Source organism: Stylophora pistillata, chromosome 2, assembly GCF_964205215.1.
Source record: "Stylophora pistillata chromosome 2, jaStyPist1.2, whole genome shotgun sequence".
In the NCBI taxonomy this organism is placed as follows: domain Eukaryota; kingdom Metazoa; phylum Cnidaria; class Anthozoa; order Scleractinia; family Pocilloporidae; genus Stylophora; species Stylophora pistillata.
In genome coordinates this window covers 46,815,284-46,951,829 of record NC_142520.1, presented here as the reverse complement: position 1 = coordinate 46,951,829, position 136,546 = coordinate 46,815,284, and the positions used below count along the sequence as shown (strand labels likewise).

Here is a 136,546-nt window from a genome sequence, read left to right as displayed (position 1 = left end):
TTTTATCACGTCACAAATGATTGCAAACTGGCAAGTTGTTCGAAGTGTTGCCTTGTAACCAATTTTAAATGCAATAAATCCTCTCACTTGGCGAGAAATTCTCAATGTTATTAGTAATTGCAAGACATCTAAAGGAATATATATTACAGCAACGTTAGTTTTCTTTCATTCACGTTTACATCCAATCTCGCCTCTTTTCGGCATTTCGCTTATTTTATTACGGTACTTCTCATTCTTTTCCCTGGAACCATTTTTCTAGCCTACGATACAGATTATGTAGGGAGCAGCACTTACCTGCTAAGGTCTTTTCCTGTAAGGGGAGGAAATGCTCTCACCAGTAATTCTCCGATTTGGGAAGAGCTGTCGTTCTTTGTAAATGATAAATCAGAAATCCGCTTGGCGGTAGTGAGCCTGCCCAGCTCAGTCTTGTTTGGCACGCTTCTGTGCCGTTTATCCAGAAAGACAACAGTTCTTTGGAAAGCGCGCTTACTGCGGTTCATCTCGTAGAGTTGAAGGCTTAATCTAAAAGACTTAAGTGCTTGCTACACTAATCGATGTCCTTCGATGACGCGAAACCACGCCGAAAATGAAACTGACCGACGTGTATATGATTTATGTCTTAATTAAAGGCTTTTGTTTCACGGCACACCCATGTCACCTAGGCCTGTCGCTACGGGACACTTACATTGATAGTTAAACAATTTTGGGATCGTTTTCCGCAAATGCACCAAACGCAATTTTTTAATCGTCCAATTGTTCTTTAATTACATCAAACGGGCAAGTGACCCTTTTCTAGGAAGTGGTGTGCACACATAGACACCCGTACACGCAGAATGGAAACTTTATTGTTTGAACAGGAACTTGAGACCATGCATGGGTAACTGTCACTTCGCGGATCGATTGCTACCAGATCAGTATCAATTGTTATTGATGAATACGTGTCAAATTGTCCAGGGAATACACATTTCCCATTGAGGTCCACAAGGTGATATATATCGTTTACTTATCAGTTAATCTTGGTAATTTCAACAAATTAAAAGCAGATCTCGCTTGGACTAGATCACTCCGCCGCCTTATTCATTGCCAGATTCGCTATGTCTCATGAGCATTTTGTGTTTACTTCTCCTCCCGGCGCGCTATTTAACTGTTCTGTATGGTAAGTCTTTTTTTGTTTTCTTATTATTGCGATGATTTTTATCTGTCAGCAACTGCTTGTTTTCGCTGTCACGCATCGACAGATAGATCTTCAGTGCATTCGTTAAGAAATTTCAATGTTATAGGAGATAGGTTAAGAAATAACTCTCTAATTTTTAGGTCTCTTTGTTTTCTAAACTTGAGATATTCGTCGAAATGTTTTGCGCAAATTTAAAGAGCCTAGTATGGAGTCGCAATTGTGGTGGGTGTATCTTTGGTTCACTAAAATTGCGGCCGGAAAATAGTGCAAAAAGTATGAATTAAAATTTGGCTATCTAGCCCTCTGATTATCTCAACTGAACCCAAAAAAATGTACAAAAGAACTTTTTATAACAGATAAGTCTATACATTTCAACAATGTGGAGCTGTATGTCAAGCAACCACCATAACTCTGAACTTCAAAATGCGCTGGTTTTCAAACCAAGCTCGGTGTCGAGTTGAACATTTCAAAACAGATAAGAAATTAGACCCCCTTATGCCTGACGAGAATAAAAATTTTCGTGGCTCTTTATTTTTGGATTTCCGGTTTGAAGTCGCACTTAAAAATCAGCATTAAAGCAAACAATACCACGCAGCTTCTTTGAGAAAAAAATTGCGAATTCAAAATACAAAGGCTAAACATCACGTTTAAGGAGAACAACCGACAGCATTCAGGGCATTCAGAAGGCAGAAGTTCTTTTTAACTGCGGAACTATATTCGCATTTTCTGGGAAAAAGAGATCATGAGCGAAATTGTAATAATCTTCAGGCAAAAGGACGGGATGTTTAAATATCAAGGCAATAAAAATCATTAATGCAAACTTGCTTACTTCTGTGATCGAGCTGAAATGGTTTATACTTCACCAGTTGTCTTTCTAAGATGAGAGAAATGTTGCTCCTTCAACAGGAATTTGACCAATTAGACGAAATGATAGCAATGTGTCTAGGAACAGAAGTAAACTATGAAGCCTTAAAACATTAAGATTTATGTTCTGCGTTTGTTGTAACTCTGAGTAAGGAATCATTACTCCATGATTAAATTCCACTTTCCTTCGACAACTTTTCGACCTGAATTCCTTGCTAGCAGGGGTATTTTTGAAGTGAATTACTTGACTTGTCAACACTAGTTTTGCAATAGTGTGTACTAAACTCTCTTTATTGTCTGTTAATTTGAAGCCTATCGACAATGGTTAAACCTGTGACTCTGGCATGTGGGCATACAGGCTGTCGACACTGCCTTGCGACTCTCATGGGCATTGAAACTTTCCCAAAATGCCCACTTTGTAAAGCACCGATAGGAACAGGTACCCTTCACGTCAATATCGCACTCGACGACATCCTGGGAAATTTTGATGTCAAGTGCAATAAGAGCGGCTGTCTATGGACAGGAAAATTTCACGAGCACGAGCAGCACTTACAAACATGTGGAAAGTTTCCGATGCCGTGTGCCAATGATGGGTGTGGAGAGGTGGTGGCAAGGGAGAGGATGGCAGCACACACTGCGCAGTGTGCAAAGCACAAGCTCCCTTGCCAGGAATGCGGTAGAAAAATAACAAGGGAATCCTTCGAGGAGCATACCGCTTCCCTTTGCTCTAATAAGAGAGTACTATGCCCTCTAAGCTGCGGAACGTTGCACTAGCCAGCCAGCTCACCCTAATTTTGATTCTTTTGCAGACTCCACTTAACACTGCATTTAAGCGAGTGCCCAGAAAGAGCGGTTCGCTGTGCGGTGACTGGCTGCACTGCTATAATAAAACAGAAGAACATGTCACAGCACTCGAAAAATGCAGCCGCAACCCACAGTGTTCTGCAGGAAGGAGAGGTCCAGCGTCTGCGGGGCCTGATGCATTTCCAGGTGAGATGCTTGAATTTTAAAAATAATGAGAAAAGATATCATATTAACATGAACTGAACATTCGGTTTCATTTCAGAGAGCCAAACCAAAATGGATTTTGGAAGAAAGAGGAGTGTTCTCCTTCCGCTGGAAGGGAGAGAAATGGAGTGACGTCAAGGGGCCGCACCTATTCAGCACTGAGTACAGGTGCTGGAATGGGAACCGGTGGAGGGCGCATCTGCGATTTGCGGGACTCTCCTTGGAGCTGGTGTCCGCAGTGACGGCAGTGGTAGTAGGAACGAGGTGAGGGACTCATCTTTATCATAAAGGATAGATTCTCACTCTTGAATCTGGAACGCTGTGCAGAGGATAAATGATCGTTGCTGATAAGCCAAAGTACTTGCATATAGGTGACGTATTTTACGACAACTATGAATATCGTTAATTTTCCATATAGGAGTGAGGAAATCTAAAACCATGTCTCCGAACCTGAAAACTGTCAAAAATAAAATAAACCTTATCATGATTCTCCACAGTAATGACTTTATGCTTCATGTCAACAGAATAGTACTGATGCCTGATTCCCGCGAGGAGAAGGTTTTCCCTTTCTCAGCGAGGGAGATAAGAGAGGGGGAAGTAGCAGCAAATATCCTGCTCTGTGAACTGGATCACGTGGACCGAGAAGACGTTATGATTGTCAAGTTTGTCTTGACATATTATCTTTTAAAAGAAGACAAGTAGATTTCCATTTATTAACTAGGAGAGTTAACAAGGTCGCAAATGATAACGCAAAAAATGGAAGTCGTTTATGCACTAGAACAAAAAGGATCGTAGGCGATGTGATAAGCATAGAACAAACTAACAATGAAATTTAAGAAATAACTTTGAATGGAAAAAAGTTTAAGTGCTTCTTCATGGAGATCTTCCGCTTTTTTCGCTGTATGTAATACCTCTCTTAGCTCTTATCTGTAACATTACTAATTGGAAAAGATCACTTGACGCAGTTGTTTTGATGTCAAAACTTTGTTGTTTTTTAGGGTTAGTAACAAGTGACGAATTTAGAAAATAGAGAGTCTGGAAGCTAAATAACTTGAGTTTTCCAGTCAGCCACCAGTTTAGATAAGTTGTGTACATTTGGAAAAATGCCTGTGGGAAACAGAAGTACACTTGAAGAAAAATGTTCTCAATAATGACGTTATGGAAGGAAAGATGGCTACGAGGACAAATGTAGAGAGTGGTGCTCTGATAGTAAATCTTTTTTAGGCGATATAAAAAAAGGTTAGGTTTTTTAGTCAAATTGTTTTTTTTCAAGATAAATGGGAAACAGAATTGTCAATTTACCTCTGTTCAGTATGAGTAAGCTAGATTTGTTCGTTTGCAGCACTGTGTTTCACGTGATAATAAATAATTTGATAAATTCATTTTTCCTTGTTCTCTGACTACCCTGGTCCCATTGTCGCAAACGCTATAACCGGTTTGGTAACAGAATGAAAGGCATCCCACACCGAATAAAAGCCGACACGTAGCCTCGCACCACCCCAGTCTGACACGAATTTGAATTTGTTAAAAAACAAAATAAAACAATATATATAACTAACTGCAGACAGTACCGTTTCGGCCTTCTGGGCCTCATCAGTGCAGTGCTGATGCTAGGGTGGGGGAGAAACGATATGGCTATAATAAAAAAAGAAGCGAAAAAATAAAAACCTTGCCTTGCATAACATGAATTAAAAGTAGTTTTTTTTCTCAAAGGAGACTAGTGGGCAGCACAAAGGAAGACTTATTGTTGTGATTTCTCCTTTATTTCTTCCGAAGCGTGTCGTCTCTAGCATTGGACAGAATATAAGTACACATTCGGTAGTCTCAGTTTACTTTCCCATATTAGTGTATCAGAGTTGAAAAATCCTGTAAACGGATGTTACAAAAGAACGCCTTAATCTATTGCGCGTTATTGTATTTTGAGGGCCGTAGGATAAATGATAATTGCAGTGAATCGATAAACAATGACTTTGTTTCTTTACAAATCTTTTTTAATTAGGAAAGAAGGTCGGTGAGATCAACCGATTTGAACAAATAAGTTCTCTTCCGTCAGATATACGGGCCGCGAATTTTTTACAGTAGCCAGTTTGCCAGTCAGGTTTGTCAGTTAAGTCGTTCCGTATCCATGCTGATATTACAAGAAATGCCTTAATTTACTGAGCGTTGTTGTTGTTTGGGAGCCGTGAGGGTATCGTCAATTGTTGTGACTCAAGAAACAAACACTTTTTTTCTTCACAACTTGTCGTTAATTAAGAAAAAAAATGATCGGTGAGTTCAACAGATTTGATCGTGTAAATTTTCTACCTTTAGAAATACAAAAAGCTAGCTTTGGTAGTTTTCATGGTAGCCAGTTTGTCAGTCACGTCAGTCAGTTAAGACGTTTCCTACCCCTATCAATAGGGTATGTTTTCCCTTTAGGTATGTTCGAAGTCAGGTCTGTTTCTTTCGTCAACTAGTAAATTTACCAGCGTTTAAATAATAACGTTTTTATTACGGGCGTCCATTTTTGATAGGCAACAGCAGAATGTAAGATCAAAAAGCGCGGGAACAGGGGAGTTATAGGACATGCAAACGCAGATAATATTTTCACCACATACAAATAATATATTCCGTCCTAAATGAAAGTACATAACAACCCAACGTTTTTATGAACAAAACCTAAATTTTTAGTAATCGTTGTAATAACTGTAATTACAAACTGTCCTGTTTTCTGTTGTGACAACGGCAAACACACTTCGCCATTATAACAGAAGATGAAAAATAATCAAACTTACCTTACGCGAGGCAGTAATGAGGAAGTCGCAAGTTGAAATAATAGGCTGTTTTACCTTGTGCTTAGCAATGATTTACGGTCAGCTAAAGAGGTTCTATTCATTTTGTTCTAAACAACCGTGTGAAAAAGAGGTAATTTGCATAAGTGCGAAATAGTCAATTAGGAAACTGAAGAAAGTCACAGAATCATTGAAATTTAGATCGTTATTCGCTATTGCTAGCTGAGTAGACTCCAACAAGGAGAAGAAGAAAATGGTAAGTCCTTACGTCAGTATGCAGCTTTAGAGCAGGGCCCTACGATAAAGCTTTTAAACAGTAGTCGTAAAAAAAATGTTAATAGTAAAAATATTTATGGTAACCGGCGTAAGGAGAAAAAAAACCGCCAGCCGTGAATTGGCCATAATTTTATTCTTTAAACTTTCGAACCATCACCCAATAGGAACACTCCACTATTTGGTGCATCTTTTTAATATCATTACTATTATTCATTTATGAATTTTTTTTTGGCGAGTTCAACCTCAACGCCGGTAGGTCGGTTGCCGAACACTGTTGCAACGACACGAAGTTAATTTTTTGCAGATTCCATGAAACATTCAACCCAAACTTAAAAAGGGACTAACTCGGTAATCACCTCGGCCTATTTAAGAGATTAAACTGAAAGCGTTCTCCAAAGATGCCAGGCTTTAAATTGCGAACGAGGGTATCAATTTTTTGCAGCACGAGATAATAAAGAAATGATTTTGTTCAATTCCTTTCCGCTTCTAATTAAAGAATTGAGCATATGCCCAAAAGTCGCATTTCCATTTCAATGGTAATGAATTGTTTTTAGTTCGTGCACACAAATATTGCAACGTCTCCTTTTTAGTGGGCACCGTCAATTATGGATAAACCTCATTTCGTTGGATTTTTTTTTTTTTTTTAACGCAGCGACCATCTTAACGCGCGGGGGCTGACGTAAATGTACTTTGTATTAATTGAAAAACAATAACGGGGAAAGGGCGCTTTAGTCCTTCTTTCATCGTGTGCGTGCATTGGCACAAACGTCCTTTAATCTATCTCTATCATCTTATATAGTAACAAATTTTACGTGCGTCTGCTCGCTGTTCGTAGCACAAATTGGATTGACGCCTACGCGATAAATAAAAACTAAAAAAAAACTCAAAACAACACTAAAAGTATTGTGGATTACAATAATAATTATCGACGTACTCAGGTGCTGTTGTAGACTGCACTTTTCCCATTCGATGTGGAAGGCCTCCTTTATGTTAATTCAAAAATTCTCGAAGCAAGAGAATCCACCATAAAAGTCGTATCTTATACGCGTCTATATGTTCAGGGGAAAAGAATGCTTATGCACAAAGTTTAAGCCGGCCATCTTAATTTGTTCAAAACCGTTAAAGGGTCTTTCCTTTTGAATGCTGTACAGGCGTTGCAGAAGATGCAAGAAAAGAGGTGTGAGATCAAACAGTTTTTCGAGGAGTTACCCGGAGTGCCACTTGGTAAGCCCCTGCACGAGGTTTATTTCTTCTCTGCTTAGGATTCCCAGCAACGAATTTCCAGGCTTTCCTGGATTTGAATACATGCTTGAACACCAAGATTAGTAGACCCTTACAGGATGACTGCTCGAGATTCCTTTAGGATAGGCCAATTCTGCCCCTTGGTGGACCTGGGAAAGAGAGGAAGTTCATGGTTTATTTCTTCTCTGATTTAAATGCATGCTTGAACAGCAAGATTGGTAGACCCTTACAGGATGGCTGCTCGAAACACCTTTAGGAAAGACCAGTCGCACGCTTTGGTGGACCTGGGAACGTGGTAAAATGCAACGAGAGCGAGTTCAACCACTTATCAAAGGTTGAAATCTCTATTTTCTCAAGTATATACTGAAACAGTAAATACCGTCGTAAGATCGCTCTGATCGGCCTGCACTCAAAATCCGAGGATCCTTTGCTATGCACCTCCGAGCAACTCACCCATTATTGGCACACAAAAATTATGATAACCGTTACTGGAATAAAAGAGTTAAAAAAGAATCACTGACATAGTATATACTAGAGCAGACATTGTCTAAAGATTTTTGAATGTAAATATTTTCATAATCTCATTGTTCCTTGATATTCTGGGACATGTGGTTCGCAAGCTGAAGAAGGTGGAAATGTGACAACAAAAAGTACTCAGGGCGCTTTAACATCAAAATTATTTCATACAGGCGAATGATAAATTACACATATATGCATAGCTAGGATAACGCCTAAATAAAGATATTGATGGGACAAAATCCATCTCAAATATATCTACTATTTTCAATATTTCAGCACAATAGGGGAAGACGTGCACGAAGGGAGACATGGGTTTTTAGAATTGTTACGATACAAAATTCACCTGCATAAGACCACTTCCAGATAGTGGAAAGACGAGATATGGCCACCGCCCTAGATCCGAAGTGCACTCGGATTACTGGCCCTCCTTCCGGCAGATGGACCAAAGAATTAACAACATAACTGCACATCAAATGATTGTCCACCGACTTAACTTTGTTGACTCAGTCACTATGGGGTTGACACCCAAGAAATCGAATCCTGCTGGAAAATTTTAAAACTGGAACAGTCAACACGCTGGAGGATAAGGAGGGAAGAACGGGAGCCCCTCAGAAATCAATGCAGCCTTTTTGGCCGTTTTAGCCAATCAGTATCTAGTTCAAAATCCGGTTTCGTAAATAAGCTACGGGTTTTACTTTCAGGTTTTGAGAGAAAGTTAGATAAACAATTAAGCTCTGTCCATGACTATGTTGAAAAGTGTTTCATAGGTTAGGTCTATTGACCACACTGGTCCAGAAAGATTTTCTGACGAAAAGACGCACTTTTAAAATGTGCGACTTTACCTTGAATTTTAGCTCACTTTTAAAACAGATCTTTTCGAATTCCCCGATGTTGATTTCTCTTGTAACATTTTTTTGACGGGATGATAAGGGCTTTACTACACGCATCATCTAGCTGCAATGCGTTTTTTGCCGTAGGTGACTATTATAATAAAGGGGAAAAAAGATAGTTTATTCATTTTCATGGATAGAGGCAAAGCCTTTGTTGGATTCAGAGAGCAAAATGATGTTTTCAAAGCACCTACAAAAGTCACTGTGGTGATGGTTTGCCTTTATTTTGGAAGTGTTTAACGCCGAACAATTCAGAGTGTTCAAAAATAAAATGTGATTGAAAGTTTAAGAGATTGGTGATTCAATCGTAATTGAAGGAGCAAAAATAGTAGCATTTTAAAACTAGAGTGCGATTTAATGTTGTTGTATCGATAGATGACGCTGTTGTGAGTAGGAAAAAGGGTGCGGCGATATCCAGTTTTTTTTACTGTTTCATATGCATGTCTAAGTTTTCCGTTCTTTATTTACCCTTTAAAGATTTACAGTAAAAGTTCAATAATATCTCAATGCACGTTGTTGCAGAAAAAGCAGGAACGCGCGGAAGCGAAAAAAAGGGCGTCCTGATATTTGGGGAAGAGAATCGCCTAAACAAAAACGGCAGCATGGGAAAATTGATTTTCAATATTCTCCGCTCTTACTTCATATCCTCTCTATGAATCCTGTGTCTGAATCTCCTTAAAAAACTTATGAAGTAAACACCGTTGGTATCGAGGTTTTTTTCCAAACCCCATCGCACTCCATAAGACTCTACTCTCCACCAGTCTTTCTCGTCAGTTCTGTAATCGAGCTCGATAAACGAGCTTTGTCGAGCTCGATTAGTTATCGAGCTCGATAAGTTATCAAGCTCGATAAGTTATCGAGTACGATTAGTAATCGTACTCGATTAGTAATCGTACTCGACTTGTAGTTATCGAGCTCGATTATGAAACGTGGTTTGCTTATCGAGCAGGAATGGTAATCGAGTACGACAAATGCATATCGGGCTCGGTTGCCCAGGAACAAAATGTGATCCCAAACCTGAATGGTAGAAAACCTCCAACAACCATCCTTACCAAGGTGCTACAATACCTAGAGAATATGATAAATGAGAGGTCAGATAATATAATTATTTAATGAAAAACACTACTACCTGAGTGTATAATCCATTTCTATGAAAGGAGAAAAAATCAAAACAAATGTAAAAGAGGATTATACAAAGTAACAATGAAATATCACTATTTTTTGTTGAATACTTAAGGTAAACTGAAGTCTTACAAAATGCTGCACTAGAAAAATAATTGAAGCAATGTTAGTCTGTGAGCTACCGAGAATTGTTAGACAAAGAAAACTGATGTGAAAACTGTAAGAAAGAGCAGATATGGGTAGGTACGATGGTACTAGCTCTTGATGATTCCACTTTGGTTGACATTCACAATTAGGGATTAGCAAGCTAAGGGAAATGATCTTATTAGAATCCTCAAAAGTATTAAGAATAACTGATTGTTACCATGGTATGGGAGGAATCTCTCTGGGAATGTTCTTAGTTCTGCATGGGGCATTAAAGCTTCCAGCCCAGTTCTTGCCAAATATTCCACCCAGGATGGTTAATGGAAACCCAACTTTAAGAAAAGCAAATCAAACATGGAACATTTCTATGTACATGTAATTATTATATAACACATCGGGTAGTACTGTTAAAATAAAATATTGCTCACTGATACATTTTTTTTTCTCAATTTTACTCTTTTTCCATAAAAGTATGATTGTCAAAGGGATAAGCTGTCATCAGACTTGGCAGTCAGTTGAACCGTTTTGATGTGGGAAAAGTACGACCTTAGTTATTGACAGTCAAGCCATTGTTGGAAAGGTGCCCTGTGGGACACTTTGATCAAATGAGTCACAATCACAATTTCCACTGGAAACAATTCTAAACAGCAATAAAGACAATAAGTCTATGGTTGGCTATATATCAGCTGTGTGGCCAAGACTTGAAACAAAGCCTCTTTAGTTCCTGTTCTAGACATTGATTTCAAAATAGGCACTTTAAGACTAGGAAATTGATCAGAAATCATACTCAAGCAAGGGAAAGAGAGGGGTAGAAAAGGGTAATTTAGGGAAGTGAAAGAGGAATGGGGGTGAGAAACAGAGAGAAAAAAAGGTTTAAAAGGGGGAAAGGGGGTAAATGGAAGAATAATGGGAAAAAGGGAGGTTCAGACTAGAAAGAGGGAGAATAAGGGGCAAGAGCAAAGTTCTCCAGTGGCTGGTATACTTGAAAGCCACCCATTTCTGAAGCACTACTGCTACTTCAGCGGGACAAAGCAGTAAAATAGTAGTCTTGATCTGATATAAATATTAAATCTTTGATGGCTCGTCACGCTGTGGTTGTGTTTTTTGTTGTTGTTGTGACAAGCTGCTAAAAGATCTCTGGAGAACACAATGAGAGCAGAGAGGTATGGACAGATAATAGAAAGAGAAGGGGTGTGAGGAAAATTAAGGGGGGGGGGGGGAGCAAACTTTCTTAAAGCCTCAGCGTAGTGTTAGGGTATGTGTGTGTGTCATGAATATTTGAACAAACCAATGAGCCAGATGAGCATCAAGAGGTGGTGTAGGGCAGAGCTTGGGTGGACTGATAGTACCAAGCAGTTGTGTTGATGACACTCCAGATCATAAAAAATGGCACTAAAGAAAAAGAAATACAGTAAATTACTGTGACTTGTGATCTTCAACAATAATTACATGTATGTTGAACATCTGGGAGACTTCCTATAGTAAGATTAAATCACATGACTAGCATTCAAAACATGTGAGCAGTCTTTACAAAAGCCTTCATAATTGGCTCTGACAACCAACGAATGCTCCAAATGTCAGCTTTGAAACTATTTACAGCTGCCAGTTTGCTATACCAAATTACCTTGTTACTCCAGCCAACGCACCTCACAGTTTCTTTAGAAACTTAACCCCTTAATTCATTACTAACAAAACCTACCTGAGAAAATACTGGTTGATAAGACAACATTCCACACCCAGTTGGTTCCTCCAATTTTTCTATAAAAGTTACTGGATACACAGCCTGAAATGCCTAAAAAGGTAAAAAAAATCTTTTGAGTGACCAAATTGATTTCTCTGGTGACTGGCACAAAAAGTAATAGTCACCACTAGAAGCCCCTGATGTGACATCAGACTTGATCAATCCCAAAACAACTAAGGCCAGCATCCTAATCAAAGCACTACAGACTAGGTAATTGTGCCAACTTATGTGATTTTTAGCCAAAAAAAAATAGTTGTCTTCTTGACAATTGTCTTCAGTTGATAAAAAGACTTTGCTTTAATATTCCCAATATTATGATGGCTATGAAGTAGTAGGCATTAATAAACAGTTCAATTATATGTATAATTATGTGTAATTTATTAACTACTCACAAGGCAAGAAAACTTTGTAACTGAAAGAGCACTTACTCAAGTGTGTGTATAATTATGCACAATTTATTAACCACTTACAAGGCAAGAAAAATTTTTAACTGAAAGAGCACTTACAACAAGTCAGAGCATACAGCAAAACAGCAGCTGTATTCATTGATCCAAGTCTGAAATTCAAATGAGAAATTTTTTCATCACTGATTTGATCATTTTTAGCATTTAAGAAAGCTGTTTATACAGTGTCAGCAGAGAAAATAACAAGAATGAGTAAGAACTTAAAGGAACAACAGGTGAGCCCCCTTAAGTGTGTAATTACAATTACTGGTAACCAGTTCACAATTGGTTTTAGATTTTGTATTTGATTTCCCTAGAGGGTGGCAAGAATTTCTCAATCAATCACAGAGTGTAGCAAAGTAAAGGCAAAGCAACTTCACTCTTACCTGTGAACATTAAATAAACCCAGCAAAGCCAAGAATATGATACCAAAGCGAAGAGTGAGAAACTGAGATCCTGCAACTATGAAGCAACAGATATGTTTTAATAAGTACCCTCGTTAAGTACATGACCCTACCAATGTACCAAAAAGGCTATCATCAGGATTTATAGCCTGTGTACAGCCACCCCATCCCCTCAAAAAAATTGGGAAGGGGTAAGACACTCGGCATGATGAGTTGAGAGCCATCACCTAGACAGTCACAAAGAGGTTCTGCGAGCAGGCTCGTGTGTTTGGGTTTCAATTCACAGCCAATGTTTCCAACCAAAGAAAATACAACTCAAACTGATTTATAATTGCTTTGACCTACTGTTGTTTATGTCATCTCATGAACCTTCATCCTGAGGGTCAATTGAAGAGTCATTTTCAGTCATCTGCAAAAGCTGATTGGTCAGTTGGTGTGTTAGAATACATGCCCGGATATTCCGAGCACCCACACTTAAGTTAATTAACAGTTGCCCCAGATTAGAATACACCACAACGTACTACTGCTCACCTGCAAATTTCCTTTGTGGTAAATGCCTAAAATGATTATCGTTTCGTTCTAATTACGCCTATCTAAAAACCTGTATATAATATGATTCACTATGAGAAATAAATCAGTTATTACTCCTAGCATTGGTTGATGTGCCATTTTGTGTAACTACTATGGCGACATCGAACTCTTGGAACCTAACAGGTTATGGGCCCAGGAGAACACTCCTGTTTGACGGGGATGACAGTAAATACGAGCTATGGGAGGTAAAGTTTTTGGGATACATGCGCCTTCAGAAGCTGTACAATGTGGTCGTTCCCCCAGAAAGCGAAACGACAGCCCCCAGTGCTGAAAAGAAAGCGCATGCCTTCGCCGAACTTGTTCAGTGTTTGGACGACAGAAGCTTGTCCCTCGTCATAAGGGAAGCCAACAACGATGGGAGGAAAGCTTTGCGCGTGCTGCGAGAGCACTACCAAGGGAAAGGAAAGCCCAGAATCATTGCCCTCTACACAGAGCTGACTTCGCTTCGTATGAATGACGGAGAAACCACCACGGACTACATTATTAGGGCGGAGACCGCGGCAACTGCTCTGAAGGCAGCGGGGGAGGTGATCAGCGATAGCTTACTGGTAGCTATGGCACTAAAAGGTCTTCCTAGCAGCTACAGGGCTTTTGCTACTGTAGTTATGCAGAGAGAAAAGCAAATGACCTTTGCTGAGTTTAAGACAGCCCTTCGAAGCCATGAGGAAAACGAGCGATGTTGCCGTAGTGAAAGCGACGGTGTTATGCTGGCTAACGCGTCCAAGGCGCTCCCAGCGAAGTTCCAAGGAAACTGTTATAAATGTGGCAAAAAGGGGCACAAAACTGTAAACTGTTACTCCCATAAAGTAGTGGATAAATGGTGCCAACAATGCCGGACCAAGTCCCACAACACTAAAGAGTGCCGAGTACGGAAGACCGATGCAGCGAAAACAGCCGCGGAACCCCAAAGAAAGAGGGAAATATCAAAGAACATGGACTCCGTTGAACATTATTTTACTTTCACCGTTAAAGACCAAAGTGGTCTAGGTAAGAAACAGCAAAATAGTTTACTTTTCGATTCGGGAGCTACTAGTCATATAGTAACTGAGAAATCTAAGTTTGTAAAGTTTGACTTAGACTTTAAAGCAAAGGATCATGTTGTTGAGCTCGCCGATGGAAGTAAGGCTAACGTAGTTTTGGGGAGGGGAGAAGCTAAGGTTAAGTTATATGACATTAACGGTAATTTGCATGATGTTATCCTTAACAACGCTCTGTATATCCCGTCCTACACTCAGAATATTTTTTCTGTTTCCGCGGCGGTAGAAAGAGGGGCGAGCATAAATCTTAACAGGAAAGAAAAATATTTCAAAGCACCGGATGGCACAAAGTTCGAGATCGAGCAAAAGGGGCGGTTGTACTATTTGAATAGCATTTCATCCTCCCACAACAATGTAAGCTCTTTGATGGAGTGGCATAAAATTATGGGCCATTGTATTTTTCAGGATTTACGAAAATTATCTAATGTTGTTGACGGCATGAGAATCAAGGATGACAAAATATGCGAGTGTGCGGTTTGCACGCAAGGTAAAATGTGTCAATTTCGGAACCGGAAACCCGATGAAAGAGCTAAAGCAGCATTAAATTTTGTCCACTGTGATCTGGCTGGTCCAATCAGTCCGGAGGCCAGAGATGGTTTCAAGTATACATTATGTTTCGTGGATGACTATACTGGAATCATTATGGTTTATTTTCTTAAGCAGAAAAGTGACACAGTACAGGCCACAAAGAAATTCCTGGCTGACACAGCCCCGTATGGCAAGATAAAGCGCATTAGGAGCGACAACGGAGGCGAATTTTCGAACAAAGCGTTCCGATCGTTATTGCGCGAAAACACCATAAAACACGAGACATCCTGCCCCTACTCACCGCATCAAAATGGATCGGCGGAGCGGGCATGGCGCAGTCTTTTTGAAATGGCCAGATGCCTTTTGTTAGAATCAAAATTGCCAAAACAATTTTGGACATACGCGCTAATGACTTCCGCCCATATCAGAAATCGATGTTTCAACGCGAGATTAGGCAAAACTCCCTACGAAGCGCTTGTAGGCAACAGACCGGATATTAGCCACATGCAAGTTTTTGGCTCGACTTGCTATGCTTATGTTCAAAATGCAAAGAAGCTAGAAGCGCGTAGCAAGCAAGGTATCTTTGTAGGCTATGACAAGGAAAGTCCATCTTACCTAGTGTATTTCCCGGAATCAAACAAAATTGAGCGGGTAAGATGTGTAAATTTTTTCCGAACTGAAAACTCGCCACATTTTGATGAGGACGCTCTACGACCAGCTGTTGACCCGACAAAACTGACAGAGGGGGAACATGATGAAGTGACTAGTAACTCAACTGAGACAGAGGGTCAGAGCCCCGGTGAGAAATCTGATAACGGTGAAAATGACAAACGCTACCCCCCACGAACCCGTAACAAACCCCAACACTTAGAAGACTATGTTTTAGCCACTGACTCAGACGATGATATTAACGTCACAGTAGATTACTGTTATAGAGTTTCAAACATTCCGACAAGTTACGAAGAAGCCATAAACTCTATCGAGGGGATGAAATGGCAAAAGGCCATGAGCGACGAAATGACTGCAATTCGAGACAATGACACTTTCGAATTAGTCACGCCACCTGCGGGTAGAAAAATTGTCGGTGGCCGATGGGTGTTTGCAGTGAAGGTTGGCCCGGACGGTGGGGAGACCCACAAAGCTCGATATGTAGCTAAGGGTTATTCGCAAACTGCTGGAATTGACTACCACGAAACCTTTGCTCCAACCGCACGGATGAGTTCAGTTCGACTACTTATGCAGCAAGCCGTGCAAACAGGCATGATCATTCATCAAATGGATGTAAGATCAGCCTATCTTAATGCACCAATCGGTGAATGCGAAGTTTTTATGCAACAACCAAAAGGTTTTGAAGAAGTCGGAGAAAATGGCGAAAAATTAGTTTGTAGATTGAAAAAGTCCTTATACGGTCTTAAGCAGAGTGGCCGAAACTGGAACAACATGCTTCATAATTATTTGTGCGAAGAAAAATTTGTTCAATCAGCCGCAGATTCCTGTGTTTACACTCACAATTCCGAGACAGAAGGTCGTGTTATTATAATTGTTTGGGTCGACGATCTAATTATTTCCGCAACAAATTTACCATTGCTAGAGCAGGTAAAAGGCGCTTTGAGTAATAAATTTAAAATGAAGGACCTCGGCCCACTTGCATGGTTTTTAGGCACAGAGTTTAAATGCAGCCAAGAGAGTATTGAAATAAACCAGACGCAATACATCGATAAGATTTTAAAGAAATTTGAGATGTCCGACTGCAAACCTAAATCGGTCCCATGTGCCACAGGGATTGAAAAAGAAAGCGAGGATTCGCGCACATTAAGCGATCCCAGATTATACAGAGAAATTGTTGGTAGTCTTATTTACGTTATGACAGGTACTAGACCTGACTTGTGTTATGTTGTAACTAAACTTTCACAGAAGATGTCTTGCCCCACTGAATCAGACCTCAGTATGGCCAAGCACGTGCTAAGGTATTTAAAAGGCACGCGTGCAAAAGGCCTAACATTTTGCAAATCAAGATCAGCATTGAAGTTAGTTGGATTTTGTGATGCTGATTGGGGAGCGTCTGTAAAAGATAGGCGCAGCATTACTGGGTATAATTTTCAGCTATCTGTAAAAGGCCCTTTAATTTCATGGAAAAGTCGCACGCAGCCAACTGTTGCACTTTCGACTTGCGAAGCTGAGTATATTAGTCTAGCGAACGCAGTTCAAGAGGCGAAATTCCTCAAACAGTTATGTAGTGATATGAATGTAGTGATCGATAACGTACTTATTAAAGTTGACAATCAAGGAGCGATCAATCTAGCTAAGAACCCTGTAAATCATCAGAGGTCAAAACATATCGACATTAAGTACCACTTTATTAGATCTGAAGTACTGAATGGAAATGTAAATTTAGAGTATGTTGCAACGCAAGATAACGTAGCAGACATCTTCACAAAACCTGTAACTAAAGTTACGTTACAAAAGTTCACAGGCATTATTTTAGGTAGTTAGATTGTTATGCTCGCAACGTCCGAGCAAGAGGGGGTGTTAGAATACATGCCCGGATATTCCGAGCACCCACACTTAAGTTAATTAACAGTTGCCCCAGATTAGAATACACCACAACGTACTACTGCTCACCTGCAAATTTCCTTTGTGGTAAATGCCTAAAATGATTATCGTTTCGTTCTAATTACGCCTATCTAAAAACCTGTATATAATATGATTCACTATGAGAAATAAATCAGTTATTACTCCTAGCATTGGTTGATGTGCCATTTTGTGTAACTACTATGGCGACATCGAACTCTTGGAACCTAACAGGTGACAAGTCATTTAACCTTGATGATAAAGTTCTCCAGTTATTTTGTTCACAGAGAGGATCAAAAATCATAACTCAACAAGTATAGCACAAAGCCAGCTTTTGTATGGCGGAAAATGAAAAACATCTGCAAGAATGATCTTCCAACCCACTTCATCATGATCTGTGATGGAATAATGTAAACCAACACGTTTCAACATGGGTTAGAAGTAGTAACTCCAAGGGGTTGTCAACATATAAATTCTCCATACACCATTCATGGGTAACCCAGCTAACAGGTGATGAGAATAAACAACGTCATCAGCTAGAGAGTATTACAAAGTATACTGATGTAGCACCAAATCATCCAAACTATAATTCAGGGACAAATAAACAGCAGCAAAGGAGAATCATAAATTGGATCTTTGCAGTTAAAGAGGTAGAAAGTCCAATGCCCTATGTTACTTTAAAATTTGTTGGTGTCCTGTGCAATGCACACACAGTCAGTAAGGAATAACTGCATGGAGATTTTCAGACAAAAGCACCATTTGCTGTCCGTGTTGCACAACAATCCAAGACCAGATATGCAAGCCAAGAATCAAATTAAACACGGTCTCAAGTGAAACAGAGCAGCAGTGTCACAAGATGTTTTTAAACAGGGATACCAGATAGAGGTAGATTTGTGATAACTAACGTATGTCATCCATTTTTTCATCATCAGATACATTATACTTTGCAAAATCACTCTTGAGCACTCTCATCTAATGAGAACGATGAGCAATTCAATGAAAAATATCTCAAAGATGATCATACTAATAGTCCATCAACTTGCTGCTTGATCCAGGAACCTGTAGGTTGCAAACCTAGCACCACATCTTTTCCCTAGTCGCTATGGCGATCCGTGCGGTTGCAGCTTGCTTACCATTTACATTATCTACTTGCAAACCTAAGAAATTCAAAGTAGTTTTCAGCTTACCAGAATGATAAATACAAATCCTATCAACAGGAAGACCAGCACCACAGAGTTGATAATTGACAGCCAGTGAATCTGAAAATAAAATGGTAATAATAAACTTACGAAAAACAGTTATACTGTTTTACTCCCCTTATACTGTACAATTTATTACATTTTTGGCTTTCAGTCTCAAGTCTTAGAAATGTGAGATTTACTATGTTTATTATATGGGAGACAGAAAATGTATGTTGGAAGAAAATGTGAACAAGTTCTATAAGCTGCAAACTAAGGAAGAATGTACTAATTCAAAAAGGAGAATACTATGATTACAAAAGCATGGGGTTGATGTCTGCTTCTTGAGTATAATCAGAACACAAGGATCCCAAAATTACTTTTTCAAGTCTCTTAAGACAAGTTTACAGTATTCTCACGGAAGTTCAGATGCTTCCCATCCAAATGGATCATTCAACAAGCCATTTTTCCTTTTATTCTTAGTCCTTGGATTTAGATGAACTGAAATAAAGTCAAGAGGCTAGTATCCAGCTCTAACTTGCTTCAACAGATTTGGTAATTAAAAGATCTTTATTATCAAAAGATCACACCACAGAACTGTGGGCCATATAGAGTTGGGAAAAATTGGCAAGACTCTAGTTGAACCCTTTACACCCTAACATTATGTATATTCTCCATACTGTTCAACTGCCTCCTAGTTAGCTCAATTGATGACGTCAGCAAAGAAATGCCTCGCGAAAAAAATTTTTTCTCGTGAGTGACTTCAGCATTTTTCATTAAAAAAAGGAAAAAACTTCTGCAAAAATGTTGAGCTAGACATGACAAAATGTGAACAATCCAATGAAGATCTGCCTTCTTTTTCTTCGGGAATGGATTTTTTAACTCCCGAGAAAGAACCAAGAGAAAGAGAAAACAAAACAATCCACGCTGGTTTCATCTCGTTTCGCAACTCTAACTTCATTTCCAAGCATGAATTCACCTGTCAGTTTTGGACCAATCTGAGACAGGATCATTGAAGCATAACGAAGTACTTTTCCAAAACAAAATAAACAACGCCCTTTATACATAAACCACAGCGTTGAAAGTGTTATAAAACAATTTGTTTAAGTGTTAGCTGTGCATTCATCGAGACTTGAAGCACTTGGGAAGTTTGGAGGGCACTTAGGCATCTTTTGTGCCTCCAAACATCCCGTGTGCTTCAAGTCTCAATAAACGCATGTTAATGCACGAACCAATTGTTATTATAACATAGCTTGTAAATTCGTGCAATCAAATTCGATAGCGCGAGCGTGCTTCAATTTTCCATTGTGCACGCTGGTGACATCAGCAAACAAATGCCTTGAGAAAAAAATTTTCTTCTCACCAGTGACTTCAGCATTTTCCATTTAAAAAACGGGAAAAACTTCTGCAAAAAAAGTTGAACTAGACATGGCAACGAGCGAACAAGCTGATGAAGATCTGCCTCATCTTCTTTGGTAGGGGATTTTGTAACTCCCAAGAAAGAACCCAGAGAAAGGGAAAACAAAACAATCAATGCCGGTTTCATCTCCTTTCGCAACTCTTAACTTCATTTCCACCAAGAATTCACCTGTCAATTTTTGACCAATCTGAGACAAGGTCGTTGAAGCATAGTGAAATGATACTTTTCTAAACAAAATAAATAAACAACGCATTGAAGCATAGGAGAGGGAGTTTCTGCCCTTTATAACAACAACAACAACAACATTAACTTTATTTTTTTAAATTAAAGAAATAAACGCCTTTGTGGCCTGCAGTTAGCAAAGCTATTCTAGGTGGGCTACCTAAACAGACCCTGTATAGGCTCTCTCACTCACTCACTCACTCACGCACGCACACACACACACACACACACACACACACACACACGCGCGCGCGCGCGCGCACGCACGCATCTTTCGTGCTCTCCAAACTTCCCGCGTTCTCCATATCTCGATGAACGCACGCTGACGTATGAACCAATCATTACGTAAAAAATACCTGTAATGATCCCAAGAGCAATAAAGTATCCAAACAAACAGATTTAACTCAACTAGTTTCATTGCAAACGTAACATGGCAGCCGCTATCAAAAGCACATGGTTTTCTCCTATCCTAGCATACTTAGCGGCCTAATACATTACAATACCAAGTCATACTTTACAAGTATTGAACCCAATAAAAACCAGAAACAGGATATTTAACGGAAGAGCTAAGTTTATGTATTTAACCTTACTATTGAAGTTGCTTCTGTCAGTATCCTTGTCCAATTCGATGTTAGCGCCTCCTTCGAAGTTGTGTTCACGGACATTCTTTATTTTTTCAGCAAGTGAGGTGTTCGTCTCAGCATCATGGTTTGCAGTTAAATTGGCTGTCACAGTTATGCCAGTATTTTCGTAGTTTGATTCCACATATGGCTCATTTGTTATCTCGTGAGAACTAGTATATATGGAATTTCCACATTTGGCTAGCTTTCAAACAATGAAGTTCGTCGACTAGCCCATTCCTAAAACACTCGACATCAATTAGCATGGGCCTACCACGAACAGCGTGCGCGTTTGCATGTGGGGTGAGCTTATAAGACAGGAATCTTTGCAAAGCGGTCTTCACAAATCAGAGCAGTCTGTAAATTACGCTGTTTACGAAGAGCGAGCTCACCATAGCACAACTCGTCGCACTCTTATCCCCAGTTTCCGCGGTTTACACAAGGAACGCCTGGGACCATGACCCCCCTTTTGGCGACCAAAATGGGTTGCATTTTCAGACTCGGGCTTTTCCATGGAAGCCCGAGTAAAAATTGCAAGCGGGACCTTTCGCAAGGCTTACGAGGTAAATGCACTGTCCGGAATTCAGAATGGAAAGTACGCATTGAAAGAGAGGAAGGAAAATCAAATTCATGATATTGAATAGGTTTTAAATACCGTGGAAGATCATACACGTAAAGCTGTTCAAATGACCATCGAGTGACTTTGTGAAATTTGGTCACTATTTCATTATTAAATTAAAAAGGTTTACACTTCCTGTGACAAAAGTGGGGATATTTAGGAGATATTTTGTTATAAATTACTCGTGAGAATGTTAACCCTCACTCGTATCAGTTGCATTGGACATTGTCAAGAAGATTCCCTGTATTAATGACCCATACTTCTTTGGTCAGGATAAAGGTGTACCAGTACGTTTTTTATTCTTTGTTGTAGACTAAGTAGATTTTCTTTCCCATGGAATCAGGGAGGTTAAGATTTCAAAGACATCTAATTTTCCTAAACTCTTTGAGTACATTAACACTGCACTGTACTTTGACAGGATTCGTCAATTTGGAACTATTGTCCAGGCAGGGGGGGGTTATAAGAGGCACTGTCAGTAAAAATCAGATATGATCATCAAAATTGCGGACACAGCCAAAAATTCGATTTCGCTCAACCTTTCTATATTGATAGACCCTTGTACCAAAGTAACCAAAACAGGGTTAGTTTGTTCTAATCTTTTTCCTTTTTTTTTTTTTGAGAGTAGTTAATTAAAAGCGGTTGAGTGCGGATCGAGCCTAATTTCGATATTCGAAATGTCGAAATTGTGTCGTTTCCATGGCTTGCCTGCGTAAGTCGAAAATTATCCGTGAATTCTCCTTTGCAATAACATTATAGTTATAGCCTTGACCAATTCATTGATGACATGAAAAGCAGGTATGCTCTAGTTATAATTTTTTATGAATTTTTTTTTCTTGAAGACACCTTGCGGCTGTTTTTTAATAGCACTATGATACCCTAAAACAACTGCCAAAAACGCTTGTCGGTACGCGAAGAAGAACCCAATAACCATAATGCAGATACAGTTTAAGGATAGACGTTCACAAATACACTTTCAATTTTTTGGGATAGTTTTTGGTTTAGCGGTAACCCTTGTTTGAAGTTTGCTTATTTTCGAGATTTGCCGCAGCCGCCATATTGAAGTTTCAATTAACTTGACCATCAAGAAACAATTGATCGCATGTCGAAAAGTACATTTGAAGATAAAACATGATAAGCTAACTTAAGGTAAGACTTAGTTTCTCTTTGTTATCTAGGAAATCAATTTAATTAGTGGTAGACTCTGGCAGATGTTTGCTTGTTGTCTATTTGTTTACACAAGATATTTGGTGACTACTGTACCACAAAGTTGCATTTTGTTCATACCTTCGGTTTCGGTTGCAGATCTACCTTCTGGGCATTTCGATTGTTAGTTTTACTTTTCAGAATGTATAATATACGGAAACTCTTTGCCATGACAAACACCAAACTAATAAATAATTTAGACTAGGTAGCGTGTGAAACAACCTGTGCAAATGTGATGTATTCGTCGGCAGACTGTCGGCACGTTTGTCCAAAGATCAGTATCACTAGCACGAGGAAGTACGCTGATTTAAATCTTATTTATACTTTAAAAAGCAAGATTTTTTCCAAGTTTTATTCATTTAGCAACGTTATTTAGCAACCGCCTCCCGGTTAGCTCAATGGATAGAGCGCTGGACTGTAGTGCGGGAGGTCGAGGGTTCGAGCCCCGGCCAGACCAACACTCAAGGTCTTAAAATAATTGAGAAGAATTTGCTACCTTTCTATAACATCAAGAAATGGCTAGATATTCTAGTCCTCTGGGATAGGGACGAATACATGGAGGTCCCGTCTCCTGCAGGGTTGGGGCAGGAGACGTTAATTTCCCACACACGAGATTACTGTGTGATGGATGTCCTCCCCTGGGGTGGGATAGGTGGGTTAGGACAGCAGGTCCACATCAGCTATAACAGCTGTCAAGTAATCAACCTGCTTAAACGAATAAATGAACTTCAACAACTTCTGCAATGTTTGTGTGCACGTAATCGTACGTATCCTACTCCAGTAACAGTTTTTTTTTGTCTGCTTGCGTGACACTGTAAAGTGTGAATTCTGGAGCTGTCAATTTCAATTTTGTTTGGTAACTTTCCACAAAATTGTCTTACCACATTGCGTCATTAAAACAATAAATCATTCTCAAGCATCGCTTGTACGTTTTCATAGTTGGTCGGGGGAGAATGTGGACTTAATCTAAGATCTAAAACTCAATCTTGTCAGGTACTTCCCCTCGTATCTTGCTACAAGAGTATTACATGCTATAAAAAAATTGTTGAAGTTTAGTGGATGTGACACGGAAATTGAGCTTGTTCTAGCAAGGAGTGCCTGTTTCAGAACATTAGTAAACATCCAGGAAATGACAATATTTCCCCTGCACCGTGAACGCCAGGGAATTGGTTGGCGAAGGTCAATAAATTAAATGTAGCGTTCCCGTGGAACTATCGGGACATGACGGCACATCAAAGTAAAAAGCGGAATGAGGCTGTACATTGTTATAGTCGAAGCTTATATTGGAAGCCACTGAAAATTCGTTCTAGTTGGTTTAGGTAAACAAATGATTTGTTAGTTGAACATTTCTAACATTTATGCCAGGGTCATACAAACATGAGAAAAACTGGCAAAAACGTAAAACATTTTGACATTGGCTATTAAAATTAAACTGTGCTGGAAAATAGGGCAAAGTATGTTCTTACAGAAAGTCCTTAGAGAATTGCGATCGGCTAACTTAATTATAGTAAAATTTTAAAACGTTTTCTGGCTAAAAGTATTACTAACAAAAAGCACAAGTGATAAATGTGATAAAAGACGGATGGAATGATCGAAGACTGCAGTTTAGGCAATGAATCGCTTATTTCTTTAATAACATTCTAGTCAATAGACAGGTTTATATCATTTTCTTTTGCAATTACTTTGTTGGTTTAAGAGGGTACGTTCTAAATTGGACCATGTACACTTTAAGAACGCAAACGAATTTTCCACTTTTTCCACAGTCTCGGGTTGAACGTGGATGACATTAGACAGAGGAGGAAAAAGCCATTGATAGAGCGAATATCACTGGTTATTGGGGAGTGTTAGGGCCAAGAAAGTGGCAGCAGTCTGATTGAACGACTTAAGAAGACAATTGAGAGGCAAAATAAACTTTTTAAAAAAATGTTTGGTTACGGTTTTTTAGCTCTTTTTGGTAGGAACACTCTGATGTTTTAGTAGTACCACGCTTTTCCCGTTCAGTGTCGATAATGTTACACAAATTCCCAGATACTGTAGAACACTTGATGGCCATGTTCTTGTCATGGGAATGGTTACTATAGCAATCTTTTATGAAATTCCGATGGAAAAAATAAGTGAGGTTCTGAAAAAATTATTTGCGCGCGTGCCAGAAAATAATTAATAATAATAAGGCCATCTGCTAAACAATACTTCCATAACATCCCTTTCATATTTCTGATGAAGAGTAGCTCTAATTTTGTCTATGGAAAAGTCTCCTTGAGAATCTAATTTATCTAACACTAAGGGTATTTTTAGGTTACAGTAGTGCAAGGCAATTTATTGTCAGAAAACGGCCACCAAGGATTGAGTATCGTTGATAACATAATCTACGGCAGTATCAACTGATAAAAAGGATATCAGTTTTGAAACTTGTTCAAACGGTATTCAAACTTTAGGTACTGGAATGTGCTGGGAACCAGTGCAAGCCATGAAGCTTGATGAGAAGAGTCTATTTATTCATATAGCTGTTTCAGTGATAGAATTTTGTGCCCCAAAGGGACCATTACCCCAACGCGGGTGGTTGAACCGTTTGGGTAGAGTTTTGTACCCGGCCGTGTCCACTTTCACCCGTGTTCGGATCCTGTCGTGGGAAGTTGGAACACATATAAAACTGAAGCGCATTTCATGGGCGAGAACACGGAAAAATGTCATCCGTGCAAAATACGATGCTCATGCTTGGCACCCAATTTTTCTTTTTTATTCGATTTGCCCTTTTTTTTTTTTTTTTTTTTTTTTTTTTTTTTTTTTTTTATAGAAACGAATTTGGCTGTTTTATATAAGCTATTCAAACGTTATTAGTTTAAGCATTTAAAGCAATTGAATATTATTCAAACGCTATTAGTATCAAGCAATCAATTCGCCTCACAAGAGCTAAACTTTATTTCCAGTTTATAACACTACGTGACCTGACTGATGTCAGATCAGGAGTCATGCCACGCCTCAACGAATGTTCGAGAAATGGAAAAGACATGACGATAGAGTGTGGGCTTTTATGGTAAACCGTAACAGTAAGAAAATAAATGGGTATAGATGGAAAGGAAGTTCCTTGATGGTGAGTTATTTTTGTTCAAATTCAAATGCCAAAAAAAATCAATTACGTGTCTACGTCAATGAATAATTGGGAATGTTGCTCATTACGTGATGTTTTTGTTGCTTGTCGAGAGATAGGTTGCCTACCTGAGCAAGTCAACCAAAAAGCAAATCTTTGATACTACAACATTTAGCTTTAGAATGCCACTATGCCTAAAAAAGAAAATTTGGGTTCATTCTTTGCACGCAATTAACATGTGGGTCTTTTTACAACTTACCTCTCCTAACATTAAAAAGAGTGCAGTCACGGCTTCGATGATGCCTGTTATTTGATTGCGTGACAAAACAGAAAACTGATCGAAGCGCGTTGAACGGTCCTCGATTGTTGCAATGTATCATGTGTTTTTATGTCTGCCAGCGCAACACTGAAAAGTGTTCTGATAGGAAACACCGCCAACATGAGGCCGACTTACTGAGCAAAGGTCGCTTGCGAAAAGGAGAAAACAGAACCTAGAACGAAACAAACAAACATGTCATGACGAGCCAAACATGTAAAGACGAGGTTAAGAGGTGAGTCAGCAGATTTTGTAAACGTTTCTCGACGCGTTCCTGTTACGTGTACCTCTGCATTTTGCTCTGATGCATATTGAATTTATTCCATTGATTTTGCTTCGCCTAACAGTTCAGAGGAGCAGTTCACATTGTAAACTTTTAACCGCAAAAGTGTGCTACGGCGGCAATCTCTGAAGTGTGTATACCTCAAATCGGCTGATATTGAAAATTGGCTTACTTCAGGAATGTCTTGTTGTACAGATACAAGGGATCCCAGGGAAATAAAACGGTGGAAAGTTGAGGCTATCTTTGAGCATGGGTCAGGAGATTTCCTGGTCGGTTTCATTGAGTACCGCGGGCATCTTTGCCACTTTTATTTGAAGTACTAACGAATCCATTTTAGAACAGCTGTAGGTGCACTTGAAAAAAAATCATATTTTATTTTTAAGGAAAGGTTATGAGTTAGTTTTGCTGGCAATCAATTTCAGAATCACCAGAAGACCAGGATTAATGTGAAACTACTTTAAAACTCGCGATGAACTGACTCGCCAGCGCAACGAATTATGCCAATTTTGAAGGTGTTGTTAAAGAAAATGCCGTAAATCGTTTCAAGTAGATTTCTCCTATACAAGCGAGAATTTTAACAAACGAACATTGCTGTAATATGTATTGGACTGAAGTCTACCAATGGACAAAGTATGGGTGAAATTGAATTTTAAGCCGTGTCCGCGATTTCTTTGATTTTTACCGGCACTTAGTCATAACTCCCTTAATGGGTACGTGCGGCCCGTCAGGGTATCGTTTTCGGGAATTTTGTCTTAAACAGACTATTGATTTTTATCACTCTCTCTTAAACAGTGTACCCTACTGAGTGTAGTAAAATACCTAGAGAGTATTCTAGTTTGGAAAATGTCTTAAAAACAGGGTATGGTTTTCGGTTAAATGTAAACAGGGTATCAAAAATCGGACAAATTTTGTTTTACACAGGGTCAGGGTTTGTGGGTCCAGGCCGCACCTCCTCACCCAAGGATATATCGTGTACCCTCTCCCCCCGGGTTGTTGTGCAATCTTTGGGACGACTTCTCGGCTCATGTCTGACATAAGATAATTTTAATTAACCTCTCTATGGTAGGGGGAATTATTTCAACATGTCTTACTTGAGTTAAAAATACTTTTAAAGGAACTAAAAACTGGTGTGCTTACGTTTGATATAAACGCATTCTTTCTCTGTGACCTTTTAGGTTTTCCAACACTTCCTCTTTCTTCGAGTCCTTGTGGGTTCATCTCGGTCATCATTTCTATACTAAATTTCTGGTAACGCTGATGCCATGAACTTCACGGATTTTCTGATGCAAAGCTCTCTAGCCGAATAGACTGCCGAGACCGTTCATCTCTTCTTGTCAAAAGCATCGCGTACATCATTACATCGTCAATATCCACGCTATAATCCGTAAACTGGATGCCGAAATATTGGAGTCGACGGGTGAGAGTACGAAGTCTCCATGCATACATAGGATAGTTGATTTCAACTGTCTAAAATCTCTTTTCGGCGCAAAGTTTGCCTGACACATTTGGCAAAATCATCCCTGAAATTCTCATTTTCTTGCCAATCGCTATTTCTAACCCGCAAGGCCATTTTGTCTTTCCCACAAAGGTAGGTAGGAAGGTAACTTTCTTTCAGCTTGTGTTGTTGAGGCTGATTAGGCCCCTAGCAATACATGCCAATATGCCGAGCACACCCACCCATCCCACCCCAGGGGAGGACATCCACCACACAGTAATCTTGTGCGTGGGAAATTAACGTCTCCTACCCCTAACCCTCCAGGATACGGGGCCTGCGGTTTATTCGTCCTTATCTGAGAAGACTAGAATAACTATCCATTTCTTGATAATATAGAAAGGTAGCAAATTCTCTTCAGTTATTTTAAGACCATGACTATTGGTCCGGCCGGGATTCAAACCCTCGACTTCCCTGCACAACACAATCCGGCGCTCTAACCGTCTAAATGTCTGATGGGTGTGATGGGTGGTCAACAGGACCCCCGTTGATACCAGTGTTTAATACACTGAAGGGGCTATTCTGTATAAATATAGATGTCTGCTCAATTCTACTCTCTGTGGGCCTATCTGTGGGCCTATCGCCCTCGTGGGCTACATGCAATTTTTTTTTTTAATTTCTTGAAAAAAAGAAATCGTCTTATTTTTCTTATTCTTTATTTTTGCTTTTTATTTTCTTTTGCTTTTGTTTGTTTGTTTGTTTTTTTTTTTGCAAGATAATAATAGTAAGAGAATTTTAAAAACTAAATAGATAAAATAAAATTTATTAAGAAAAGGAAAAACCGGAAAATAAAAGGAAAAAATAATTAAAAAAAAAATAAAATTAAGAAAAAAAAATCGGAAAGATATAAAAAACTCTATGGCCCTCATGGGCCACCATACACTGATGTGCAAAGTTGATAACACATGATGCGGGATTCCATAATGCACAAGATTCGGTACCACTTATCTTCGGGATGATTTTCCTTCAGTTGCTTTACATGCAGTCGTGCATTAGTTGGTTTTTTAGACATTTTAACAAGACAATCGAACTACCAAGACCAAAAATTTAATAAGATCTTGTTAAGAACCTTTAAAGATCTTAACCCTCATGTGTTGTTAATTTTTGTTAAGATTCTTACAAGACTATTAAATATATTTAATAAGATCTTTTCAGATCTTATAATGCTCAAACTTGTTAAAATTTGTTCAAGACATTTGGTAAGATCGTAGGAAGATCATTAATCATTAATAAGACCTTAATAAGATCTTCGTGTTAATTGCCATCTTATAAGACTCTTCCAGGGTCTTTATGATCTTACAAGATCTTCCAAGATGTCAATAAGATTTCCACCTTGGTTGGTAATAAGAAGTCATGGTGGCACTGTTTTGATTTTGATACTTTCATTTTGCAGGTTAATGGAAGTAAAGAAAGTGGTGAAGAAAGGTAAACTTTAGCTCTCTTTTATGAATGTTCTCTGCTACAAACAGTTCATTGTTTTTCTTCAGCTTAGCTTGTGATCCAGTGTGCTTTAATGAAAACATATGGTGTACACCAGAGATAAAGAAAGAAATAGGGAAACTTTATACTTTTAGGGAATTACTGGTACACGTATATTTCAATCCAACTCTAGCTGCTACGGTCAACCCTCAATTATCCGCAGAACTTATGGGGACTGGGCTGAATGGTCTGAACAGTCAAGAGTCAAGATAATAAAGAATATGAATATTAATGAACCAAAAAATGAAACGGAATGGGTATTATTGCATGTTATTGAATCAATATTATGCAACAATTAAAGCTCAATCTGAGATCATAGTGCTTCATTGTTTTAATTTTCCAAAAGTATTTAAAAAAACATTATCAAAGCAAACTAACAATGTTTTACATCAACCTGAAATGCTGACTTATATCAATTTGCTTCAAGATGCGAGAGAGTGTGCGTGTCACGGATTCTCTAATACTCTTTTTAAATCATTCTTTTAAGCTCAATTAGTGGAATAGAATCAACAATGTTCTGTCTTCCATCTAAAAAACATTCCCTAGAATGTTCAACAGTAGTGGAAGCGCAAAAAATCAGGTGCCATAGGATGTTTATTACATGTGCTTATTTTGGTGGAAAAAATTTGATACTGATCTGAATTCTGACCATGAAATTGTTTCTTCGCTTTAACAGTGCTTCAAAAGCTCCTTTATTTATGGTGCAGAAAGTGATAAGAGAAAAATTTACAGCATATCGCCCAGATCTGTGGGAAAAAAGACAAAGTACCTTGAAGCCTAGCAGTCATTCAAGACAAAGAAAGAAAATCCTGTTAAAGACGTCGAACAGAAGAAATAATGTTTGCTCTACAGCCTGTATTTTAAAACTGCTTCTGCACTAGTGCAATGAGGCTGCCTTCCATACTGTTGGAACTGACCCATGTCAAATTTAAATCAAGCAAATTTTATGCTTATAAGTGGTGGAATTCATCATCTGAAGAAAGATAAGGAGTATGCTGTTGAAAGTTTAGGAATTTATATCAGAATTAAGTTAGTTCTGTGCCATTTTGAGAGTTTTCTCAAGTCTTGTTTAAGTTCACCATGGGAGGCAATGCAATTTCGAATGGTTATTCTATTAAAATTAAGAGCATTTTCACAGGAGTCATAGATTGCTTACTGGGTTGTGATAATTTGATAAGATTTGAAAATCTTAAACAATGCAAAATGATATTGTTCATTATAAGGTCCAAACAATGTTTGAGCAAGGCAAGTTTAATTGTTTTTTTTTAACTATCCATTCTATTTTGAATTGAAACCAATATTTGTCTTTGTCATTTCAATGATTGGGATATTTTGAGGCTTTGATCCTGATTTTCTTGGTTTTAATGAGTCTTTCTTCTAGTGTAAGACTGAGCATCAATTTGATATGTTTTTTGTATCTAGTATGATACAGTCTAGATCTACATTGATATTTTGTACAAACTGATAACAAAAATGTATATATAAACATATATTTACAGTACATGGGGTTGTCATCTAATGCATTTCACATAGTTTGCACTTGAGTCTAGTGACGCATACAGCCTAGGGCTATTTAGGTGTCCTTTTGGGGTATATTCTCCCCAAAATTTCAATTCATTTTTTAGTAAACAGATGGTAAGAATATACACACCTCTCAGATCCAGTGTATAACCAGTTACTGGTATATGACCTCAAATTCTCTTCACCGATTTTCAGAGGAATTTCTATATTTAAGCTAGAAGGGTGAATATTTAATGGAAGGATATCTACCATGGTTGTAAGAGCCAAAGTTAAACTAGATCAGCCAATTTCTTGGAATGTAGTTAATCAGCATGTAACCATGGAAACAACTTATCTTGTGTTGAACAACCTTAAGTTTCGCTTCAAGTCTAAATAAGACGAAAGTTTAGGAATCCCAACGTTAGGCATGTCGTTGCGATTTGGGATCGAAAGAGATTTAGATTAGATTGCCATAAAACCCCATGCCTAAGACAATCTATTATTTTGGCCAGTGTTAAAATTGTCAAAAAACTGTATGCATAATGAAGCTGGTTATTCGGAAATCTTGCCGCGATGTACATTTTGTGTGGACTATCTAATTTATAAATCGCATCTGAGAAAACATATCGCATCACGAAAACGTAAAAAACTATTTATGGTAAAGAAAATTTGACATTATTTGGATTTGAAAGTAAAATGCTGCTATAAAAATGATAAACAAGTTGGTTGCTGATCATATCAATGATAAAATTTTAGTCTGTTCCCTCTGTGGGATCAAAACGAGGCTTACAGTTTACTGCCGTATTACATAAATCTTCCGGTTATTGTCCCCTTTTGTAATCAGGACTTTTTAAAAAAGAAACTAAAACGAATTAAGAAAACGAAAGAACGATTTTAATTTATTCTGTAAGGTGGACGCATGGCTTGAATGAATTAAAAGAAATACGTGACGGAAATTCTTGTCTTAAAAAACTTTCCATTTATTTAAAACAACAATTAACAGCTGTAAAAACCTTTACCATTGTGTGAATTAATTCTTTTCTGCTGTTGCGGATAAATGCGATCAGGTTCCAACAGAGTAAAGGGACAATCAACATTCAGGTACTAAACATAACAGCTTTGTTACTTTCAGTTCTTATCCTTTATATTAGTTTAACTCATCCCTGCCGCTCTTTATACGTTAGAAAAGTTAGATTTGAAAGCAGTAGGAGTTTTCTTGGTTGATGACAAATAAGCTTCTTTGGTTGTACAGATGTCGATCCTTTTGATAAATTTATTTTTGTTATGTTTGTATGGTTTGCATATTTTCTCAGTGTCTGTGGTGCTCATGTTATTCCTATGATACATTTTACGCGTTTTCTGTGAAACAGTGACCTACGGAATAACTGAAACATGAATATTTTCTTTTATCACATTTCATATCAGTTCTCAGAATCAAATTTCAAAACCAGTATATTTTCAGCGATAAAAGTAGTGAGAGTTAAGGATAATGATCGACATAGAAAAGGGTCCAAACTCTTTGGCAAACACATAATGTTAAGATCATCGGACTATTAATAGACAAGAATCTGTGTTTTGTGATGGTATTTTACAATGGAAATGCGAATTTTACCGAAATGGGAACATATTTCTCGTACGTTTCACGTAAATTTGAAAGTAAAATAAACGAAAATTAGACATGAACCAGTCAGTTTGTAAATGATAAAACAATGATATTCCCAGAGTAACGGACATGGTTATTAAATAAAAAAGTTTACTTCTCATTAAGAAATTGTAAAACAACAGATGAAAAAGAAATTAAAGCAGTCTATCTGTGGGGAAAAAATATCCTTAATCTGTTATTTTTTTTTTACCTGATATAAAAAGCGCACCATGCATACAATTTTTGTCTTTTTTACTTTCTTTGATGATGTGTTATGTAACAATTATTGCAAAGCGCAATTTCTCCTTCTGTCTTCAATGTATGTGGTTATTATCCAGCTACACTTCGTAGAGTACAAATAACGCCATAGACGAGTACAAATATCAGGCGGTATTTGTACTCTAGAGTACCGGTTAAACAGGTTTTCTCGCATCGCGCAAGCGAAGGATTCAATTGTAGTTAGGAAAAAAAATGGCGGACAATTTTTATTCGAAAATTGAAAAAAAAAAAAAAGCTGACACCAAGTAGATGAAGTTTGTATAAAATTGCTTTATTATTAGGTGAATACAAGCATTCAAATTATTTTGAGATGGCTTTCTTACTCCACACGTTAAAAAAAATGTAAAAAAAGCTGTTCTTTGAATATTTTTTTTATTTCGTGTTCCTCCCTTTGATGTTTAGTCACATGAAATCCTCTTCGGAAACTCTTTTGCGTTGCCATTTACTGACACATATGTACTGACTTTTCCTCCGTTATCACAAAATATTGAAAGCCTTAATGAAACGGTCAGAGTTGTCCTCTGAGTTAGGGCATACAGTTTTGATGTTTTTCTGCATAAAAGAAAACCAATAACTTTTGGAACGTTGGAGGCAAATTAACTAACACCTTTTAAAGGTGTAGGTACTTGGATATAGAACTCTTAAACGAGTTCTAAACCGCACAGTTTTAAATCTTTCAGCTTTGCATTCGACTGGGTTCCCACAGAAAAGAATAAGTCATACCGAATTTCGTAGAATCGTTGATTAGTTCAAAGGAGATTTGCTGCAGTTTATAATCTTTTCGAACACAAGCTGGAGCTTTTCATAAATGCGTTATAGGATATTACTTCGCCAAGTGCGATGCTGATACAAGGATTTGTGAAATGATCACGAAATTGAATATTTCTCCAATTTTCATGCTGCATTAGCGACATTTTCCGAACCAAAAGGCTCTAATTTTTGTTTGGGGTGCTACGCCCTTCCTCCATTCCCCCCTCCCCCCCTCCCCTGTTTCGCCGCCTATGATGTAACTTGTAACTATATCAAATTTCAAATTTGCGTTGACAACATCAACAACTGATGTCTACTGAAAGGTTAGACATTTAAGTTAATATCGACTTTACCTCTTTAGCGAACAACATTTTGACGGTATTCTCAATGGCGAAGTGGAGTTTCATCCTTTTTATCTGTAGGCAATTCAGATGTTTTCAAATCATTATTTTTTCCAATGGAGGGAGAGAGAGGAGGCCCCATTAGCAGGGTGGGGGGTAAGGAAGGGAATGGAGATAATCAGTGGGATATCCGTCGAAGGAGAGTACTAAAGAGATGGAGGATGAACGAAGATGGCATCTGCTGAAAGATGAGGAAGAGATTATAATCTCTTGAAGATAAGTGTGTAGGCCTGTGGAATGAGTTACATTACTTCTTAGAAGATGTCCAAGACGTCAACAGTATCCCGGCTGAAGTCTAAATAAGGATCTGCTGCATGTTTACCTGACGCATTAATTTTTTGAGTTTGAATTCAAGTTCAATAAAATTCCTTGCAGTCCAATCAAACCATTCCAATGAAATATACTTAAAAGACAGTAATAAACCAACTTTTAACTACCCTGCGTACACCTTCTTCCCAGGAAAATTACATGTACGGTCTTAATGCTAAATCGATGGCAAGGTTTCTAGTCGGAATGGGAGAGAAACTGGTGCAATGGCTATACCCTAAGCCTGGCGAGCCCCAGCCCTGATGTCTGTTGGGTTACTGAGCTAGATAGTTACAAAGCCTCTGAGCTTATGTTTTCTTTCTGCTTTTGCTTTTTATAACTTTGAATCCTGCGGAGGAATATTTGGGATCGTTAAAATTCAATTTACCTTGAATTTTTTGAAATCGTTATTAGTTTTGTCTTAGCTCGAGCAAAGGTTAATCTTTGGGTACTGCTTCTCTCTCTTCTATGCGGAGTATGAACATGAATTAAAATAAAAGTACATTTGCGTAAGATTTCTTGTTGAATAGTCTGATAAATGGAGTAATTGTGCTTTCAAGTGGAGCCCAGCAAGTATGCAATCGCTTGTTTTGTGTACTAGCACATTTTTTCTTTTTCTTGTTCTTAATATACCATTTAGAATTTCAAGTCCTTTATGATAACCATCAATTGCTTTGTTGTAATCAAACTAATTGGCTTGATGCAGTTATTGCAGGTTTGTTGGAGAATGCTAAGCAAGCACAAGAGTGGAAAGAAGTCCAAGAGTTTGATAAAGAACAAGTTCTTTCTGTTCCACAAGGAAATTATGTGGAACTTGAATTTACCATGCGGAGTCAGTATCAAAAACTATGTCTGAATGGTTTTTATCTTGAGATCCGTGATGGCAGTAATCAATCAGCTAATCTTCTTGGTAAATTCTGTGGAGAAGAATACGGAAATGGAGTAGTGCGATCAAGGGGACGATACATGTGGTTGAAATTTATTCCAGTTCTTCCAATTTTAATCTACAATTTCACTGCAGTCTATTCTGGCAGATTCCACAATGAAACAGGTATGGAGTTCCTTTCGATATGTTTATCATATATGTATATATACTAAAACCAATGAAAGACGACAGTCCTTTTTCTCTTTGTTTTTGCGCCACGCGTTTCAATGCTGTTGCGGCTCTTCAGGCATAGCAAAGTGTGTTTTTTGACTTATTACGTCACCGTGACAGATCTAATTAGAATTACTGGCTATTGTAATTCGAAGCACGCGCGAGGAATTAGCGTAATTTCAAATCATTAAGAACGGGTTTATATTTCGAAATTAGAAAAATCTTTCTTTGTTCTTTCTCATGACCTCGGAACGGCCGACAATCTTGTAAAACGGAAAGATAGTGAACTGAGGGATCAACCCCGCAGCACATTCATCAATATGCTTGCTGACTCCAAGCATACGTGTGTGCGGATCTCTAATTTGTTGTTTATGAACTGTCACTCTATTTCTCGGGACATCACCCGTTTCTCCTATATAATTATGTCCACATCCTGCACATGTTATTACGTAAATCAGGCTCGTTGAGGTGCAATTCATCGAGTGTTTTATCCGAAATGTTTCATTTGTTGCTGAGAAGGTGAATTCTTTACCCTGTTTTAAATAGGGGCATGTCCCGCAACGTTTTGTTTCACAAATTTTAACTTCCGGATCAGTGTCCTTTTGCTTGGGGAAATAGGAGTTTGTTAACATCTGTTTTAGGTTTCTGGGTTGTCGCTGACTGTAAATTACTTTAGTCCGGCTCATAATGGATTTTAATGAGGAGTTTTGGTTCAACATTGGAAGTGTTTTCCTGACCAGCTGAAATACTTGCGGAAGTATGTAATGTTGTTGTTGTCGTTCTTTGGTACAATCCACCTTTCAGAAAAAACGTGAAAGCGAATGAAGGAAAATGCTTCCTTTTTCTCATTGATCAACACTTTCCTAAATTAAACCCACTTCACAAATTTTTCAACAGAAACACGCTTAAATTAAGTTACAGTTGAATGAGAAATATCAAAACCATTATATCCAACCACAACAAAGCTCAAATCAACAGACCCGAGCCCACCAATGGCAACAATTGTAACTGCCGGGACCCAAGCATGTGCCTCATGGACGGAAAATGTAACGACCAAAACATGATCTACCAAGCGGAAGTCACGACAACAACCTCAAAAGAGATATACATAGGCCTTTGCGATACAACATTTCAATTAAGATACAGAAACCATGTATACTCAGTTAAGAATGAGCGGTATAAGCATGCAACTGAATTAAGTAAATACATTCGGAGCTTAAAGGATAAGAGTATTCCACACAACATCAAATGGCGAAGGTTAAATAGGCCCGATCATATTCTAACATAAGCAAAAGATGCAACTTGTGTTTATGGGAAAAGTATTTCATTATCTGTAAACCCGAAATGTCAACACTGAACAACAGAGGCGAACTGGTATCTAATTGTAGACATTCTAACAAATTCCTGTTAAATAACGTGTTCGCTTAACTTTACCGACCAATCAAATCTCTACACGTAACGCCACTAGGAGTTATTCTGCATTTTTAAATTCTGTTCATCTCCGTATATATCTGTTATTTTTGGCAGTTGCCCGATGATTGCTCCGCAAGGAGCATGAAGCTCTGAGTACCAATAAATGTCTTCGACCACGTAACCCATCTCTACAAATCTATATATATATATATATATATATATATATATATATATATAGATTATAGATATAACTGCAGACAGTGCACACTGTTTCGACCTATGTGGGTCTCATCAGTGCAGTGCATACACTGGGCCAAGCTCTGGAATAAACCATTGCCTGGGCGCTACACTTGTGGGACCAAGTGCAGACACGTTGCCATGCGTGAGTGCTCAAATCACAACTAAGGTGATGAGCTTCGCCCGAAGGCTAAGTGCATGGCAACCCCAGTGTAGAGTGCTCAATCGCAAGGTAGCCAAAAGGCAAAGCCAAGCGAGAGCTATCTGTTATTTTTGGCAGTTGCCCGATGATTGCTCCGCAAGGAGCATGAAGCTCTGAGTACCAATAAATGTCTTCGACCACGTAACCCATCTCTACAAATCCATATATATATATATATATAATTTAAGAGCTGAGCAAAGAGTTTCCAGCAATCTGATTGGTCGAGCTGTTCCTTATATGACGCTATATAAACTGCTCCACGCGGTTTATATAAAATGTTAAAATAAAATGTCAATAAATGTTACTAAAATGTTATGATTTTAGAAATTTCTCTGTTGTTCAGCTCTGAAATGACACTAAAGCAATTATTCGCCTCAGGTTCGGTAATATTGTCGAATAATCCCCTCGACTTCGTCTCGGGGATTATTCGACCATATTCACTTCGCCTTAGGCGAATAATTGCTAAATATATATATATAATGTGTGGTAGTCGGAAAGAAACAACTACAGATACATCCCTACAGACCTGTTTCGTGGTTGCCCACTCATCAGGGGATTTTTGGCAACCACGAAACAGGTCTGTTGGGATGTATCTGTAGTTGTTCTTTTTCGACTACCACACATTATACCCGTTCTACTATTTGTATCGCGCACTGCTTCACGGACACCAAGCTTAATCCCCCCATATCTATATATATATAGATATATATATATAGTCGTTAGTGGGACTCTCAGGCCAACAAAGGTGCACCGCGCCAGGGGGATCAATAAAGATTAGCAGTCCAAACCTCACAGCAAACACGAACGTAGAAAGTTTAAAAATTGCGAGGATGGACAAATTCTGACATAAAAAATATAAAAAATTTTAAACATAAAAATATATATATATAAATATAAATAGAATAAATGTTTGAAAAGAAAATTTTCCCAGAGCGGGAGTTAAACCCACGTTCCTCCTGTTACATCTTGCGGATGACAAAGGAGGATCCAATTACGGTTACAGGCTAATTTCAATTAAAAAAATTCTGTATACGAGGGAAACCCTGACCCTGTACACCCCAAATAATCATACTTAAATAGAATAAATGTTAGAAAAGAGAATTTGCCCTTAGCGGGATTTGAACCCACGTCCCTCCTGTTACTAGTCAGGTGTGATGACCACTACACTATCAGGACAACCATGCTGGCAACACGGCAATCAAAGATGTGATTTACGTGATCGGAGACGTGGTCTCCTGGGAAATTTAACTTTCAAGGTGACAGGGTAGGGGAGCGCGGGTTCAAATCCCGCTCAGGGCAAATTTTCTTTTCAAACATTTATTCTATTTAGTTATGATTATTTGGGGCGTACAGGGTCAGGGTTTCCCTCGTATACAGAATATATATATATATATATAAATATTATGAGAGGAAAAAAGGACGTAACTACATTTCCCGACAAGCCTGTTTCGTGAATCGCTTCACTCTTCAGGGGTTTAATGCACTCTTCAGGGGTTTAATATATATATATATATATATATATATATATATATATATCTAGAGAGAGAGAGAGAGAGAGAGAGAGAGAGAGAGAGAGAGAGATAGGTAGATAGATAGATACAAATCACTTAATTGAAATTTCTCCTTCAATACGTTGACATTTTATTTTATAGAAGTCATCATACCAAGTAATACACTGAATACAAATATGGCGTCCAATTTGAATTGCCACTGTTCTGGACTTACTAGCCTCGTCTTCGCGCGGAAACACAAAAGCATTATTACATGTATGAGAGGCTAGTGCGTCTGGAACAAGGGCAACTCAAATTGGTCGCCATATTTGCATCCGGTGTATAATGCTTTAAATCTGAGATACAGACAGACAGACAGAAAGACAGACAGACACGGACAAAGGAAGACGGAGAAGGAGACAATAGAGCTCCTATGTTACACCGGCCTGAAAATTGAATTGTGTCAGAATTGGAATGATATTTTTTGATGTGCAAGTAAAATTGGTTCTCCTCACATACTGTGTCTCTATACTATATTCATTCTAACAAGTATTTTTCTTTTTTTCTTCGAAACCTAACACAGTGAATCCAACGATGGAGCAAGCACCAAAGACACAGTTTGTATTTTTGAACAGAACTTCTAGCCTATGGTGCCCGGTGAGAGGTGCGCCGGCTCCATACGTTGTATGGAGAAAAGGTGGTGTCGCTGTTCAAAATAGTACCAGCATAATATTTCAGCTTAAAATAACATCGGAAGAACACGCGAATTACAGCTGCGGGGTACAAAGAGATGGAGAGATATTTAGAAGGAATATCAGCCTCAGAGTTGAAGGTGAGGTTTCATCGCTTCGTAGGACTATGTCAGTACCTTTGATAACTAGATTGTGTAAACCTCTGTGAACTTTTTTATATGCTCACTTCTTATCACACAAACAGACGGTTAAGTAAGCTACTTTGGTTGTGAAATAATCTTTAACCTTTCAAAGTAACTTTTAATACCCCTTTAACTTGAACGCTATTTATAGTTTTGAATACTCATTAGTGGTAAGGTAGTTATCTGTTGAAGGGGACAGCCGGCAGTAATGATCAGAAGCAAAGGATATTCTCTCATTTACACGCCTAAGCTTCTATGTCAATTTAAGTTATCATGCCACAGTTTGTCGATTTTGGCACCTGCCTACAGTGAACCTGTAGTTCGTGTTGTCGGTTCATTTTTCATCTTTAATTCGGTTTTTCATCCATCCTCATTCTTATTTATGGGTAGTGTATATTGTTGCTTTAAATGGTTGGAGTCTAGTCTTGGTAACTGTGATTTTACCGTTACGTTCTATTCAAATGGAATATTCTCGTTATCAAACTAAGTGACTTAACCCTTTCAAATTTTAAGAATTTTAGCTGCCAATCTGAATCATCTTTACGATTGTTTTTACCTTATTTTAGAGTGCCCAGACCCGTGCGAATGCGACGTCTTCCAGCAAACTATCATGAGTGTGAATTGTGGTGGAAAAAACATTAATTCAATTCTAAGGAAATTTCCACTTGCTATGGCAAAATTGTGAGTACGATTAAGAAGTTATGAACACCAGGAAAAGATTAATCTCTTGGACTACTTCCCCACTAAAAGCTCTGTTCTCAGAGGAATCCCTCTCATGCTATCGTAAAACTACCTCCCTCTTTAAGGCCTTATTCCCAAAGGAATCCCTTTCATGTTATTGTAGGCCTCAGGTTAATCAGGATAACCCCTGGATAATATATGATTTACGATGACCGACACTCGATTCATGGCAATTCTTGATGCACACAATGTTCCACATATGATTGGCTATACTCTCTGAGATCTACAAGAACGGGTGTGGTCTTGTATTCTTCAGAGGAACTGGCTCAAGAAGAAGGCTTACATGTGGGATTTAGTCACTTGATTTGATCCTCTATAAGAACTAGTAATACGCTTATCTTATGAAACGATGCAAATTTAACCTTCAACGTCTAGTATAATTACAAAATGGAGAAGAAGGGATTTTCTTGCTTGGCTTTACCAAAGAGTGCAAAAAGTTGTTAAACCTCGCTAATAAAGAATCTAAAATGTAGTTAAGTTCTAACTCTCAATTTGAACGCACACAAACCTGAAAACGTTATACACTACGTCACTAAAATAAATGTGAAAAACATCAACTTTTTTAGTCCAGTTTAGTTTGCCTGCCGACGCTACTTTTCTAAATTTGATTTGTTAAATAATTGATCAGCAATAGATAAAACTATCTTGAAGCCTGGGATACACAACATTTTTTGTATGAAGACTGTAGACAAGGAATGAATTCGTGGATCAGCTAGCGCTAAATTTGAACTATACAACAATTGTTGGACAAGAGATATGTGATAGAAATCGACGTTTCTGTGCATCTTGCGCCAGTGTCAAGGTTACATGATTAATGATAAAATGCGGTTTGTGAAGAGGTAGTCTCCTTCGCAGCCGCTCGGGCCGGAGTCACGCAACGCTGCCCGGGGAGCGTTGCGTGACTCAGGCCCGAGCGGCTGCGAAGGAGACTAATGAAGAGGCTAAGTTAAGGCGAATTTGCATAAAAGAGTGCCAAGCTAATTACATGAATAATTTAGCACGGCACTGCAGGCTAAAATGTACCCTGAGACGAAACAATTGACATCTTGGCACGCAAAGATTCCGAGATCGACTTGTTGAATGACACTTATGATCTAAACTTGACCAGTACTGACCTCGCCGATCTTCTACACGTTGCCACAAAGGGGCAGCTGTTTCATTTCGACGGGGCCCTATACGAACAGCTAGACCGATGGAGTAGCTATGGGGTCTCCCCTTGGACCCCTTTTAACTATTGTATCATGTGCGCTATTAAAGGGTCTCTAAGAAATAAAAAGAAAACTCCTCCTGAAGGAAATGAAGGGCCTGGCATGAGAGGCCCGCATTCCGCATAACTCCCCTTGATTAATTACCCATATCGTCAATCAACAACTGTCAAAACTACCGAATCACGACTCGCCATTTTAATACGTACGCCAGTGAAGCAGGGAAAATAATAAAAATAGCCGAGCACTTACCCATGCAAACTGTCAAAACACTGCTGCACGTAGATGAAAATGTCGGACGACATGAAAAATTTCAGAGGAAAACCCAAGAGGGGTAGAAAGCCTAATATAGATATTCCGTCGATTTGCCGCTTTTGTGGAGATAACTCAAAAATCAAGTTAGGAACAGGGTTCGAAAGCTTTATTAAAATCTTTAAAGCAAGTCAGAGAGAAGAATTCCAATATGTTATCGCGGACCGCCTTCGAGATCTTGGATTTTACTTCGCAAAACAGCCAAATTGTTTGCCTTACCTGTGTCCGAAAAGTGAACACTTTTTTCAAGTTTTATGAACTCTTGGAAAGGGCTTCATGTCCATCTTCGGTTAAGAATTCGAGCGAATGAAGTTGGACAAATCTTGTAAACATTAGCACAGACGACCGATACCGCTCGAACGTAAGAATTTATTTTCAATAAACGGGTGGCGCTACTAGTATGAACCTTCCAAACGTATGATACAAGTCGTTCGACGGAAAATAGTCCAAGTCGTTCGAACGGACTGATGTTTTTCAACAAACGGATGACCAAGCCGTTCGAACGGGCTAATGTTTTCAACGAGCGGACGACCAAGCCGTTCGAACGGGCTGATATTTTCGACGAACGGGTAACCAAGCCGTTCGAACGGTCTGATGATTTCGAAGAACGGATCACCGAAGCCGTTCAAACGGATGCAAATCTTTTTTTGCAAACCAAGAGATTCGAGTTCGAGTATTTGATCTTGTATGACGCTTGTAAGTGGAGTTATAACCAACACAACGGGCCGTTTATCGTCGCTGGCCGCGACGCGTGCAAGCAACACTAGAACTTGGAAAATTAAACTTTTTCCAAACCCAGTCGGAAAAATAGCTACAAGATCCTTTTCTTTGACGTAGAGCTGTTCCAAAGCTTGGCGCTGGTGGTTTTTCAGATTGATTCCGCGTTGTTCTAGGATGTTTTTCAACGTACCCTCATCAAATTTAGCCTGCGAGTACATCCTTGCGCTTTAGAAGGGATTTCACTGCAAGTTTTCGTTCATTTTTTAGTTGAACACCATTCAGTTCAGTTTGCTTGCACAAACTTTAGAAATTACGGTATCGAAATTCATCCTTAAAACTATTACATTTTGACTATGATTTTAAAAATAGATTTTGTGTATAAACTGTAACTATTGATCGAGGCTCGAAGGTTTCACACCTTCACTCGGAAAAGAATGCCACAGTTTGATTGACAGGTGATTGACCAATAGGAATTTTACGTTCACGAAATGAATGTAGTTAAGCCGAATGCAGACCTCTCATGGCAGGCCCTTCCTTTCCTTCCTTTCTCTCCCCAAGCCTCCCTCCGCTCGGCTCCCCACTCCCCTCCCCCCTCCCTCTAGGGCCGCTACGCAGGCTAACACTATTATAGACATTTGGACAGCCGCTACAAGCTTGCTCGTCACGATGCTTGATCCCGTGCACTGGCTATCGTCATCTTGGGCGCATTTCTCAAAAGAGTGTAAACGTTTGAGAGAAGTTTTCCGTAAGCTGAGGTATCCGATTTACCTTATTGATTCCGTTAACGACAGGTTTATTACCTCGAGAGTCGCAGTGGACCACCCTAAACGGCATACCGATGACGCTATCCAGATAGTTATCCTCTATAAAGATCAGGATGCTGCAGTCTGTCAAACGAAAACTTAGAGATCTTAGCAACAAGGTGCAAAAGACGATTCAACCCGTGTTTATTAGCCGCAAGCTTAAACAAGATCTAAGTCGCGTGAGCCCAAGCCTAACATTATAACTCAGCGATGCGTTGTTTATTTATTCAAGTGTGCGATGCAGGTTATGTAGGGTACACAAAGGGCCACCACGCGCGTTGAGGGACACCGTCAAAAGGCGTCATCTATTTACAGGCATTATTCCAAAGAACATAACACTGCTGTTGCGAACAATTTCACAGAGCGCTTCAATGTAATCAAGTATTGTACGAACAAGTTTGACTGCCTTGTTAATGAAATACTGTGTATTCAAGATCTTAAACCAGCATTGAATGTACAGTCAGATTCTCTTTGTACTAAAGTGTTCATGTAATTAGCCTGGCACTCTTTTATGCAAATTCGCCTTAACTTAGCCTCTTCACAAACCGCATTTTATCATTAATCATAATGGCGCAAGATGCACCGAAGCGTCGGTATTCCCGACATTTATATTTCTTGTCTGATGTATTTCCAAATCGTTTCTTAGAACAATTATTCGATACGAAAGTAAGTAGGTGAGTACGCCAATCATGAGAAGCACTACATGAGCGAACTGCTGGTGCTGCTCTCACTGTATGTATCAGAAAGTGGTAAAAGATCTGGCGGTAATGGATTATTAGGCTGATAAGAATGATCTTTGATGCAAGATACGGTCAGACGTCGCATGCTCGTTATCATAATTATGCTTTTTCCAGCCGTTAATCTTCCTTTAGTGTCCAAGTGTATCAAAGGCACTGAAATACTTTGCATTGAGGTTTCATGAAAGTATTGATACAATGATTTCATAGTTATTTATTAGTTGCTTTCTTTATATATTTCCTATGTATGGTTTGACAATGAAGAGACTACGCGTTTAGATGTCATTCTTATCGTAACTGTTGCATTCAGCATGTAATTTACACGTTTCTGACAATTTCTTAATAGATACCTAAGCAACAACAAGCTGAAGGACTTGCCCCAAGGCATCTTCAGCGATTATACCCAGCTGGAATGGCTGTAAGCCAAGAATCTTTTTTATCAATCTAATAATTAACCAAAATATCCATCTTCGACACTTTTTTAATGATCTTTGATAGGAATGTGAAGTAGTCCTCTCCAAGTAATCTACTATAGCAATACCTAGCCTTTTTAGCTTCCAAACATCATGATAAACTCACCCCAACCTTTACATGAACACCTTAAATATACCTGAATTGATTACTAGTCGGGTAGTCTGATCATGTGGGTGAGGGTAGTTCTGAGAAGGTCTGCTATAACACGATGACTTCCCCTGGAATCATTGAAACGTTGGGCACTGGTTCCGAAAACAATCCATCGTAGAGCTATTCTTACCTGGACAAGCAAAGTGTACGGTAATATCTTTTTACACGAACTTGGTGAGGTGGAGCGAAATTACAACAGGCAAAACTTCCAGTTACCTCGACTGTATCACCAATGATGCTTTGGTGTCACTGCGCGTGGAAGAGGAAACAAATTTCTGGGATCAGCTTTAATTTTACCGCAAGAAAATTCGAACCCTCCCTCCCCTTCCCTCCTCCTTGGATATTAACCTAATACCCTTCCCTCCTTCAAGCTCTGAGTTTAAATAGAGCTCCCCAATAAGAGAATTGTTACACAGTCTCCAAAGATAAAAATCCTCAACCTACAGTCAGTCCTGATTAAGCACAAAATAGGTTAGATTCATAGCGGATAGAGTTATATAGGTTTGTTTGAGCCCTCATATTAAAGCATGTAGGAAAATACAGCATTACCAGAGATACCCTCTAATTTAACTTAATTGATAAATACATCGCAATAGACAGCACTCTCTACCATTTCTTGGCAGGAATATAAGCCACAACTTGTTGAAGGAATTACCATCAAGCATATTCACTGACAATACCAAGCTGGTCGCCCTGTAAGTTAGGACCCTTCCTTCATTTTGAATGAATGCCCGTAATTTATCTCACACTGGGAAAGAAACCAGCAGATTTTCAGAGCACACTGACTTTTTGACAGTAAACATTTTTAGTTCTGATCGGACAGAGGTACTGAAAATGAGAAGTTATTTACAGAAATTGAATGAACCAACCACAGTGTCCACAAGAAAACATTCAATGTAGAGAATATACCCAGGTTGTCACCAGTGACATGACTCGACTGTGGCAACCAAGAGTGAATTTCTTCTTAAGCGCCAATGAAAAAGTATCACGGTGTACGAGAAATTTTTAATACAAATTTTGTTCACTAGGAGTAACTGAGTAAGATGGTTAACCTGTGACTTATACGCTGGAACTCAACTACAAGCATACCAGGCACTGTGGCTTATCTTTTTGCCTTTAATACTTGTGCCGTTACGAATGAACCCGCTGATTAGAATCTTAGATAAAAGTATAGGGAGATTTTGTGTAATTGTTCCAAACATTTTCCTTTACCAGCTTTCTTGATAGCTTACCCTCCTTTCCTCCCTTCAAACAGTATGGCCTTTCCTTTGATAAGGACTGCACTAAATGACCATGTGTTTATTTCTTACACAAACATTATGCTAATAAATCCAGGACGACATTGCCAGTTGACAGACTGTCCTCAAGAAGGAGATATGATCATCCCTGAGCTGAAACGAAAAACAAAAGGACCAATAGGAATAATGAGAAAATCGATAGCTGGCAGAAACAATGACGCCATGACGACCTAAGACAAAAAGTCACAAAAACAACGGCCATACACTTGGACTAGGCCAACGTGCACTCGACTTCTGTTTTAATAAGTGTAAAGCACATATATCGAGGTTTACTGTTGTGTTTTCCCCCCCCCCCCCCAAAAAAAGATCGTACATACATACATCAAATTTACTTAATAGTGATGGAATGTGTGTCCTCAACCGTCCTGAATAAGCCATCGCAGCTCGACTTTAAATGTAGTGATTTCTCCCACACGTTTTAAGACCTTTCAACCGACGCCATTTAAACTGCTTTTGATGCCAAGATCTTTCTGTGCGATATCAAGTGAATAAAAAGTCCCAAGAGCCATAAAAATCAGCGGAAAAAATGAGGAACTAAAATGTGAGGCTAGCTTAAGATTTAAAAAGTTGGACCGTGACGCCATGTTTCATGACGTCATGTAGACAACACTCATACAGGAAAACTTTTAATTGCAGATGTTTTTTTGTGTTAGTATGCACGCGTATGCCCGTCTATCGCACCCTATTTAAGTTGAGATTTTTCACACTTAGTAGTCATCCATTTGGAAGAATATGTTTTGCAACCACGTGCACTAGAATAAGTTATATATTTGTCTCGGCATCTTACCCTCCCCCTCCCTGATATCATCGTCACCTGGCTTATGATGAGGACCACGTTCAATGACAGTGTGTAATGTCAAGCCCTATGTATTGCGGCAATGAGTAATGGGAGAAGGGAGAAAAGGCAAGTGTAAAGCATTCGGCTGCTTTTCAGTGCTTTACACATACACACACAAAAACAAGTCTCAATTGTTTTTGTCCTAGATTAAAGTTCGTAGTCCTATCTTAGCTCTCCATATATGACGTACGACATTTTCGAGCAAACACAGTTCCTGCACTATCTTGAAAAGCACAATTGAATCAATACCCCTTTATATTACTTTTGTTAGGTTCTTAAACAATAACCAGTTGAAGAAATTACCATCAGGCATTTTCAGTAACAATACCCAGCTGTTGGACCTGTAAGTTCAGAGATTGTGTTGTTTGTGTAAGAAACGCGTCAAATCCATCGCGCATTGGTAAGACTACCAGAAAATATGAGCAGCGACGTCTTAGGTCCAAACGAAATCAGCTACGTAGTAAGAATGTTCTGTTTACGTGGACAGGGATTTTATTTTTCCCTGCAAGTACAATGGTGAAAGCGAAAGGAAGGAGGGTGGGGGTAGGGGGAAGAAAGGGAGCGAAGGTCGAAGCTAGGTCACATGTTGATTAGAGTAAATGAGTGAGATGGTTAACCTGTGACTTTTATGTTGGAACTTACCAGGTATACCAGGCGATGTTTCACGACGTCATGTAGACAACACTCATACAGGAAAATGTTTAATTGCAGATGTTTTTTTTGTGCTAGTGTGCACGCGTATGCCCGTCTATCGCATCCTATTTAGGTTTAGATTTTTAACACTTAGTAGTCATCCATTTGGAAGAATATGTTTTGCAACCACATGCACCAGAATAAGTTATATATTTGTCTCGGCATCTTTCCCTCCCCCTCCATGATATCATCGTCACCTGGCTTATGATGAGGACCACGTTCAAAGACAGTGTGTAATGTCAAGCCCTATGTATTGCGGCAATGAGTAATGGGAGAAGGGAGAAAAGGCAAGTGTAAAGCATTCGGCTGCTTTTCAGCGCTTTACACATACACACACAAAAACAAGTCTCAATTGTTTTTGTCCCAGATTAAAGTTCGTAATCCTACCTTAGCTCTCCATATATGACGTACGACATTTTCGAGCAAACACAGCTCCTGTACTATCTTTAAAAGCACAATTGAATCAATACCTTTTATATTACTTTTGTTAGGTTCTTAAACAATAACCAGTTGAAGAAATTACCATCAGGCATTTTCAGTAACAATACCCAGCTGTTGGGGCTGTAAGTTCAGAGTCTGTTTTATTTGTGTAAGAGTTTGTGTTGTTTGTGTAAGGAACGCGTCAAATCCATCGCGCATTTGTAAGATTACCAGCAAATATGAGCAGCGACGTCTTAGGTCCAAATGAAATCAGCTACGAAGTAGGAATGTTCTGTTTACGTGGACAGGGATTTTATTTTTTCTTGCAAGTACAATGGTGAAAGCGAGAGGAGGGAAGGTGGGGGGGGGGGGGGGGGAGAGGGAGCGAAGGTGGAAGCTAGGTCACATGTTAATCAGAGTAAATGAGTAAGATGGTTAACCTGTGACTTTTATGTTGGAACTTACCAGGTATACCAGGCACTGTGGCTTACCCAAGTTTTGCCTTTAATATTTGTGCCGTTACGAATGAACCCGCTGTTGAAAATCTTAGACAAAAGTAAAGGGAGATTGTGTGCAATTGTTCCAAAAATTTTTCTTTACCAGTTTTCTTGATAGCTTACCCTCCCCTCCTCCCTTCAAACAGTATGGCCTTTCCTTTAGTAAGGACTGCACTAAATGACCATGTGTTTATTTCTTACACAAACATTATGCTAATAAATCCAGGACGACATTGTCAGTTGACAGACTGTCCTCAAGAAGGAGATATGATCATCCCTGAACTCAAACGAAAAACAAAAGGACCATTAGGAATAATGAGAAAATCGATAGCAGGCAGAAACAATGACGCCATGACGACCTAAGACAAAAAGTTACAAAAACAACGGCCATACACTCGGACTAAGCCAACGTGCACTCGACTTCTGTTTTGATAAATGTAAAGCACATATATCGAGGTTTACTGTAATATTTTTCTTTTTTCCAAAAAAAAAAGATCGTACTTACATCAAATTTACATTGTGAAAATTTTATCATGATAGTTGCTAACATCTTAACATGTTATATGCTTCAATTTTATCATGGTATATTTTTAATAACTATTATTAACACTTAGTAGTCACCCATTTTGAAGAATATGTTTTGCAACCACGTGCACCAGAATAAGTTATATATTTGTCTCGGCATCTTACCCTCCCCCTCCCTGATATCATCGTCACCTGGCTTATGATGAGGACCACGTTCAATGACAGTGTGTAATGAAAGCTTTCCAAAATATTTTGCGTTTTTCCAAAATAGCATTTTCCAACAAAAATGGGCTTTTCAAGGGTAATTGAGAGCTAGTTTCCGCAAAAAACTGCCTTTTTCTATCGACCTAGTAAAATTAAGGCACAAAAGTCGTAGCATTTTTGCGAAAACACACGGAATCCATGATTTTTTGAGGAAGGAATTTTATTGCAAAACTTACGGATACTGAAATGGTGGCTTAGAAAAAAAATGCAAAGTTTGGGTTTCATTGCGGACTGTTAAGTTTACACGAATTACACTGACAAAATTTCTCCTTATTTCACTGACATAAAAAAAAATCCCTCAATTGTATACATATAAGTTGGACGGACAATCATAGGAGCTTCTGTATCCTTTATTTTATTAGAAATGTTTCTGAAGGAAGAAAAACGCAACTATTCCGAGGCATGTCTGCCACTGTTACAACGAAGACAGTAGAAAATGAGATTACACGACTTACTTAACAGGATAACTAGCCATTGCATTCAAAAAAATAATCACAAATAATGTATTTCTCAAATTGCTTTCTCAAAATGTTCCAAGCTGCAAAAATTCTGCAGCCCCAGATGCTGCAGAAATTCTGCAGCCCAAGAAGTCCCATGCTGCAGAAATTCTAGTCCCAGATGCCCCATGCCGCAGAAATTTTGCAGCCTGAAATACCCTACACTGCAGAAATTCTGCAGCCCTAAATGTCCCATGCTGCAGAAATTCTGCAGTCCCAGATGCCCCACGCCGCAGAAATTCTGCAGCCTGAAATACCCTGCGCTACAGAAATTCTTCATCCCAAGATGTTCCATGCAGCAGAAACTTTGCTGCCCAAGATGTTCAATGCTGCAAAAATTCTGCAGCCCAAGATGTTCCATGCTGCAGAAATTCAGTCAATTGTGCAAAAGAAAAGACTACACTGAGGGTTAAGTTGGGCAACCCCACAGTATTGTATAGCATAGTGGTGGATTTTACAAAGATAAATTTTCAATTTTTCACCCTAAAAATTCCAGGTCTTTTTCATTGGCCCCCTTTTTCTTATTTTCTTTCAAGTTAACTAATGAAATTTTGTGTATAGAGAGGGACTATGAACCCTTCCCAAGATGGCAGCCACAAAATTAAGGGGTCCATTCAAAATATTTCCAAATTTGAATATCATAAATTGTCACTATTTTATGCTTAAATACTGTGGAGATTCCCAACTTTTAATTTAACAGCTTCACAGGAGGGTAGAAACCCTCGTCTGTAAGCTTGCTAGTTCGTATTCTTATTCAGTGCTTAGCCACACTGCATTTCGGCCTTCCTTTAAGGCTGCCACCGTAGCATTCCTGTTTTGCTGCAAACATCCACTAGTGCCCCTTTCCCTTGACAGCTTCTTCACAAGCCAAGTGTAGGCTCCAACAGGTAGTGGTTTCATACTGCTACACTGTGCGGTTACAGGTTCTACAAATATTAAATTATTGTTGTTTGTAACAGAGCAATGTCTTGGGATTATTTGCCTTGACGCTGACCAGTGTCCCATCACAAATGTGTTTAGACAGTCCTTCAAATATGGCCCTAAAACATAAAATGCATCAGCGTAAGAGTAATGTTTCTGTGCCTTCAAGTCCGCTAACAGTTGCAAAATTTTGTAATTCTTTTTATTTTTTCTAAAGGACCCTTTTAATGAACCTTTTTTGAAAATGATATCAAAAAGTTCTATCACGCTTTTTTTCTCCCAAAAATCGAAAAGTTCGAAATACACCTAAATGGCTGTTGTCCCCCTCCATTAAAGCTATGAAAAATTATGAAACTTCGTACACTACAGAGCGATGCAATCCTGCTTTTAAATTTTGTGCACTAGCAGATGGTCTGTTCATCTCTTGAAAAATATTAATTTCTTGTCATTTTGTTATGTTTAAATCTGAATAGTGACCACTTGAAATAAAGTACTTCCCGTCTCTTTTGCAGAGGTAAAATAAAGGTCAACTTCAGTGGCCTATGAAAAGGTCTCTCACATATAAAGTGAATATATATTTTGATTTGTAACTATATGATACAAGGCCTTATTAAAGGCCTTTAAATGGGTCGTGACAGTTGTTCAGTGTTTCGCATTGCATTTTCCACAAAATAGCCCAACCTCTTGAAAACCTGGAAGTGCCGCTTATAGCGGGCCAAGATAGAGAATTGGAGGAATTAAAATACAAGGATAAAGCTTTACGATGATGTACATTATGATTTGTAAATATAAACGGCAGACCTGTTCAAAGGTTTATTTTACCTCCGCGAAAGAGATGCGATGTACTTTATTTCAACGGGTTACTATTCAGACTTAAACGTAACAAAATAATATTTTCTAAGAGATAAAAGGACCATCTGTTACTACACAAAATTTAAAAGAAGAATCGCATTGCGTTGTAGCGTATGAAATTGCCAAAGTTGCTTAATTTCTCATTGCCTTACGGGGAGGACAACGGCCATTTAAGGGTATTTCAAACTTTTCAATTTTTTGGAGAAAAAAAAAATGCAATAGAACTTTGTGATATAATTTTCACGAAAAGGTTCATCAAAAGGGTCCTTTAGGAAAAATAAAACGAATTACGAAATTTTGCAATGGTTGGCGGATTCTCAATATTTATGGTCAGTGGCTCTTAATAACTAAGCTGTTCCTATCATTATACAAAACTGTGTATATTGATCTTATCCCGGTAGATAACATAGAAGATTGATGATGTTTAAGATAATATGACAATCTTGTCAAAAAAATTCATGGTGTTAAAATTCACTAGGTTTTAATGGGTTGAAGCAAATCATGACCCATGAGTATCCTGTGAAGATGCAAAAAAATTCATTGACCATGAAAATTTTCCCTGAATTTTTAGGGGGTTCTTGGGAATATGCAAGCACCATGAAAATTCCTTGGAAACACCTTTAATTTGGAATGAAAAAGTCTCCACTTTACTTGCACCAAAGACTATACTACAATGTATATATAGCTGTATGCTGTCAAGCAGCATTTTCATGTTACACTGTTTTTGTTGATTCTGCAAATTGAAATTCAAAGATTTGTACTCAATTTTGACTTAAGGTGGCTCGTACCGGTTTTCATCTTTTTGATGGTTTGTAACTTTGAAAGAATACAACAGAAAGACTGAGCAAGGCCAGTTGAACACTTTTAAGGGGTTGAATTACATAATCATTGGTTATCCAAAAATAAGTGTCATTTCGTCACTAGCAGTTTCCATGGCAATGCTTTCATAGGCTTATTCAGATGCGTTTTTTAGCTTGTGGCTTAAATAATTCGAAAACTAACCTGGTGACCCCCTGATTTTTTTCAGTGATTGCTTTTGGCACTTGAAAAGGAAAATGCACAAAGATTTTTAAAAAATTCTACGGAGCGGAATTTCAGAAAATCTACAAAAAGTACAATTTTTACACATCACAAATTTCCTTCCGTAGAATTTTGTAGTTTTTTTTCTGATGATTCCTTTCGACGTTATTATCATATTGGAACAATAAAAAGGGGTCACCGGACTTGTTTTCATGCAATAGCTTTCGTGAGTTTAGCACTTTCCACGCGCGTTTTAAAAGTCTGGATTCTATAAGATCGACATTTGCTCATGATCTGTTTTAGCTACCGCTGACAATTGCGTGTGGTCGCGCGAGCACCTACGATCTGATGTTTACAGATGATTACTGCTAAGAAAATCATTAAACAGCCATCAAAGACAGCCTCCCGAGCTCATCTTAGAAATCCTACACATGACTTCTGGCTATATCATATTATTTTCCTTGAAGTTTCAAAGTCTTCTTCCACTTCAGGTAGATTATCCTTCACTTGAGTTCTTCTTTTTTCGCCGTCGCAAGATTTCATATCGGTTGAATATTTCTTTTAAATGTGAAGTGAAGCAACCTTTACTTCTCCGAAAAACGTCTTCGTTATCTTAGTTTCTATAGATCTCCTGCATTCATAGTGGCCGCTCAACACATCAAATACAAGCTCTTAGGTAAACTTCTCACAAAAGCAGAAAAAATTCCACGCGCCGCCATATTTGTTTTGAATTTTCATCTTTTGATCTCGCGATTCTTTCGCACGTTTCTCTCGCGCGCGTCACGCAAGAGTGACCTGTTCCCCGCGCGAGGAAACTGGTACGAGCCACCTCAACACTCTTGGGAGTGAAGGGCTTAATATTACAGTTGAATAATTGATTTTTTGCATTAAAATCTTGCCGTAACTGTAACAATAAATTGTAACGAAGTTATCCTCAACTGTAGACTAAGCAGCTGTTTATCTTTTTTTGCTGGGCTCGCAGCTTGTCAAACGTGACTAAAATAATCCTGAAACCTTCAGCTTATTGATGGAGTTATTTCATTGTAAAGCGTAAGCTTAAGAAATTATGGCATGCAAGTGACCGAATGGATTCTCAGTTTTGATCATGTACCGAATATCGCAATTTGAACTCATCACAAACTTTCAAAATCTTACCTTAATAAATGGCCGCTCGACCCTTGTACCGGCCAGTCGATATGTGAACAGTGGTCCCTTCTTTTATCTCCACGGCGCCACCGACTTGCTTTTCATTTATACCACTCACCATGTTCTGGTTTAGTTTTGTCCTTTATGACGCGAGAGAGCAAGATAGGGAGTCTGAGTCCAGTAAGCTTCTTTGAACACAAACTTTAATTACTTGAGAGGCAGGTTACCTTTAGAGCTATCGATATAACAACAACATGACGACTAACTTATCTCAATGTTCACTCGTGTAACTCGAGAACTAGACTGGAATGTACGAAGCGATTGCATAACCAGTCCAGAAGGTTACATAACATTCGAGGGTTACATAACCTTTAAGTGTTACATAAGAAAGATCAGCTGATCGACATTCAAGAACGGTCTTGTCGAAGAAAAGCAAATGTTGATTTCCTGAAGGTTTTACATATCATAACAGGTTTCCCCATTGAAAAACGGTAAAACCCATCGTTAGAGATGCTATGTTAAGCAAAACAGTCGAGAAAAGAAATAGCTTAACACACGAACGATCAACCGGTGCAAAATACATTCAAAACCGAGCGCGAAATGGAGTTTTTCTTTGTTTCCGATCACGGGCATGATCACGTGGATACTTTGGGAATTGTCATTGGCTTGTAAAGAGAATCCGCTGGCTTGCCTGATTGCAGTCTCAAGAGAAGCACACGAAATTTTTGCTGATTTCTCTGATGTGTACCCTGCCTTTGGACGATGGATTAATCTTGGATCCGTGTTTTGAAGATGATATAAATAATTATGTGAACTCACTCTATGTAGAAATAATCGAGAAGAATCGAACGTACTACAAATGAAAGGTTTGTGGCCAAAAGTTGTCAAGGAAACAAAGAATTGAAACCCCGACTCGAGTTGTGTTCACGGCAAAGGTGAGAAATACAGAAGCCAATCACAACTTTGAATGTGACTGCAAACGTGTTTTACCCTCATTATTACAAAAGATGGATTGATTTGCACTTAGTGTTTTATAGTTTTGGCGCCAGAGCGTTGTCCCAGGGAGTCAGAGGACCAACCCCTCTTTTTATTTAAAGTCGCGAAAAATCCATTATTCAAAATAACGGTCAGCCAGAGATCACGAAAAGATCTGAAAGATGTATGGAATGCGCTACGAATTGTAAGTTAAAATTTCGTTAAACGCTCAAATGTTATTCAATATTTAAAAAAATCTTTATTTGTTTTTTAGTTTGACTTGCTTCCTCTGGCAACCAGTACAAAAATAAACGGCCACCATACATCAGGAACCTTCAAAGCTACAGTAACGCTTCAAAACGAAAGCGCGAATCATGGATACCACCTTAGGAAGTATGAGAGAAACCAAGGTGATCACAGTGTACCAGAACCCAAATCAACAAAGGTTGACCGTAACAAGCGTTAAGCAACACGTTTCAATATGGCCATCTCGCGCCCGATTCCTTAGTCTGTCCCTTCCAGTGAAGTAGCATTGGTGCCAATAGAGTCAAGTGCGTCTCATAACGAACAAACATTTGTACAAGAGAAGAAAGCGACTATGGTGAGTTGGAATTCTAGCCTACAAGTGGATGTGCATATTTCGAAGCGCTTCCATGCTTATGATTATGTTTGTATTTGGCTATTATCAATTTCCCCATGACTCCAATCTGACCATGACAGTTCTTTTGGATGTTCTTGTGAGATGGGCTGCAAACTATGACCTAACTCCTGTACTATATCTACAGTTTGACAACTGTGTTAGAGAAAACAAGAACCGGTTCATGTTTGCTCTACCAGCACTTCTTGTTGAAGAGGGGATTTTTGAGGTTTGGGGAGCTTAGAACTTCCAACATTGCACAGAGTAGACTCTTGAACTCTTTCATGATAATCTTATTTTTTTAAAGTGCTGTAATAAGCTAAGTTCCCTGCTAGCAGAGTTCACTTTTTTCTTTGTGGGTTTTAGATGGGTAAATGGATAAAAGAATAACATTTTTAAGTGACGTTAAATCCAAAGCAGCCTCAATTTACAAAGCAATAACACAAAGAGTTGATCATTCAACAGAGTCAGTAATGTAGTAAGAACTGCGGTTTGTTTGTTAACTGCAGATCAGAGTAAACTTTCTCCCAGTGGGTCATACTCATGAGGATATTGATGCTTTATTCGGTGTTTATTTGAAGCACTTGGATAAGCTGGATGTTTATACAGTTCCAGGTAATAAATAATGACAAGAGATCATAACATTACATGTAGGTTAGTGCTTTTGTTAATTGTTGTTTTATTATTGCAGTCTTGATGTGCCCGTGTTTCAGGTTAAATGCACAGAAAAAACATTGGGCCTGATGCCACTCATTTATATTCATTTATATTTGCCTCAATAAAGGAATGAGAATTTAAGAGTGGCATCAATCTGTCAGCACACTCTTATTTCAAAAGTAGAGGGTGTGTGAGATAGGGAGGGCATATAGAGAGAAACTTACAAGTTATACAGTGCATGTGTTAGCAGTGCAATGTAATTCTAAATTTCATCAACTTGAATTCTCCCCTTTTTACAGAATTACTCAAGGCACTGGAAGATTGCATGAAGCATCCTACTCCCAAGCCATTATTTTATGCTGCAGATTGTCTATGACATAAAGTCATGGATTTCAGATCATGCAGAGGAACTACATGAGCACACTGTTCCAAAGTGCTTTAAATTTAAGTTAAACGATGAAGGGAAAGCTACAATGCATTACAGAAACTGGAGCCATGAGCTGTGGCAAGGGCCAATTGTAATTCTCAAGGTGTGCACATCGTTTTTTGTGTCCTTCCATTGTTTCCTTCTCTTCACTGTTGTTGGGACCAAAAAGTCTGGCTAGAGCTTCAAACTTTTGACTAAAATTGATTTGAGAAATTGAACTGAATTAAAGAGGAAAATTGAAATTTGCAGTTTGAATGCTGTGTATTTACCTAGTATGCAAAACAATAGAAAATGACCAGTAAAATTGTGTGGTACGTGAAGGAAATTCTTTGCTGAAATTATTTTTGCACTTGTTTGGATAAGGAGAATGTAAAACCTGTAACCATGCGGCAATCACTAGACTACTTTGATGCTTTCAGTTCTGATGTTTCTGTTATGCCAGTATCTAAGCATTTATCTTGTTTGCTAATTTTTTTTCTTTTTGCATTTGATTGAACAGAGCATGCCTCATGGAAAGCCTAATCTTGTAATTCCTTCCCTGGCCAAATTGGATTTGGAGGCATTAAAGAGAGATATACTTAACAAGTATCAACAGAATATGCCTCAAGCAGCATCAGATTGTTGGAGAAGTTGGCTGGAAAATGTTGAGAGAGAAATAGCAGCAGTGCCTGATCATTATGATTGGCTAGTGGATACACTGAAAACTGCTGGAAAAACTGCACCACTACCTTTGGCTGCCCAAATCCCAAATGATTTCTTAGAGCTTAGGGAAAGAGAAATCCAGCCTACCCAAGAAGTGAGTACATGATGAGAACTGAAATAAGATTAAATATTGCTCCCAGAGCTATGGGAAAAGGCACGGTCTGAAATTACGCTTTCCTGGTCACCAGTGCGACTAAAAACTTTGCACTGGTGACCAGAATTTCACAATTGGTCGCCAGCGGGCGATTGACTATTTCATGCCATGATAATTATACAAACAATAACTTTGATTTTCAGCCAAATCGACTTTTTATGTACATGTATGATTGTGTTATATTTCAACACCAGCGATGTTGAATGTATTTGATAATATCATGTGTAAGAAGATGCTTTGCAATAGTATCATTTATGCTTTTGATATTTAAACTTTTCAGATTTGCACTGGCCGATATAGAAATCCCAGAGAAAGGAAAGCACCAGTGGAGATGGTGGATGATGATTTTCTTACCTCTCTGGAAGTTGGCTGCTTTGTGGCCTTGTATTTTAGCAACTATGAAAAGGAGCCAGTGATAAGAAAAGTAATTTCCATTGAGGATAACTACTTTGAAGTGCACTATTGGAAAGGAACATATCTAGGGAAGTGGTCTCCTCAGCACATACCCCGCAGAAGAGCACAACCATGGGTGGAAAGGCTGGGTAAAACATGTATTGTTTGCAGTTCTTTCCAGCTCACTGAGGACAGCAAACTTATGCCATCGACGAGAAATTTTCTAAAAGATCGGTATAATGAACTTAAAAACTCAAGATCATGAATAATGCATCAGCATTGTCTTGTTCTTTCTCGTTTGACTAAATTGTCTTTAAATAATGTACATGCAAATATGTTTAACTGTTTCAAACAAGTTTGTGTAAACAAGGGAAACCTAAAAGCATTACCTTGTCCTTGCCTCTGGACTCCAAGACAGTACATACAGTAGAAGTATTTTTTGTGTGAATACCATTAATAGTTTGTAAATAGTTTTAAACATTTGTTAGAGAATTCTTAGATTGACTTAATAAGACATAACTATTGAAGTCATTCAAGAAGTTGTGATTTTGGGAGTGTAAAGGAATATTCGGTCAATCTGCAATGTATGACCATTCTGTGAGGGCCTCAGAATTTCTGCAACATACCATCATTTCAGGTGGCCCAAGATTTCTTCAGTTTCAATATTTGAGGGGGTTGCAGAATTTCTGCGGCATGCAGTCACAAATAGGGCTGCAGAATTTCTGTGGGATGCAGTCACAAATGGGGCTGTAGAATTTCTGTGGCATGTGGTCACGAAGGGGGGGCTGCAGAGTTTCTGTGGCATGCGGTCACAAAGGGGGCTGCAGAATTTTCTGTGGCATGTGGTCACAAATGAGACTGCAGAATTTCTGCAGTATGCTGTCACAAAGGGGGCTTCAGAATCACTGTGGCATGTGGTCACAAGGGGGGGCTGCAGAGTTTCTGCGGTATGTGGTCACAAAGGGGGCTGCAGAATTTTCTGTGGCATGTGGTCACAAATGAGACTGCAGAATTTCTGCGGCATGCGGTCACAAAGGGGGCTTCAGAATTTCTGTGGCATGTTGTCACAAATGAGGCTGCAGAATTTCTGCGGCATGTGGTTACAAAGGGGGCCTGCAGAATTTCTGTGGCATGCGGTCACAAAAGGGCGCTGCAGAATTTCTGTGGCATGCAGTCACAAAGGGGGCTCCAGAATTTCTTTGGCAGGTGGTCACAAATGAGGCTGCAGAATTTCCGCGGCATGCGGTCACAAAGGGGGGCTGCAGAATTTCTGCAGCATGCGGTCACAAAGGGGGCTGCAGAATCTCTGTGGCATGTGGTCACAAAGGGGGCTTCAGAATTTCTGTGGCATGTGGTTACAAATGAGGCAGCAGAATTTCTGCCGCAGGTGGTCACAAATGAGGTTGCAGAAATTCTGTGGCATGTGGTTACAAATGGGGGCTACAGAACTTCTGCAGCATGCGGTCACAAAGGGGGCTTCAGAATTTCTGTGGCATGTGGTCACAAATGAGGCTGCAGAATTTCTGCGGCAGGTGGTCACAAATGAGGCTGCAGAATATCTGCCGCAGGTGGTCACAAATGAGGCTGCAGAATTTCTGTGGCATGTGGTTACAAAGGGGGGCTGCAGAATTTCTGCGGCATGCGGTCACAAAGGAGGCTTCAGAATTTTTGTGGCATGTGGTCACAAAGGGGGCTGCAGAATTTCTGTGGCATGTGGTTACAAAGGGGTGCTGCAGAATTTCTGTGGCATGTGGTCACAAAGGGGGCTTCAGAATTTCTGTGGCATGTGATTACAAGTGAGGCTGCAGAATTTCTGCGGCAGGTGGTCACAAATGAGGCTGCAGAATTTTTGCGGCATGCGGTCACAAAGGGGGCTGCAGAATTTCTGCACCACCCATTTATGTGGGCAGTAGAAATGCAAACTACACTATTCAACCCAAATTACTAACATATTAAACTACTTTTTTATCGGACGTACTCCACATTGCAGAAATAAATATCTTAATTGCTTTTAAAATTTTGTCCGTGAAAACTCGATATTTTAAATGATTTCTATAAACGTGCATACAAAAACTACAGCTTTGTGTTAAAAAAAGCTATTTTGGAAAAACGCAAAATATTTTGAAAGCGTTAACGTCGAGGCCTATACATTGCAGCAGTGAGGAATGGGAGAAGGGAGAAAAGGCAAGTGTGAAGCATTCAGCTGCTTTTAAGCGCTTTACACATGCAGACACGCCGCCGCCTGGTTAGCTCAATTGGGAGAGCGCCGGACTGCTGTGCGGGAGGTCGAGAGTTCAATACCGGCCGAACCAATACTCAGGGTCTTAAAATTAATTGAGAAGAATATGCTTCCTTTCTTTAACATCAGGAAATGGTTAGATATTCTAGTCTCATCGGATAGGGACGAATAAATGGAGGTCCCGTCTCCTGCAGGGTTGGGGTAGGAGACGTTAATTCCACGCACGAGATTACTGTGTGATGGATGTCCTCCCTGGGGCGGGTTGGGCGGGTAGGTGAAATCGCTACGGACTAAACACAGCTGCCAGAGGCGCCTGTCTGATTTCAACCTTAAAATTGTAACTAAACACGTATGTTGTTTAGAGAAATAGAGACCTTTACCTTTACCTTTACCTTTACCTTACACACACAAATAAGTCTCAATTTTTTTGTCCCAGATTAATGTTCGTAATCCTATCTTAGCTCTCCATATATGACTTACGACATTTTCGAGCAAACACAGTTTCTGCACCATCTTGACAAGCGCAATTTAATCAATAGCCCTTTATGTTACTTTTGTTAGGTGGTTAAACAATAACCAGTTGAAGAGATTACCGAGAAATGATAAAATGCAACGTTAGGGTTAGAGAACATTCTATGTCCACTGAGATATCACCGCTCTACGCTTGCGATATGTCAGTGGACAATCAACCAAGTTTTGATGAAACCCTGATTTTCTGAGACTCTCAATAGGCAAAAGACGAGAAAATGCTGTAGAGAAAAATGAAAGCATTCGCTGTTTAGTCCACAAATGTTCCTGAAACTTTTATGGAGCTGTTTCATAGGTCTCCAAACCCTTTAATAAGATCCTCGGTAAGACAAAGTTCTGTGTTCGCGATAATAGTACTTATACTGCAGTCAATTTAGGCTGCAGCTACGGTTGTTTTTTACCAGTGTTAGTGACCCAATGATATCTAAGTGAAACGTTAACAGCTTTAAAGCTCAGAAAATTCTCTACAAAGATTGCTGGGGTTTCGAAAGTAGTGAAATAAACACTATTTGTGGTTCTTTTATTTTGCGGGTGACCATGGGAAATGACCCTGTTCCTAAGCAGCCCTAGAGCTAATTAGTAATAAAGGGTAGAGAGGGAATCAAACAAATTTTTGGGGATCCCTTATAAGAAGGATGTAATCGAAGAGATTATGGATTAAAAAGTTTTAACAGACATCCACGAACGAAGAGCAAGATTTCGAAATACTTTGATTGGTTCTTACCAAAAAAATCTCTAGATACATGATAGTATTGATGATAATGATCACGCTTTAGGAATAATAAAGCAGCTAGCGCTGAATACTTGTTACACATACTAACTGTCGTCATTTGTTGACAGGTTCTTGTACAACAACCTGTTGGAGGACTTGCCTAAAGACATATTCAATAACAATATCAAACTAGGATTTCTGTAAGTTCCTAGTTTTAATCCCACTGACTTTGGAAAAGAAAGACGAGAAAGGATAAATATATAATTTCAGCGATAGTTGTAACAGTAAAAGCTTTACACTGGTTAAACTATGTGGCCAAAGTCTCAAGTTTTTATTATTGTTTGATACATCAGTCTTAATAGACCCGTCAGCTTAGCTTGAGTTTCGTCTTACACGTAGAAGGACTATTTTTTTAAATTTTTTCAACTGCGAAGAGTAGTTGTAAAACTTCTCTATTCTTTGACGCGTTTCGTCTAACTGTCGTGGACTTCTTCCGGGAGTTTTAGCTAAAACCGTGGCCACCAAAATATATTTTTCACCTTGCCTTACACATTTTAGATTTTTTACAACTTGGCCTGTTCCTGTGCGTAAGCCCAGCCAGGCCTCTATGGTCATTGGTCCCCCGTAACAGATCGGCTAACTTCGGCTCAGTGCTACTTGTAAAACTCCTTGAAGAAGTCTACGACAGACGAAACGCGTCGGAGAATAGCTAGAGAAGTTTAACAACTACTCTTAGCATAAGTGCTGCTCACTAGTTTAGTTTTAAAAGAATAGTTTATACACATGAAGATTATTTGTCTTCATAAAATAAGTTTAATCATTAATAACTAAGATATAGCCTAATTTCCTTTGGAGCATTACTGGTGAGAAAAGGGAGGAGGGAAGGAGGAGAGGAGTGGACACTAGAGAACTACTTTTGCTTCCCAAAGAGTAGGACGTGTCGTTGCCTTGCTTAATCGTCCTCAATTCTAAATCTACCTGTCAAAATAAGTTTGTTAGTCACGCCGGAAGGTAAACAATAGGCCATCAATGACAAAACATCACAAAGTCTTAACCCACTATGTGACATGTCAAAACACTTCAGTGCATCCATGCGAGACTAGGAGAATGGTGCTAGTAGCCAGAGGATGTGGACGTACACGTTGACGCTCCACCAAAAATTATCGGAAGTTATGAAATTTTAATATATGCGCTAGCCAATCAATAGAAAGGCGAGGAGAGAAAGGTGTTCCAGTAAAGATAGTGCATCTCCAGATGAAAAGAAACTAAAAGACGTTTGTTTGAAGTGAAGGAAGGCACCTACGCTACAAGCTTCGACATGGTGAGCAAGAGTGAGGACGAGAAAGCGTTACATCACCACCCAGTAAAATATTAACCCGCCTAAAAAGTCTTGACACAATCGACGAAGCTCGAGAATGGCTTAAGAAAATAGAAGAAGCCAATAGGAAATTTATCCAAGAAATTAACAAAGGTGTGAAATTTCTTAAGGAGGACATCAACACCCATTCAAAACACAAATCAACTGAAGAAGTATTATCACTACGCAAACAAGCTGGTTTACCAAGAAGCGAAAAGGCAAAAAGGAGAAACGAGAGAACACCGAAGAAATGATCAGTTCCATCATAAAAGAAAAACTGCAAATAGCGGACGCGCGGAAATTGAATTGCAACGGCTGCACATCAAATGGAAAAGTACCCCAAAACCGTCAGAACCTAAGCCCAACTCTAACTCCCTCTCTCCGCTTTACCGAACGTCAGAGAAATTTGAAGCAGGCATAGAAAGAAAACGCCTTTTGCAATTCAGGAAAACGATATCGTAGAGAGCCGTCGTCATTAATTAAAGAAACTAAAGAGGGCAAGAGAAAATGGCCGCCCCGAACCGCAAAAACTCCACTTGAACGGAGATCATATCCCACCTTAGCTTTATTTATTATAGTTATATCTACACTTGTATTTTCCCCTCTTTGTTCAAATGTATCTTATCAATAATTTACGGGAGTTAAAGTTATTCAAACTCCTCATAGACTTAATCCACGGTGGCCCCTTAAAGTTATCACTAGCTAGTAAATAGATAAATGGAAAAAAAAATTACGACTTTGATTCTACAAAATTATTTTAGATTTCCAAAAGCGATCGAGCTTCAAAAGCGATCTGAAAATGATGAAAGCACGTCCGCTTGCACTCCCTCGGCACAAAAGAAACGGAGCCAATTTTTTTAATTAAAACAAATTCTCCTTGGAAAGACTTTCGCGTCATTCTATATCAGCGCAAGTTAGATACCAAATTAAGAGAATTCCAATTTAGAGTTCTAAATGAAAATTATATTCTGCACAAAATGTCTCTAGACCCTCGTGTTTAGGCATCTTTTGATGAATTCCTTAGGCATTTCTATGTACAACGCATCTCCGTGTCTAAATTCTAGGATCAAATTGTGAATTGAAGCTCCACGTGCACGCTTGATTCAAATTATAGTTTTAACGATGAAAGTATTTTATTTGGAAAGTCAGTCGTTGGGCTGTATATCAAAGGATATATAACATATTTTGAATACCATAATTCAAACAGGTAAGAAAACGATTTATGAAAGCAAGAGGAGTTTGTTGAGGGCATCATTCAGTGTTTTCTAAGCAAAATGAAACATCGAAAATCCCAAGAGTATCAATGGAAATAGCTAATAAAAGGAGTGAATTAGATATCTTTCTCAAAAAATAGAACAATGAAAATATTTGATGAACATTCCATTACTTTTTCCAAGTATTCCTTGCAAAATTTTTGAAACATATTTACAATAATGAACCTGTTAATAATATAAGTAATCATGTAGAATTCGTTTAATGTTAGCATTGTATATAGGATAATAGTTGTAGAATTTCATTGCAAGCAGCTCATGGTGAGTAATGTATCGTAATTGATATATTGTGGGTAATGTGTTGTAATGCAGTTTATGTATTGTAAGTAATATAGGTCGTAAGAGAAGATTTGCATTTAAAAAAAAATCAAAACACAGTCTGGTCATATTTAGAGTACATGGGTTACTAATTTATTGTAGCTTGTTGCGTCAAAAGGTTGTCTCAATGTGACTGGTTTTAAGGTTCTAAAGGAGTACAGCGTTGACAAGCACACTCAGATTTTCTATGCACTTAATCCTGCTTAAAAGATCGATTACAAAGCCAGTTGAAACAGAAATAAACATTGTAACTACTCTTAACTTATCACCGATGACAAAGAAATCGTGTCAGCAGAAGGCAGGAAAATCACATGCAGATCCGACCGCTATGACTCTATGTGCTCTTAGCATCCAGCCTCCGATGGTATGTCTACAGAAGGCGTCCACAGTAAAGCAGTGCTGGTCCGCCAATAATGTGGGTGGGGCAGGCTCAGTACCATGGGTCCAGATTTTTGCTACACTCCAAACGACAAGAACTACTGGATTATCGCAAAACTGGACAAGAAAGAAAGTGTGAAAGAAGTATTTAAGGAAAGGAGCATTAAAATAACATTTAAGGCGAAGAGAAATCTGGGCGCGGCAACAGGCTTACGAGAGTATCTAGAGGAATTCTTCAATGATAAAGTGTCTGATTGGGTCAGTAAAGTAGCTCAACTGGCAAAGTTTCCTCAGACACAGCTACAGATACGTTCTGTCGCTTTCACATCGGTGACCTAGTACCTAGGAACACTGCCTGACAGATAGAATCTATTAATACCACTGAAAAATGCAATATCTCATGTACTTATATCTGTTATAACGGAACACAGGTGTAATGAGCTAGATACGGATATCCTTGCGATCTCAGTCCACCTGGGAGGCCTGTCCCATGGAAATCCAGACCGGGAAGCAAGTCGGTAGTGCGTTTCATCAAAGTGACAACGCTCTTCGTTAGGCATGTCACATATCAAACAAATTAGCTACCTACAAGACGTCTTTAGCTCAGTTGGCAAAAAACGCAGTCAATCGCGAGAGAGCAGAAGAACTCAAAGACATGCTAGAGATGATTAGGGCGAAAATACCTCAAGACATCACGCAGCCGCGCAGAATGCTGCTTGCGACATGTACTTACAGTGCCCATTTTATGAAGTAGGAATTAACAGTTTGCATGAAACATAGGAAAAATTTTTTATACACTGACTGTGAAGTTTCGCAAATGGTTCATCGGATTATACAACCTGAAGATTAGCTTCCCTAATGAGTACCGATTGAGTCGTTTTTTTTTCTCGGAGGACCTTCAAGTTGACCGCTGATGGGCTTAATAAAGTACACGGCTGTGTCGCAACATTCTGCACGTTGCGAGTATTCGACCTGAAAGCTGAAAAGGAACATTGGTGTGGCTGACAGTACCTCGTCGTTTATGTAAAGACTCTGACTTTTTCGACAGATCAGAGGCAATGTGCCAGTTTTTCGAAAAAAGTGGTTATCCTTTTTCTGTTATTTAAGCGGGCCATCAGTGCGCCCCACTTATTGATCGACAGTCAGCATTTCAAACGTCACATAAGAAGAATTCACCCACCGCATTCCATGCACTCTCACATTTCATCCCCACAACCACGCAGTTAAATCATTATTGTCTGAATGACTTCAAAACAATCAAGGGTCTGGCACTATTTTTTCGCAACCTCCACTTATTATACTCAAACACGACAAAATCATAGGCATTTTTTTGGTCAGAGGTTCACTTTAAACTAATGACCAACCCAGAACTTTCAAATGCGTACGATGCAATACTTGTCCTTTAATTCATAACGCTGAGAAGATATCGCGACCCAAACGATGCATTAAGATTAGTGATTAGTTCACGTGTACCTCCGCTACTGTCATGTTTTGCATAACTTGCACTTATTGCAAAAAGATATACATTGCCGAAACAGGTACACTACAAAGTGGTCGTTTCCGAGGACAGCTTTGCGACGAAGACATGTATAACAAGGACGCGTCAAAACCAGTGGCTAGATACTTTAATCTGCCAAATAATTCTTAGCAGCATATTGCAGTCTGCGCCCTTTCCTTACACTCAGGAAGTTTGGAAAGCCAAAAAACTTTTGAACGAGAGTTTATCTTTCAAATCGGCACTGTTAATGCCATAGGTATCAATGGATGTTTCTTATTCTACCAATTTATTTTTGTTTTTCTTTTCACCTTATTCCCACCAATAGCGTAACTTCACTTCCTGCATATTAACACACGTACAACGTACAATTCCTCCATTCGATCTGACGAAGGGCTAACCCTGGAAACGTCAGCTTTGAAACCTTTTTAAACGGTGGCCAATTTACATTATCAACTCAGTTGATAAAATGAAGTTATCTGTTGTTATCCCCACCCACGCAGCGCCACAGTTTCTTTTGAAACTTACCCTCTTTATTTGCTTTTCTTTACTTGTAAGTTTGTAGCCTGCCCTTTTTAAGCAAAGAACACATCAAATCCATCCCGAGTAGGCATGAATATCAGCAGATCAGAGCAGCAATTTTCTAGCGATTTTAGTATTTGCCATAAGCCCCTCGGTGTAATACCACTGGAAATTTTTATATTCTGATGCCCTTTGAATAAAGTAAATTGAGTAATGAGGGAACAATGAAACATCCTCTTAGGTGACGTTACATATAGTGGTTGCAGATTTTGGGCGAACGAACTTTTGGTGCCTTTGATATGCTTTTTTCAGTGTTTTACACCTACACACACGCAGCGAACGAGTATCATATCTTAGGTCTTTTAAAAGAAGACATAAGGCACACAACATTTTCGGGCAAACACAGTTCCTGCACTATGTTGACCGGCACAATCTAATTAACACTCCTTCATATTACTTTTGGTAGGTTTTTGGAAAATAACCAGTTCAAGAAATTACCACCAGGCATTTTCAGAACCAATACCCAGCTGAGATGGCTGTAAGTTTAGAGTCTGTCTTTTCTGTGTAAGAAGCGCGTCAAATTCAACGCGCACTGGTGAAAATACCAGCAGATACGAGCAGCTTTGTCTAAGCTCCAAATAAAATCAGCTGCGAAGTAGCAATGTTCTGTTTACGCGGACAGAGAGTTTATTTTTCCCCCTGCGAGTACAATTGTCGAAGCGGTGGGGGGGGGGGGGGGGCGGATGGCGGCGGGGGGCAGGACGGTCGCTTTGGACATTACTGATCAAAGACTATTCGCGAAGGAAATTTGTCAATGGAATTTCCTTGGACCACAATTTCCTTTGGTTTTTTTTTTCTCTTTTTGTCAAATACTATACTTACGTATATGTGCACGATCCTTCGCAGTAAAGCACTATTTAAGCAATAGTGAAAATCAGACCTGAAAAAAATTCAGGCCTGTACGGGATTCGAACCACTGACCTCTGCGATACTAGTGCAGCGCTCTACCAATTGAGCTAACAAGCCAACTGGGAGCAGGCCATCAAACTAATTCGACTTAAACCCGTAAGATGATAAATCAAACAACAAACATATGAAATACATATATATGAACTGCGGTTATGAAACGTATATGTGCACGATCCTTCGCAGTAAAGCACTAAGGCCTGAATTTTTTTCAGGTCTGATTTTCACTATTGCTTAAATAGTGCTTTACTGTGAAGGATCGTGCACATATACGTTTAATAACCGCAGTTCATATATATGTATTTCATATGTTTGTTGTTTAATTTATCATCTTACGGGTTTATGTCGAATTAATTTGATGGCCTGCTCGCAGTCAGCTTGTTAGCTCAATTGGTAGAGCGCTGCACTAGTATCGCAGAGGTCAGTGGTTCGAATCCCGTAGAGGCCTGAATTTTTTTCAGGTCTGATTTTCACTATTGCTTAAATAGTGCTTTACTGCGAAGGATCGTGCACATATACGTTTCATAACCGCAGTTCATATATATGTATTTCATATGTTTGTTGTTTAAATACTATACTCTTAACTCTAGTCTTTTACAAGTTTTCCTATGTTAGAGAGTAATCGATAAGTGAAGCGACATCACACAGCATCGATCTCTAAACTCCATACAACAAATCGAAACAGGGTTAGGTCATAACCCATAGGGCACTCCTTAATTTACTTGTTGTTGCATCTTTGTGGTATGGAAGTCAAACGTACTTGCTTGCTTGTTAAACTTGCAAAAGAAGGGCATCAAAATGTTATGAGGTCTTTAGTTAATTCAGTACGATTTAGCCATTCGTCATGTTTAGTACAAAGTTGATAGGGCCACTCGAAATCAATGGGAGAACTACTTGAAAAAGAGGCGAACTCAGATTTTATATACGCCTAATGATGCTTGAAGGACCGATTACAAAACCACAAAAAAGAGAAGTACTAGTAAACATTTTAACTACTATTAACTTATCACCGTCGGTTAAGGCTCTTAGCAGCCAGCCTCTGATCACGAGTCTACAGAAGGCATCCACAGTAAAGGAGTGCTGGTTCGCTGACGATGCAGGTGGGGAAGGCTCTACCATAGAAATCAAGATATAGTGTGGCATAGTGGATATCTTGGGTCTAGAGTTTGGCTACTTTCCAAACGACTGCTGGATTATCACAAAGCCATACAAGAAAGAAGGTGTGCAAGAGGTATTTAAGGAAACTAACGTTGACATAACAAGGGAAGGGCGCGGCAATAAGCTCACGTGAGTGTCTAGAGAAATAAGTTAGCGAGAAGGTGTCTGATTGGGTCAGTGAAGTAGTTGAATTCGCAGATTTCCCTCAGGCCACCGAACACTGCCCGACAGCCTGGATCTACTAAAGCCACTTGAGAATGCAATATCTCATGTGCTTGTTCTGTGATACCTGAACACTGGTGTTATCACTTAGATAGGGACATCTATTAGATCCCACTCCGCCTGGGAGGCCTGTGCCATCCAAGCCGGGAAGTAAGTCGGGAGTACGCTTTATCAGTCAGTTACAAACCCTCGTTGATCACATCACAACTCAAACACACCAGCTACAAGATGAGTCTTTAGTCAAGTCAGCATGAAAGGCAGTCAATCGCGAAAGAGCAGAAGAACCAATAGACCGGAAATAGAGGATAAAGGCGAAGTCAGCACTAAAGATCAGGTCACCAACCAGAATGCTATTGTCTCTTGCGACATATACTTACAGTTGCCAGTTTATCATCAAGTGCAATAACAATTTTCATGAAACATAGGAGTAACTTTCCCTTATGCTGACTGTGGGGTTTCGCGAATAGTTCATCGGATTATTCACATTGTAGATCAGCCTCCATACTGTATAGCATCTAAAATTGCCTTTTTAAAAAACAGCTTCAATAATGGTTATAGAAACCGTACAAAACGAGCTCTCTATAATTTATTTATTGAACCCTCTTCTACAAAGTACTTATACCGGCAAATAGCCACGGAAACTACTTTGTGATTAAAACTGAAAAACGTAGGCGCAGGTAGAGGATTTATAATCATTTTCCTTATTGTTTCGCTCTCCTTAATTTTCTCAACGGACCTTGAAATTTACCGCCGAAGGACTTAAAAAAGTACCTGCATCTGTCGTCGCATTCTACGCGATGCGAACGCTAGACCTAACAGCTGAAAGTGTCGGTAATTTGGTTGACTGTATTTCATCCCCGAGAATTGGGCCTCTACCTGAATAAACAGGAATTCCATGATGCTGACAAGCCATCAAAATATTCCCCCCACGTGTGTATGTGGGGAAGTTTTTACTTCAGACTACGCCATGATTTGTAAACGAGAAGGATTTTTCGTACAAAGACATGATGATCCGAGAGACCTGGTATCGGAACTTTTGAGTGCGGTATACGGCGATGATGAAGTTGATCCGTTCCTCCAAGACATCAGTGAATCACAGCTGATCAGAGGAGCTTACAAAGCATAAGGCACAAAGTTGGACCTTCACACACGTGCAACCTGCAAACACCAACGATCGGCATTCTCAGATGTCAGGGTCTGCCACCCAAATGTCGAATCACATAAGAACATAGAGCCATAACAGATCTAAAGAATGCATATGAATGACAAGAACAGCCATTTTATGCCTTTAAAAGCACACTCAACCCACAGTTCGCTCCGACGAAGGGCTAACGCTCGAAACGTCAGCCTTTGTAATCGTTACGGCGGCCAATTTACCATTTCAACTTTGTTGATATATCCAAATTATTTCGTTACCCCCACCGACGCAGCCCCAAAAATTTTCTTTATAAACTATCAGCCTTTATTTATATGAGTAAAAAGAACAGCCAGTACTCAAAGAGAGTTCTCGAAATTAGGCACTAATCATTTGCACCCCTAATATTTACCACACTCGGCCAAATGAGCCTCGCGGCGCTGATAGCTTTAAAGAAGGGAGAGCAATATGCTCTCTTATTCCTTTGAAGAACCTCCCTCATCTGCCTAAAGGGTTCAAGGGTAAACGAGGAAAGTCCCCAGTAATGCAAGGAATGCTCATTTCACGTCCAGACAACAGAGTTAGCAATTCGATCGTGAAATTTTAGATTTTAAGTCCAGAAATATGCTTTAAATTTTCATAGAGCATTTCATACGTTCCCAAAATGAATTAAAATGAAGAACGTGTCCACGAAGATTTCAAAGGATCGACCCCAAAACTCAAAAAGAAAAACTGGTTTCTTTTTTGGTTACTTCTGGGGGAAGATAGATCACCCCCAGGTTTTTCTAGGTTTTCACTAAAAAATCACCCCAAAGTAGGTCAAATGTAAAAAGCCCTTACTACAACTGTATTTAACAAATTACTCTGACGGTTTGCATACACACTGGTACATCCTTAAGAAGAGTACGATACAAGTTTCAATTGATTTGATTGACGGCTTGATAATCAACAGAGGTGAATAAATTGGTGTGCTTTTAAACTTTTCGATTCACTCAAATATTTGATAACTGAAGTCAGATATCTCTTAAATTATTAATCAGTCAGTTGAAGAAATTACCATCAGGCACTCTCAGTAACAATATCCTACTGAGACGGCTGTACGTAAGGAACCTGTCTCACTTAAGCTTGTGTAAGGAACGCGTCAAATTCAACTCGTACTGGTAAGAATATCACAGATGAGAGCAAGGATCTGCGGTCGCAGAACAAAAACAACTATGAGGTAGAACTTTTTCGATGCGAATGTAATGGAAGGCAGGGGATAAGTTTCCTTGTGAAGAAAACTGTATTGTCTGCTCAGAATAAAAGAAAAAAAAACAATCAAGCGAACTATAGAAAAGTACTGATCTTCAAACGGAGAACCATAAATCGAACACGAGTACCGTGCAGTACTCATTAATTTATCCATTTTTGCAAAATTTGTGGTATAAAAGTAAAAATACTAGCTTCTACATTAATAATCATCAGCTCGCGGGAAGAAAAAAAGAGCCTCAAGAGAGGATATTGTGATGCAGTAAATGTTTTTAAACTAAATTTTCAAAGTGAGATGAAGGCACAAAAAGTAAACTAAGAAACAATATCCTTTTCTCGAAGCTCTCAATAGAGTGGTCTTGCATTCCTCTCCAGAAAAACTGTAATCCCCTTTTGGCAGAGGTTGTGATCATCACTTTTGAAGAAAGGCTGCACTTTTGAATTATGCGATAAGATCACAACTTATTTCAAACTAGATAATTACTAGTTATGCAACACCTTCGAACGGTTATACCGACATGAAATATCCTAGGAGCTGTGAATACTTTTTCAGTATACACTATTAAATACATATATCTTATTAACCAAGCGTGGGGGCCGTACTGGGAGAATATCGGCCCGAGGTCTTGACAGTACGGACCGAGCGCGGCGAGGTGCGTACAAAAAAGACCGAGGGCTGATATTCTTCCAGTACGCTCTCGAGAAAGCTTGGTTAATAAGAGATTTATTATACGACTGAAGTTCAAAGGGACACAAGTGCGGTATCATTCGGGACCATTGGGGACAGTGCCCGGTGCAATACTGAGAGAATATTGACCGGCAATAGAACATTTTGATTGGTTGATTTTAGCTATTGGCCCTCTGACTGCCTGAGTCGTAATAAAATAGAACAATTTTAACAGGTTTGAATGCCGTTTGCAATAAAGCAAACTCTTAAAGGATGGATTGCAAACTTACAGAATACAGACATACCATAAAAATCTAAGAGTGCAGACAAAGATTTGCATGACAGGGTAATTATCACTTTCGACAAAAGAATTAAAAAAATACCTAGTTTGAATGAATGAAAAAAAAAACGCTGGGATAAACAATGGCCACAACTTTTATTTGCCCGATGAAGTTGTCAAAAAGCGACTAAGATTCCTTGAAATTGTCGATACAAGGCACTAGAGGTACTCTCACAGGGACTTTGCAACGCTATGAACACCCAGCGGTTCTCTACATTCTCTTGTAGACAACTTTCTCACCCAGACATTTAATGTCCCATTACTTTGCTGTGTCCTGACTAATCCACCGTGTGAGACTTCGAAATTACAGATTACATATCACTGACTATAACGCATGCAAATTATGCTTCATGAAGCCTGATCAAAAGACTAACATGCCGGTTCTCTTTTGATCCTCCCTTTTGAACTCTTAAACCAATTATTTTAAACAGGATATCTTTATATGGTCATGACATAAAATTAAATTTTATATCGTGACCATACTTGCATGGCAATATAAACTTGAACATAGCGTTTTCATTTGGGCCTGCTAAAATAAACACACTATATCGCTCCTCTCTGTCAAACGTGATAAATAAATGGTAAAGCGTTTACAATTCTTTATTGAATGTATTATTTTCTAATAATTAACACATATAACAAAACGGCTCTCACTAAAATGGATATATTGTTACAAATAACAGGGCTGCGATCTATCGGCGTTCGGTCGCCAGCTGAGGCGATAAACATTTGGCTGAAAAAGATTACTCGATAAATCAGTTAAAATTGTACAATGATGTTAATTTGTATTCGTTTGCGCATAACTATAACACGTAACCTAAACCAAACAGCAAAGGTTCTCTTACGTCGGACTCGCCTGCGCCATATCAAAAAACCTCGAAAGTACAAGTTTGTCAAGGCAGTACGAAATCAAAGAGAGAAGCACTTTAAAAGGATGCTCATCTATGTTTTATATGAGCTTAGTGACGCTAAAAGGACCGATTAGAAAAGGAATAAAAACTGAAGTAAACATTGTAACTACAATCGTGACTAAGATCTCGAGACAATTCGTCTGGTATCCTTTACACCTAAACTCTCCGCCGGCTGATCTGTTACTTCAATGCAATGCAATCAACGTTCGATTTGGTAGGATTTTCATAAAGCGAGAAATAATAAAATGCAATCTTAGGGAAAGAAAAGAGATAGAGAACATTCTACGTGCACCAACATGAAATAAATAACTATATACAAGAGTTCACCGCTCTACGCTTGCGAGATGTCGGTGGACGATGAACCGTCGTCATCAATTAAAGAAACTAAAGAGGGCAAGAGAAAATGGCCGCCCCGAACCGGACAAACTCTACTTAACGGAGATCATATCCCAGCTTAGCTTTATTTTTTATATGTATATGTACACTTACATTATCCCCTATTTGTTCGAGTGTATTTTATCAATAATTTACGGTAGTTAAAGTTATTCGAACTCCTTATAGACTCAATCCACGGTGGCTCCATAAAGTTATCACCAGTCAGTAAATAGGTAAATGGACTATTGCTTTTCGCAAAGATTACGACTTTGATTCTACAAAATTTGTTTAGATTTCCAAAAAAACAAGGCTATTGAGCTTCAAAAGCGATCTAAAAGTGATAAAAGCACATCTGCTTGCACTCCCTCGGCACAAAAGAAATGGAGCCATTTTTTTTTTCAAACAAATTCTCCTTGGAAAGACTTTCGCATCATTCCATATCAGCGCAAGTTAGATACACAATTAAGAGAATTCCAATTTAGTATTATACATAGAATTCTAACTAAAAATTATAATCTGCACAAAATGTCTCTAGACCCTCGTTTTTAGGCATCTTTTGGAACAGTTATGATGAATTCCTCAGGGATTTTCGTGTACAATGCATCTCCGTGTCTAAATTCTAGGATCAAATTGTGAATTGGAGCTCCAGTGTACGCTTGATTCAAATTATGGTTTTAACGATGGAAATATTTATTGGAAAGTCAGTCGTTGGGCTGCATATCAAAGGATATATAACATTTTTGAATACCATAATTCAAACGGGTAAGAAAACCATTTATGAAAGCAAGAGGAGTTTGTTGAGAGCATCATTCAGTGCTTTCTGAGCAAAATGAAACATCGAAAATCGAGAGAGTATCAATGGAAATAGCTAATAAAAGGAGTGAATTAGATATCTTTCTCAAAAATAGAACAATAAAAATATTTGATCAACATTCCAATACTTTTTGCAAGTATTCCTTGCAAAATTTTTAAAACATATTTACAATAATGAACCTGTTAATAATATAAGTAGTCATGTAGAATTCGTTTAATGTTAGCATTGTATATAGGATAATAATTGTAGGATTTCATTGCAAGCAGCTCATGGTGAGTAATGTATCGTAATTGATACATTGTGGGTAATGCGTTGTAATGCAGTTTATGTATTGTAAGTAATATAGGTCGTAAGAGAAGATTTGCATTAAAAAAAAATCAAAACACAGTCAGGTCATATTTAGAATACGTGTGTTACTAATTTATTGTAGCTTGTTGCGTCAAAAGGTTGTCTCAATGTGACCGGTTTTAAGGTTCTAAAAGAGTACAGGGTTGACAAGCACACCCAGATTTTATATGCGCTTAATCATGCTTAAAAGACCGATTACAAAGCCAATTGAAAGAGAAATAAACATTGTAACTACTCTTAACTTATCACCGATGACAAATATATCCTCTAAGCAGAGGGCAGGAAATCACAGGCAGATCCGATCACTATGACTCTATCTGCTCTTAGCATCCAGCCTCCGATGGCATGTCTACAGAAGGCGTCCACAGTAAAGCAGTGTTGGTCCGCCAATAATGTGGGTGGGGCATGCTAAGTACCATGGGTCCAGATTTGTGCTACCCTCCAAACGACAAGAACTACTGGATTATCTCAAAACCGGACAAGAAAGTAAGTGTGAAAGAAGTATTTAAGGAAACGAGCATTAAAATAACATTGGAGTGGAAAAAAAATCTGTGCGTGGCAACAGACTTACGAGAGTATCTAGACGAATACTTCAGTGATGAAGTGTCTGATTGGGTCAGTGAGGTAGCTCAACTGGTAGAGTTTCCTCAGACACAGCTACAGGCACGTTCTGTCGCTTTTACATCGGCGACCTGGTACCTAGGAACACTGCCTGACAGATAGGATCTATTAATACTACTGAAAAATGCAATATCCCAGGTACTTATATCTGTTATAACGGAACACAGGTGTAATGAGCTAGATAGGGACATCCTTGCGATCTCATTCCGCCTGGGAGGCCTTTCCCATGGAAATCCAGGCCGGGAAGCAAGTCGGTAGTGCGTTTCATCAAATTGACAACGCCCTTCGTTAGGCATGTCACATTTCAAACACAGTAGCTACATACAAGACGTCTTTAGCTCAGTTGGCAAAAACGCAGTCAATCGCGAGAGAGCAGAAGAACTCAAAGACATGACAGAGATTATTAGGGCGAGAGTACCTGAAGACATCACGCAACCGCGCAGAATGCTGCTTGTGACATGTACTTAAAGTGCCCATTTTATCAAGTAGGAATTAACGGTTTGCATGGAACATAGGAAAACGTTTTTATACACTGACTGTAAAGTTTCGCAAATGGTTCATCGCATTATACAACCTGAAGATTGAGTCGCTCTCTTTTCTTGGAGGACCTTCAAATTGACCGCTGATGGGATCAAAAAAGTACCGGATGTGTCGCAACATTCTGCACGTTACGAGTACTCGACCTGAAAGCTGAAAAGGAGCATTAGTGTGGCTGACAGTACCTCGTCGTTTATGTAACGACGCTGATTTTTTCGACAGATCACAGGCGATGTGCCAGTTTTTCGAAATAGGCGGTTATCCTGTTTTTGTTATTCAAGCAGGCCATCAGTGCGCCCAACTTATTGATCGACAGTCAGCATTTCAAACGTCACATAAGAAGAATTCACCTACCGCATTCCATTTACTCTCACATTTCATCCCCACAACCACGCAGTTAAACCATTATTGTTTGAATGACTTCAAAACAATCAAGGATCTGGCACTATTTTTTCGCAACCACCACTTATTATACTCAAACGCGAGAAAAACATAGGAAACTTTTTGGTCAGAGGTTCACTTTAAGCTAATGACCAACCCAAAACTTTCAAATGCGTACGATGCAATACTTGTCCTTTCATTCACAACACTGAGAAGATATCGCGACCCAAACGATGCATTAAGATTACTGATTAGTTCACGTGTACCTCTGCTAATGTCATGTGTTGCATAACTTGCACTTATTGCAAAGAGATATACATTGCCGAAACAGGTATACTACAAAGTGGCCGTTTCCGAGGACAGCTTTGCGACGTAGACATGTATAACAAGGACGCGTCAAAACCAGTCGCTAGATACTTTAATCTGCCTAATCATTCTTAGCAGCATTTTACAATCTGCGCCCTTTCCTTACACTCAAGAAGTTTGGAAAGCCAAAAACTTTTGAACAAAAGTTTATCTTTCAAATCGGCACTGGTAATGCCATAGGTATCAATGGATGTTTCTTATTATACTACTTTATTTTTGTTTTTTTTTTTACCTTATTCCCACCATTAGCGTAACTCCGTAACTCCACTTTCTGTATATTAACACACGCAAACTGCACCATTCCTCCTTCCGATCTGGTGAAGGGTTAACGCTCGAAACGCCAGCTTTGAAACTTGTTTAAACGGTCGTCAATTTACATTATCAACTCAGTTGATAAAATCAAATTATCAGTTGTTACCCCCACTCACCCAGCACCACAGTTTCTTTTGAAACTTACCCTATTTATTTGTTTTGCTTTACTTGTAAGTTTGGAGCCTGCCCTTTTTAAGCAAAGAACACATCAAATCCATCCCGAGTAGGCGTGAATATCAGTAGATCAGAGCAGCGATTTTCCAGCGATTTCAGTATTTGCCATAAACCCCTCAGTGTGATACCACTGGAAATTTTCATATTCTGATGCCTTTAGAATAGTAAATTGGAGTAATGAGGGAACAATGAAACATCCTCTTCGGTGGCTTTACGTATAGTAGTTACGGATTTTGGGAGAACGAACTTTTGGTGCCGTTGATATGCTGTTTTCAGTGTTTTACACCGACACACACGCAGCAAACAGGTATCATATCTTAGGTCCTTTAAAAGAAGACATAAGACACACAACATTTTCGGGCAAACACAGTTCCTGCACATTGTCGACCGGCACAATCTAATTAACACTCCTTCATATTACTTTTGTTAGGTTTTTGGATAATAACCAGTTGAAGAAATTACCAGCAGGCATTTTCAGTAGCAATAACCAGCTGAGTGTGCTGTAAGTTTACAGTCTCTGTTATTTATGCAAGGAACGCTTCAAATCCACCGCGCATTGGTAAAAATACCAGTAAATACGAGCAGCTTTGTCTAAGCTCCAAATAAAATCAGCTACGAAGTAGGAATGTTCTGTTTACGTGGACAGAGAGTTTATTTTTCCCCCTGCAAGTACAATGGTAGAGGTGGTGGGTGGGTGCAAGGTAAGTCACATGCTGCCTGTGGAACCACCGCTTCTATCCCTACGCTTGATGGCTCTCGGTTCTGCTTAACCCGAACACTTCATCCCATGCTCATATATATATAAATATATCTTTAAATTTTGGTCGCTATGGACATTACTGATCAAAGACTATTTGCGAAGGAGCTTTTTCAATGAAATTTTTAATAGACCACAATTTCCTTTCGTATTTTCTTTTACTCTTCTTTTCAAATACTATACTCCTAACTCTAGCCTTTTACAAGTTTTCCCATGTTAGAGAGTAATCGATAAGTGAAGCGGCATCACACAGCGTCGATCTCTAAGCTCCATACAACAAATCGAAACAGGAGTCAGGTCAATAAACCGTGAGGGACTCCTTAATATACCTATTGTTGCACCTTTGTGGTATGGAAGTCAAACGTACTTGCTTGCTTGTTAAACTTGCAAAAGAAGGGCATCAAAATGTTATGAAGTCTTTAGTTAGTTGAGTACGATTTAGCCATTCGTCATGTTTAATACGCAGTTGACAAGGCCACTTGAAATCAATGGGAAGGCTACTTTAAAAAGAGGCGAACTCAGATTCTATAGGCGTGTAATGATGCTTAAAGGACCGATTATGAAGCCACTAAAAAGAGAAGTAAACATCTTAACCAGTGTTAACTAATCACCGTCGGTTAAGGCACTTCAAGTCGCAGGCAGCCTCTGATCACGAGTCTACAGACGGCATTCACAGTAAAGGTGAGCTGGTTCGCCGACGATGTGGATGAGGAGGGCTCTACTACAGAAATCAAGAGATACTGGGGCATGCTGGATACCCTGGGTCTAGAGTTTGGCTAATTTTCAAACGAATGTGGATTATCGCAAAGCCATACAGGAAAGAAAGTGTGGAAGAAGTATTGAAGGAAATTAAACTAACGTTAACATAAGAAAGGAAGGGCGCGGTGATAAACTCGCGAGAGTGTCTAGAGAAATCAGTTAGTGAGAAGATGTCTGATTGGGTCAGTGAAGTCGTTGAATTTCGCAGATTACTCTCAAGCCACCGAACACTGCCCGACAGCTAAGATCTACTAGAGGCACTGGAGAATGCAAGATCTCAGGTATTTATTCTGTGATAACTGAACACAGGTGTAATCACTTAGATAAGGACATCTTTGAGATCCCAATCCGCCTGGGATGCCATGCTGGGAAGCAAGTCGGGAGTACATTTCTTCAATCAAACTGACAACCTCCCTCGTTGATCAGATCACATCTCAAACACACCAGCTACAAGATGAGTCTTTAGTTAAGTAGGCACCAAACTCAGTCAATCGCAAAAGAAGAACCAATAGAAAGGACATAGAGGATAAAGGCGAAGGCACCACTAAAGATCAGGCCAGCACCCAGAATGCTATTGTCTCTCGCGACATGTACTTACAGTGCTCAGTTTATCATTGAGCGCAACAACAATTTGCATGAAACATAGGAGTAACTATTCCTTATACTGACTGTGGGGTTTCGCGGATAAGTTCATCGGATTATTCACCCTGTAGATCGGCGTCCTTACTGTATAGCATCTAAAATTGCCATTTTAAAAAGCAGCTTCGATAATGGTTATGGAAACCGAACAAAACGACCTTTATGTGAATTTGTTTATAGAACCCTCTTCTACAAAGTACACATACCGGGAAATAGCCACGGCAACTAGTTTGTGATTAAAACTGAAAAACGTAAGCGCAGGTAGGCGACTTAGCTATTTTCCTCATAATTTCGCTCTCTTCAATCTTCTCGGTGGACCTTCAAATCTACCGCCGATAGACTTAAAAAAGTACCTGCATATGTCGTCGCATTCTACGCGATGCGAACGCTAGACCAGGCAGCTGCAAAAGGGTCGGCAGTGTGGCTGACTGTACTTCATCCCCAAGAATTGGGCTTCAACCTGAATACACAGGAATTCCGTGATGTTGACGAGCTATCAAAATATTCACTCCACGTTTGTATGTGGGGAAGTTTTAACGCTAGACTACGCCATGATTTGTAAACGAGAAGGATTTTTCATATAAAGACATGATGATCCGATAGACCTGGTAGCTGAACTCTTGAGCACGGTATACGGTGATGGTGAAGTTGATCCCTTCCTTCAAGACATCAGTGAGGCACAGCTGATCAGAGGAGCTGAAAAAGCATAAGGCGCAAAGTTGGACCTTCACACACGTGCAATCTGCAAACACCAACGATTGGCATTTTCTGATGTCAGGGTATGCCACCCAAATGCCGAATCACATCAGAACATAGAGCCAGATCTAAAGAATGCATATGAATGAAAAGAATAGCCAGTACTCAAGGAGAGTCCTCGAAATTGAGCACTAATCATTCGCAACCCTAATATTTACCACACTCGGCCAAATGAGCCTCGCGGAGCTGATAGCTTTAAAGAAGGGAGAGCGATATGCTCTCTTTTGCTCTTTGAAGAACCGCCCTCATCTGCTTGAAAGGTTCAAGAGTAAACCAGGAGAGTCCCCAGCGATGAGAAGAATGCACATTTTCACGTCTAGACAACAGAGTTGGCAATTCGATCGTGAAATTTTAGATTTTAAGTCCAGAAATATTCTGAACAGTTTTCATACAGCCATTTCATGTTCCCAAAAATTAAATTAATGAAGAACGTGTCCACTAGAGCACCAGGCAGTCGTGACACATGCCAACACCCCGATTTCAGTGAAACTTTGCCAGTTTTCGAAGGATCGACCCCAAAACTCAAAACGAAAAACTGGTTTCTGTTTTGATTTCTTCCGGGGGGAAGATGGATTACCCCCCGGTTCCTCTAGGTTTTCAATAAAAATCGCCTCAAAAAGGTCAAATGTAAAAAGCCCTTACTGCAACTTAATTTAACAACTGCACAAATTACTCTGACGGTTTGCATACACTTTGGTACATCCTTAATAAACGTACGATACAAGTTTTAATCGATTTAATTGACAACTTGTCAATCAGCAGAGGTGAATAAACTAGGGTGCTTTTAATCTTTTCGATTCACTCAAATATTTCATAACTGAGGTAAGACAAATATTTATAACTTTAAGTCACAGTCAACTGGCCACAACAGACAAAGAAGTCGCGAACTCCATATTGCTTATATCTAAACCTAATCGATGCTATCAAGACGCCTAAAATACTGTCATCGAATATGCTTAAAAAGGCGAAAGGAATGTACTTTAAAAATAATTCATTTTTAGAAAAAAAGATTACCAACCCATCAAAATAAATTTGGGCTTACGTTTGACAATAGAAGGGTTTCTTAAAATACTAGCTCACATGAGCTTTCAAACTAAGAAACCGTTTTCTACTTCGAATCGGAGTAGACTTTAAACAGACTTTTGTAAACAGCATTGTCGTTGCGTCGCTTGGTTTCTACATGGCTTCGCCATGAATACGTTCAAAATGCATTGAAACTCTAACGAGGTGGTGTTTCCCATGAATGAGAAGAAATATTCAGTAAACAGGGGAAAAACTACGACGATTTCCAAGCTATTCTTTGTAGAATTGTGAAGAAAAGTGACATAGACACAGATTTCAGAAACAAATTGTTTAGGTAGCTGCAATATTTGAAAGATGAATCAATAGACACGATATTTGACTGGAATGGAATAATGATGAAGTTTAATGGCCCATATGGATTCATATTATTATCATCTTACTTGTTGTATCTATAGTTATCCTCTGTTTGTGATTATTGTATAACTCTCAAAGAAGATAATTTCGCTTTCCTTGAAAACAAAAAAGTTGTGTTGGCGATCTTTAAAGAGCCAGGTTTAGGATATTCGGGAAAAAATGTAACGTTGAAATCTCATTGCAACGATCGCCAAGTCGCTTCTGAAAGACAACGAAACGGAGCGATGTTCACGACCCAGTTTATTATCAGTATTTTGCTGGGCGTGCTGTTTTCAACAGACGTTCCTTTCCCCTTGCTAGCTAAATCACCCTAATGAATTCTCAAAAAGCTTTTTAACTGAGTTTTAGTCCAATTAAAGCTGACTCTGGACCAAGATACGGCGACACAACCTTGAAAAATATGATGTCACAAGCCGATAGCGGCAGCAGCGGATCGGTTCCAAGCCTCAAACACCGCAGCAATCTTTTCTTCACCTCTAATTCTTCAGTTCTTCCGAGGCTAGATCTTTGTAGAGATCGATCTAGCAAAGAATTGCAAAGAAAAGCTTCAAAACAAATTTACTCTTAATTTATAATGGAAGCTGGACGACTATCGATTTTCCTCACATGTATCAGGCCAGAAGCCCTCGATATGCACTCTGGTTTAACCTTTGCCTCCAATGAAGAGAAAAGTAGGACCGATAAAGTATTGGAGTTTTGAAATAGTTAATGCTTGGCTGGCAGGACGAACTTAATTTACGAGGACTACACAAATTTCATAATAGAGCAATGCCGTTGTTGAGGAAAACTCATGAAGCTAATCAATGAGAAGTTCCATTTCGATGGAAGCCAAGCGCCATTCATTGGACATGTGATGACGAAGAAGCAAAGGGTAGGCAGATCCAAGGAAAGCTGACGCAATAGTCAAGATGGGGCGACCTGTGGATGTGCTAGCAGTGCAGGGATTTATAGGGCAAGTGAAGTACGTATTTAAATTCCTACAAAAATTTTCGATGTGAGAGCCCCTATTCCGCCTGATACACAAGAATTGCGAGTAAATCTGGATTCATTAGCATAAAGATGCCTTTGAACGATCAAAGTCGCGGTTTCCAAAGAACCCAGCCCTTCGGCCAGAGTGACCTAACGGAGGGTCAAGGAGATGTGTCCTTGATGAGCTTCGCTTTTTACTGATGCAGCATGGTCAGCCAATGACATTTGCAAGTAGGGCGCTCACGTTGGTACAAAGGAAGCACTCGCAGATCGAAAAGGAATTTAGGCCCCAGTCTTTGGCATGGAGCATAACAGCCAGTAAGTAGACTGTTAAAAAACCCTAGGTCTCTATTTTGCTCAAGATCTCAGCATCAGCACCCAAGAGGCTACAGCAACTCTTTTCGTGGCTTCGACGGTGTGGCTGGCTACAAGCCTGGGAAAGATATGCCGGCCGACAATCTGTCAAGAGCCTGCCACCCACTTTCTTCCTGTTACAGACCACCAACTTAAGGAAACCCAGAGAGAGAGAGACGACTTATGACCCAACCCTACACAGCTTGGAGAAACAATCTTGGAATACTTCTCAGATGCAAAAGATGTTCGCCCAATGGCCATCCATCTGAGCAATTCCGGGCGAGCTTCATGCACCCCCATCAGCAGAAGCTCAAAAAATTCCTAAATAGCTAGACAAACCAACAGTGGCACTACAAAGTAAGTCCCTGGCTCTGTCTATAACACCTGACAAGCTCTAAGCAATCTAGCCAAAGACCATAAGATCTAGACGGTTGTCAAAGCCACCAGGTTATTTGCAGGACTATGCATAAGTATAATTGAATGGCTGACCGTAGACCATCCAAAGCTTTAAAAAAAGAGACATTGAATTCATAAGGCCTGATTTTAATCTCGGAAACGTTCCCAGTCAGTTCTTTAACTCTAGCTTCACAAGAGCTTGTATTGTGTTTTGTTGCTGCTCTGTAAGAGAAGAAAGAAGTGATGAGAGGTACCGTGACCGATTAGAAACATTTTTCGGGTTGGTAGGCCATTAAGCCTGATCATAGGTAACTTTACCCTGTCTTCCGTGATATTTCTGGCCGCTAACGTTACACATATATTTACTCTTTTTTTACATAATTCTGAAAGCGAAACAAAAATTCCATGATAACACAAAACGATGAACTGGAGGTGGAACCGCCCTCTTATACTAGACCCTTGCGATACCAACAGCACACAGCGATTTGGACGACTAGTTTTCAGAGCTGAAGGTTAAATTGAATTACCAAATATGCCTCAACTAATGACAAATTGGTACTGACCAGCCAAATGTAATTTCACTTTCAACAGAACTAAAGCCACATTTATGATTTCTCATTGGAATTTCCCATGGAATAAAAGGATACCTGTACTTTTCTTGTCGATGATAGATTTTCCAAATGGCCTATCATTAATCATATGATATTTTTTACATGAAATGAGAAAGGTCTTATAACCAATTCTGGGTTTCGAGCGCTTTTAGCTCTTAAATAGTAAAAACATGTCGGCGTACGCTCATCAGGTCGGTGTACACACTTCAAGACTGTAGTGTAGTGAGGCAACAAAGGCGCGCCACAAAGACGCACTACAAAAGGCTTAAAAACAGACGCTTTATTCCGATCACACGAAGTACATCACTCTTCACTTTCGCGCTCTCGCACACACTGTAAGTTCCCGCGTATATTTGCGAACTATGGCTGTCCTAGTACACGACAAAGACTTACAAGGATGGATTTTTTTCAATATTCTCTTAGGAAGTTCAGGGTATGCATATACCGAAATTGGTCCATTAATGGTTATAGTTCTTATAAAGTAGACCTTAGGATAAGGGCAGACCTACGAAATGACCACACTTATGAAAAAAGATGTCATACGTCCAATATATAAACTTTTTTCCCTGAAACTTCTTTATGTTTGTGAGGGCTGTCAAGATATTTACAAAGTTAGAAATGATCGGATGAACACCAAAAATAAACACTTAAACTTATTTCGAGATTCTTTAAAACTGTTTTTAGGCCTAAACTTATCTCGAGATCCTTCAGAACGGTACGTCTTCGAAAAAATGTTCTGCTCCTGAATTATATACCACTATACAATGACTACTAATTGAGGAAAAAATTATTCGACGAAGAATATCACCAGGTCGCATACGTTAAGCGACAATAACAAAGGTTATTATGTAATTGTCACAAGTTCTTGAATAAACTTAGCGCAGTTTTTTTTTGCAATCAAAGTCTTTTCAGCGAGAAAGGTGTACAAACTTGAGGCAGAGGGAATTTGTTGTGGATGTTTTGTGGTTGTATACCTTCAGCTATAGGTATGAAGGTTATATGCAAGGAATAACAGTTCTAATATCGTAGGTGACAAATTACTCCTTAATTTTGGTGCGAAATTTCAGCGTTAAGTTTTAATTTCACATGTGAAATTACAAAATTACCATGGTAACATCTCTTGCATCTCGATCAGAGCCAAGATTGCGCCGAGATTTAAGACAGTGACCCTTGAAGAGGTTACGAAATTAAAAGAAGCGGCCGAAAATTGTTAACAGGCACGAAGAATTCGAAAGGTATTTTTTTTGTGAGGAAACTCAGAAAATTACGAACTTTAACAATAATGTATGCTTTAAAGGAAAACTATATTCTTCTTCATATTCTCGGTTTTCGATAGAATAAACCAGTAAAAACAATTACGGTTATGAACGTAATTTGTCAACCACGATATTAAAAAGTAATTAAATGGTTTTCTCGTGAGATTAGAAAATAATTTCACTTGCGTTTTGTCAAAATTCTGATAATTTCCCTCGCCTAAAGGCTCGAGAAATTATCAGAATTTTGACAAAACGCGCGTGAAATTATTTCCTAATTTCACTCGTCGTCATTTGATTACACATACAAATACTTTAAAATAGAATGTAGAATCAGCTTCATTCAAAACAGTCTTTTTATTCCATTGCGGACTACTCTCTTTGACTTTATTCGTTAAAATATCCTATTATATTCTCTTGTCCTCACTCGTCTGCAGCCTGAGAATTCAAAACCACGGAATATATATCACTGACTATAGAGCATGCAAATTTTGCATTGTAAAGCCTGAACAGAAGACTGACCTATTTGATCTCTTTTAATCACCTCTTTTGAAGTCTTAAACAAACCATTCAAAACAGAATGTTAATTTTGTATCACTACTGTATCTGGAGATATAAACCTAAACATAGTGTTTCAATTTGCGCCTGCTGAATATATGATTAAAAAAAAAAAGAAAAACTGAGAGATGTTGTGTTATTATTCAAACTTTCCCACTCTCGTGTATTTTAATTCCAAGGGAACAAAACAACATGTCATTTAAGTTTTCTGAGCAACCTGTCAGGTTGTAGGTCGGTTATAAAACTTTGTCGGCAACCAACCCTCAGACTCTCCTATAGTCATTGTCGCCTATGATGACAAATACATTAGAAGGCCAAATGTAATTTCATCCTTTACATGTATTATTGGGTAGCTCATTAACCTCTTTTAACTAACAGCGAAAAGAAAACATCGCAGTTTAAACGAGATGAGTTTGTTAGCGGGTATGTTTTAACTGTTCTAGGACCTTGTGTAGAACATGGAAAAATACAGCAATTACCTACTTACACAGCGTAATTAACATTTCTCTTAATTATCTTTGATAGGTGGTTGCACAACAATCAGTTGAGGAAATTGCCATCAGGCATTTTTAGAAACAACACCCGACTAACTGACTTGTAAGTTTGGCGCCTTCCCTTTTAAGTAAAGAACGCATCAAATCCATTCCGAGTAGGTGGGAATATCAGCAGACCAGATCAGGCATTTTAAAAAGATTTGTAAACTTTCTATAGGCGCTGTGGTGCAATACTACAGATTATTATCTAACTACACTCCGTAGAGTACAAATAACGCCATAGACGAGTACAAATATCACGCGTTATTTATACTCCAGAGAACCGGTTGGACAGGTTTTCTCGCATCGCACAAGCGAAGAATTGGATTGAAGTTACGAAAATAAAAATGGCGTACAATTTGAATCATATTTCTGACGACCAAGAGGCAAAATGGCTGGCAATTATAGATCCAAGTTTATGAGATGAATCGAACGAAGAAAAACAGCTAGACAACCAGGAAATTTCCTCATTTATTGAAGAAAATAGAAACAGCAACACGACAACGCACCAATTCCGTTCCGCTTCGCATACTTCTGTCACGCACTCCCCGTAAATAAATATCCGCGAAATTCGCCCGCACATAATTAACAATTTGGCGTGTTGGATAATAAATAACTTATTAGGCGTTTTGTTGTGTAGTATCACTGAGTATTTTAACTTTACTCGTTATTTGTATTTTGACTCGCCCTTCGGGCTCGTCTAAATACTGCACAACTTTTTAAAAATACTCAGCGATACTACACAACAAAACGTCTAACAAGGTATCATATATATCATGGACCTTTCGATGGCGTAATAGTATGCATAGTAAATTTGCGTAATTGAGGAATAATTAGATACCTGACTTGATGGTTGAACAGGGATACGGGCTGCTCGAGGCTGCGGAGTTTTGGCTTACCGTCCTTTGAGAGATGAATTGGTGGTAAAAGCAGCGATTTGAGATGCTTGTTTCAGGACTCATTCAATGCGAAACACTTTCGCTATTTTACAAGATAGAAACTGACCTAAAGTCATTGCATATTATCTCAAGAAAGAAATGACCGGACAATTCTAAAAACAGTTTTATCATACAAACCCCGATGTTTAACAAGAATTTCCAGCCCTGAAAAAAGCCTTAACAGCACGCTTGTAAAACTACGATAATTTATCCCGCGTGTTTGGTATCGTCAGTCAGCTGCTTATAGGTCACTCGCCTTTCGCGCCACTGTCATGTTAATGAATGAATGGCAAAGCTTTCACCATTCTTAATCTAAAGTCGTTTGTCCCCATGAAATCTCAACCGAATCCAAGTATTCTAAACATTCTGCCAACCGAATCTAGTATTCTAAACATTCTGCGACGCTACTCTCAGTCAAACAGCCTGAAACACACAACCTCTCCACCGATATTTTTGGATATGCTCATCGTTCGTAACAGGCTTTTGGCATCGCATTGGCTAAAATAAATCTTCAAAACATTTTAAAACAAGTTGTTCGTTGCACGCCTGATCATTTTTTTATTTTTTTTATCTTTTAGGGACTTGTCTATCAACCCCTTGAGAGCTTTGCCATCTGATGTTTTCGCCACAAATACTGAATTATCATGGTTGTAAGTAAATTTTCGTTCAGTAGAAAACAACAAATAATATCTGTCCATGTAGTTTAAAACTTACTACACTTTACGGGACTTGCTTGAGTACATTTTCAAGCCAAAAAAAAAAAAAAATCCTTTCCCTCTGACATTGCGATTATGCGTTGAGACTAGAACATCAGGAAACCTTTGTCAAAAGAGTGCACAATCAAGTAAAGCAATAATCTTCGGAGGTAGGCTGTGATTTCAGTAATTGCAGAGAAAGACCTGGAAAAAAAAGAAAGAGTCAGGCCTTTAACCCTTGTCCTCCCGTAACTGGTTAGATGCTGCTCCCAAATGAGCTTCGATGCCACTCGTTAGGAATAGGGCACATTTTAGAGGCTTCATATTACCTGTGTAGAGATCTGATCATCGTTTGTGATACAATGAATTTCATTTGACCTGCCAAAGATCAAGTACAACAATGATCCCCACAGGTAAACTGCAGTTTAAGCAATTAACTGAAAAGTAGCCTCAAAACTAATATGCATAACAAACTGTCATGACATATTCTAGAATTGGTAGACAATCTATGAATCTTTTTATTTGTATTTAGACATAAACGAAACTTTTACTAAAGTGATAAGAGGCATGATAACGATGGAACTCATTCTCCAATGCTTATCAAGATTTGTCACCATCGAGTACGCCTCTATCGACAAACACGTGATTTTGTTAATGCTACTAAAAACCGAAACATAAGGTAAAAAAAAAATAGTAAAACATCCAAGGAAACCTCCATAGTTAGTTGCTTCTGTAATAAACTTTGGCAATCTTAGCCTTTAACCTATAGCAGACGAGAAGTGCTCGGCATCATTAGGTTAAAGAACACGTGACAGGTTAAAGAGCACCGTCCCCCACTTAGCACAATTGGTTAGAGCGCCGGATAGTGTTGTGCGGGAGGTCGAGGGTTCGAGCCCCGGCCGGACCAATACTCATGGTCTTAAAATAACTTAGGAGAATTTGATATCTTTCTATAATATCAAGAAATGGATAGATATTCTAGTCTTCTGCCGATAAGGACGAATAAACGGTAGGTCCCATCTCCTGCAGGATACGGGGTAGGCGAACGTTAATTTCCCACGCATGAGATTACTGTATGGTGGATGTCCTCCCTGAGGTGGGATGAGTGGTGTTACAGGGCCCCATTTAAACCAGCTATGCTGAATTGTCTAGATATTCACGAATAAAATAAATAGAGACTAGGCCACTTAGCACAAGCACTTAAAATGGCAGGATGTATATTTAGTTTTTGCGTGAAGGATATTCAATTATATTATATATTACTTCACATGTATCCCAGCTCTGTGCTATGTTTTGGTAAATTTTCGTTGAATTTATAGGTACCTGTCTGAAATGCAATTGCACCACCTGTCACCAGGAATCTTTGACAAGAACACGGAGCTGAGAGAATTGTAAGAAATCCTTTGTTTTTGTTCGATCCGCATGTTTTAGATTTTTTTAGTCTTTTAAATTTCGTGATTAAAAGATACAAACGCTAATAAGGTTAACAAAATCTTCTAATCTCTCATTCGAAACGTGTGGCTATTTGAGTAAAGAAGAAATGTACCCACGGTTACTACTACCGGTCAACCCTCACCCAGGACTGACCGTTTACAAGATTTAATTGTCTGTTATACATCAAGTTCATTAACTAGAGATTATCCCAGTTTACAAGAACAAATTACCAAATTCCCATTGCAAACTACAAAAATCTATGTAAAATGCGGTTGTATTCTAATGTAGTTGTATTCTAATTCTTATGCAGAGCCCCATTTAAATAAGCATATGCTGAACTGGGCATTTCTGCTAAAATATTGTTGAGAAATAGATAGATAAATAAATAAATAATGTTGCCAGATGATTCCTGGTGAAGATAATACAAACAGCTCTTCACCCAATGACACTGATGCCGACTTTTGCTAACATGTAAAAACATCTGTAACTGTCACCGGAAAAAGCCCTGAAAGGTCTCAGTAATACCCTACTAAATCAGATAAACTCTTGATACTATTAATCCCTTTCATATGGTAAATAACGCAGACGCCTGAATGACAACGACATGAGAGGATTGAGTGGAAGTGTCTTCAAAAACATGGCAAGGCTAGAGGAACTGTAAGTTAATATAAAAATACTACAAAAAAGGAAAGTAATCGACTGCTAGTCTTCTTCAAACAAGGTCGACTATATACGCGTCACATATATGCTGCTGTGCTCAGCTGCGATTGGATGGAGTAACGTGGCTCTGATTGGTGCATCTTTCGGTTCAGGTTCCCACTGTAGTCCGCTGCCACACGGCTCTCCTGCTGTTGTACTTTTTGATCGTCGGCATCCAGGCCTCTGCTGTTTCAATTTCACTGTCTCTGTTAATGTTGTTATGGTTAAGCCTTTTGTGAATTGCCTCTTTCACCTTGCGTGCGTAGAAATGGGGATCAATAGCAATAAACTCTACTTCGTTCTAGAGCGAGGTATGTCCGGTGGTGTGGGCGCGTGCTCTGAGCTGGCGGAGGTCTGCGTCTTAACGAGTCGAATATCCCCGCCTTGTTCCTTGCATAGCTCTTCCAGTTTTGCGAACGTAAACCTTTTCGCACCCACAGGGAATCCTCTATACTACGCCATTCGGCTTTTTAGCGAGGTCGACGGCGTCTTTTGGGCGTACTAGGTGTGATCGTAGCCTAGTCTCTGACTTGAAAACAGTGCGTATGCCTTGTTCTTTTACACAGCGGCGAAGTTGTTCGGAGAGGCCTTTGACATAGGGTAGGGCTGCGGTGGATCTGAACTGGGTGGGGAGTTCAGTGCCAGCGGTTGTTAGCCGCTGCACGAAGGAGGAAGGATTACCATTACAAGCAAGAACAGATTTTTATTCTCATCGTAAATAACGACAGCGTAAAAAAAGCTTCCTAAAGCATTTAAACCACCAACAACCTTCCATTCGCTTAACCATGGACAATGAAAGTAACAATACACTCGCCCTCATCGACACCGCAGTGGTAGACGCCTGACCACCGGTGTATCTAGGAAGCCGACACACACTGACCAATACCTAGCATATGATTCTCGCCATCCAAGATCAGTAAAGCGCGTTATTGTCAAGTGCCTTTACGAGCACGAGAAACGTCTCGCAACAAAACCCTTCTTTATCTCTTGTGAGAAAGACCTTTTCTGAGTTTATAGCACTGGATCGAGTTTGGAGACATTAGCCGTTTGGTTTTCAATGTGTTGATGAGATAGTCTGCGGTATCATATTTCATTTCATTCAGAAATCTTGCACTGTGATTTACACGTGTGTCTGATTGGATTAACGATGCATTTTCACAGTCGTTCTTTTCCAATCTTTGAAACGTGTCGGTCAGTGGGAAGTATTTCAGTATGTATGAAGTAAAAACATCCTACCATAGAGAGTACTTTTTCCATTTAGTTTTTCCCTTCTCTTTTTCCCTTTTCCTTCAGTGATCATAAGAAATGTTAGTAGAAAACTGTTCTAATAAAACTGAGGACATGTTATATAACAGATTATGTTTTTTTCCCTATTTCAACACAGATGGTTGCAAGACAACAACTTTACTGAATTGCCTTCTGATTTATTCCAAGATCTAAAAAGCCTGACAGAACTGTAAGTCATTTTATATCAGGATTCCTCTGGAATTAACTCCAACAACTGCATAAAGTGTTTAAGCACGAAATCAACCTTTCCTCTCTTTCATAAATTACAGCTTATAATTTCTAGTGTATTTTTACACAGATTCTGTCATACTTTTCCTTCCTGACACCAATTAAAGCCTTTAGAAAGAAAATATTTCCCAATTGTAGATTCTAAAATCTATCCATCTGCACTGATGACATCTTGTTAAGACTGAAACATCTTAAATCGTGTGTTTGTTAGGCCCTGTTCGCACTACACTGAGAAATTTGGTTTGGTATTTGCAAAAAAATTGAAAATTTTGCAACAACGAATTTTTGTTTTCGTAATAAGCGTTCGCACTTAGAACGTGCAAATGTTTTGTGTAACCACAGATGTCAATCAATCGAAGTAGTACCGAGATTTCTAGTCAGTGCGTTTTTCTTTTATTTCGTTTCTAGTCAACGACTGATCGTAAAGCAAAATGCCCCCGCGAAATGTTTTAATCTCCCTTCGATTCTTCGCTGTTTGCTTGCCATGCTAAACCTGATTGGGGCTAGTCAACAATTACTTCTGGTTTTGTTGGGTGGGATTCGGCTTTTACCGATCAAGGAGACGTACTTTAAATCAGCTCTTGAACAGACGTTGGCACCGCCGTCCACCTGTAGAATCCTGGTTTGAAATCGTAACTTCCCTGAAGTTTTTTTTCCGCAGACATTGGAAAATGGGGTGAGAGTCATTCGACAACTTACTATGTTCAACCACGAAATATGATGACTAGTTGAAGGGTATCTGTCAAGGAACAATAGATTTTCTCGCCCAAAAAAAAAATTAAGGCCTCCAAATTTTGTTGATGGCATCTTTGAAGTTTGGTGGCAGTTACGAAAATTCTGGTGGACACAAAAATCGTTCGCACGAAAAATGGTATCGCGTTGACAGATTTTTTTGCAAAACAAACAACATTTCACGTAGTGCAAACAGGCCCTTACTGAATTGACATTTTCAGTGAGAACCAGCCAGGTATGTTATGAATTTCAAAGCTGTTTTCTTGGAATTTCCCTCTCTGTTTTGAGTCAGTTGGCATATTTTTAGATCACGAGCTTATCATTTCTTTATCAATCCACTGGAGTGATGTCAAAGAAATGGCTAGAGAGTCAGGCGTTGCCATTGTTGCGGAAGAGGGTTCAGTGTGCAAGCAAATTTCAAGTTTTCAGCTGCTGATTTCTTTGTGTTAGAAATAATGACCAAACTAAATGTATGGAGTAAATGTTGAATGTTTCCTATTCTATAAGACACACATTGCATGTCTATGTCTACATTTAGATTTTCTGTTCTTAGATGATCAGCATTTATATGTATTCTAATTATAAATTTCAGATTATAGACTTAATGCATTTTCTTGTATCGTCATTCCTATTAGCTATCTGTCAAAGAACAAGCTGAAGAGTCTGCCAAACGGACTTTTCAACAGCCTTTCCAAGCTGATACATCTGTAAGGGAAATGGTTATTGAACAATGGGGATAATTGGGAAGAATCAAATTATCATTTTTATGACATTGTCTACAAAAGCACAGCCATCACAGATCAAACATCCTCAAGTTTTCCAGTTTGACTTGTAAATCTGATTAATGGAATAACAGAATGCTATTTTAAGCAGCTGATGTGCTTTGTTAAGTAACGTCACGGTACTTGGGGGTTTGAACGCTTGAAATCTCCTGATTAAATAGCAGTCTCAAGAACTCCCAGATTTCTTCTAAAGTACCAGCTTTTAACATATGATAAACCATTAACTTACGGCTGCACCAGTGATAATGTTGATAATGATTATAATGATAGTGATAATAATAATAATAAAAGCAATCATAATAGTAATGATAGAAAAAATTATAATAGTTGTGATAATAGAGATGATTTGGCATCTTTCTTGTACAGGTGACGTTGCAATTTTTTCTTTAAGTTATTTTTTTGTTTCTTTTTCTTTTTTTTCTTTTTTTTTTAAATTTATTGCCGTGAGGAGTTTCCCTCCGAAAAAGTCGAAGGTGGATATTTCCTTGAACGGCTTGTTTTTCCATTTTGTATGAGGGAAACATATTTCATGTCATTCTTTTCTTAAAAGATGTCTCTGATGTTCTCATGTTCTTGTTGCTCTTCATATGCTAAGGTCTTCTTGAGCTGGATTTTAAGACATCAGCCCTCTTCCTGGGAATATGTCCTAAGGATTTGGGGGAAATAAACTGAAAAGGGGAAGCCACTACACAAGTAAACTACACTTTTGGAAAAATTTTCACGAAAAACTGCCTTAATTATTATTCTATGAATCAGTTTAGATGGTAATTCTATCGTTAGCGAATTCCTTGTAACTGTAGTAACTTTTTAGGGATTTGTCAAACAATGAACTTGGAAATCTGCCACCGCACATCTTCAGAAACATTACAGCGGTAGAATTTCTGTGAGTAAGACTGTTATTGACATCAAAGATTGAAAATAATTTTTTGATGATTTTCTAGAAAATATCGGAATGTGGTAAACACAACAGCTTCCTAGTTTATGACAACTCTAACTATAATATACTTGTAGAAGGCGAACGTTTTTGTCTCCTTTTATATGTTGTATATTATACTGTTGTATTGGATGATCAAACTACCCCAATAAGTTTGTAATATGTAACAGGAATGGATCATAAATATATATTTTTTTAATTCAATAATAGACAATACAAATAAATAATAGACCTCCTTAAGGCGCTTGGAAATAAAACTGAGAGTTTTCGAGCTTAACCTTGAGAACATTATACTTATATCTGATGTTTATCTTTGAAGATAAAGATATAAGAATTGGGAGCTATTTTATTGGAAAAAGCATTGCCATCGCCTTGCCTGAACTACAGTAGTGACTTTAAAAAAAAAACAGTGTTTAAGATATCACTCGACAGGTACATCTGCGTATATCGGTCTAAACTTTCCATTTTCCTGTATTCAGGAAATTGGACTACAACAAAATTGAGAGGCTTCATGAAGATCACTTCCAGGGCTTAGTAAATTTGACCGAATTGTAAGTACACTCAGAGTTGAAACTTTGTCCTAAGATGATCTGTTTCGCAAACCATATAAGCTCTGGTGAGGGGCTAACGCTCGAAGTGTCATCTTTTACTTTACGGGGGTAATTCTATATTATCAACTCAGTTGATAAAACCAAAATTACAGTAGTATTGTAATGTTAACTCCGTTATCACTTAAATAAAATGTACTACACCCAATTGCAATCACATTATGTTACTGTATTTTGATATTTATCTTTTATTCCTTTCACTCGTTTAAGATATCTCTCGGAAAACAAAATTAAGGCTTTGCCCTACAAAATTTTCAAGGGCGTCGAAAACCTCAAAGCCATGTGAGTACAGTTAATCACGAGTAAAAAAAAGAAACATAACTCTAGGATATTTAAAGCGATAGAAAGAGTATAACAGAAGTATTTAAAATCTGAGATTTTACTTTAAAAATTTTAATATGAAGTAGAATAGACATGGGTGCAAAATAAACTGAATAAAGGCTGATAGTTTCTAAAGAAACTGTTTGGGGCTGCGCCGGTGGGGGTAACGAAATAATTTGGATATATCAACAAAGTTCAAATGGTAAATTGGCCACCGTAACGATTACAAAAGCTGACGTTTCGAGCATTAGCCCTTCGTCTTTCGCTCCGACGAAGGGCTAACGCTCGAAACGCCAGCTTTTGTAATCGTTACGGTGGCCAATTTACCACTTCAACTTTGTTGATATATCCAAACTATTAAAAAATAAACTACCTATGAAAGTAAGTTGTATTGATATCTGTTAGACTACAAATGTGGCCTTTTATTCACCAAACATATTTGTAGTAAGCAAGGGTGGATGTTAGTCAAATGCAAACACAGATAGTTGGGAATCAGATAGGAGAACAGCAATCCCTGCAAATTTATGAAGAAAATGACAATTGTAAGAAACTGTCTACCTAGTAATTGTAAGTGATTATGTTCTTTATTTCAGCGATATCTTCGGCAATAAGATACAAAACGTTTCCATCACAACTTTCAACTATGCCCACGAATTGCGATTTTTGTAAGTTCACAGCAAGTTGCAGATGCTTAACTTGACACCAAAAACTTTTTTTTTTTTTTTTTTGGACAGTCTATTTCAACATTAACATGTATTTATTGAATGAGTTAGGTCGAGCCAAGAGAGCCAAACATTTTCCAGTCTAGCCCGACATCACTCTTTCAATAAGCATTTTATCACATGACCTCTGACTAATTAAGTTTTAAAAAATACCAAAAAGTTTGTTTTAACTTAAATAGGACTCAATAGACCAGCGGGCGAGGGAAATCATAAAAGAAAAATTCTAAGTGAAAACTTTTCCTTTCTTTTTCGAGTCAAAACAAGGAACTCACAGCTTATTTATTCTTGTTTGTTCCCTGCTGTCACTCATTTTTTGCAACAACAGCGAACAATGTCGCCGTGTAAGTACACTAGCGCCGGTCGGCTTTTTCATCTTTCACTATGGTTTTCTTTGGGGATTGCACGAGTGGGGGCAGACGGGTCATATGATAACAAGTAAATTCTATTCTTGGAAATACACTTTTTGTAATAAGTCAAATTTATTTTATTAATCGAACTAGGATATAAATCGACTTAATGTTTGATTAATTATTACTCAAAACTGCAGGTTCATGCATTACAACCTGATGGCTGAGCTCCCCAAAGGAATTTTTACCAGGCAGTTGAAGCACATTATCAGAGTGTAAGACTCGGTTCATAAAAATCATTTCCTTCAATCACATCTTTTCTTAAATAACAGCCTATCATATTAATCAATTAAAAATTATTAATTTCCCATCATTTTATGTAAGCATATGCTTGTTAATGATGTTTAGCGATGTAATAATAAAGTGTAGTTTTTTTTTGATTCCAGAACTTTGGACACCAACCTCATGTGCTGCCACCTCGATCTTTTCAGGCAGGATGCCGATTGCGACTATTCTTTCAATGACAACTTCGCAAGCTGTCACTCTATGTTCCGTAACCTTGCTCCAAGGAGAAGTCTTTGGGTTGTTGGTCTTCTTTCGTTGTTTGGGTCTTTGTTTGTTGTTGGGTGGCAGTATTTTTACCCTGATAACAATGTGGTCCAGTCTATCATGTTGGTGAATCTCGGAATCTCAGACGGTATCATGGGTATTTACCTTATCATTATAGGTATAAAAGACCTGCAATGGTCAGGAGAATACTACCTGCACGACTATGAGTGGCGCACTGGTTGGTTTTGCCATTTCAATGGCGCCATGTCTGTCTTTTCAAGTGAGGTATCAGTTATGACGATCTCACTGATTGCATGGGACAGGCTAAAGAACATTGTGTTTCCCTACACTTTTGCAAAAATTACACCAAGGCAGACTCGTATAATGTGCGCAGTCATCTGGCTGGTGGGAGGCATTATGGCATTCCTTCCCTTGTCTGGAATGCACTACTTCGGTGACTGGTATTATGGCAAGAACGTAGTGTGCTTGCCCCTGCAGCTTTCCCCGCAGCTACAAGAAGGCTGGGAATACTCCACTTCCATCTTTATCGCTCTAAATTTTTCTCTTTTTATCTTCATTATGGTGGCTTATATTGCCATCTTGTTGAAATCATGGTCGTCAAGCAGACGGCTTGGTGCACTTGGAACTGTGCGTGAAAAACGAGCAAGAGCACAAAGTGCACAAACCAGAAGAGAAAGAGCACTTGCCAAAAGGGTGTTCTTTATCATTCTGACCGACTTCTTGTGTTGGATACCAATCATTGCTATCGGCATCAAGTCTCACGTCGAGAAAACATTTGATCCCCCTGGTGATCTGGCAGTGTGGATTGCAGTGTTCGCTCTGCCGATCAATTCAGCTATCAACCCATTGCTTTATACGCTTTCTACTCCACAGGTAACAGGTCTATTTAATTTTCACTATTGAATAGGACATACTGTCATGTTGAAATTTGATCTCGTGTCAGGGTAGGCTGGCAACTTCATTTTGTAATTGTGACGATTGACATAGAAAATCAGAAATGAAAAAGAGTTGATTATGACCATGGAGACCAACATGAATATAACAGAGATTATTCAAAAGTCTCACACTAACTATCCCATAAATTCCTGATGTGTAGGTGCAAGCTATACTGAAACCAAAACTGAGGAAGCTGTGGTCGAATGTTCGATCTTTTTTCAACAGAGGGCAAAATCAAGAAGGTACAGTTTGATGTTCCATTTTAAAATACCATAATAACAATAATGGTGCTTCACACCTCGATTTTCCAATTTATTACGCCTGTGGCGTACAAAAAGGAATCAGGAGTGACTCTAAATATGTGGGTAGAAATGGAAGCAGAGCAAGTTTCATGGGGGGATGGGGGCGTCGCTAGGTGAAATAATATTTCTGATCGATTTCTGATCGATCAAAGCCATGTTCTACGAGTATTGACGCAAATTGAAGCCATTTGTCAAACCCTTTTGAATAAGAATGGAGCGTAAATTTGAAAATTATTATCAAAATATAAAGGAATCAACCTCTGTCTTAAATTTCAATGTAAGATTAATACAAATCTGACTTGTAGAATGATTTTTGTGTAATAAAGGTTTGGAAAAGCCTGACAGTGGCTTATTCTCTGTTTGGGGAAGACCAAGTCATTCTTTTTTGTTTTATAACATAGAAGAAGCAGACAATGATCAGCAGGGACAGGCTGGAAATGAAGATGCACACGCTATCAACGAAGAGGGTAATAATCAATCAATCAATCAAGGTTATTGTCTTTACGTGAGGAATGGTTACCAATTTGCCCGAGCCAGAGGCTCATGTATAAAACGTAAGACTATAAAAAATTATGTTCAGATAATAATATAAATATGGCGATAAAAGGATAAATCATATTGATATTGTTAATAAGGTTGATGAATGTAATTACACATGAAATACGCCTTCTCCACCTCGGAAATTTTTCGCGTAACAACTTTTCCATCCTTTTTTTGCGTTCATTAGTAATCCTGATTTTTTTTCTTCCAATTTTTTCCTCGTAGGGGAACACATTGAAATGCAAGTAATAGAACACCACGATATTTCAGAAATGGAAGCCCTTGAATTGCTTGCTCCGCAACCAGGTGAGTGCTCCATCTGTACACTTACTTTCAGACAGCACGTTGTAAATAGTGAAGCAAAACCACTTAATGGGAAACATACCAAGGACATTATTCGACCCGAAAAACTTTCAACCGTGACACTGATGTTGATGGTTATGCCATGACTGACTTTGCAACATAACTTCCTTGGCATGTATATCTAGTTTATTTTAAATCTACCAGGATATTTGCTCTTTCAAATTGAAATACCTGGAGAAAAACCACAGCATTCCTTTTCTGTTCTGGTAAAATCTTTTTGCGCATTTTGAGAGAGAAAAGATAGAAAAAGTTTTTCCATATGACATAAAAGTGACTAAATTTGGCGTTATCACTTTTGGTTGGTGACTGCAAGAAGAACGCCTAGTTTAACCAGCTTTGTTTTTCTTCAGATACGTTTAAAAATTTTGTTGAAACTTTTCCTTAAGGACTTTTTACCTCTACTGGTGAGACGCCCCTCCCTTTCCTTTAGCAACCTGTACAGTGTATCATGGGAGAAAGATGCCCTCGTCCCACATACGACACGGCTGTTGTAAATGAATGATTCCTATATATTGATAATGATCATTATGTTTTGAGTTTTTGGTTTTATTATATGATAAATAACTCTAACTTAAATATATTCCTTAACTTTGTCGACAGCGATGGAGCAAGCCTGTAGAGGGGATGAAAGTGCATCTTCCTCAGGTATTATTACTTGTTAATTGAAATAAAACTCACAATCTTGCAGATGTAAATATGAGCTGTGTAACATAACAAGTTTATATTCATCGAGAAATCAGCTAATTCATCGTGATTTCTAGGGCTTTCGGACAAATGTTAACGCTCGCACGCATCCAGTTCTAAATATAAAGCTTACAGTTAAACTTTACCGAAGTATCTCAGGTCTTTTATTTTTTGGTCTGGATAACTTGGTTGTATATTTCATAAATCAATAGATAATAGAGCGCGAGTGGAATACTTGTTTTATTAAAAACGTTAAATGAAATTATTAAATTTTATTAAATTTTTAGCTCCCTTTTAATTTTAAGCTGACACGTACGCTTGCCATATTTGTAGATTATGGTATATTGGCTGATATACCATAATGGCTAAGCCAATAAAAAGTCTTGAATTGCATTATCCAATGATCTAGTTTTTAATAATACTTAATATAAAATGAAATTGTTTTGTAATGTATTCAAGAAGAAAACATGAACCAAAAGCCTCCTGACATGGTTTACTCTACTTGTTTCTTGAAACAGATTATGAGGATGGTTTTGACATCCGACCAGCCACTAAAAAGACTGTGAAAGGTAAGGTCTTTTCAATTTTAATTTTTTTGAGAGGAAAATATACTATTTCACAAAACAGCGAATCAAGGAATGCCTTGTATCACCCAAAGTATTGGCTGGTGCTACCGAGTTGGCGCACGGAATACTTGACTGTATTCTTTCTTTTTTTTTTTGTATCATACCGACAAGATCGGTATTCCATATTATTAACGACATAACCAACAATCAAATAAGTGTATTCACGAGAGTAGCTTCGTATTTCCTCCCTCTCTTACTGAACCTAACAGATCATCGTGATTGAAAAACGTCTTAGTGACAAGTTTGCTGTTGTCAGAGAAATGTTAAACTTGCGATGAGAGGTGTTAATTTCAAAGGTGCCCACAAATTAATTTTTTTCCGAGAAAATGAGCAACACTTGATTGAAACCTTCAAAGGATCACCTTCAGTGTAAATGAATTTATGCAAAACCATTGTTTAATTATATTGTGAAGTTTTAGGCTCTTCAGGCATGTTGTCTATTTAAATGAAATTTTCGCAAATGAACATTTCTAGATTGATATTTGCGCAATACAAATCAATAGTAACAAATTCTCTTATTTGAGTAAGAAGTTATGTTTATATCTACACTTATTACATCCCTCGTAGCACCTAAAGGCAATATGAAGCGAATCCTGTGTTCTGACTGGCTACCCGAACGGGCAAGATGGGCTCATCTTGCCCGCTCGGGGTTGCCTGCATTGATTCCGCGCATGAGAAAATAGAACTAGAACTACAATTTCGGCGATGGATACGCAAAAAGTGGCCGAAGATAGTCAAAACAAAGGAAACAAAAACGACCCTCTTACGTCTGTTCTGCCAAAAAGAAAGTTGGCTTTCTTTCGAAGTAAACAAGTCATTCATAATTCTTATTAAAGCGAAATCTTTTTGCGATATAATGAATCCTTTATTAACCAAGCATGGTCAAGATAGCTGAATATTAGCCTCGTTCTTTTTCGCATTTTTATGGACCGAGATGAAGTCGAGGTCCATAAAAATGCAAAAAAAGAACTCGGCCAATATCCAGCCATCTTGACCTCACGCTTGGTTAATAACCCATATGTATTAATTGAATTAGTCGAGTATTAACTATTGAGCCTTTACGAAACAATTACCATGTTAGTCAAATGAAAGGTGCTCTTTATCTTGCTGCAGTTACTGTTCACCATGGAGAAAGCCACTACCGTAGAAGAAGACGAAAAGAAGGTAATTAAGAGAAGCCACCAGAATATTTCAAGAATCGAAAATCAGTGACGAAAACTCGAATTTTTCTTTTATTTTGCCAAAACATCCCTTTCTGTGAACTAGTTTCGAAAAAATATTTTAAACTTCCAGCGACTTTTTTTTTCCGGCTGAAAATTTAAAAAGTTTGAAAATTGGTTAAAAAAGCTGAAAGTTAGTTCTACGAAAGTTTTATTTCACGTTCAAATAAATGTCATAATGGATCTACAGACAAAGAAAAATGTAGGTAAATGGTGGATAAGGTACGTGCATGAAAGAAACAGAAACTTTTTTATTATGACGGACAGTAGTTGTAACTGTAATTTTTAACTACTGATACAAGATTCCAAAGATATTGCAATTATTGGGCGTTTCATCGATAGGACCTTGATTCAAATGACATAAAGAGACATGAAAAAAATCTGAAGGAAAGCAAACACCGGGTTGTTCTTTTTTATTACTGCTATGAAAAAGTTACTGGGGCAGTTACATGTAGGTCAACGGTATGCACTCATCGCAGTAATCCAGGACCAGAAATTAAAAGCCCTTTAACGAAGATTTTAAGAAGTGATAGAAGTTCAAAGCTGACTGTTAAAAAGTCCTCAAAATCGAGGTTACGAGCTGTCCCTGGTACCCCACCCAGAATTCTTGACAGTTTCATGAAATGCAAGTAATCAAATTTATACATTTTTATCAATGCAATCTTTTTAAAACCTATTTGTGCAGTTCAAGAAGGAAAAGGTAAGCCTATACCTGAAAAGCCAAGCGGGAAAGGTAAAAAGAATGAATTGATTTTTTGAACTGAGAATTGTTTAACAAATGTTGCATTTACTCCTGCTCGCAGTGCAAGTTGTTCATGAACTTCACAGCTGGCCAACTGGGGCAGTCTGCCTGCCTACAAACGAGTAATGAATTCGCTATGTAGACCACTTCATTTCTTCATTTGACTGGAAATTTTTTAGCTCATATAGTGACAGTGAGAGCAATTCTCAGTCAAGTACTTTACATAACCCGAGGCACTCATTTATTCTAATCATAACTTTGCTTTCTTAAAGCTGGTGAATCTAAGGAGCAGGTGGAGAGTGAAGAGACTGCAGGGCCCAGTGGCAAAGGTAAAAGAGAGAATGGTTTTTGATTGGTCACTCAAGGAGAGTAGCCACTTTATGGGCTATCGAAGCCTCACTTTTACTTGGGCAGTTACGGGAAAAACTATATTGAAGAATTTGGTTGAGAATTAATAATTTGTTAAAACGCTTAAGTAAAACAAAAGATTGAATTACTGAGTAGTAGTTTGCTATTCTATCAAATAAATCATTTTCAGAAGAAGTTAAAAAAAGAAGGTAATAATTCACTACCCCTCTAAGTTTTAAGTGTCTACCACCGATAGACCGTTGTGATGTTAAAAGTTTCCAAGTATTATTAAAGTGCCATTTTGCTTTGAATTAAATGTCACTATGGATCTACAGAAAGAAAACAGAAGTGACCGTGAGGTGATAAAAGCTCGCATCTGACTGGTTAATACTCTCTCGAGTATTCAGGTTATGAGCTGTCCCTGGTGCTTCATCCAAAATTCAAAATCCCTTCATCAAATGCAAGTAGTCAGATTTAAAAAACTGGCTTTAAGCTATGTACTTTAAGTCTATTGGCGCAGGTCAAGAAGGAGAAAGTAAGTCTGAACTTGAAAAGAAAACTGAGGAAGGTATTAGAAATTAATTGATTTAAAGGAACTGTACATTAGCTTGACACGTGTTGCATTTCTTTCTGCCCCCAGTGCAAGTTTTTCATCATCTCTGCGACTAAGACAGTTTGTCAGTTTTCTGGTTTGATAGCAGCCAGTGGATTGAGCTATCTATTAATACCCTTGTATCTAGCTGAAGACAAATGTGTTAGCCTAAGCAGTGATAGTGACTGTAATTCTTAATGAAATCCTATACAACTTTAACAAAAACTTTGCTTTTACACAGCTGGTAAATGTGAGGAACAGGTGAAGAGAGAAGAGATTTCAAGGCCCAGTGACAAAGGTAAAGAAGAGAAGATTTTTTGATAAGTCACTCAAGATTTCAAGGCTCTATATCAGTCATTGAAGAGTCTGTTTTACCTTGGTTATCCCTGGGATGATTTATAGTGAAGAATTAGTTCGAGATTAATGACTATATAAGACGCTTAAGTAAAACAAAATCAAACGACGAGTACTGACGTCCTTTTTCTCAAATAAATGAATTTCTTAGGAAGCTATAGAAGAAAATAAAGTAATAGCTGACAACTTATTTAAGTAAAAGTGTCTACACACCGATCGAAGGTTCTTAAAACTCTAATCAAATTTAAATAATTGGATTAACTCAATCTATTCTAAATCTATTTGAGCAGGTCAAGAAGGAGAAAGTAAGTCTGAGCCTACAGAGTCAACTAAGGAAGGTAATAAGAGTGAATTGCTTTTCAGTAACTTTACATTGTCCAAAATACGTTGCAGTTATTCACGCATTTAGGGCAAGACTGTTTATGAAAATAACAGCTAGCTGGGCCAGTTTTCTAGCTTGATAGCGGGCAGTGGGCTAGATAGTTTTTTATCAAGACTCATGTATCTATTTGACGGCTTATTCTAGCCTATGCAGTGACTGGGGTTGTAATTCTCAATGAAATCTCATTCATAACCTTAAAGGTATCCATATTTTATTGTAATTAACAACTTTGTTGTCACGAAGCTGGTGGAGCTAAGGAGTAGGTGGAGAGTGAACAGATTCCAGTGTCTAGTGATCAAGGTAAAGGAGAGAGTGTGGTTATTGATTGGTCACTCAGAGTGTTAAGGTGCTATCTCAGCAATATCGGATACTCAGGCTATGTGCTGTCCCTAGTGAATCGCCCAGAAATCTCGATCACTTTGCAATATTGCAAGTATTCAAATGAATATAACTAGATAAGTACAATTTTTTTTTTAAATCGTTCTTCTACGGGTCAAGAAGGAGAAAGTGAGCCTGAACTCAAAAGCCAACTTATGAAGGTAGAAACAATAAATTGCTTTTAGAAGCTGCTCATTTGATTACATTGTTCAACATGTGTTATGATATTACGGGTACCTTGGGTCAATTTTCTTGCTTTATAGCACACCATAAGCCGGGTTTACTCTACAGACCATTTTGTTTAAATATGTGACGGCATTTTTGTCAGCCTACATAGGAACAATGACTCTAATTATGGACATATTTCATTGTAATTAATAACTATGCTTTAACTCAGCTGGTGAATCTGAGGAGCAAGTGGAAAGCGAAGAGATCCCAGTGCCTGGTGACAAAAGTAGGTGGTTTTTGATTAGTTATTAAAGATATTAAGGCATTTCACGCTTGGAAATTTTTCCCTCGATTTGGGCCACTTGAATGTCCCACTCTCACCAGTCCTTTTTGTCGAAATCTTGCGCGGCCATTTGGCTGTAGTGTGATTAGCATAAATTTGCCGGGAATTTCTGCGTCTGAAGGTGTCACGTTCTAAAGTCGATGGAAATGGATACACACGAATCTAATCTATACATCTGCCATACTGCTTTAATGATTCAATCCTCTCTTACATTACCTGCTTACCTACGTTATGTATGGCACACGAAGTGTACCTTACAAACACTACATCCCTTCCTTTTTTCATTTAAAGCCACAACGATCCTAAGATGTCAACACAACGGAGAGTCGCTTAAAGCCTAGTACAATTGAAACTCATAAAACGGCTAGCCACAAAATCATTCATCCTCCCCTTATGAACAGTAACAGTCAATGATGACATTAACTCACGACAAAGTTTCTGATAATGGCACTCAAGTCAAAACATAGTCCTCGATAATGACACTCAAGTCATAACATAGTCTTTAAATCTTTCCGGCGGTTTTCTGACTCTAATCGGTCTCGTCACAACCGGGCTGCTCAGTTTTTCTCGTTCTGCTTCCGGTTCCACAGGATCAGTAACATCAAGCGTTGAAGTTGTTTCCCCCGGGTTCTGTGATGTCTCCTCATACTTCTTTACATGGGTTGTGTTTCGCATTAGTTGAATGCCGTCTGGTGATTCAATAACAACACTGTTTCCAGTCTTGGTGATAACATCATAAGGCTCAGGAGCAAATGATGTTGATAATTTATTTTTACGCTCTTGTTTGACTAACACTTGGTCACCTGGAGCTAGGTAAGACTCGTGGGCATTCCTCTTCTTGTCTGCATACCATTTGGTTTTGGCTTTCATTTTGCCATCTCTGTCTCGCATCTCGCTCTCTGTGCTCTCCTCTTTCAGTTCGGGTAATTTAGTACGCATCTTTCTGCCAAACAAGAGTTCCGCTGGGCTCACGCCTGTGGTAGTGTGAGGGGTTGACCTATATGCTACCAAGTACTTGCGCACTTCTGTCTTCCATTCTTTCCCCTCAGCTTGAGCTATTTTCATCCTCTTGAGGAGAGACCTGTTTTGTCTTTCCACTTCGCCATTCGCTTGTGGCCATAGTGGCGTGGTTTTCCTGTGTTCTATACCGTTATTCTCTAAATACTGTTCAAATACTTCAGATCTGAATTGTGGACCGTTGTCACTTCTGAGTGACTGAGGTAGTCCATGCGTGGTGAAGATTTTCTCCAAACACTCTATGACTTTTTCTGACGTTGTGGAACGCATGACTTCTATCTCGTAGTATCTACTGAAGTAATCAACGATGACTAAAACAGATTCTCCTGAGGGTAATGGGCCTAACAGGTCAATGGCCAAATCTTGCCAGGGGCCACTTGGTAATGGTGTTGACTTGATTGGCTCTGGGTTTGCTGGGCTGCTTACAAGCTGACAGCCATAACAAGTTTTGCAAAACTTCTCGGCTTCCCTGTCGATTCCAGGCCACCAGACTTTTGATCGCAACCTCTGCTTCATACTGACAATTCCTGGGTGTCCTTCATGGGCAAGGTTCAATACTCGAGGTCTCAGCTTGCTCGGTATGACAATCCTGGTACCACGAAGGATCAGCTTGCCAATAACACACAGTTCGCTACATACTGGTACGTACTGCTTATGCTGGTCACCTTTCCAGTTCCCATCTTTAATGTACTGGCGCAGTTCCACAAACTCTCTGTCTTCTGATGAGGCTTCTTCAATTTCACGCGTTGTCATCGCTTGAGGAGTGGCCGTTGCTGCGACGAACCTGACAAATTCATCCGATACCTTGTGCGCCGGTGATGGTTCTGCTTGTTCATTCGCATGCAACAAGCGTGACAATGGGTCAGCAATATTCTGCTCGCCAGGTAGGTATTTGACTTGGAATTTATATGGCTGTAATCGCAGGATCCATCTTTCGATTCGTGCACACGGTTTGGACTTGCTCGAGTAGATTGTTTCTAGCGGCTTATGATCAGTATACAGTGTGAATTCAATGCCGTACAAGTACACATGGAATCGTTCACATGCCCATACGACAGCTAAGGCTTCTTTTTCCGTTTGCGAATAACGCCTTTCCACCGCGCTTAAACTCTTACTTGCGTAGCTAATGACTCTTTTCCTTCCTTGCTGCTCTTGGATGAGGATCGCACCGAGGCCCACCGGGCTTGCATCTGCTATGATTAGTGTCTTGGCATCTTTATCGAAATAGCCAAGATTATCTGCATTTGATAGCCTCCTCTTAAGCTCATTGAATGCATTCTTCTGCTCTTCTCCAAATTCGAAACAAACACCCTTTTTGGTCAACTTTCGCAATGGCTCCGCGGTTGTAGCGAAGTCCGGAATGAAACGGGCATTGTAATTTGCCAGTCCCAGAAAGCTTCTGACTTCTGATGCGCTTTGCGGTTCTCTTGCATCAATGATCGCCTTTACCTTGTCTTCAGTAGGACCAATACCATTGTTGCTTAGCACCAGTCCCATGAAGACCATCTGGGTCATATGGAACTTACACTTCTCTGCATTCAGTGTGAGGTTCTTCTCTTTCAGCCTTTCCAAAACTCGCTGCAATCTTCTGTCATGTTCCTCAGTGTTCTTCCCATGAACGATGATGTCATCTGAGATGTTGGCAACACCTTCACAGCCTTGTAGTGATTGTTGGATGACGTGCTGGTATACTTCTGGAGCTGAACTTATCCCAAACATGAGACGCTTGTATTGGTAAAGACCACAATGTGTAGTGAACGTTGTGATGCTTCTGGAATCTGGATGGAGTTCTAACTGGTGGTAGCCCCATTTTAAATCCAGTTTACTGAACATTGTGCTCTGGTTGAGGCTTTGGAGCACTTCGTCCACTGTAGGTATGGGATAACGCTCTCTGATAATGGCTTCGTTAGCTCTGCGCATGTCTACACAAAGGCGTATTTCGTCATTCTGCTTTGGGACTACTACAACAGGACTAACCCACGGGGTTGGGCCCTCTACTGGTTCAATTATGTCCATGGCTATTAATTCTTCAATCTTCTCCTTAACCTTGTCTCGAAGACTAAATGGGGTGCGCCTGACTGGTTGCGCCACTGGGGGTACATCTGGATTCACATACAACTTAACTTGGAAATCTTTCAACTTTCCCACGCCCTCAAAAATCTCCTTGTAATCAGACATGATTGTCTCACTACATGTCACAGTGCAGATCTGGGTTCCTAATTTCAACACTCCAAGTTTTATGGCAGTTTCTCTTCCAAGCAGTGCCGCCCCTTCGCCATTAATAACAACAAATTCAGCTTCGGCCTCTTTTCCCTCTACTCTCGCTTCTGCTGAGAATGTTCCTAGAACGTTCAGCGGCTGTTTACTGCCATATGCATAAAGCTTCTTATCACTCTTTCTCGACACACACTTAATCTTGTCCTGCTTTAACTTTAACCACAGATTTTTGTCAATCACATTGGTGCTTGCACCCGAATCAATCAACATCGCCACTACAACTCCACCCACAGTCACATCTATTTTCTCAGGTGATGTAGCAGAATTCACAGTAAATGCATATTCATCTTCATCTCTCTCACTTCTCACATACCTGACTGACTTCTTTGTTTTCCTTCCTTTTGTCTTCTCTTCCCGCCTAGGTTTGGGAGGTTTGGCTGTTTTTGTTTTACACTGTGGACTAAAATGGTCAGCTCCTCCGCACTTATGGCAAGTTTTTCCTTTCGCGGGACACTCAGGGTCTCTTCCAAAATGTCCTACTTTTCCACATCTGTAGCATGCTCGCTTGGCAGACTCCTTTCCTTTGTCTTCTTGCTTGTCACGGACGAAATTCACGTCCTTTTTGCCTTCCATATTTTCCAGCTGTGACCGAACTCGCTCGTGGTTTGCTGCCGTCGAAAGTAACAACTCTAAGGTTAAGTGCTCACCTTTTTCCAGTAGTTTCTTCCGTAGTTCATGTGATTTACATCGCTGCAAGACTTGATCACGAATCTGGTTATCAGCTTGGTCGCCGTAGTCACAGTCTTTGACCACGTGTCTCAATCGTGTAACAAAGTGAGCCACGGTTTCGCCGTCCTCTTGTTCCATGCTGCGAAACAGGTGATTTTGGTACGTCGAATTTACCTTTGGAATGAAATAGTCGTTCAAAGCCTTCACCGCTTTTTCGTAATCTTTCGCCTCGCCTGTGTCAGGTAACGTTTCGAAAATTTCCTGAACAGCTTCGCCGGCCGAATGAAGGAGTAAAGCTCTCCTCTGAATTTTATTATCCGCTTTATCCAGTTGGATGAGCAAGCCTTTGCTATCGGCATAAACTGAGAAGCTTTTCAACCAACGCTGCCATCGCCTTCCCACGCTTGAAGGTTCACCATGTGGATCGAATGGTTTCACACTCGTTAAATCGTCTATCTTTATTGACGCCATGTCTGGGCAGCTGCAACTTCTATCCTCGTCGCCAGATGTCACGTTCTAAAGTCGATGGAAATGGATACACACGAATCTAATCTATACATCTGCCATACTGCTTTAATGATTCAATCCTCTCTTACATTACCTGCTTACCTACGTTATGTATGGCACACGAAGTGTACCTTACAAACACTACAGAAGGGAAACTGGTAATAGCTATTAAATTTTGCCGCTCAAATTCGATTTTTTCGAAGAACAAGCTTTGTTTTGGTACCCTGCTTGCCTTGAAAGTTACAGTTTTTGTATAAAGTCTAGCTTAGACTTAAGACTGTCTTCGCTGCGAGTTCTCCAGTTGTAATTCTGAATTAATCAACATCGTAAAAGGTTTAGTTGAACTCCTCTGGGCTCATTTCGCAGCAAAGAAAACCATAGTTCCCTAGAAGAGGTATTTATCTGTTGTATTGAGTAATAAATGGTTTGAAATTGCGAGTGCGTTTACATGAAATTTTGTCTCTAAAACTGCCTATTTTGGTACTGTATCTTTAGAGTGAGGCAGGGTGCACCGCAAATCCCATGCCTTGAATTACAGATATGGGAAGTAAGAAGAAATCACCTCGAAGGTCAGTCCAGTGCTCTCAGAAACGTAGATTTCCACTCGGGGAATTGTCGAGACAGAGAGCCAACCTCCGCGATACATATTTGTCCAAAAATAAGGAGCTGTGTGCGTTGAGAAAGAAAGTAAAATGTCTCCAAGGGAAGGGCGAAAATGTGCAAGAGTGCATCAAACAACTTGAACAAACAACAGTTGAAGCACGTCCGAGTGCATTTGAAATTTCGAAAAACGCTTTCACCAGGCGAAAAAGGGATCCCTCAGAACTTTGTAATGAGGGAAAACTGAACTTACCGAGACGAAGCGGTCAAAGAAGGCAACTAGAAAACTTGATTGCTGCCACAGAGATACATGGTGGCACAGTGGAGAACAGAGCTCCTGCCTTAGAAGGTATGGTGTCTACCGTCCTTAAATATGGTAAGATTTCTGATTTGACCAAATACTTCTGCTCATCCAGGAAAATGAAAAAGGCAGCACTTGTAGAAATAAAGAGGGAGGTACAAGAATATGAAAATAGTGATGAAAATTTCATTCGCTCACTTTCACTTCTCTATGCTGGGGGAATAATTGGAAAAATAAAATATGAGCAAGCAAGGTCTGCACTTGTTTTGAAGCACACCGGAAAGACCACGAAGAAAGGGAACCCCTCAAAGGAAAGGATTAAGTTTGGTTTCGGGCTTCCTATTCCAAGGCCACTTGCTTACAAACAATTGATGCATAAAATTGCAGAAATTGACATTGGAGAACTTATTTCTGTAAGAGACACCTTATGTGCTAACTTACCTCTAGATGAGAAAGTTGTTGGTGTGTACAGAGATTTGGAAACAATGCTTCTCTCCCTCAGTAAATTTTACCTTGAATCAGATCCATTAAGAAAGGAAAGTGAAAAACTGACCTGGTTCAGTGAGAAAGGAGCTTTTAAAGTGGCTATCGGTGGTGACGGTGCACCCTTTGGCAAATGGGATGAGTCCATGTCCTGGCTTGTAAGCTTCCTTAATGTGGGTGCAAGAGTTGCCAGCCCAAATGACAACTTCCTGCTTTTTGGTGCAAACTGTAAAGAAGATCATCCTGCAGTGAAGCTATTTACGAAGGAGTTGTCATCCAAAATAGCAGAAATTGAAAAGAAAACGTATATGATGTCAGAGATGCAAGTAACATTTTCATTTGAGCTGGTTCCTTCTGACATGAAATTTCTTGCTTTCATTAATGGAGAGCTTAACAATGCTGCAACTTATTTTTCAAGCTTTGTAAATGTATCAAAAGAAGACTGCACCAAATTAGATGGCAAATGTGGAACAACCCTAAACTGTAATTGGAAGCCTTGGCCATACAAAAAAACACTGGACATTGCTAAGCAGGTTGCAAAATTCAAAAGTAAGCTTCCCTCTACCCTTGCAAAGTCCACCCAGAGAACTAAGGTGACACAGTTCATTGCAAATAAGAAGTCAAGACAAGAATTTGAGCCACTAATAGGTGAACTGTGTGATAAAGAACTTGTTGAGCCCCTCCATTTAAAAAATAATGGAGTACAACATTTGCATTCAATGCTTTTGGACTTGGCAGTTTCTTCAAGTAAGCTCCCTGTCAAAATTAGCAGCTTATCAGATCTACCCACAACAAGCGCAATTTCAAGATATTTGAAAGCACTAAAGTGTGATGTTAAAGCTGGGCGTTTAGAGAAACAACTGGGGAAGTGGATACTGGAGGACAGGTCAAAAGACAAGGGATTTTCCTATAGACTAACCGGGAAAGACTCTAAGCTTGTGTTACATGGTTTCATGTATTTGGTGAATGCAATCAAGGGAGATTCAGAGGACCCCAAATTACTCATGAAGCTTATGTATATTGTTTATATAGCACTCAAGCTGAGGGACTGTGCTTCAATTTTCTCCATGTATCATGTAACCCCTCAAGTTGTCCAAGAACTGCCAAACTTATGCCATGAGTACTTCAAAGCAGTAGCTCTTTTCACTGGCTCAGTATCAGGTACTGTCTGGAGTATTGGCCACTTAGTTTCTTCTCACACTCAGCGGGTGTTTGAAAAATATGGAACTGGACTGGGTGTTAACACAATGCAAGGACGAGAAGCTAAGCATGTTCAGATTTCTAGTTATGCCAAAAACAGTCTTTTCAAAGAGCGCTGGCCTCAGGTTTTCCGGCATGACTACATCAGTAAACTTTGGCTTCCCCTTCGCCAGCCATCACTTTTAACATACCATAAGGCACGAGACAGTCTAATCCCTAATCCTGTTACCACAGATCCACAACACTTTTGCTCCTGTGGGTTTTCCAAAGCTGTCTGCAATGACAAATGTTACTATTGTGGTCATCCATTCATGGCTGAGATCAAGAAGTCTGTTGCTGAGAGAAAACCAACAAAAGAGTGCTTGAAGTACCTGTCTTAATCAGTTTTACAGTAACTGTAACAAAAAGTAAGAAGGTTGTACAAATGCAAGTAACACAAGTAGTTTGGCCCTTTATTCCTTAAATAATAATCAAATTTCTAACATTGTCAAGCTCAGACAACTGGTGGAAGTGAAAAGTTACATTGATCAACTACCAAATTCTTACACTTTATACTAAAATAGCTGTGGAAGTCATTACAGATAATTTATATTTTAAGGGGACTGGAAGGGATGGTTCTGTTTGAATTCTGACTCCATGTAAAAAACAAACAAAAAAAACAAAGAACCTTCCCCACAATAAAATTAAATGTTAAAAAATTCAAAATTATTCATCATGAACTAATACTCTTCAATGTAAACATGTTACTAAAATCATGTGTGTATCTGAGACATATGTATTTATACCTTACACATGCAAATCATTTGGGTATTTCATAGTAACCCAACTCTTAGTTATACATCAGTGAAAACAATATTGTTTGATTTATAGAAGTAAATTTCAAGGTGATATTATAGGGTTCTATCTTTTTTTTATATTATAGAGATATATAAAGAACTATTGAGAATTGAATTATTAAAGAAAAAATGGCTGAGCAATTCCAAGTATCACTTCATCTATTCAGTGTTGACCGATTCCGTGGCAATTCCAGTATCCATAGTAAGATTTTGCCCTCAAAATCTCTTCTTTGGCATTATAGACCATTGTTCCCTTCTTCTCATCATTGATGATAAGCTTTGCTTCTCCTTTTCCTTCACCAAGCTGCTTCTTAAACCCGCCACAATCTTCGAATTGGTTGAACAGGAGACATAATCTTCTCAGGCTTGAAAATTGTATTACCACTGACCCTGGTTTTTCTTCAACTTCCAACCCATATCTTGTTCTACCAAGAATCTCCCTATGCGAGAGATTGAAGACCTCTTGTGGCATGGGAAGGTCAAAGATAACCAACCAGGGATGCAATTTGCTCATCTTTGAGCTTAGACGGCGATTTATTGCAGTCTTTGCGCGAATCATGCTTCGTTGTAGCATAGGATATAGCTCGCCGACGCTGTATTTGGGTCTCTCACGAAGACCTCCAAACTTCGCTTTGACAACCGCTTCAGCTAACTGATTTAGTTCATAAAATGTTTTGTCTAAATCCCTTAGTTTGTACGCATTTGAAATTCGCCGCTCAAATTTTGATTTCTCGCGCTTCAGTGCTTCTTTTATTGAAATAATTAATTCGCCTTCGGTGACTTCAGATTGATCCGCCATCTTAGAATTTGCATAACTAGACCTCAGATCTCCCGCGGTCAAAATGAAAGTTGGCCCAATTTCGAGCTATAATTTCCAAGCGTGTTTTATGAGTTCTTGAAGCATCTCTTTTAAATTGTTAGTCGCTGGACAAATTCTAGTTGAAAACTGGTTAAGGACTACTGTTTTAAAACATTTAAGTAGAGAATAGATTGAAAGATCAAGTACCAATTGAAAGTAACTTTTTTCAAATGCATTATTTCTGAAGTTGAAGTGCAAGAAAAAGCGCCTGAGCCTGACATGGACGTCGCAGAGAAAGGTAACATTCCTTATAATTAATTAGCTCACATAAAGTAAAAGTGGTCCACACAATGCTTCATTAGATGCCGGATGCATAATCGCTCCACCTTGTTGCTTAAAGAAGCCTTGAAGTTTTCAGATCCATATCAGAAGTGACCATACTCAGAGATAAGATGAACACTTGAGTATTATTATACTTTCTTGTAATGGAGGGTGAAAACCTTTCTTATAAATCTGCCATTTATAATGTGGAGCTGTCTCACTTTTCGAAGCATTTTTAACGATACAGATATTTGCTCAGCCATACAGAAAACATTGCCACCTTGTGGTACATCTTTTTGAATAGAAATGATGATTATGAGGTTGTGTACCTCAACTTTCAAAACATTTAAATACAGACCAGCTACAACTGTGTTAGCGGTAATCAGTTTATAATGTCTTGCAACAACACATTCAGACTAGAGTAACTTTTATAATTCATACTTCTGTCTCTTTTCGCTTTCCATCCAGGGAAAGAAGAGATGTTTGATACCAGGCTTTAGCTCTCTGCTTGTGAACCAAGGTAAATGTTTTTGTTTGTTTTAACTACTGACTGGAGGGATGCGATAAAAGAAAGCCTCTTGAGGAAGTTGTGTTCTTATTTATATCATAAGGCTTACGGAGTTAGTTTTATGTTTGAGATGCCGGATGAAAATCTGTTCAAGTTTTGTTCCGATGCATAGACGTTTCCATGCATAAAGAGTTGATTTTTGATTACTAAAATCCTCAGTTCTTGAACCTCTCTATAATCTGAATCTGAACTGACTTTTTTTTTTAAGTCAGACAGTGTAACTGTTAAATAGTTTTTTAACTTCCTGGTACTCAAATCAATTTCATAATCGATATTTCACTGCGTCTGCAATGTCTGTAATGACCAAAGCTTCGTTTGGCGATAAAGGCTGAAGGAGGTGTGATGGTTTCTAGTTATGATGTGCTGCTTGTATTTTTTCGAAGTCACCTGACATCTTTTTTTACATGCATCCGAGTCACTGTTGCCTGTTAGACTAACAACATTTCTTCAAACTGATCAATTCATTCTCTGAGTTTGGTATTGCATGATTTGAAAAACGTCTGATCAAAAAGGTTTCTGGGTAACCAGCAGGCTGCACGAGTATTCTCCACTTCATATCGAGGGGTCTCGATGGTGTGAGCCATTGGTCATTAGGCGTAAAAATTGACAACTTTTAACCGTTAGTCGTAAAAAAAGTTTATCTTAAAAAAAAATTATTGTAACAACAATGTAAATATACTTCATATCCAAAGGTTTCAATTAGGTGAACCGTTGGCTATTAGGCATAGAAACTGGCCAAAATGTTCACCGTTAGCCGTAAAAGCCATTACCCCACTGAGACCCTTATATCTGCCTAACTGTCAGCTTAACTATCTGCCTGTCTATCTAATAGACGGCCTGCCTGCCTGTCCACTTGACCATGCAATCTTTAACCAGTGTATTCTTTCTCTTTGCCCCATATAGCGTCCAAGGGCCAGATATATACCACTAGTAAAAAATTATTGAGCTCTGGAAAGACAGAAAAAAAGTTGAATGATTTAATAGATAGATCAGAGTAATCCTAGTAATCAATAAGTATACTATCTGTGGCGTGGTAAGCAAAACAAAATTTTCGTTTTCTCATCTTTAATTATTTATTTAGCTAACATGTTGTCTGAGCTCTTCTTTGTATACGAACAAGGTGAAGTTTGCGTAGAACATCTTGAGCTATGATTAATAAGAGTGTAATGGCAATTCTTTCTTCGTTTTTGTGTTATTTCCGCCTTTCTTTTTTTGTCAATTATGACATATATGATAAGCTGAAATTTGAATTCTGTTCCTTTTGGCACATTTCCACATACTGCAGTTTTCATAGCCAATTATGGTTATTTAGAGTTTATTCGTAGCTTTTTTAGTTTCCTCGTTGTTTTGATATTTTCTAGTTTTTATAGTGTATTTGTAGTTTTAATACTTAATTTGTAGTCTATATAGTTTATTCGTAGTCTATGCTTTATTTGTAGTTTTTAGAGTTCACTAGTTGTATTTAATTTTTAAGTCATTTTTATAGCTTATTCATAGTTTTTTTCAGTTTAGTTGTAGTTTTTTCAGTTTAGTTGTAGTTTTTATTGTTTATTCGTAGTTTTTATAGTTTATTCGTAGTTTTTGTAGTTTATTCGTGGTCTTTATAGCTTAATCGTAGTCTATATAGTTTATTCGCAATTTTCATAGCTAGTAGCTTTTATAGTTTAGTCGTAGTTTTGTAGTCTACTAATAGTTCTTATAGTTTATTCGTAGATTTCATAGTCTATACGTAGTCTACATAATTCATTAGTAGTTTTTATACTTTATTCGTACTTTTTCAGTTTAGTCGTGGTGTTTACAGTTTTTCGTAGTCTACATAGTTTATTCGTATTTTTTTTAGTTTATTCGTAGTTTTTTAAAAAATTATTCGTCATTTCTGTAGTTTCTTCGTAGTTTCTACAATCTATTCACAGTCTCTGTAGTATATTCGTAGTTTTCATATTCTGTATTTTGTTATAGGTCAGTTGTAGTTTTCATAGTTTGCTCGTAGTTTTTGTAGTTTCGTCGTAGTTTTTATAGCTTAGTAGCATTTTGCATAGCTTAGTCGTAGTTTGTATACATTAATCGCGGTCTTTATAGTTTATTCCCGGTCTATGATTTAATTGTAGTCTACATAGTTTATTCATAGTTTTTATTGCTTAATCATAATTTTTTATAGTTTATCGTGGTCTATATACTCTAGTTGCAATTTTTTTATAGTTAATCGTGGTCAATATAGTTTAGTTGTAATTTTTAGTTTAGTCGTAGTTTTTATAGTTTAGTAGTACTTTATATAGTTTATTGGTAGTTTTTACAGTTTAGCCGTAGTTTTTATACGTCATTCCTAGTTTATGAAATTTTATTAATAGCTCTTATAGTTTATCGTCAGTTTGTATAGTTAATTGCTACTTTTTATTGTTCATCGGTAGTATTTTATAGTTTGTTAGTTTTTGTTTATTGGTAGTTATTTATAGTTTATGGTAGTTTTATAGTTTATTCCTAATGTTTATAGTTTAGTGGTAGTTTTTGATACTTTATTGGTAGTTATTATAGCTATTCGTAGTTTTGATAAATATTTGGTAGTATATTTCTAGGCGTTTTTAAACTCGATCGCGAGCACAATAGGCGAGTAGGTCCGAAGTTACGGCGATCGTTATTTGGGGCTGCAGATTATATCGAGGACTTGGACATTTTAATGGTTAACAGCTCAGTGGTAAGATATTTGGCAGCACATCAATCTAAATGGCTTATATCCATCTGCATCGAGTTGCTCAATATCATTTGAATCTCTAGCGAAAAAAGGTAAAAATATAACAAAAAAAGAAAAAAATGCGGAATAGGATGTCAGTCATTTGAGATTTGGCAGTATAATAATGATCTAAATAGTTAGTTTTTAGAATTTTTTTATAATTGGTTAGCGAGCATTATAGTGATTCAGACGTTTTATCATGAGTGCAGATTCACCAAACACTCTTAATTAACGTTTGGGTAACGAATGACCTGTCAGTTATAAGATATTTAGTGATGCAACAAAAACATGAATGGTTTAAATGCACAATGCGACTCGCTTGCGAGTATTTTGCACTTTATTTCGATTTCTTTGATTTCGATTTCTTTGCACTACCTTTCGATTTGTTAAATTTCATTGTTATCTCTACTTTAGTAGATGAAAAATAGAATAATGAATAACACCGATGAAAGTATGACAAAAGGAAAAAAAGGAAAATATGCAGGTTAAGACATCGCTTATCAGAGTTTTGTAGTATATAGTGTTAATCTAAATAGCTCGTTTATTAGAAGATTTATAACTCTTTTGCGAGTATTATAGTCATAAGTAGTTACAGTGACGTCCATTAATGTTACTTTTACGTTATTGATATTTCACTCAAAAAGCTACAAGAAAAAGGTCTAAGAATACCGCTAACTTAGATATTTGGTGGAGTTTTAATGTCTAATTTTGTAGTTCATTTGGAGATTTTTTAAACTTATATCGAGAACTCTAGTTCATTGTTGTTTGTGGTATTCAAGGTAACTTTGCACAAACGCGATCATCGAAATGGCTTTTACAGTAATTAAGAATATCTTCAACTTGACAATGGCTTTGAGAGGGAAATGGCGGAGTTACGAAAATTGTACCAAGTCTGTACGAAGTTTTAATGGGGGAGTCGTGTTTACTGTGAACCAGAGCCTCAAATAAAATACCTTTTAGACCTTTTGCTTGAGTTCATTTTCATTTTATCCATAAGTCTCTCTTTGGCTTTATCCACAGGGTGGATAATGCGTCACAATGCTGTTCGAGTCAAACCGTGCAGAGTGGTTTTCTTAGTTTCCCAACCTTAATGGGAAGGGGCAGATAGACGGCCTAGAATTCCAAGTGAAGCCGAACCTTTGATTTTCATCAATTGAAATTAACTAGAAGTTATGTGAAAGATGTTACCCTTTTCGGTGCTTTTCAGGCAAGTGGAAGTAAGTGCTAGGCAGGTGCAAGGCAGTGTCTCGTCCCTCTCGTCAAATTGAAACAATGGGGTTGTTAAAACGTGGCTGTTGGTTAAGTCGCATACGAAAACATTGGCCTTATTGATTAGATGATTGCAACTGTGTTCCACCCAAGCCGCCGTAATTAATTTAGCTCATGAGCCACCTTTGCGGTCAGTGATGAGTACAGTGAATAAGGGCTAATAAGAGACGTAACAACTTCATTACAGCTACCATCTCTAAATTTACAAGCACTTTGGTAACTGTTTCTCAGCAAATCCAAGTGGACTTGTAGCGTTTATTTATTTATTTTTTCATAAGTTGCACCTTCACACTCAGCTTCCTTTCCTTTCTGTTGCTTTAGCAAGTATAGATGAATGCCTGGAACCATAGTTAATAGAGGTTTCCTCCATTAACTATGCTGGAACTCGGGCTTGTGGCTGAGGTGTGGGAATTTGCCACATCACTCATGGGAATAGAACTTCATTTAAGGTCTGGCTGGACACAGCAGAAATCCTTAGATGACCCAGGCACCTCATTTAAGCAATAATTTATAATGAATTGCAATTATAACTGTAAACCGATTTTAATCTTCAGCAACTTAAGCCAAATTACACAGTAAATAAGGGTTCTGTTAAAGATTTTATTTTGATTGTCTATGGAGCTGTAGGAACTCTGGTGGCATTAAAATAAGCTGTACTCTCTGATACCTTAGCCATTGATTGATTAAATCCTTAATGACAATTGAACTAAGTACTAATAATAATAATTTTGTTACCCCTACCTAAGCATTCCTTGCATGATATAGGTTAAATCTGTATCAAGTGGGCAGAGAAATCATGGTGTGAAAACGGTAAAAAATATCTTATCATTTAGGTTAAGGAACATAAACTCATCAGACATATCTGTTAGTATAAATCTACCAGCGTTGTATAAACAACACTGCAGTTTGATTGGCTTCGCTACTCGCCATTTCGTTTTAATATAGTAAGGATGCAACATTATGTTGTTCTCGGTGACGTAGTCTCGGCGTCTCCTCTCCAATAGATCACGATTAAGAACCGATGAAAATGCGTGTGTAGTCTAGTTTATTGTAGTATTTGTGATGGCTAGTGAGAAGAGTGAGTAGCCTAACAGTGAAGTCACAAAAAAAAAAAAAACATGAACATTTCTCTAAGTTAAATTTTGAACGATTATTAGAATGATAGCCAAAAAAAGTATCTTTGTTGCTTTTGATTCATATACGTGAAAATTGATAGACACCACGCAGTAAAAAAAAAAAAAAAAAAACAATACCCACCAGAAATCTCAAACTTATGATAAAATTGTTAAATAGCATGAATTATAAGCCTCTTAATGCCTGCCAGGTTATAAAATAATCAACCAAATATTGTACAATAATACACATGTGCTATAAACTATAATCATACCACTTAATGTAAATTAACTTAACAGTCAGAGCATCATCCACATATCCTTTGACACGAATCAAGTAGCATTTAATTCTCGTTGTATCAGTGCAGAAGACGTGGGTGACCAAAAAATGTTCCCTAACATAAATAAAATATTTGATATGGTGTTTCAACTATTAATTATTTCTTGTCCACCTCCCAACCCAAATGAACACCTTCAAGGTGTTCATTTGACCCTTGTACTCTGTTTGCATACTGAGGCCGAAAGGGGGGAGTTGCTCCTCGGTAAGAGGTGTTTTCCACAACTCAGGCCTGGCCAGGTCGGGCTGGGTGGTTTCAAAATAAATTAAGAGATTTCCCTTTTTGTCTATTGTCAAAAATCCACTGGAGAAGTGGAGAAAAAGATTCAGAAGTTGACATATAGATCTAGTTTGGTGACTACTTGTAACTCGACCAACAAGTGAATTGGTTTAGCCAGTCATCTTTGACCACTGATAAATACAACAGGACATTATAATATTACAGCACTACCATGTTTCTGCTCTTACTACTTTCCCTCCCAGGCATGATGACTCTTTGCAAATAAAGACGAACATCAACTATGGAAATACTGCCTTGATAAACACCAAATTCCCAATTGTAAACTACAGAGAAAATTACAGTCCACCGGTACAGTTAGGGGAGAATTTTCTCCGAGACTGAGGGAGCCAAAAGGTTAATCTACACCTCACAACGTTGAATAGCTGTAAGATAAGTACTGCATGCTTGCACAGATCAAAAATGATCCATTAACCCTTTGGTGCACTTATTCAATAAAGTTAAGTTTCATTATACCTATACTTGAGTATTGGGCAGTGTAAAAATTGTCCCAACTTTCCATCCTTGGTTTGATCTAAGCTAGTCCATCTTCAGGTTGACATAAATGTATCTTATAAACTTTAAGGAGGCATAGAAAGCCACTGTGCTGAGCATCAGGAAGAACACATAGCATGTCAGCAGTGTGTATCCAAAAAACTGTACTGACTGAAGCATTCCAGACATGTTGGATCTATTGTAGTAGTAAAACATAGCATAACCAAACACAAAAATAGATGTGGACCTGAAACAGACAAGCAAAGGAAGCTAAAGAATAGTCTGACTCACAGAGAAAATTTAGATTAATAACTCAAAAAAAAAAAAAACACATAACGAAAAGTTAAATACTAAACATAAAATAAAAACACTTGAAATTTTTCAATTACATGTATCTTTTGATCATTTTCAGAGCAACACAAGTCACCATTATTCACACAGAACTTATAAGGGCTGTTTTGAAAGAACTCTTCAAAAAATAGAGTCTGCAATCTGATAATTTTTATGCCTGCTATATCTTGGCCCCTAAATTTCTTCATTGTCGACCTTACTTCTGAAACTTATGCTTCCCAAACCATTTACCCTTTATTTTAAGCACTGGAAGCAGTGCATGTCATATTAAGCATAAAAACCTTTGAGCATATTTAGTCTTACTAGGGATGATGGGTGGATGTGGGTGTGCGTGTATGGGTGTGCGTTTGCATGTGTGTGCATGTGCGTGTGTGTGTGTGGAGGAGGGGGGAAGGGAAAGGACTGGCATGGCTTGTTATTATACCTTTCACTGTGTTCTAGCTATGAGCTATTGGTCAAAAGTACTACTAACAATACATGTACCTGCAAAGGTGTTCTTAAATTATACAACATTAAAATCATCCTCACCCTCCACACATAAGTGAACGCCACCACCAGCGGTAGTCTTCACTAGAAAGCTGAAAGTATGTCAGAGCAATGGAGATACAAGCTGTGACGTTCAGAAGGATAACAAAGACTATGAAAAGGATTCCATATTAGGTGTACTGTTCACGTCCCCACAGTGTGGCAAAAATGTAGTACAGCTCCACAGAGATTGCACTGCAATGCAAGATTCCAAAATAATAATATAACATTCATGATGAATCAGGGATGGTCCATCTCACCAGTGTGTGATATGAGTGAATTACATGACCTTCATGGGTATGTAGCTGGTTCAATGTATCCATGCAGTAGAAAATTTGCTTTCATGCAATATTTATCTCACAAATACTTGGTTTTTGATTTGTATTTGTTATTCACACATTGAAATGCATTAAGTATGATTTTTCTTCTACTTACTTTTTTTTATCATAAAATTCCTGTTACTAAGAGAAATTATTGTGAAAATTTTGAAGAACCTAAAGCTAAAGTAAACATAGATGTGATACTGTATGTTATAAGGTACACTGACTTTTATGCCCAATTAAATTCAGTTGCTCTTAGAATATTGTCAATTCTTTCTAGAAGACAATTATGCTCATTGGCCTTTAGGCCGAAACCAGCACAGATTCAAGGGTACATCATTTTGAATGTATCATTGTTTTACTACTAACAGAACCTTATTGTACATAAATATTTATGAACTAGCACGAAAATATACAAGCCTGAATAGCAGAAAACCTCCGACAACCATCCTCACCAAGGTGCTACGATAGCTAGAAGATATAACATAACATCAGAGTTCAGATAATATATTTAATCAAAAACACTACTATATGGGTGTATAATCCATTTCTATGAAAGGAGAAAAAATTCAAACGAATGTAAAAGAGGATTATACAAAGTACTTATGAAATATCACTTTTTTTTGTTGAATACTAAAGGTAAACTGAGGTCTTACAAAATGCTGCACGAGAAAAATAATTGAAGCAAAGCTATTGTGCGTTCCGAAAAATTGAAAAGAAACTTACAAAAATTGTTAGACAAAAAAAAATTATGTGAAAACTGTAAGAAAGAGCAGATATGGGTAAGCATGATGGTACCAGCTATTGATGATTGCACTTTGGTTGACATTCATAATTAAGGATTAGCAAACTAAGGGAAATTATCTTATTAGAATACTCAAAACTATTAAGAATAACTGATTGTTACCACGGTATGGGAGGAATCTTTCTGGGAATGTTCTTAGCTCTGCGTGGGGCGTTAAGGCTTTCAGGCCAGTTCTTGCCAAATATTCCAACCAAGATGGTTCATGGAAACCCAACTTTAAGAGAAGCAAATCAAACATGGAACATTTCTATACATGTAATTATCATATAACACATTGGGTAATAATGTCAAAGTATCGCTCACTGATGCATTTTCCTTTTTCAGTTTTACTCTTTTTCCATAAAAGTATGATTATCAAAGGGATAAGCTGTCATCTGACTTGGCAGTCAGTTGAACCGTTTTGATTGGGAAAAGTATTATCTAAGTTATTGACTGTCAATTCATTGTTGGAAAGGTGCCCTGTGGGACACTTTGATCAAATGAGTCACAATCACAATTTCCACTGGAAACAATTCTAAACAGCAAACAAAGTTTGAAATATTTGACGGCAGTTTTGTCAGTCTACTCAGGAACAGTGACTGTATTTCTGCTTATACTTTACTGTAATTAATAACTTTGCTTTCACACAGATGGTGAATCTGAGGAGCAAGAAGCAAGTAAAGAGATCATACTTTAGGCATTTTGTAAGTTCTTGAAGCATCTTTTTTAATCTGGGAATCGCTGGATAAATTATATTAGAAAAATGGTTAAGGACTAATATATTTTTAAACAATTAAATATAGACAATATTGAACAGTTGAGTACTAAAGTAACTTTTCTCTAAATACATCATTTCTGAAGCTAAAAAAAAGGATAAAGTGCTTGAGACTGACATGGATGTCGCAGAAGAAGGGAACATTCCTTATAAATGAGCCAATATAAGTTAAAATAGTCCACACGATGCCTCATAAGGTGACCTATAATCACTCCACCTTGTTGTTTGGATAAAACGTGAAGTAGTCGGTCGAAACGTCGCGATTCACATCAGAAGTGACCAGGTCAGTTGAGAGATAAAGTATAACACTTGAGTATTTTTATACTTCATTGTTATGAAGGGTCAAAACCTGACATATAATGTGGAACTGTCTCGCTTTTTGTAACGATTTTTTGGCGATACAGATATTTGCTCAAGTACAGAAAACATAGCTGCTTTGCCGTACATCTCTTGGAATAAAAATAGTGACTATAATCAATGTTGTTTACCTCAGTTTTCAAAAAATTTCCATACAGACCAACGAGAACTATGGTACCGGTAATCAGTTTATAACCTTTATGCCTTTCTCTCTCTGCCCAAAACAAATTTAAAACTGCTGCTCTTGCCTGAGCTCTGTTTACTGGGCACCAAAAAATAACAAACTTAAGTTAGAGCAATATGGCTATGGACAATAGGTCCATTGCCGTTTTTATTGAAAGAAACAGAACAAGAATGAATTCCGTTAAGGTGTTTGCCCAGTAAAGGTACGGGTGAAGAAAAACGCACCAACACTAAATATACAGCAAGAGAAAGTGGGCGGATCAGGGGGAGGAGGAGGGAGTAAAAAAAACAGCTTCTCACTCCGAGTAATCTAGGCGAATGGTGAGCACATGGCTAGGGAGTTAATGTGACTTGAAAAAACCCTCAGATGGGGTCAAGCGTAATGGCCATTGACCCCTGACCCAAACCCAGTCCCCCTTGATTGTGAAATAAACCCGGGTCAAAGAGAGAAGGCATGAAAACTCTATTTGCGAGCAGATACTTTGTCTTGAAACAATAGATTCAGATTAAAGTAATTAATTTGTATTTCTATCACTTTTCAATTCCATCCAGGGGTAAAAGGAATGTCTGATACTGGGCCAGGCGGTGTGCACACTCCGATTGCGAAGCATTGTGGTAGCGTTATTTACAATATGGCGCGGTAAAAGCGGTCGAAATGGGTAGAGTTTAACTGAATATTCCGTAAAAGTTAGGTCGTTTCTTTTTCCTTTCACTATAGGTAAATATAATTTGATATATTCTGAACGTGTAGAAGTAATTTTCGTGCGTATTTGTCACGTATTATATCCTTCTCAAGAAAAACGCAAGCACTGTATTTTAGCATGTAATTTGAGACCGGTTTTCGAGCAGGTCAAATTCGTTGTACGTCGTAGTTTGAAGCCTTTAAAAGATTTGTATGGCCACTTTGATCCTTCTTCAACAGCTCTGACCAAACGCTCTCAAACGCGCCCCAACGATACAAATGTTTTAAGTATTTTAAGCGACAGTGTTTGAGACCCTTTTGTGGAGCGAAAAGGCCCATTGTTTTGTTTAGTGTGTTGCGTTACATAGCGTTACTACTACAAGGGCATTTATCAATCGCGTTGTAAATCTACTTTCCTAAAAGAAGGAAAATTAAATAATCGCGAGTGTCGTGTGGTAAGTCTTCTATCTTGATCATTGAATGAAGGACAGTTTAATTAGAACACTGAAAAGAATCACTTGATCCATGAAAACCTCTATCTTGCGTGAGGCGACACGCCAGAAAACCGGAGACCAAAAGGCAGTCGACCGTTGAAAGGTGTTGATAGGCCGGTGCGTCTCCCACCATTCGCTAGCGCTTTTATATCTTCTACCCTCAAAGTTTAGATATTAATAAGGGTCAGTTTTGAGGTGTTATAACTCTTCATCTGTAGGTTCGTGAGGTTTGGCAAAGCCGGATAAGATTGTGTTACAAAAGGCAATATTTTCTTCAGTCCGGTGCGCTATTTTCTTTGTTTCAGAGTATACTTCTCTTCTGAAGTAATAACTCCAGAGGTACGTTTCTTAAAATAGGTTTCCTCTATTCTCGAGGGTTATTTTGAAACTCTGTACGTTTTTGCTAAACGCGGAGCGCGACAAGTTCGTTCTTAGTAGGCGTGGGGCTTCTCCTTTTACAAATCCCTTATTAACGCTAGGTGGAAAAAGTTCGTCTAGTACAAGGTCTCTGTCTCTCTAATATGCGTTTGCATGTCAAGGGTCAATTCACAGTTGAATAACTCGCGTCTAGGAATATTATTACTGACTTTGAAATAATTCATACCGCCATCGGTTGTGAGTTTAACTGTTGCCATTGGTGTCGAGATTCTTCAGTAGGTAGATTGTAGTTTCGAATCTTTTTAAATAACGTCAGTTGCCTCCTAAGAACGAAACCGTCACGGATGAATGACAGGAGTCGTGCAGGCCCGTCAAACGTTTTAACTTTCGAAAGAATAACAACAGACAGTGAATCCCCATTACAGTCCACGTATATTCACGCCGTATCTCCCTGCCACCAGATATGTTCACTCCAACGCGTCAAAATGCAAATGACTCAATTTTTGTTTTACGACCATGATGCAACGCAATCAGAGTGCGCACACCACCTGATACCGGGGTTTAGTTCCCTATTTTCGAACCAAGGTAAATTAAATGCTTATTAATATTGCTATTACTTTTATTATTGCTATAATATGCTACTTGTCTTTTTCCAAAGTCACTCGAGTTTATTCAGGCATGCCATTCATTGTTGATGTACGATTTAAAAAAAGTATAATAAAAAAATGCCAGGTGGCTTATAGGCTCGGGTACACAGAGGAGTGCTGTCGTTCGTTCCTCGTTAATTTACTGACCGGCTCACTGACTGGTTAACTGACTATCCAGCCAGTAAGACGGTAAACCATCAGATTAAACTGACAAGGTGAAATATGACTATTAGCTGACTGAAAGACTAGCTGACTATCTGCCTGACTGTCTGGCCGACTGTCCGCCTAACCAGTAAACAGGGCTATAGACTAATTGATCTATACTATGGCTGCCTGGATCAAGGTGCCTGGGTCGATTGACTGACTGGCAGTTGGATTGGTAGATCAAACAAGGGACTGGACGATAAACAGATTTTACAGTCATTGATTTGCTTTTTGCTTTTGCCTCAGACACTTTCCAAGAGCCAAAAACATTTTCACTAGTATGGATGGAGACCGTGAGGGCTACAGAAAAATTAAAAGATTCGAGGAAAAGGGAAAAATAATTCTAGTAATATGTACTGTTTGTGGTAATATCAGAAAAGCCTACCTTTTAATTTCTTTCTCGCTAATCGGCTTAATGTTTACATTATTTTAGTAAGCTAGTTGTATGATCTCTTCATTGCATGGTTACAAGGTAACTGTAGGGGAACATATTGTGCTATATCTGGGTGGGCGTGTAGTGGCAGTTCGTCTTCGTTTCGTTTTGTTGTGTCCGTTTTTGTTTATTTGTTGTCAAATTGTTCTCTTGTCAATTATATCATATGTATTTATCTGATATTCTAAGTATGTTACTTTTAGTATGTTTCTACAGACCATAGTTATTAGACCAAATTTAAAGCTAGTAGATAAAAGAGAAAACCAACGGTATCACGGGTGCAGCCAGCTTATTGTCCTGCACACCTGGGCCTACAACTTTTTTTTGGTACGCTTGACTTTTGTTATATAACTACTGCAATTTTGAAACAAAAATCAAACCTTGTTAGGGTTCAGGCTTACGACAAGTCGAAAAGCTGGCTACGCTCCGGATATAATAAGACATTTTAGTCTGCATGCTGATCTTTACATGGAAGCTATTTCCTATCATTAATAATTATATAGCTCAGTAGATGTTTTGATTAGGAACGCCTCACAGGTTTTAAAACTAATGTTTTGCTCATTTCCAGGGTTTTTTTTTTAGCTTATTCGGAGCTTACCTTTAGTTTAGAAGGGATTAAATGTCCCTACAAAACTTCCTTTTAGCGCTCTACGTAAGTATTTTTCCTCAAAACCGCGATTTGAAAAGAATGACATAGATCATAGTTGACCAAAGCAAATGTTTAACACTTAAATTAAGTTTCGAAAGTTCAGTTTCAATGGTATCTTTAGTTTAGAAGATAGACAAACAGAAATAGGAGAAACATTTAAAATTTTTATTGGGTCAAAGACGTTCAGTCAATTATCCGAAACTTTAGCGTTAAAACAATGACCTAATACTTTTTTTTTTTATAATTTTGTTTTGACTTGTTCTAAAGAATCTCGTTGCGTTTCAATCGAAAAGAAAGCAAAGAAAACATTTAGAATATGACGAGAAAAACTTTGATATGTACGGGACAAGGTAACCCAATAGCTCAGTTCTAGAATTTTGCCTTTCTCGTTTCCGAGTGTTTCTAACTGAAACTAAATTTAGATTTTATTAAGTAACTTTAATATAGAAAGGAACAAAGAGGGTTATTAATGTGATAATAATATTAGAATACCAACGGCCCATAAGAAGTGTTACCGGAGATTTGTCCGTATAACAGAGATTTAGATAACTCGTGTCTAGGATTTTGTTGAACTCGTTTAAGAGTATTTCGTCCTCAGATTGAGTTTCAATCGAAAAGAACCAACAAGCGTCTAAAATTTGACAATAAAAGCTTAGACTAATGTACAGGTCAAGACGTCAATCACTAGATGTTTGGTAGTAGGTTGGTAATCTAATTAGTGGATTTCTTTTATAACTCGCTAGCGTGCATAGGAGTCACTAGTAGTGAAATTAACGTTAAGATTGGGCTGCAGTTTATGTTCAAGAACTTAGAATCACAGTTAAGATTTCAGTTTTTGGACATCAGGCAGTACAACAATAGTTTGAATGGTTCATTAACACAACTCGTCAAGCGAGTAATCAGAGTGCGAGTCGGATTGTTTGATTTCATTATTATCTCTAGTTCAAAAATACAACTAAAGGACAAAATGCAAGAATTTAAAGAAAGATTTACTGGAAAAAGACGTCCGTTATGAAAGATTTGGCAGATATTAAATGATCTACGTAGCTAATTTCTAGAATTTTTATAACTCGTATGAGAACATTATGGTAATTAAAAGGTAGATCAAGTCATTTCCGCGATGTTTCGACGTTTGTCAAAAGCACAGATTATTAAAAAATAGAAAGATGTTTGTGTAACGAACAATAAGTTAGTTATGGGATGTTTGGTGGTACAACAACATTTTGAATAACTCATTTCCATAACTTTAAGCTATTTATATTAAATTAAGCTAGATGAATAAAACAGACGAAAGTATAGAAGAAAATAGGAAAAAAGGAGGAAAAAAGAGGAGAATTTAATGGGTAAGACGTCTCTTATTAGAGATTTTTTAGAATACAAATAATCTAAATAGCTCATTTCTTGAATTTTTATAACTCCTTTGCGAACATTGTAGTCATTGGGAGTTACAGTGACGCCTTTCATGGCTGGAGCCTACTTCTCTACATTATTCTTCATTATTATTAACATTAAGTATATATAAAACAGAAAAAAAGGTCTTATGATGCCACTGAATAGATATTTGGTAGCGTTTTTTAATCTATTCTGTAGTTCTTAGCTAGATTTTTTTCAAACTCATATCTAAAATTCTAGTTAACTGTAGTATGTGGTATTCAAACTGCTTGATAACTTTTCAAACGTGATCATCAAGCATGGCTTTTGCAGTAAGAATATCTTAGAAGAGTTAGAACACTAATACTTCAATAAAGCATCTTAAAGACCTTACACGAGTCCATTCATAGTTTGCCCCCATAAAGGTATTCAAGTCTCGCATCAGCTTCATCTGCAGTATAGATTATGTCACAATGGCCTGTGTCAAGTGAAAATATACAAAAATGCTTTCTGTATCTCTTGTTCTAAAAGAGCCTTAAGGGGGAGGGGTGGGTAACTATCTTTGAATTACCTATAACATTGAGATATTCCTTCCATAAATGATTAGTTTGAATTTTTTCCCAAAAACTGAGCAGTGTCCTTTTGAAATTATAATGTATCTCCTTTTTACGCGACTGTTTTAAGGGGTTTGGTTACCCCCCAATGTAAAACAAGCGGTAATCAGTATATTTCAGGAGGAGTTAGGAAATATTTTTAGGTTTTCTATTTTCTATCAGACTTTCTCTTGGGTTACAAGGATGGGGCAGGGGGCTACTAATTCAAAACACCTTTGAAACAATGTGTTGTTTTAACCGCATTATTCCAACATATTTCTTATGCAGGAAATCTTTCCTGCACGGTGATTGAAAAAGAAATCTTGGCTGTACTGTGATTGGTCCAGAGATCTTTACTGCACTGTGATTGGTAAAGAAATATTTGCTGCACTGTGATTCGTCAAAAAATCTTTACTGCACTGTGATTGGCCTAAAAAAAACCTAACTGAACTGTAATTGTTCTAGAAATCTTTACTACTCTGCGATTAGTACAGAAATCGTTGCTGCACTATGATTGGTCTAGAAACTTTTGCTACACTGTGATTAGTCTAGAAATCTTTGCTATATTGTCATTGGTTCAGAAATTTTAGCTTTAATAAATACAACAATTTGCATTGGGGATTAGAGTTTACACTCCAGATTTATAGCCTCATTGAGGGACTACTTAGCTAACTAGTGCGACCTAATTTGGAAGAAACCATCGGCTAAAGCAGATTAAATCGATCCGCAAACCTGAGTGCAACTAAAGTAAAAGGTAAATCATTAAACGGCGTCCATGTATATTAGTTTGTAGTGGATACTTCTGCAGTTCAACGTACTTCTATATGGCTGAGAAAGAACAAAAAAAAGAAAGAAATAAAAGTTAATTGCACCGCATGAAAACGGGAAAGTATTTATGGTGCAGAAAATCTCACTTCATAGGGATTTGAAAGTCAAATGCAGTTCAATTTGAAATGGCTGAAACGTTGGTTGTCGATTAAAAGTCATGTTTAATTTTAATTTGGTCAGTTTCCTCTTCGGGATCATAGAAAGAAAAAGGTTCAGTTTAGTTTAGTGCATCATCATATAAATCCTTGTTTTCAAATTTTTAATCAAAACTGATCAAAACAAAAATAGAAAAAAAAACTGAAAAGAAATAAATAGACCTTATTTTCATTTCTATTTATCTTTTGTGTTGGACATGCGAAATGATCGAGTAACGTGATGGGAATTTTGAATAATAACTCTCAAGTTATTAAAACAACATTTAATAACAGCTGTAAAAATCTTTACATTTGTGTGGATTCATTCTCTTCTGCTTATGCGGATAAATGCGATCAAGTTCTTACAGAGAAAAGGGATAATCAGCATTCAGGTACTAAAGATAAGACCTTTGTCACTTTCAGTTCTCATTTTATGTGGTAGTTTTACTCCTCTCTTTCCCTCACTATGAGGTAGAAATATCAGATTTGAAAGCAGTAGGCATATTTCGCTGATGACAAAATAGTTTCTTTGCTTGTGCATATGTCGATCCTTCTGATAAATTTATTTGTTGCGTTTTTTCCCACAATATTCAATCTAAATCATTTTTCCCCCGACTTATATTTCTGTGAATCAATTGCTTGGTTTTCTTTTTTTTCTTGTTGTTTGGGATTTTCATGTTATTCCTATGATACATTTCGTGCGTTCTCTGAGAAGCAGAGGACGCGAAATAACGGAAACATGAATATTTTCTTTCATCACATATCATATTATTTCTCAGAATCAAATTTCTCCTTACCAAAACCGGTATAATTTCAGGCGGAAAAATAGTGAGAATTAAGCATAAAGATCAATCTAGAAAAGAGTGGAAATTCTTTAACAAACACATAATAATAAGATCAACGGAATAATAAACAAGAATGTGTGTTTTGTGATGATATTTTACAATGGAAATGCGAATTTTATCGAAAAGGAAACGTGTTTCTTGTACTATTTTCCAAGTTTAACGTAAATTTGAAAGTCAAATACGCGAAAATTAGACGTAAAGTGGTCAGTTTGTAAACGATAAAACAATGATATTGGCAGAGTAACGGACATATTAGTTATTAAAAATAAAAGTCTACTGCTCATTAAGAAATTGTAAAACAACAGAAATGAAAACAGTCTATCTGTGGGAAATAGTATATATCCTTAATATGCTATTCTTTTACTTTATATAGAAAGCGCACAATGCATACAATTCTTTTTTTTTTTTTAATCTCTTTGATGATGTGTTATGTAACATTATTGCAAAGCGCAATTTCGCCTTCTATCTTTAATATATGTTATAGATACTAAAGCAGTTTGGCTGTGGGAAGAATAAGACTGGTTAGACCTCAAAATTGCAACACTCGCATTTTTCTTGCTCTTCTACAACTAAAAATTATAGAACACTTTTAATAGTTTTTCGCGACTTTCGCATCATAAATGATAAAACAAGATGACTAATACATTTCAAAGTAATAAGGAAGAGATCGAGACGTCTGTCATTGAAAGAGTAATGGCTGTTATCTTGCCAAAAAGAAGGAGTAGTGACGATCTTCGAATTACTGATTTATTTTAAAATTAATGAATAACCTGGTTATTTTCGTACGAACTCTTTTTATCTAAAGGCTGCGAGCCTCCCTTCTTTTATTGCTAGATATCTACACTTTCAGCACAGATGCCGATGTTGTCGACGAACACATGCTCCGTGTTTTACTATAACATAGCTTCTAAATTATTTCACCACAGCAACGCATGGCTTATTAACTTGATTCCCTTCAGTTTTTAACCAGAGTGTCTCTATATGTGCATTTCACGCCTAGCTGTCAAAACAAAGACAACACAAAGTGAGTGAAATTTGAATAAACTCATGAAAGAACTTCATTTAATTCATCAAAATCTGATTTCCCTCCACCAACATCGTTATATTGTCAAGAACAATGGTGTCAAGAAGTTTGGAGAACGATCAACCCAATGGAATAGAAAATTCAAAGGAGACTTACTTCAGAGAACAAAACAAGAGGCAGGCAGCTTGTAAGAGATGACAAAAAAAAAAATCAGCTAAGTGGTGGATAAAAGGATAGCTAAATCCACAGCTCAAGGAATTCAACTCATGTCTTTCAAAATTCTAAATATATCATCTTTTTTTTTTGCTTGAGAGGTTGGAAAACACTACAACTGAAATGAGAGGCACTTTGTTAATGGGAAATAAGGAAATTATCATGCCATGTTGTCCATTCTTTCAACTTTATATTAAGAATGCACAGTACAAACATAACATTTCAATATGCGCAGCGGTGGGAGTTTTTTTCAGCGTTTCAAACCAAATAAAAAAAAAACACCATCATATTTGGTGAGAGGTTGAAAAGCACCAAACATGCAATGGAGTACAAACTGTTCGAATGAAGCCTTAAACTGCTGTAAAAGGTAAAATTTTAAAATCCAAGCTTTTGCCGATCAACGGCGTCGTAAGGGATGACCCTGATGACGCCGTTGATCGGCGCAAACTTGGATTTTAAATTTACTTTTTACAGCAGTTTAAGTCCTCATTCGAAAGGTTTGTATACTTTAACAATGTTGCTAAAGGACAACATGAACAGATTATAGCATGGAATATTGAGAGATTACTTGCAGACGTTGCTTTTGCCTGATATGAAGAATATAATATCCTTATGGAAACTTATCTCAATGAATATTGAATGAAAAAGTACTTGTAAACTTGTAATCGGTCGCCATGAATTAATTAGTTTTTAACGGTTCGTTTCGTAGCGCAATTCTAACTTAATAGCTCAATGATCACATTAAAATTCTCGTTTCTTACTTCGATAAATGTGTACTTTGATGAGCTACGTACTTTAAATCTGACAAAATAAACTCGTCGAGACACTTTGAATGGCTTCTAATCATTTTCTGAGATACTTTGCCTAAGAAAGGAAAAAAAAATGATTATCCGCTCTACAAAGACTCTTCACATGTATTTGAGGATATATATATAAAAAAAGACAAGAATCGTAAAAAGAAACCAAAGAGGAACTTGTTTTTGACGCGTGTTTTTATTTTTATTTATTTTTTATCAAAATGGAAAGGAAACAATGATTTTCATTCGAAAATTAAAAAAGAAAGCTGACACCACGTAGAAGAAGTTTGTATAAAATTGCTTTCTCATTAGGTGAATACAAGCATTCAAATTATTTTGAGATGGCTTTCTTACTCCACACGTTAAAACAATGCAAAAAAATCTATTCTTTGAACGTTTTCGTTTTATTTCGTGTTCTTCCTTTTGATTTTTAGTCATACATGAAATCCTCTTCGGAAATTATTTTGCGTTGCTATTTACTGACACATATGTACTGACTTTTCCTCCATTATCACAAAATATTGAAAGCCTTAATGAAACGGTCAGAGTTGTCCTCTAATTCAGAGCATATAATTTTGATTTTTTTTCTATATAAAAGAATTAAAACAAATAGCTTTGGGAATGATGGAGGAAAATTAACTAACACATAGAACCCTTAAACGAGTTCTAAACCGCACAGTCTTAAATCTTTCAGGCTTTGCATTCGACTGGGTTCCCACAATAAAAATAAGTCATATCGAATTTCGTAGAATCACTGATTAGTTCAAAGGAGATTTGCTGCAGTTTATAAGCTTCCCGAACACAAGCTGGAGCTCATAAATGTGTTATAGGATATCACTTCGCCAAGCGCGATACTGATACAAGGATTTGTGAATGATCAAGAAATTGAATATGTTTTTCAATTTTCATGCTACATTAGCGACATTTTCCGAACTAAAAGGGTCAAATTTTTGTTTGGGGGGCTACGCCCTTCCCCCTTCCCCCCTCCCCTGTCTCGCCGCCTGTGATGTAACTTGTAACTATATCAAATTTCAAATTTGCGTTGACAACGTCAGCAACTGATGTCTACTGAGAGGTTAGACATTTACGTTAATATCAACTTTACTTCTTTAGCGAACAACATTTTGACGATATCCTCAATGGCCAAGTGGAGTTTCATCCTCGTTTTCTGTAAGCAATTCAGATGTTTTCAAATCATTATTTTTCCGAATGGAGGGAGAGAGAGGAGGCCCCATGAGCAGGGTGGGGGGTAAGGAAGGGAATGGAGGTAATCAGTGGGATATCCGTCGAAGGAGAGTACTAAAGAGATGGAGGATGAACGAAGATGGCATCTGCTGAAAGATGAGGAAGACTATAATCTCTTGAAGATAAGTGTGTAGGCTTATGGAATGGGTTACATTACTTCTTAGAAGATGTCCAAGACGTTAACAGTGTCCCAGCTGAAGTCTAAACAAGGATCTGCTGCACGTTTTCATGACGCATTAATTTTTTGAGATTAAATTCAACTTCAATAAAACTCCTTGAAGTTCAATAAAACCATTCCAATGAAATATACTTAAAAGACAGTAATAAACCAACTTTTAACTACCCTGCGTACAACTTTTTCACAAGAAAATAACATGTACGGCCTTAATACAAAATCGATGGCAAGGTTTCTAGTTGGAATCGGAGAGAAATTGGTGCAATGGCTATACCCTAAGCACGGCGAACCCCAGCCCTGATATCTGTTGGGTTACTGAGCTAGATAGTTACAAAGCCTCTGAGCTTATGTTTTCCTTCTACTTTTGCTTTTTATAACTTTGAATGCTGCGGAGGAATATTTGGGATCGTTAAAATTCAATTTACCTTGAGTTTTTTAAAATCGTCATTAGTTTTGTCTCAACTCGAGCAAACTAGGTTAATCTTTGGGTATTGCTTCTCTCTCTCCTATGCGGAGTACGTAATGAATTTTTGCGCAAGATTTCTTGTTCAATAGTCTAATAAATGGAGTAATTGTGCTTGCAAGTGGAGCCCAGCAAGTATGCAATCCCTTGTTTTGTGTGCTAGCACATTTTTTCTCTTTCTTGGTCTTAATATACCATTTAGAATTTCAAGTTCTTTATGATAACCATCAATTGTTTTGTTGTAATCAAACTAATTGGCTTGATGCAGGTATCGCTGGTTTGTTGGAGAATGCTAAGCAAGAACAAGAGTGGAAACAAGTCGAAGAGTTTGATAAAGAACGAGTTCTTTCAGTTCCACAAGGAAATTATGTGGAACTTAAAATTACCATGCGCAGTCAGTATCAACGACGATGTCTAGTTGGTTTCTATCTTGAGATCCGTGATGGCAGTAATCAATCAGCCAATCTTCTTGGTAAATTCTGTGGAGAAGAATACGGAACTGGAGTAGTGCGATCTCGAGGACGATACATGTGGTTGAGATTTATTCCATTTAATCTCTATAACTTCACTGCAGTCTATTCTGGCAGACTCCATAATGAAACAGGCAGGGAGTTCCTTTCAATATGTTTATCACATAAATATATAGATATATAACTGCAGACAGTACTGTTTCGGCCTTAATTAGCTTCTGGGCCTCATCAGTGCATTGCTCATGCTAGGATGGAGGAGAACCGATATGGCTACCCCGAACGATCCCACATGTGTGGTATCGTCCAAGCCATGCCAGAGTGCTCAAACTAGGAAAGCCTAGTGAGCTATGCGCAATGCTAGCGGCAATGACTCACCCCACAGTGCTCAATTCAGACACGAAAGCAGAGCTTTGTATGCCAAAGAGCTATATCTACACATGTATATATATATATATATATATATATATATATATATATATATATATATACCTGATGAACAGCCCAATGAACTTAATGAGCCCGATCTTCCGTCTGAATAACCCGATCTTCCCTCTGAACAACCTGGCCAATCTTCTGAATCTACCTATATTCAATAAATATATATATATATAAGTTAAAAGGCCTCGAGCCAACAATGACGCCGCGCCAGAAGGATCCAATAGGATTCACAGTCCAAACCTCGATAAATGGTAGGAGAAGTAGTGTGGCACACGAGGACGGACAACTTCGAGCGAAGGAAGACATATACTCAATAAAAAGTCTAAAAAGTTTAATAAAAAACGTTTCGGTCCGAGACTGATGAATTGATGAAGGTCTCGGACCGAAACGTTTTTTATTAAACTTTTTAGACTTTTTATTGAATATAGGTAGATTCAGAAGATTGGCCAGGTTGTTCAGAGGGAAGATCGGGTTATTCAGACGGAAGATCGGGCTCATTAAGTTCATTGGGCTGTTCATCAGGTAGCGGTTGAGCGGTTAAATCAGAAACAGGTTGCTCAGGCGAGGGATGAATAGGTTGCTCAGCAGTTTGTGCAGGCGGCGGCAAAACGGAGGCCAGCGGAAGATTTTCATCAGTGGACGAGGAATCCTGTTGGTCGTCCTCAAAATTTACGTCAGTAGAGGGAGAGTGCCGTGGTTCATCTTCTATGTTTACGATTTCTGACTCGTCCGTAGGGGTGCCATGCACCGTTGAGAAAACCCAAGAATAGTCACAATTAGCACCCAGATGACCAGGCTCTTTGCATATGCAACAAAGCACTGGGTGTGGGCACTGCCGTGCCTCATGTCCGGTCTTTTTGCAGTTGAAACAAACCATTTTGTTACACGTGTTGCTATAATGTCCTGGGCAATTACACCTTCGACAAGTTGGAAGTTGATTGTTGTGCTTTACATAGGTTTGCATTTTCCCGGAACGAAAAAAACTTGGAATAGGCTTGATAACCGGAACCATATAATGTCTTAGGCCGTTGTATACGTTTGGAGCATAAGAATGCTTTCCTCTCCGATAATGCAAAACCTCGCAGAATGGTGACAGCCATTTGATGATAGCTATATCCGACAATTCAAAGGGCGCGTCATAAACTGTTAAAAATGTTAAAGGCTTGTCAATATCTTGAATTGCGTAA

The 136,546-nt window shown here is 38.4% G+C and overlaps 4 protein-coding genes, 6 long non-coding RNA genes and 2 pseudogenes across 12 annotated transcripts; 8 read left to right on the top strand and 4 right to left on the bottom strand.

Moving 5' to 3' along the window:
• Window positions 1–2,399: 2,399 nt before the first annotated feature.
• On the top strand, window positions 2,400–4,428 carry LOC148739910 (uncharacterized). Its single transcript, XM_088747903.1, has 3 exons — window positions 2,400–3,028; window positions 3,105–3,310; window positions 3,571–4,428. The coding sequence occupies exons 1-3, from the start codon at window positions 2,939–2,941 to the stop codon at window positions 3,746–3,748; spliced, it is 474 nt and encodes a 157-aa protein (XP_088604029.1). The 5' UTR covers window positions 2,400–2,938; the 3' UTR covers window positions 3,749–4,428.
• LOC148739909 (uncharacterized) lies at window positions 3,114–7,706 on the bottom strand. Its single transcript, XR_015996370.1, has 2 exons — window positions 5,821–7,706; window positions 3,114–3,365 (listed from the first exon to the last, which is right to left on the bottom strand). It is a non-coding gene; the product is annotated as an uncharacterized LOC148739909 (long non-coding RNA).
• A 2,055-nt stretch (window positions 7,707–9,761) lies between these two features.
• On the bottom strand, window positions 9,762–11,382 carry LOC148739908 (uncharacterized). The gene is made up of 3 exons (XR_015996372.1): window positions 11,299–11,382; window positions 10,231–10,342; window positions 9,762–9,812 (listed from the first exon to the last, which is right to left on the bottom strand). It is a non-coding gene; the product is annotated as an uncharacterized LOC148739908 (long non-coding RNA).
• A 6,222-nt stretch (window positions 11,383–17,604) lies between these two features.
• LOC148739907 (uncharacterized) lies at window positions 17,605–19,548 on the bottom strand. Of its 2 annotated transcripts, XR_015996347.1 has the most exons (3): window positions 19,483–19,548; window positions 18,513–18,584; window positions 17,605–17,720 (listed from the first exon to the last, which is right to left on the bottom strand). It is a non-coding gene; the product is annotated as an uncharacterized LOC148739907 (long non-coding RNA). The 2 variants fall into 2 exon arrangements; XR_015996348.1 differs by lacking the exons at window positions 17,605–17,720; window positions 19,483–19,548 and adding an exon at window positions 18,029–18,297 and having other exon boundaries at window positions 18,513–18,625.
• A 9,471-nt stretch (window positions 19,549–29,019) lies between these two features.
• LOC148739906 (uncharacterized) lies at window positions 29,020–30,746 on the top strand. Its single transcript, XR_015997400.1, has 2 exons — window positions 29,020–29,191; window positions 29,922–30,746. It is a non-coding gene; the product is annotated as an uncharacterized LOC148739906 (long non-coding RNA).
• Window positions 30,747–31,173: 427 nt separating this feature from the next.
• LOC148739905 (uncharacterized) lies at window positions 31,174–40,120 on the top strand. The gene is made up of 5 exons (XM_088749600.1): window positions 31,174–31,846; window positions 33,778–33,834; window positions 34,830–35,174; window positions 39,145–39,393; window positions 40,002–40,120. Exons 2-5 carry the CDS (start codon window positions 33,804–33,806, stop codon window positions 40,118–40,120), a joined length of 744 nt encoding a protein of 247 aa, XP_088605726.1. The 5' UTR covers window positions 31,174–31,846; window positions 33,778–33,803.
• A 4,179-nt stretch (window positions 40,121–44,299) lies between these two features.
• Window positions 44,300–47,057, top strand: LOC148739904 (uncharacterized). The gene is made up of 3 exons (XR_015996544.1): window positions 44,300–44,371; window positions 45,201–45,272; window positions 46,985–47,057. It is a non-coding gene; the product is annotated as an uncharacterized LOC148739904 (long non-coding RNA).
• A 610-nt stretch (window positions 47,058–47,667) lies between these two features.
• LOC111319404 (uncharacterized) lies at window positions 47,668–92,634 on the top strand. Its single transcript, XM_088749599.1, has 9 exons — window positions 47,668–47,693; window positions 47,898–47,969; window positions 61,101–61,172; window positions 66,780–66,851; window positions 77,319–77,390; window positions 85,903–85,974; window positions 89,563–89,634; window positions 91,061–91,132; window positions 92,559–92,634. The coding sequence occupies exons 1-9, from the start codon at window positions 47,668–47,670 to the stop codon at window positions 92,632–92,634; spliced, it is 606 nt and encodes a 201-aa protein (XP_088605725.1).
• Window positions 55,153–58,024, top strand: LOC148739903 (uncharacterized; annotated as a pseudogene). Its single transcript, XR_015996066.1, has 5 exons — window positions 55,153–55,389; window positions 55,670–55,775; window positions 56,117–56,347; window positions 56,744–57,040; window positions 57,381–58,024. The product of XR_015996066.1 is annotated as an uncharacterized LOC148739903 (transcript).
• On the bottom strand, window positions 89,786–90,379 carry LOC148739902 (uncharacterized; annotated as a pseudogene).
• Window positions 92,635–102,690: 10,056 nt separating the features above from the next.
• On the top strand, window positions 102,691–117,588 carry LOC148739900 (uncharacterized). The gene is made up of 5 exons (XR_015997418.1): window positions 102,691–102,858; window positions 103,205–104,128; window positions 113,122–113,172; window positions 113,664–113,715; window positions 114,667–117,588. It is a non-coding gene; the product is annotated as an uncharacterized LOC148739900 (long non-coding RNA).
• LOC148739901 (uncharacterized) lies at window positions 109,155–111,865 on the top strand. The gene has a single exon (XM_088751349.1). The coding sequence runs from the start codon at window positions 109,196–109,198 to the stop codon at window positions 111,617–111,619; it is 2,424 nt and encodes an 807-aa protein (XP_088607475.1). The 5' UTR covers window positions 109,155–109,195; the 3' UTR covers window positions 111,620–111,865.
• Window positions 117,589–136,546: the final 18,958 nt, after the last annotated feature.

Excerpts from the sequence above, each read along its gene's own strand:
- LOC111319404 (XM_088749599.1), top strand. The coding sequence starts at position 47,668 with ATGAGTAATGGGAGAAGGGAGAAAAG. Across the intron at positions 66,852-77,318 it reads AATACCCAGCTGAGATGGCT|GTTTTTGGATAATAACCAGT; the intron begins GTAAGTTTAGAG and ends TACTTTTGTTAG. Across the intron at positions 85,975-89,562 it reads AACACCCGACTAACTGACTT|ACGCCTGAATGACAACGACA; the intron begins GTAAGTTTGGCG and ends TAAATAACGCAG.
- LOC148739905 (XM_088749600.1), top strand. The coding sequence starts at position 33,804 with ATGGCGAAGTGGAGTTTCATCCTTTTTATCT. Across the intron at positions 33,835-34,829 it reads GAGTTTCATCCTTTTTATCT|TTATTGCAGGTTTGTTGGAG; the intron begins GTAGGCAATTCA and ends GGCTTGATGCAG. Across the intron at positions 35,175-39,144 it reads CAGATTCCACAATGAAACAG|TGAATCCAACGATGGAGCAA; the intron begins GTATGGAGTTCC and ends AACCTAACACAG.
- LOC148739901 (XM_088751349.1), top strand. The coding sequence starts at position 109,196 with ATGGGAAGTAAGAAGAAATCACCTCGAAGGTCAGTCCAGTGCTCTCAG.
- LOC148739910 (XM_088747903.1), top strand. The coding sequence starts at position 2,939 with ATGTCACAGCACTCGAAAAATGCAGCCGCAACCCACAGTGTTCTGCAG. Across the intron at positions 3,029-3,104 it reads GGGGCCTGATGCATTTCCAG|AGAGCCAAACCAAAATGGAT; the intron begins GTGAGATGCTTG and ends GTTTCATTTCAG. Across the intron at positions 3,311-3,570 it reads GCAGTGGTAGTAGGAACGAG|AATAGTACTGATGCCTGATT; the intron begins GTGAGGGACTCA and ends TCATGTCAACAG.